Below are 143,425 nucleotides of genomic sequence, written 5' to 3'. Positions count from 1 at the left end.
ACAGGCTCAACCAAGCAGAAGCCTCCATTGCAGCTGCTTTGCCATATGTGGCAGCTTTGCTAGAGCTGGTTAACATGTCCTTGGGTACCTGGTATGAAGATTTGGGGAGTACATTCTTTTTCATCTGTATCAGAAAGAGAATCAGAAAGAGTCTGCCTTCATTTGGGATGGACATCAGTATACATTTATGGTCTTGCCCCAGGCCTATACTACTTTTCCTACCTTCTGTCATAATACGACGTGAAGAGAGACTTCCTGGATATCTTGCACAAAATCACCTTCATTCACCATATTGTTGAAAGCGAAAGTGAAAAGTCTCTCAGTCAAGTCCTACCCTTTGTGACCCCATGACTGTACAGTTCATGGAATTCTCCAGGCCACAATACTGGGATGGGTAGCCTTTTCCTTCTCCAGGGAATCTTCCCAACCCAGGGATTGAACTCAGGTCTCCCATGTTGCAGGCAGATTCTTTACCAGCAGAGACACAAGGGAAGCCCAAGAATACTGGAGTGGGTAGCCTATCCCTCCTCCAGGGGATCTTCCTGACCCAGGAATTGAACCGGGGTCTCCTGCATTGCAGACAGATTCTTTACCAACTGAGCTATCAGGGAAGCCCCAAGGTTGGAGATAAATGCTATGGAGATTCAGGGGCCGGCTACTTCATGAAAATGTGTAGGTGTTTTGTAGTCTAGGGAATGCCACAACACCTCTTTCAAGTTTAGGTTAAGTTATTTCATCTCACAATAATTTGAAGCATCCTGCAATCATTTGAAGAAGGAAACCTAGCATGTAGTAGGTCCCTTTGGGCTCTAGAAGTGGCATATTTCATATCTGGTCTATATACCTGTTGACATCAAAGGCAGCTGTCTTTGAGTGGGGTCCAGAGCCAAAAAGGACTCTGAAGCAGTCCTAGGCTGTGATGGAAGCAGACTTCCCACCTGGGCCATATGATCCATCAGAGCCTGTTGTTAGAGGCATCGGTGGTGAGAAAAACAATGCCATGTAGCATCTGCACAAGCTCCAATGAGAGAATCACAATGCAAACCGTTAAGATTCTGTAGCAAGGCCATATCTCCTGTAGCTGAGGAAAAAATCACCTTTTGCAAGGAACTCTGGCTTGCTACTAGGCAAGGAGTACCAAGAGACCATACAATCCAACTTACTCAGTGAGAGTGAGATACTGTCAGACTCACATAGTCAAGAGATTAGGCAGGAATCAACTCATTATAAGATAGAAGAGGTATATTTAGGACCAAAGGGCATGTACAAACAGAGCAGACCGCCATGACATCTTCCTCTATTGTACCAGAGTCTATCCTTCAGCTTACACCTACAGCTGCATAAGGGAATCCCTTATGACCAGCTGATAAAGGTAGCCTTAGGTCGCCAAGCATGGGGGGACAACTCCCAGTGGGCAGCACCTGTACTACAGCCCCACTCAGACGTGGTTTTGAAAGGTCTAGTGCTGAAGAGGCAACCTCCCAATGGCCAGAGCTTTGTTGATGTGCCTACTTAACCACTTGGTATGGAAAGAGAAGTTACTGGACATTAGACTGAGGCAAAGAGCTTGGTCAGCTGATCAAGAGTCTAAAAGGAGAAAGAGTGGGAGGCTGAGGACAAGGAGCTCTCGGATGGAGTGACGTGAACAGACATATGGGAGTAGGTATAAAGTATGAAAATCTACCATATGTTAAAGCCCAGCAAAAAGCCTCTAGCACAGAAGAGGCACTGACTAACCAGGGAGACAAAACAGCTCAACCCGTGAGCAGCTGCCCCTGTGCTGATGTAACAGGCGTACACTAGAGTGGTCTTGGTGGCAGAAGGGAGGCCACGCGTGGGCTCAGCAGTAGCTGTTCCCACTACCCAAGGCTGATCCAGCTACTGCCAAATCCAACCTGTCAGGAACAGAGACTGGCCTAGCACTTGATGGCAACTAGATGCCACTGGACTCTTTCACCCTGAAAGGGGCAATGATTCATGTTGATAGGAAGAGTTAATCTGGGCATTGGTTTGCCTCTCCTACCCCAGGGCCTTAGCATCACTATCTAAATACTTACACAGTCTTTGATCTACCAGCTCAGGATTCTAAATAAGATCTAATCAGACCAAAAAACTGAGTTTCTAGCAAAGGAGATGTAGGAGCAGGCAGGGGATTTACTAGTCGGACCACACACTTCGCTCTCCTAAAGCTGCCAGTCTCACAGAAGGATGAATGAGCTTGTTGAAAACACCCTGAAGCACTAACTCAGTGGCAATACTTGTGAGGAGGGGGCAACATCCTCCCAGATGCAGTGCAGACTCTGAATCATCGACCTTTGTGTCATCCTGTGTCATGCAAGAGTATTCTGGGGTCTGGAAGCCAAGGGGTGTAGAAGAAAAACTGGAAGCTAACAGAGGTTGATTCATGAAGTTAAGGAAAGAAACTGTCTCCATAACATAAAAGTGCATGGTGAAGCTGTAGATGCTGCTTGAAAGCTGAAGCAAGTTATCCAGATCTAGCTAAAGGTAACTCACAAAGGTGGCCTCACTAAACAACAGATTTTCAGTGTAGAATAAACAGCCTTTTAATGGAAGATACCATCTAGGACTTTCATAGTTTAGAGAGGAGAAGTCAATGTTTGGCTTCAAAGCTTCAAAGAGCAGGATGACTGGGGGGATGTATGCGAGCATATCTGCTCAGGCTCCTCTGTCCGTGGAATTTTCTAGGCAAGAATACAGGGGTGGGTTCCCATTTTCTACACCCCATGGATCAAACCTGACTCTCCTGCATCTCCTGCACTGGCAGGGAGATTCTTTACCACTGATGGCACCTGCTGCTGCCGCTGCTGCTAAGTTGCTTCAGTCGTGTCTGACTCTGTGCGACCCCATAGGCCGCAGCCCACCAGGCTCCCCCGTCCCTGGGATTCTCCAGGCAAGAACACTGGAGTGGGTTGCCATTTCCTTCTCCAATGCATGAAAGTGAAAAGTGAAAGTGAAGTCGCTCAGTCGTGTCCGACTCTTCGCGATCCCATGGACTGCAGCCCACCAGGCTCCTCGGTCCATAGGATTTTCCAGGCAAGAGTACTGGAGTGGGGTGCCATCGCCTTCTCCGACTCATGGTGCCTAGGAAGCCCGATATATGTACACTTAACAGCTGATTCACTTTGTTGTATAGTAGAAACTAACACAACACTGTAAAGCAATTTTAGTCCAATAAAAAAGATTTTTAAAAAAAGTTGACACAGGGAATTTGCTGTATGGCTCAGCAAACTCAAACAGGGACTCTGTATCAACCTAGAGTGATGGGATGGGAAGAGAGATGGGAGGGAGCTTAAAAAGGGAGGGGATATATGTACACCTATGGCTGATTCACATTGAAGTTTGACAGAAAACAGCAAAATTCTGTAAAGCAATTATCCTTCAATAAAAAATAAATAAATAGTAATTTTAAAAAAGCTGACACAGCTGATGACCTTAAGTTGAAGCTAGTTTTCACCAAACATTTTGAAAATTCTAGGACCCTTAAGAAGTACGCTAAACCTACTTGGCCTTTGCTGTATAAGTGGGACAACAAAGCCTGGATGACAGCGCAACTGTTCACAGCATGATTTATTGAATATTTTAAGCCCCCTGTTGAGACCTACGATCAGAAAAATGATTCCTTTCCAAGTATTACTGCTCCTTGACGATGCACCTAGTCACCCAAGTGCTCTGATGGAGATGTACAATGAGATGATTATCATTTTCCTGCCTGGTAACACAACATCCATTCTGCAGTCCATGGATAAAGAAGTAATTTTGATGTTCAGGCTTTATTCTTTAAGAAATACATTTCTCAAGGCTATAGCTTGCAAAAGGAGGAGAACCCTTGCTTACCATCCCTGGCAGTACCCACTTGGGGAATTTGTGCTTCTTGTCTCTGCAATGTTGAGGCCTGTGGGTTTATTTATTTATTTTTTTTAAAATTATTTATTTATTTATTTTTTTTTTAAATTTTAAAATCTTTAATTCTTACATGCATTCCCAAACATGAACCCCCCTCCCACCTCCCTCCCCATAACATCTTTCTGGGTCATCCCCATGCACCAGCCCCAAGCATGCTGCATCCTGCGTCAGACATAGACTGGCGATTCAATTCACATGATAGTATACATGTTAGAATGTCATTCTCCCAAATCATCCCACCCTCTCCCTCTCCCTCTGAGTCCAAAAGTCCGTTATACACATCTGTGTCTCTTTCCCTGTCTTGCATACAGGGTCATCATTGCCATCTTCCTAAATTCCATATATATGTGTTAGTATACTGTATTGGTGTTTTTCTTTCTGGCTTACTTCACTCTGTATAATCGACTCCAGTTTCATCCATCTCATCAGAACTGATTCAAATGAATTCTTTTTAACGGCTGAGTAATACTCCATTGTGTATATGTACCACAGCTTTCTTATCCATTCATCTGCTGATGGACATCTAGGTTGTTTCCATGTCCTGGCTATTATAAACAGTGCTGCGATGAACATTGGGGTACATGTGTCTCTTTCAATTCTGGTTTCCTCGGTGTGTATGCCCAGCAGTGGGATTGCTGGGTCATAAGGTAGTTCTATTTGCAATTTTTTAAGGAATCTCCACACTGTTCTCCACAGTGGCTGTACTAGTTTGCATTCCCACCAACAGTGTAGGAGGGTTCCCTTTTCTCCACACCCTCTCCAGCATTTATTGCTTGCAGATTTTTGGATCGCAGCCATTCTGACTGGTGTGAAGTGGTACCTCATTGTGGTTTTGATTTGCATTTCTCTAATAATGAGTGATGTTGAGCATCTTTTCATGTGTTTGTTAGCCATCCGTATGTCTTCTTTGGAGAAATGTCTATTTAGTTCTTTGGCCCATTTTTTGATTGGGTCGTTTATTTTTCTGGAGTTGAGCTGCATAAGTTGCTTGTATATTTTTGAGATTAGTTGTTTGTCAGTTGCTTCATTTGCTATTATTTTCTCCCATTCAGAAGGCTGTCTTTTCACCTTGCTTATATTTTCCTTTGTTGTGCAGAAGCTTTTAATTTTAATTAGATCCCATTTGTTTATTTTTGCTTTTATTTCCAGAATTCTGGGAGGTGGATCATAGAGGATCCTGCTGTGATTTATGTCTGAGAGTGTTTTGCCTATGTTCTCCTCTAGGAGTTTTATAGTTTCTGATCTTACATTTAGATCTTTAATCCATTTTGAGTTTATTTTTGTGTGCGGTGTTAGAAAGAGGCCTGTGGGTTTAGAGGGCCTGGTACCCAGAGGAGGAATCCTTCCACCAGAAGATACACCACGAATGTTGTTGAACCAATGGCTGCCACTTAGACACCAAGGGATCCTTGTGTTCAGGAGGCAGCAGGCAAGAGGAGGAGTCCTTGTCGTTGCAGGAAGTACTCACCCGAATCATAAGGTGAGGGTATCCCTGCTGTTATAGGCAGGGGGATATGTTTGGCACTCAGGGGTCTACTTGGGTACCTGTTGGTACTCATGCGCTCCATTTTGATGGTAAATTGAAAAGTGAAATCACCCCAGACTCAGAAATTCAAGTTGACTAGGACTTCACATTCCTCAGGGATAAGGGTCTGGGTCTTGCCACAAGGTAAGCAAGCCACTGAGGCTCCCTGAGAAGAGGGGAGTGGAACCTCGACAGGATGGAGGAGGTGAGAGGGGCTCAGTACGTATAAGTCATGGCTCTGGGGACCAGCTGCACTGGTGGAGAGGGTAATCCTGCTAATCTTCTGTTTTAAAATTTCTTCCAGGAGTACTTCCCTGGCAGCCCAGTGGTGAAGAATCATGCCTTCCAATGCAGGGGACACAGGTTCGATCCCTGTGGGGGGACTAAGATCCCACATGCCACAGGCAGCTAAGCTTGCCCCTGGCAACTAGAGAGCCTGTGTGCCACGACTAGAGAAGCCTGAGCACCGCAGTGAAGACCCAGAGCAGACAAAAAAGTTTCTTCTGGGAAGAGAGGCCCATGAGAATCTCGGAGGAGACACTCCTGGAACTTAGATGAAGGTGTGGATCAGAATAGCCAAGTGGGTGGGCTTCGATAAATCCGACACGCTGTCTTAAATGGAGTAGGTAAAAAGAGATATATTCTTATCTTCATTCTTTTGATTGAAACTGAGTTTAAACTTTTTCCCCATATGATTGTTTACCAGTTAGAGTGTCTATTTTGTGAACTGTTTGCTCAGGTCTTTTGCTTATGGGTTTTATTGACATTAATCTGTATGCAGGCCAGGAAGCAACAGTTAGAACTGGACATGGAACAACAGACTGGTTCCAAATAGGAAAAGGAGGACGTCAAGGCGGTATATTGTTACCCTGCTTATTTAACTTATATGCAGAGTACATCATGAGAAACGCTGGACTGGAAGAAACACAAGCTGGAATCAAGATTGCTGGGAGAGAGATCAATAACCTCAGATATGCAGATGACACCACCCTTATGGCAGAAAGTGAAGAGGAACTAAAAAGCCTCTTGATGAAAGTGAAAGAGGAGAGTGAAAAAGTTGGCTTAAAGCTCAACATTCAGAAAACAAAGATCATGGCATCTGGTCCCATCACTTCATGGGAAATAGATGAGAAAACAGTGGAAACAGTGTCAGACTTTATTTTTTGGGGCTCCAAAATCACTGCAGATGGTGACTGCAGCCATGAAATTAAAAGACGCTTACTCCTTGGAAGAAAAGTTATGACCAACCTAGACAGCATATTGAAAAGCAGAGACATTACTTTGCCAACAAAAGTCTGTCTAGTCAAGGCTATGGTTTTTCCAGTGGTCATGTATGGATGTGAGAGTTAGACTGTGAAGAAGGCTGAGCGCCGAAGAATTGATGCTTTTGAAGTGTGGTGTTGGAGAAGACTCTTGAGAGTCCCTTGGACTGCAAGGAGATCCAACCAGTCCATTCTGAAGGAGATCAGCCCTGGGATTTCTTTGGAAGGAATGATGCTAAAGCTGAAACTCCAGTACTTTGGCTACCTCATGTGAAGAGCTGACTCATTGGAGAAGACTTTGATGCTGGGATGGATTGGGGGCAGGAGAAGAAGGGGACGACCAAGGATGAGATGGCTGGATGGCATCACTGACTCGATGGACGTGAGTCTGAGTGAACTCCGGGAGTTGGTGATGGACAGGGAGGCCTGGCGTGCTGTGATTCATGGGGTCGCAAAGAGTCAGACACGACTGAGCGACTGAACTGAACTGAACTGAAACATTTAGTGTTTTACTGATTTATACATACTATTTATTATAAAAAGATAGAAACTGTTAAATTTGTTAAAGCACGTTTCCCGTCTTAAGTCTGCCTTTCAATTTTGATATTTGTTGACATTCTTCCATGTCACCACTTTTCTCAGGGAGGGATTATGGCAGTGCCATGGTGCCAGGGCAAGTATGTGAAGTGAGTCCAGTCCTGGAGGTTTAGAAGGGTTCTGCAAACCACAGGCTTCTTTGTGTCCCCTCTTGGCCAATCCAGAGAACTAGATCTGGCCCTAATTTCTTGCCTGTCATCGTAATTCCAGAGAAGGCAATGGCAACCCACTCTAATACTCTTGCCTGGAAAGTCCCATGGACGGAGGAGCCTGGTAGGCTGCAGTCCATGGGGTTGCGAAGAGTCGGACATGACTGAGCAACTTCACTTTCACTTTTCACTTTCATGTGTTGGAGAAGGAGATGGCAACCCACTCCAGTTCTTGCCTGGAGAATCCCAGGGACAGGGGAGCCTGGTGGGCTGCCATCCATGGGGTTGCACAGAGTCGGACATGACTGAAGTGACTTAGCAGCAGCAGCAGCAGCAGCATAATTGCTTGTTGTCTAAAGCCCCCTAGGCCTTTAGTCTTCACTGGGCCTGCAATCACACTCCTGGGCATATATTCAGAGAAAACCATAATTCAAAAGTATACATGCACCCCAGTGTTCACCACAGCAGTGTTTACAGTAGCCAAGACGTGGAAGCAGCCTAAATGTCCATCAACAGAGGAATGGATAAAAGATATGGTACATATATGCAATGGAATATTACTCAGCCACAAAAAGAACAATTGCAGCAACATGGATGAACGTAGAGATTGTCACACTGAGTGAACTCAGTTAGACAGGGAAAAACAAATATCATATGACATCATTTATATGTGGAATATAAAAAAAATGGTACAAATGGACTCATTTACACAATATAGAGTCACAGATGTAGAAAACAAACTCATGGTTACCAAGGTGTAAGAGGGTGGAGGGAGGGATAAACTGGGAGATTGGGATTGACATATACACACTACTATCTATGAAATAGATAGCTAACAAGGACCTACTGTGTAGCACAGGGAATCTACTCGGTACTCTGTAATGGCTTGTAAGGGAAAGGTCTTAAAAAAGGGTGGATATATGTATATGTATACATTCACTTTGCTGTACTAACACAGTGGAAATCAACTATAATAAAAATGAAAAAATCTCTCATTAGGGATCTAGTCCAAAAGGCCAGGTAGCCAGAACCGCTGACATCATGCATTGTGTGCTACTGAAGCAATGCTTCTGGGCCACCCTCTTGGGCAGAGCTCTCTGGAGTTGAGCTGGGCCCAAGTTAAGGCTGATTTATCACCCTTGCCACACTGCGTCGGTCCCTGGCTGTTCCAATGCCGCTGTCCCCTTGGGGCTCTGCCCAGCTGGGCTTCTCTTCCTCCCTGACTGGCACTGGGGATCTAGCCGGCCTCTTTCTTGAGCTATGTCAAGTGAGATAGCCGCTGTGAGTTCCGCTCACTTACCTAAATGCTGCTGTGCTTCCATCGATCCAGGCATAAAGGTCCTGGCAGGCTGTGCCATTGCTTTGTTGGTCCTCACGCCTCCTGAGCCCAATCCAGAAATCGCCATCAGAAGCCAGGAGGTTTTCAATGAACTTTACTATCAGTCTCTGTTCATCTTCAGACTCAATGCTGACTAGCTGGCTTCCATTCCTCCTGCAGGCTGCTCTGGCTTCCTCAAAGTTCAGTCTTTGAGAAGCATCACGGAAGTAAATGACTTCATAACAAGGCTTCTGGGTTCCTAACCGGCAGACTGGCTGGCCTGGAGAAGAAAAGAAGCCTACCTATTTTAGTGCCCCCCCAACACACGCTCAGATGGTACAGAATCTGCCTGCAATGCAGGAGACCTGGGTTTGATTCCTGGACAGGGAAGATGACCTAGAGCAGGAAATGGCTACCCACTCCAGTATTTTTGCTGGGAGAATTCCATGGACAGAGGAGGCTGGTGCGCTCCAGTTCATGGGGTCGCAAAGAGTCGGACCTGACTGAGCAACTAACACTTAAGATATACCAGAGCAGAGACGCTTGGAGACCTCTGAATGGAGCTGGGCAGGAATTCTGATTACTCATCAGTGGACTGTTTTAGTGTCATTTAGGCTCTCAGAGCAAATTAATACCCCTTCCAGGGTGGAGATGCAGTGATTTAGACTCTGATGGCTAAATTGTGTAGGACCTCCATGTGTTGTTTATTCCATTACAGATGATTGAAAAGCAGACATTTAGAATTAATCTTTAAAAGAGCAGTGGATGAAGATTTATTGTTTCACTTAAAGGCACGCAAACAACACTTTCATGCCATTTGGGAGTCTCAGGAGATAGTGTGGCTTAAAGTGAGTTACTTCTGTCTGGGGTTTCCTTCAGGTAAAAGAGGCATTCTGAAGTCAGGTGTGGGCTGCTCAACCCTGGAACCCTCTGCCTAGGTAGCAGGACTGAGAATTTACCCAGTCTATAGTATAAGCAGAAGCTATGAGCATCAGATCCAAGGGGATTTCTGCTACTGGTCTTGCTTAAAGACAACAGCTAAGGTTTAGTGAACTTTTACTATGTGTCATGCATTACGCTAAGGGCTTTTACATTTACATACATACCTTATCTCACTGAACACTCGTAGTAATCCTCTGCTGTAGGCGTTGTTTATGCCTCATTTTACAGATGAGAAAATTGAGGCTCAGAGAAAGGTCATTGCTTGGCTAAGGTCACATATGGCTCCCCAGGTGGTGCTAGTCATAAAGAACCCGCCTGCCAATGCAGGAGACACAAGAGACATGTGTTCGATCCCCCATGCCAGAGAAAGCTCAGGTTGCACCAGGGGCCTATGTAATGTGTCTCATCTGACTGACACCTGAAAGGCTGAAGACAAAGACAAATGGGTGGGACTCTACTGAGGACAGATTACAAATCCTTCACCAGTACATACCACCCTAGCTTGTGTCTGGGCTCCTGAAGCCATTTCTGATCTGTTCTGTTCAGTCACTAACTCAGGTTCGACTCTTTGCAACCCCACGGACTGCAGCACGCTAGGCTTCCCTGTTCATCACCATCTCCTGAAGCATGAGTTGCTCAAACTCATGTCCATCGAGTTGATGATGCCATCCAACCATCTCATCCTCTGTCATCTCCTTCTCCTGCCTTCAATCTTTCCCAGCATCAGAGTCTTTTCCAATGAGTCAGCTCGTCGCATCAGTACTGGAGATTCAGCTTCAGCATCAGTCGTTCCAATGAATATTCAGGGTTGATTTCCTTTAGGATGGACTGGTTTGATCTCCTTGCAGTTTAAGGGACTCTCTAGAGTCTTCTCCAACACCACAATTCAAAAGCATCAGTCCTTCAGTGGTCAGCCTTCCTTATGGTCCAACTCTCACACCTGTACATGACTACTGGAAAAACCATAGCTTTGACTATATGGACCTTTGTCAGCAAAGTAATGTCTGCTTTTTAATACACTGTCTAAGTTTGTCATAACTTTTCCAAGGAGCAAGAGTCTTTTAATTTCACGATAGCAATTCTGCACCCAAAACAGTAGCCTCATCGCTCCTTTGTCCAGTCAGTATGTACTGAGTGTACACTTGGTGCCTGGTGCTGTGCTAGGTGCTGGGAATACAGAAACATATATGCTTCTGAGCCCACAGGAAGACACAGCATATGTTTCTGGATCCAGCTGTACAGTGAAAACCAGACTTCAACAAGGAGAATCCCTTGCAATGGAGAGCCAGTTGTTGGGCTCTAGATGTCAGTTGCTGCCAGAGTGAGGAATTGAGGATTTGCATTTGGAAAACTCTTTCCAGCTCTCATAGAATGTTCTCATTTTCCTAACTTGTTTTGCAACTGTGCAGGGGGCCAGACAGCATTTGTTATTCGCCAAACTGCCCAGAGTACAGGGCAAAAGGCCGCAGACAGTGAACTGAATTTTCAGTGCTTAAATGGGAACAGAGCCCATACAGATAATCCAGGGAGCTCTTGTGAATTCTTATTTTCAATTTTTTCTTTCATTGCTTTTGTAACTAAATTCTTAAATAAAAAACGTTGGTTTTTCATTTTCCATCTTCTCCCTTTCTCTGCCATTTTTCTCCTGTTGCTGAATAGAGAGACTCTAGCAGGACTGCTCCATCAGAAAATTAGGTGGCCTCCTAAGAGGAACATTCTCACTGAGGAGGTATTCTGGAGACCTGAGAGAAGGCTGGGCCAGCTCAGCTTTTATGGGTCCTTAAAGATGGCTCCAGATGAGGAAGCAGAGGAAAAACAAATGAGTCCCAAGAACCCCAAATCTGGAGGTGAATTTACTGGCAGCCTCCATTTTTTCCATCGTTGGATCATCAAGGTGATCATCCTAACACCCTAACGAGTTAGTTTCCTGTATGGCCCAGCCTGGCCCCACATCCCCAGTCAGCCAGTGAGTGCCAGAGTGACCCAGAGCTGGAAGAAGGCCCAGGGCTCATCTGGTCCCCTTGCCTTCAGGAAATGTCTCTCGTCTCTCACTTGCAGGAAAGGGAAGGGCGGGAGGGACTTCTGTTCCTCTCCATGGAGGACAGAGCCCGGGGATGCAGTCACCCGAACAGCTGAATTCGGTTACCCTCCCATTTTGTCGCTCGGCACCCCACCCCATCCTGAAACCAACTTTAGAGTCTCTCAATCAACTTCCGAAGCATAGATAACTGAGCGGAGGTTTTCTTTCTTCTCCATCCCCGTGGCCCATCTGTTGCCTGCAAAGGTCACGAAGGAAACCCGAGAAGGGACACGGACATCTCCCTCCCGCCGGCCCCTGCCACGACATGGGGAACAAATGCAAGAGGCAAGAAGCCAGAGCACTGTACCTCCTCTGAAGTCCAAGTCCGCGGCTGCAGTCACGCGACAGGAGGAAAGAAGCCGAGAGTCATCCCCCGCCAGGAAGGCGGGGCTTGTCCCGCGCTAACTAGGCTGCTTTCTCTAAGCGCTCTTATTCCAGGCGCGGGATCCTGCCGCCCTTCCTGCTGCTGCTGCTGCTGCTGCTAAGTCGCGTCAGTCGTGTCCGACTCTGTGCGACCCCATGGACTGTAGCCTACCAGGCTCCTCCATCCATGGGAGTCTCCAGGCAAGAATACTGGAGTGGGTTGCCATTTCCTTCTCCAATGCATAAGAATGAAAAGTGAAAGTGAAGTCCCTCAGTCGGGTCCGAGTCTTAGCGACCCCATGGACTGTAGCCTACCAGGCCCCTCCATCCATGGGATTCTCCAGGCAAGAGTACTGGAGTGGGGTGCCATTGCCTTCTCCGCCGCCCTCCCTACCCCCCATCAGAAGAGACCAGGAGTAACAGGCTGGGTTCCCACGGCACAGCTGAGCTAGAATCCCTACTGTACGCCCCCCCGCCCCCGCTCCCAGAGCCCCACCCCGTGCCCGGGGACAGGAGACCTCCTCCGTGGGCAGGACAAGCCCTGTGTGGGGGTCCTGGGGACTACTGAGACTCGCTCAATGGAGCGGACCGAGGGGCTCCTTTTGCTCACTGTCCCATCTAGCCTCGGTCTCCCGGTATCCCTGGGCGGGGAGTGGACGTCGAGCTGTCCAGGACACGCAGGGAACCGGCGCTGGGCTCAGCCGCCCGGCGATTGCTCCTCTAGAAGCATAGGTAGCCGCTGGGGCTGAAGACGGGAAGCCACCGGGGAAGCCACTGGTGGGGCGGGGGCGCCACCCCTCCGCCCTCTCCTCGGAGGGCCAGAGAAGAGGCGCCGAGGCCCTGAAGACGGTCAGCCGCAGCCGGGGTGCCGTGGGTGCCGCAGCCGAGCGCGCCTGGGAACCGGCCCCCGCCCCAGCGCCCGCACTCACCGCTCAGCAGGCGACCCGTCGCGCCTCGGAGCCCCGCCAGCAGCGCGGCCAGCAGCACGGCCCGCGGCGCCGCTCCCCGCGGCATGGCCCGGCTCGGGTGCGCCTTCGGACCCCGGGGCGCTACGGCGGCGGTGGAGCGGGCGGACCGGCAGCGGCGCGCTCCGCAACGCCAACGGCGGGCGGCTGCAGCATCTCCCCAACACCGACGGACCCGGCACCCGGAGGAGGCGGGGAGGGCGAGGAGCCAGCCTGTCGCCCCTCCGCCCCCGGGGACGTCACTGCGGGGAGGGCAGCCCCGCCGGCGGGCCCGCCCCCCGGAGCCTCCTCCAGCGCGCTCGGCGCCAGACACCCGGCCCGCCCCACTCGGAGCTTCCCAGGGACATCCTGCGTTTGCCCGGGGCGCAGAGCCGAGGAAAATCCCGGTCTGGCTTCTCCGAAATTCAATGAAGAAGGCACTGGCTAAAAACCTACCGTGTCTCTCCCCAACTCCTCCTCCCAGCGTCCTAGGCTCCGCCTTTGGGCCAGCGGGAGAAGCAAACTCCGAGACCTGCCGGGGCTCAGGAGGCTGCTGTCCAGGCCTTCGGGGCTACGTCTAAGGACCGGTGGACGCAGAGAACAGACGCCCACCTAGGCGCGGTGCCCACTGGCCAGGCAAGTTATGCTGCAGCGTGGATACCGTCCAGCGGAGGCTAAGTTGGAGTTCTGGCTGAGGAGAAGAGTGGCGCTCCCAGAGCGTCCTTGAGACCAGCGAGGAAATAATACCGCTTTCTGCAGAGCACATGGGTGTGGGTGATGGTTCGGTCTTGTGGTAGAAAGGAGGCGACTCTCTCCCCGTCCCCCCAGGAAAGAGGGACCCTCGTTTCCTGTGGCAAAGCTTTCCTCAGGAACCCAGCCTCAACGTGTGCTCCTTCTTCCAAACTCTCACAATAGTCCTGTTTTAATTTGCACCTTGTTGTAAACAAAATGTCTTCAAATATATTCAAATAATAAAAGCAAGACTCCTGTCCAAAAGCTAAAGTTTTTGGCTGAGTGCTGGAAGGTGGGTCTGATTTGCATACTCCCCCCAACCCCCCTCCCTAGCCCTATCTGGTCCACTGACTTCTGAGTTTGGGTTTCAGATGGAGCCTTTGCAGTTTGAGACAAACAGGCCAGACTGATCACAGGGTGGGGCATCTGTTTTCAGTATCAGCTGACCTTTTGGGAAGCTCTGCTACTGCAGAAAGGACAGCATTGGCAGGAGGAGGGCTGACCTTAAGGCAAGTTCATTTACAGCCTGTCCTTATGCCTGAATTAGAATATTTCATGTCCAGCACGCATTCTTTCTAGAAATTCCTGATTATCAAAACATCCAAAGAGTGGGCTGATATGGTGAGTAGAAGCAGTTGATTCGGCAAGTCAACAAGTCAATTTCAAACATTTGAAATTGTTTCTGGTTCTGCTTTTTTTCACTTAATATCTCTGTGGACTCCAGCAAGTTTTTTTTGCCTACATTTAAGTTAACTCTTGGTAACAATAAAAATCACTTTAACTTGTGAAGTTTTGATAAGGCATGTGGGTATGTAAGTGTGCAGATAGCTGGACACTTAATGGCAATTACAAAGGATTTATTTCCAATCTTACAGCATGTATTACAGCTTAGAGAAGCTGTTTAACCTTGGCCCAAATAACTGAATTGTGTTCTGAGTTCTCCCTTGGGTACCCTGGCCCTTGGTCCAGATGGACATTGTTGAGGTATGCAGTCAATCTAATGTAGATTACAATAGTGACCCCAATTCTTCACCCTGCCCTATATCCACACCCTTTAACTAGGTGAATTTGCAGTTCTTCTTACTAAAGGAGCAGAGTACATTGCCCCCTCCCTTGTCCTTGTGTTCGACCAACAGAATGAGCTTAGACTGGAAAAGGCCTCACATGGTTTTGTTTGTTCTCTTGCTTCTCTGCCACCCTCTGAGAGCTCAGATATCCCACTTGTCCAGGTAGATCCCAAAGAAGACACCTAGGGCGGAGCGGCTTCTGTCAATCAGCAGACTATAGTGAGAAACAGAGCTGCCCTGCAGCCAGAAGCTGAGCTATCTGGCCAGACTTAGACAGTCAAATCCTCAGCTGACCTCCAGATATATAAGCAATAATAAATGTTTTAGATCACTTTGTTATGCAATGCTGTTGCAGCAATACCTGACCATTACACCTGATAATACAGAGCGATGCTGCTGGTTGCTGAAAAAGCTCATAAAATGGAATTTTTCTTGGTAAAATTGTCTTGGTCCAGGCTCCAATCCTTAGTTTGACAAGCTCAAGCCCAATCTAAGAGGCTGATATATTCATCCATTGAGAAACATAGTCATCAGGTAAATCAAAGTTTGCCTTGGTCTTTTGAGTACATACTCGCCCTCTGGAGGGAAAAAGATTTCTCAGTGAGCATGGCATCAGGACAAAGGAAATCAGTTATACAATTTGAAATTTAGGCTTTGATAACCAGCTATGTCCATCTTCGCAATAAGAGAGCTGTCCGGCAGACAAACACATCATCCTGACAGGGTAATTTTTAATCTTGATAATGCTGAGATGAGATTGCCAACTTGTAACTTTCTAAATTTCCCTTCTCTAGGTCTGATTACCTTTCTTTTGTTCAAAATGTTTTTCTCCAAATAGTGTCACAGCAGAAATGCTAATATCCATTCTCCGCCTCTTTTAGTGATAGAGTCCTTGAATTCCATCTAGGCGGATATCCCCTCATCCATCCCCATTAAAGACTGTTTCCTAGCCTCCCTTGCAGTTTGGTGTGCCCTTAATGATTAAGTTCTGACCAGTGGGTCACCCACTTTGCTGCTGGCACTGTGGATGGAAGCCGCACTGTGCGAAGTTTATGTTCAGGAGTTGCAGGTGGAGGCTTAGGAGCAAAGTGCATGGTGCTTCTAAATAGAGCTGCAAGCTCTGGAATCTCATGTACAGTCCTGAGTAGACCTGCCAGTTGGGCAATACACAAGGGACAAAGTCTTAACCTTCTCTTTTCCAGTGTATCCCACCTTTGTAAGTGAGGTAGGTTAGCAGTGGGATTACGGACATGTGTATAAGACATGGGGATGTTGAGCCAGCTATTCACAAAACTGGAAGCAATTCACTGCTGACTTCAGACATGTCCCAGAAGCTGAATAAACCAAATTTTGGATAATGGATTTTTTAAAAATATATATAGCAAGAAGACTTTAACGTTTTCAGGACTGATCTCTCATCTCTATTTCCTTATTGTTTTTACTTTTGTTGAATATGTAGTGCTTTTGTGCTGTCGCTCAGTCGTGTCTGACTCTGTGCAACCTCATGGACTGTAGCCTGCCAGCCCATGGGATTTTCCAGGCAAGAATACTGGAGCAGGTTGCCATTTCCCTCCAGGAGATTGTCCTGACCCAGAGATAGAACCCATGTCTGCTGCATTGGCGGGTGGATTCTTTACCACTAGCACCAGCTGGGAAGCCCTTGTTTATATGGAGGTCTACAAGTTGAGGCACATAAAGTCCCTGTTTTTGGTTTATCTGATATTCATAATATAGATCAAATATAGCAGTTCTGGAAATACCCTTCAAATGAAAGCAAGGTAAGTTGGAGCCTGAGAATATATAAAATGAGAGAGATGATAACTGTGTGGCATCAAATGCAGTGGTTTTCAATCAGTAGAACAGACACAAGCACTCAATAGCTGGCACTCCTAGAAGCGCTGCGTAGTTAACTTTTATTTCTTGGTCTAATTTAATTGATTCCAGTGATCCTGATGTAAGAGCCAGTTGTTTCAAAAGTGAAGATCTAAGTGAGCCATCCTCTCCCAGGTGTCAATCAGATTAGTCCAAGGCTTTGACTTCTTCCTGGTCTTCTTTATCCGACTTTGAAGTCACTTTCCTGTTGGCAGTAACATGGATCAGTTCAGAACTCTGTACAGAACTCTGTAGTTGTGAACACAATGTGGCATGAAAACAACTTTTGAAAGTTTCTCCAATACAAATTTACTATGTTGGATTCTAACTATGGGTTAGATTTTGCAACCAAGTATAAATTTCTGTGTGGGAGGAACAGTCATTCCACTGTGAAGTGACTTGGAAGGTTTGGGAGTGGACCTCCTAAAGGTAAATATAATGTGTTCACCTAAGAGTCAAACTTCTGAGATTTCATCACTGGTGACTGATTTCTTTGGGTTACCCAGGATTCCTTCTAGTCAGCCCTCTTTTAAAATGCAAATATTCCTGGGTGGATAAAAAACATAATGCCACTAAAACCTTACTGTGGTCACACTTTTTTAGTTCTTTCTTTCTGACAAAATGGGACCTGGAGTATTCTAAGATCTGGTGAAGGAGTGATGGTAAAATCAGACCTGTTTATGTAGGGAAGTTTTGGGTAGACAAGAAAGGATGGAGGGAGAGGAAAGGGGGTAAAATTAAAATAAAATTAAACTTTAAAATAAATTACAATAAAATCTTAAGATATTTCACAATTTAAAATTGTTCACAAACTAATGTACAGTATAGAAATACTACTTTCTAAATTAGCTAATGCTGGACACCAGGACATTTTTTTAGTTAAAACTTTTTGTTATATGGAATTCCCTGGTGGTCCAGTGGTTAGGACTTGGCATTTTTCACTGCCTGGGTCCAGGTTCAATCCCTGGTTGGGGAATTAAGATCCCAAAAGCCACATGGTGTGGCCCCAAATTTTTTTTTTTTTAGTTTTTTACAAATATTTTCTGAATTCCTACAGGGAGGCAGTGTGTTAGGCATTTTGTGCTAGACCCAGTTTCTTTTGGAGCATACAATACAGTCACAGACAAGTAAAAATAGGTGAAAAGTTAAATAACAACATAGCAGAGAAGAGTTGAATAATTATAAAATATGGGCACAAAGTAGTGCATGACTAATTGCCAAGAGAACAGTGCAGACACAGATTCTTCTGTGTAAGAAGCTTAGAGGAAGATGTCGCAGTGAAACAGAATGAAACTCAAGGCTTTAAGACAGAGGAGAAAGGCCAAGCAGGTATACAGAAGGAATTAGGTTAGCACTTATATCATTGAGGGAATTATCTGTCCAAGTTGTGGAATAATGTTTTACTCTTAAGTGAATCCACATGTGTAGTAACAGGACTGTTCTGCTCATCCCAATAAAAATGTGCACAGAAATCTAAGGTACCCAGGGCTTGCCTGGTGGCTCAGACGGTAAAGAATCTGCCTGCAACGCAGGAGACCTGAGTTCCATCCCTGGGTTGGAAAGGTCCCCTGGAGAAGGGAATGGTTACCTACTCCAGTATTCTTGCCTGGAGAATCCCATGGACAGAGGAGCCTGGCGGGCTATAGTCCACAGGGTGGCAAAGAGTCAGACACAACTGAGCAACTAACTCTTTTACTTCCTCTGGAGTACCCAGCCAGATCTGCGGATACAATTCAAGTAGCAATCTTTATTTTTTGAATCAAGTAAATGAAATTTTCACTGAACTAATTTTGCTCTACCCTTATAAATTAAATCAAATCGTCTGAAAAACAAGAAATTAAGTTGCTAAACATTGTATAGAAAATATTAGGTCATTAAGTGACTTTTCCAATTTTTTTTCCAGAACTTAAAAAAAAATCAGGGTAGACATATTCATGTTTCCATTAATAACATCTGATAACATTAATGGAAGTTGGCCTCAGTACCAATAAGAATAAAAATTCTATTACTTCTTGTTAATCCATGAATGTAGTATGCAAATAAATATCTGTCAAGCTAATGCTGAGTTAGACACATTGGGTTTCAGTCATAATACAAAGATGGGGACATTTTTAATTAGGGATTCTTTAGTCATTAACAGGTGATAGCCAGTTTCCTTTAAACTCTTCTGGACCCTGTGCCTGGTGCTGCTGTAGCAGTATTCTGGGAATAAGGCGATTAACCCTGAACTGTGAGGCTAGCCCTTGCTACATGGATTAAGATTTAGCAATTTTAGGTATGCCTTTGGTTGTATCAGAGTTGAAAATCTAGAGGACATGCTGTTTTGCCAAAAATGAGAGGGCTCAGTGTTGGTGGGAGAGAGGGGAGCTAAGAGGGTGTGAGGGCAGGTGGATACAATTCCCTGGGGTGAGAAGGGAGGGGAATGGAGTGTGTACAGAGGCTCAGGTTGGTCTATTCCCTGTTTGCATCAACTGGTGTTTTATATTGCACAGACAGATAAGCGGACACACACTTCTATGTAGATGAGAAGAAAGTTTTCTCAAAGCAAGAAATCCCTAAAGCAGTGGGTGGGTTTTTAAAAAGAATATTTGAAGTTAGGAAGAAAATTGAGTAAGGAAAAAAGAAGCACTTCTTCACAGGGAAACCAGAAAGGTGATGGAATTTCAGTTGAGCTGTTTCAAATCTTAAAAGATGATGCTGTTAAAATGCTGCTCTCGTTATGCCAGCAAATTTGGAAAACTCAGCAGTGGCCACAGGACTGGAAAAGGTCAGTTTTCATTCCAATCCCAAGGAAGAGCAATGCCAAAGAATGTTCAAATTACTATTCAATTGCACTCATTTCACATGCCAGGAAGATTTTGCTCAAAGTCCTTCAAGCTAGGCTTTAGCAGTTTGTGAACCAGGAACTTCCAGACGTACAAGCTGGATTTAGAAAAGGCAGAGGAACCAGAGATCAAATTACTAACAAATGCTGGATCATAGAAAAAGCAAGGGAATTAAAAAAAATTCTACTTCTGCTTCATTGACAATGCTAAAGCCTTTGACTGTGAGGATGACAACAAACTGGAATATTCTTAAAGAGATGGGAATACCAGACCACCTTACCTGCCTCCCAAGAAACCTGTATGCAGGACAAGAAGCAACAGTTAGAACCAGACATGGAACAATGGACTGGTGCAAGACTGGGACAGGAGTACATCAAGGCTGTATACTGTAACCCTGCTTATTTAATTTCTAAGCAGAGTACACCATGCAAAATGCCGGATTAGATGAATTACAAGCTGAAATCAATATTGTTGGGAGAAATATCAACAACCTCAGATATGCAGATGATACCACTTCATGGCAGAAAATGAAGAGGAACTAAAGAGCCTTTTGACAAAGGTGAAAGAGGAGAGTGAAAAAGCTGGCTTAAAACTCAACATTCAAAAAACTAAGGTCATGGTATCCAGTCCTATTACTTCATGGCAAATAGATGGGGAAAATGTGGAAACAGTGTCAGATTTCATTTTCTTGGGCTCCAAAATCAATGTGGACAGTGACTGCAGCCACAAAATTAAAAGACGCTTGCTCCTTGGAAGAAAAGCTATGTCAAAGCTAGACAGTGTTTAAAAGAGCAGAGACAATACTTTGCCAACAAAGATCCGTATAGTAAAATCTATGGTTATCCAGCAGTCACGTATGGATGTGAGAATTGGACCATAAAGAAGACTGAGTGCTGAAGAACTGATGCTTTCCAGCTGTGGTGTTGGAGAAGGCTCTTGACAGTCCCTTGAACAGCAAGGAGATCAAACCAGTCAATACTAAAAGAAACCAACCCTGAATATTTATTAGAAAGACTGATGCTGAAACTGAAGCTCCAATAGTTTGGCTACCTGATGCAAAGAACTGACTTATTGGAAAAGACCCTGATGGTGGGAAAAATTGAGGGAGAGGGGAGAAGGGGGCGACAGAGGATGTGATGGTTGGATGGTATCACTGACTCAATGGACATAACTTTGAGCAAACTCAGGGAAGCAAACTCGGAGAAGCCTGGTGTGCTGCAATTCATAGGATCACAAAGAGTCGGACACAACTTAGCAACTGAACAACAGCAACAGAAGGGTCAGACTATTTTTGACAGAGGTAAACTTACTTTGCTTTGTGTACTTTGCCTTTTGGTTTATGCGGAAGGGAAATCAGTTCTTTCTAAAACAAAACAAATATCAAAAAGGAAAATTTTTACTTCTTGCAATGACTGAAATTTACTTAGGAAAAATCTGAAGTAAAATTATCACAGAGTTTATAATCACTATCTTCTTAAACCTGGAGACTATGGTGTTAGAAATGGTCCAGATTAAGGCATTTGGGGTTCATTCAGGACAGTGTGTTTGTACATCCATAAGACTATGGGATGCTATTGCTTTTATTGTTTGTTTATATTGTTTATTTAGCATTTTCTTTTGTATGATCTAAGCAAGATCAATCATTATAAAACAAATACAGTAAATCCCCTACATGTGAACCTTCAAGTTTCAAACTTTCAAAGATACAAATGTATGTTTGCATGTTCAATCAAAAGGTGTGAATGAAACTGCAGCTCGCCCTCCATCTCCCGTTGCTGACGATCCTTCAGCTCTACCATCTCCCACCTCCTCTGCCTCCTCCAGTCAGTAACTCCAGCCCCTGTAGGCCAGCTGTTGTACGATACTACTGTGTTTTTCAAGGTAACTGTACTGTAAGATTAAAAATGCTTAATTTTTGTTTTTTTTTTTAATGTATTATTTGTGTGAAAAGTCTTATAAACCCATTACAGTACTGTACTATATAGCTGATTGTGTTAATTGGGTACCTAGGCTAACTTTGTTGGACTTACAAACGTGCTCTCAGAATGGAACTTGTTTGTACATACTAGCAATGAAGTAGCCCATGTTAATATCTGACAGCTTTATAACAGGTGACAATAAACCCGGTGACAATAAGCCCAGTGACAATAGCACCATTTCTGTGCCAGCAGAGTTGCACACTCTGGAGATATCTTTGGTTTATCAAGGATTCTCAAATTATCTGATATCTATGCCCTGCCCCACCTCCAGCATATAGAAGGCTCTGGACCATGGGCATCAAGATTTAAAGGATAAAGCTTTAAAACCTCTCAGAATTTGCCACCCACCAAAGATTTATCTAAATGCCTCACTATCAGTCTCACCAAGATCCTTTCTTCTCTTTGTTTTCTTAAGAGTTGGATAATTTCATCTCTCTTTTTAGCCTGTTTAAAGAGAGAAAAAGAAGTGGGTGAGTCTTTTGACTTAATAATAAAGCTTTGTGTCCATGGGGGGAGGGATGGATTTTTTTCCATTTTCCTTCTTGTATTTTGGGGCAGAAATAAACAGTTGTTTTCCATGATAGATTTATACTTTTCATTAATACAATTCAGTTTTATTCCAGAGGTGCTGCTTCACAAAATAAATTTGATTTTGATCGTAAACGGAGGGAATTTTTCTTGCCCATACAACAATAGCTTTCACTGATTTTATTACATGAACCATGCTAAAAGCTTGATATGTGTATTATATCATTATTTTCTTATAATAAGTCAGAAGTTTGACACCGCTGTCATCCATTTTACATATGAGGAATGTGAAGAGTACTGAGGTTAAATAATTTACCTAAGCTTTAAAGCGGAGAAGGCAATGGCACCCCACTCCAGTGTTCTTGCCTGGAGAATCCCAGGGACGTGGGAGCCTGGTGGGCTACCGTCTATGGGGTTGCACAGAGTCGGACACGACTGAAGCGACTGAGCAGCAGTAGCAGCAGCAAGCTTTAAAGTGGCAGGATTGGATTTGATACCCACTCTACTTGACAACAAAACCCAAGGTATCGGTCGTTCCACTAAATTGCCGTTAAAAGGTAGCAAGACACATCAGCCAGCTCAAACAGCATGCCAGCTCGTGTTGCGATGGCATGAAGGCTTTCTTGAGTAGCTTGTATACAGAACAGAGCCTCACACCGCATCATTCCTCTGTCTTAGATACTGAGACGTGCATATGCTCAGGTAAGTTTTCTTAAAAGTAAAAAAAAAAAAAAAAAATAGTGCAGGCACAGAGATTTACCAAGATATAGGATGTATACAGTGCTTCCCTGGTGGCTCAGGTGGTAAAGAATCCACCTGCCATGCAGGAGACCCAGGTTTGATCCCTGGGTTCAGAAGATGCCCTGGAGAAGGAAATGGCAACCCATTCTAGTATTCTTGCCTAGGAAATCCCATGGACAGAAGAGTCTGATGGGCTATAGTCCCTAGGGTCACAAAGACACTACTGAACAACAAGCACTTTCACTTCACTTTTTTCAGACTGTATTCAAAGAGGCAAATATAGTTACACATTTTTTCCCCCATAGTATCCACATCTGTTCAGTGTTGGAGATGGCCAGACAGAAAATCGCATCTGGAATACTTGAGAACAAGAGAAGAGAACTGAGAATCTGACAAATGAAACTCATAGCTTCAAATGGCCAAGTACAGTGAGAGAAGTTTAGATCAAAGCTAGAAGGAAAATAAAACTGAGAATGGACAGACTCGTCACAGCCAGGTAAAAGTTCTAGGTCATCCATTCAAAGGTGTTGCACTACTTTCTTAGGACTCAATAACAAAGTATCAAAAATCAGGTGGCTTAAAACAACAGATAGTTATTGTCACACAGTTCTGAAGGTTAGAAGTCCAAAATAAAACTGTAGCAGGGCCATGCTCCCTCTGAAACCTGTAGGGGAATCCTTCTTTGCCTCTTCCTAGCTTCTGATCATTTGCTAGAAATCTGTAGCATTCCTTGGCTTGCAGCTGTGTAACTCCAATCTCTGCTTACATTGTTACATTGCTTTTTCTTCTTGATTCTACTTCCAAATAAGGTCACATTTCGATGGTACTGGGGATTAGGACTTCCACACATCTCTTGTTTCAGTGGGTCACACTTCAATCCGTTGTTAACAATTGGTCACAAAGAATTGGACACATTTAGCAACTGAACAACACTTCAGTCTATAATAAGTACCTATGATATAATATTACTGTGCTAGCCATCTATGGGATTGCACAGAGTCGGACACGACTGAAGCGATTTAGGAGTAGTAGTAGGGGCTGGGCAAAATAAAATACCGTTCCTGCCTGCCAGGTGGTGGCAGACTTGTAGAGAAAAGGACTACAATGAGGTTAGAACAGGATGCAAATAGAGAAGAGGGATTCTTAATTCAGACAAGGGTGTGTATCTATGGCTGAGACTCAGAGGAGGTGATGTCCAAGATTAGACATGAAAGCATAGTCAACAGATAATATCACAGACAGGATGGGGAAGAAAGCTTCTAGGCAGAGGAGACAGGTGTGCAAAGCCCTAGAAGCTGTGTATTGCTAAGTAATTCCTCAAGATGCTTCTTCAGTCCAGATGCAAGAGAAGCTGCAAAGTTTAGGCACACCCCACCCAGACATGGGAGGGAGGAGGGGTGCTGGGCCTGAGTAATCAGTGGGGCACACTGCTATTTTGGCTCTGCTTCATTCCATTCAAGTCGTATTAATCTTGCTTTCCAAGAACCTACAAAATTTTAGTTTTATTTATTTTGGGACAAGATTTCTATTTTTCACTTGAATTTAAGGCATCATACATCACAGATATTGAAAGAAGAAAAGGCATCATATATGACAGATAATAAAAGAAATAAATTCAGAGTCCTTCAAAAACTAAGCTAATTTTTTCAGCTATACATATACATGTATCTATTCTTTTTCATAATCTTTTCCCATTTAGGTTACTACAGAATATTGAGCACTGTGCTAGTATGTATTATCCTTGTGTTATTATCTATTCCCTTGCTCGCATGCTTAGCATGCTTAGTCGCTCAGTTGTGTCCCACTCTTTGCAACCCTATGGACTGCAGCCCACCAGGCTCCTCTGTCCATGGGATTTCCCAGGCAAGAATACTGGAGTGGGTTGCCATTTCCTCCGGGGGGTCATCCCTATTCAAGGATTGAACCCGCATCTCCTGTGTTCTTTACCACTGCGCCACCTGGGAAGCCCTTGCTAGTTAACTATTTTAAGTGTGCATGTCATTCCCAAACTCCCAACTTATCCCCCTCTACCTTTCCCCTTTGGTAGCCATAAGTTTTATTTTCTAAGTCTGTGAGTCTGTTTCTGACAAACTAAGATAATTTAAAAGTATCTGTCAATTTGCTAAGGATTGAATAAAATAGCATTTATAGAAAAAGACCTGGGATACTTTAATGTAGGTATTAGGTGGCACTAGTCTATGAGGTCGCACAGAGTCGGACACGACTGAAGCGACTTAGCAGCAGCAGCAGCAGTGATAAAGAATCCACTGGCCAGTGCAGGGAAAGTGAGAGATGTGGGTTCTATCCCTGGGTCAGGAAGATCCCCTGGAGTAGGAAATGACACCCCACTCCAATATTCTTGCCTGAAAAATTCCATGGACAGAGGAGCCTGGCAGGCTACATTCCAGGGGGCCGAAAAGAGTTGGACATGACTGAATGACTGAGCACATTCAATATTAACTTTCTTTTCTAACTTTCCCATTACACATGTAATCAGTGGGAATTAAATGCTCCCATACTGTGATTACATAGCACTTTATACTTTTATTACAGTATTGATCTTACTTTGCTTGCTTTATCTCATAGCTGCTGCCATGTCTCTTTCAAAGTCTTATTCATCCTTTTATCCTTCCTTCAAGCTTAGCAGTGCCTTGTCAATGATACTCAATGAATTTCTGCTGAATTGATTGAGTCATGAAATATGAATGAATGAAACCATTACATTGTCTAATACACAATTACTAGTCTAAGCAAAAAAAAACTTAGAGATTGAAATTAAACAGTAAGAAGTTTAGTTCTTAAAATCCCCTATAAATAAAACTAATATGATTATTTTCTGTGTAATAGAAAATATTGGTTAGTCACAGATGAGATATTAATATATTGTCATAATGCTTCTAAATGGTCAAATATTTAGTTATAAGATTCTAAATAATAGGTAAAATTCATTCATTTAAATTTTGATTTCATGTCCTTTTTTATTATAATAGATTTTACTATCTAATCAGTTTTATAATATAATATGCGCCAGAAACAAAGTTTTCAAATATGATTTGATTTTTGCTTCCTGGATATGTTTCCTGGGAATAAATAACAAAACTATTGTAGGCAACTGTGTCATCAGAACAGAAACATTTCCAACTACTCTAAGAACTCTCAGCCAGGATAACAAAATAAATTCAGTGGTAAGAGAAAATTCTTACAGTTTACCTTATTAGTTGGAATAAAGAATTTACTTGTTAATTTCATAACAAAAGAATTTTCATTTCTAACCATAGTGCTTTTGTTGTGTTTATAAATGGAATTTTATAAGGCATTTAAATCATTTAATTTATTAATTCTTAAAATGATAGCATAAGGGGGTCAGAATTTATATTTGCAATATTTTTTCTTTTTTTCAGGTTTGTTGCAATATAACTGACATACAACTCTGTATAAGTTCAAGGTGAAAAGCAGAATTACTTGACATATATATTGTGATATGATTACCACATGAGTTTAGTTACTATCCATCACCTTATATAATTACAAATTTTTTTTCTTTTGATGAAAACTTTTAGATTGACTCACTTAGCAACTTTCAAATGTATCAATACAGTATTTTTTTTAACTACAGCCATAATGTTGTATATTACATCCCCAGGACTTTATATCTTATATTCATAATGTTTTCTTATAATCTAAAGTTTAGTTACATTACTTATATTTATATACTACTCCTGAGAAAATAAATTACAGAATAAAAAGTAAATTTTAGGAAATTAGGATTTGACAATATATAAATTTAATATCTCATAGAAGGTTAATGAATTTTAGTGTCACTTTAAGAATTAAGTTGCTGAGTTCCTATTTTTGGCTTTTCACAGCCAAATAGTTTGGGTGGCAACATATATTAGTAGCCAAACATATTTGGGTGTGAATCCCGATTCTGTGTGATTAATGGCAAATAATATCTTAACTAATCATCCTTCTAACTATAATCACTATCCCATTTGGTTAGATGTTTGTGACCTTGGGTAAATCAAAGAACCATTTCTCTGGGTATTGATTTCCTATCTGTAAGGAAAGGTGTGAAAATGGAGATAATACAAACATTGTTTAACAATGCATGGCATATAGTGGATATTTATTAATGGCAGCTATTATTAGTATAGAAAACCATTTTTCAATGCTTTTAAAATGTGAAAAGTGGGAAAAAGAGGGGAAGGGGTGTACCGCCTTCTGTGTACAGGCATGAAAGATTCCTGATGATTCAACCTCAGGTGAGTTAGTGAACAGTGTTGGAAGGAAGAAGGGAGAAACAAAAAGGGACAGCTAAAGCATTATTTGTCTTTTATGCAGTAGAAATCCTTCTGTTACAAAGTCTCCAGTATATTATAAACTTTCTTCTTAGTTAGATTTCAGTTATAAAGATCTTAATAAGCACTAAACTCTAAAAGAAAAATCTTTTCTTCTCAAGAACTTGTTCTCATATGAAGAATGCATTTCTTCCTTGTACTATGCTTAAACATTTTGACTGAAACATTCATCAAAGATAGCATATGGTAGTGCTTAGTTCACTGATTACCTATCTACATTACCAAAAGAAATTTTCTCTTGGTATTGTATAAGAGCCTAATTACTGAATTTAATCTTAAGAATATCTTAGAAGAGTACTGAACTGGTTCCAATTCAATATGCTCTTTGCTTAGTTACCTGGCAACCATCCCAATGCTTAGAGAATCCAGAAACTCTTGAAATCAGTGTGGGGTAGTACTTAAGCACTTTGGCTACATCGTCAGATGGGTCCAGGTTCAAACTGTCTTTACTATATTTTAACTGTGTGACCTTGAAAAAGTCACTTACAGGTTGCTGCTTAAGCTTCCTCATCTGCAATAGGGGTAATTATAATGCTTCTCAGACAGAGCTTTTCTGATGATTAAATAAGAATGTGAGTAAAGAACGTAGAGTGTATGCGCTATGTAGTTAGTTCTCAAAAATATTATTATTCTCTGGTGAAAGGAGCAGATAATTGGAAAAGGAAAAAACATGAAGAAAATAGGCTTAGGAAGCAGTGGGGGAAATATAGTCACTCAAATACAGATTAAAAAAAACACTTATTCTTTCCATTGGCTATCAAAGCAATATGACACAAACATCAAAGTATGTGAAAAAAAGCACATAGAGGAAAATTATATTTACATAAATCCATTGCTGAATCTAAAATCTTAACATAACTTTAAAAATTTAAAACATGTAAAAATTTTAGAAGAACCCTAAGGGAGCATCTGCCTGCAATGCGGGAGACCTGGGTTCGATCCCTGGGTGGGGAAGATCCCCTGGAGAAGGAAATGGCAACCCACTCCAGTATTCTTGCCTGGAGAATCCCATGGATGGAGGAGCCTGGTGGGCTACAGTCCACAGGGTGGCAAAGAGTCGGACACGACTGAGCGACTTCACTTTCACTTTCACTTTCAAGGAAGTTCCAAAATAAACAATCTAAGGATTTAAAAATAATACATCAAAGGGAGAAAGGCAACTAAGGAAGCAGCTTAATGATCATGATTCTCACTGATGAAAAGAGGATATCAGTTCACCCAATTAAAAATAAATGAAGACATGGAGGCTGTAATGAGCATAAAGTTGCTTAGTAACCCTGGCCTGACAGGGTCAAGATGTGTGTTTTGGGGAATAGAGGTACATAGGGTAGGATAGTTGAATGGCGTCATGCTGAGGACCTTGACATAAAGATAGCTCTGTTTAAATTTACTTAGCAGAAGACAGGAACTATGTTTCAGACCTCAAAATTACTAAGTTAGAAATAAAAATCAGATAAGACTTCATAGATTTGGAAATTAAAAGGCATACTTCTAAATAATTCATGAGACAAATTATAAATCAAAATAAAAATTTAAAAATACTCAGAATGGAGTAATAATGAAAACCCTATATAGCTGGTGGCTTGCAGCTAAAATAGTACTTTGAGGAATATTTACAACTGTAAATACTTGTATTAGAAAAGAGATAAGGTGGAAAATTAAGAAACAAAGTGAGAAGGGAAGGAAGTTAGAATGAAAATAAGAACTAACTCAAAACTGAAGGGAGAAATAATGAAAATCAAGAACTGATAACATAGGAAACAAAAATACTTTACAGAGGAGAATAAAACCAAATGTTATTTTTAGAAAAGACTATTAAAACAGATAATCCTTTGATATAATTACTAACAAAAAAGGATGTGAATGATTAGAAATGAAAGGGAGTAATAACTAGAGCTACAGTAGAGATTACAAAGATGATTAAACCCACTGTGAATCCTTATATCAATAAATTTGAAAATGTAGATGAAATGCATGCTTTCCAAAAAAAATAAAAATTACCAAATTATTTCAAGGGAAAAAAACCTTATTTACTCAAAAACAAAACAAAACAACCCAATTAAACCTATAGTGCTGCTGCTGCTACTAAGTCGCGTCAGTCGTGTCCGACTCTGTGCGACCCCATAGAAGGCAGCCCACCAGGCTCCTTTGTCCCTGGGATTCTCCAGGCAAGAGCACTGGAGTGGGTTGCCATTTCCTTCTCCAGTGCATGAAAGTGAAAAGTGAAAGTGAAGTCGTTCAGTCGTGTCCGACTCTTAGCGACCCCCATGGACTGCAGCCTATCAGGCTCTTCCGTCCATGGGATTTCCCAGGCAAGAGTACTGTAGTGGGGTCCCATTGCCTTCTCCGAAACCTATAGTACATATGCATATTAAGGTCATATTTATCATTTCCAGTAATTATTTTGTTTAATATTTAGCTGATAGTTTGGGTTTGCCTCGGATTGAGTTGGGTCTGCTTGCTGTACTGCCCACCATTTCTAATAGCCTTGGCTTTTTCTTCTACATTAGAGTCTCTTTCTAGGTTTCTAAGAACTGTTGAAAATGGTGTATATAGTTGGAATATAGTAATATTCTTTTCTTACTTGACTTTTGGCAGGGTTCTAATTGAGAACCACTGATCCAGACCTTCAGAATTATCATGACATTTACCTCTTAATCTGTATTTGTAGAGAGGGGCATTAAGATAAATTTAATTATATTTTATTTATCTGTGATGTTTAACTTTGCCCACACAGTTTGCTCCATAGTTGAAATTTCAAAATATATCTTTGGTGGTAATTTGCACTTTTGCAGATTATAAATAAAGACAGGATAAAGAGAAATACATAAGGCTCTCTTGAACAGTATGAGCAAGTCAATCTTGACTGTGTCTTTTAATTAGGACATGGATACCTGGGTGACCATGCCTTTCATAATCTACTCATCATCTTCTGAGATTTACCACTTTGGTGAAATCATTTTACTTAATACTAAAACTTATTTTATACCTCCTAAAATTTTATCTTTCAATTATGGGTTTAACAAAGAGGGGAAGCAGAAAAGATAAAAACAAACTTTCATTGGGCACCTACTGGATGTCAGGCTTTACGTAATTCATCTAAAATCCTGAAGTAGATGGTATTACTATCTTTTAACAGATAGAAGGAACTCAATCAACATAAAAATTAACAACTTTTCTCAGGGTCACTTAACTAATTAATTAGGTAATTAATTAATTAGGTAACTAGTAACTGTCAGAGCAAAGGATTCAAACTCATTCTCAGTTGTTTGCCTCCAGGCTTCTTTTGCTGAACTATTAATACTTAAACACACACTAGAGACTGTGGTACATTTAAACACACACACACACATGCAGTAACAGAAGGGTTTCTTTAATCAATCTTGATTATGAAAATGAAGAATTGATTAGGATTAACCATGGTGAAGGAGACAGATACAGTCTGCTCTCACAGAACAATTTACATTCCAGTGGAAAGTGTGTGCTATGAGAATACACAGCAGGGGAGCTAATCCAGAGTGAGGTCTGCTTGATCAAAGTGTCTTACTCCATACCGTTTGCTACATACAATCCCAACAATGGTGGGATTTTTCAAAAAACTAAACACTGAACTACCATATGACCCAGCAATCCCACTACTGGGCATATACTCTGAGAAAACCATAACTCAAAAGGACACATGTACCCCAATGTTCATTGCAGCACTGTTTACAATAACCAGGACATAGAAACAATCTAAATGTCCAATGACAGGTGAATGAATAAAGAAGATGTGGTCCAAATATACAATGGAATGTTACTCAGCCGCTAAAAGGAGTGAAATAGGATCATTTGGAGAGATGTGGATGGATCTAGAGTCTGTCATACAGAGTGAAGTAAGTCAGAAAGAGAAAAATATTGTATATTAATGCATATATGTGGAGTTTAGAAAAATGGTACCGATGAACCTACTTTCGAGGCAGAAATAGAGATGCAGATACAGAGAATGGACACGTCGACACGGGGGGGGGAAGGAGGGAGTGACTCTAATTGGGAGATTGGCATTGACATCTACACACTGTCATGCGGAAAACAGGTAGCTAGTGGGAAGCTAGCACGGGGAGCTCAGCTCAGCGCTCTCTGATGACCTCGAGAGGTGGGATGGGAGGGGCGGAAGGGAGGCTCAAGAGGAGGGGATTTATGTATGAATATGGCTGGTTCACTTCATTATACAGCAGAAGTTAACACAACATTGTAAAACAATTATATTCCAATAAAAAGCTAATCTACTTATTTTATGGAGAAGGCAATGGCACCCCGCTCCAGTACTCTTGCCTGGAAAATCCCATGGACGGAGGAGCCTGGTGGGCTGCAGTCCATGGGGTCGCTAAGAGTCGGCCACGACTGAGCGACTTCACTTTCACTTTTCACTTTCATGCATTGGAGAAGGAAATGGCAACCCGCTCCAGTGTTCTTGCCTGGAGAATCCCAGGGACAAAGGAGCCTGGTGGGCTGCCGTCTATGGGGTCGCACAGAGTTGGACACGGCTTAGCATCAGCAGCAGCAGCATAGGATCATGTAGCACTTTGCAAAAAGTGGTCCAAGGGAAAGAATAGTTCAACTGTATGGGTACTTATAAACTGATGAATTTTCTAACATTTTATTTAATGTACATTAAATAGTTATGATAGGGCTTGCCAGCTGGCTCAGTGGTAAAGAATCCACCTGTCAAGCAGGAGACTCAGGTTTGATCCCAGGATCAGTAAGATCCCCTGGAGGAGAAAATGGCAACCCACTCCTGTATTCTTGCTAGGATAATCCCATGGACATGAGCCTGGTGGGCTATATCCATGGGGTCACAAAGAGTGAGACCTGACTAAGTGGCTGTGCACACATGCAAAAATTTACGATAGGACTTTTGATATAAGTTAAGTATACAATGAGAATTACCTTCCAATTTTAGGATACTATCTAAGCAGAACCAAGGTTCTGTGGCTTTACAGAGATTAGAGAACATTATCAAATTTTTTTCTTGCAGCTCTAGAATTTAATTTTTTTTTCTATGCCAAGAATTTCAAGTTAAATGTCCAAAGGGATCACTAGGGAATCTTAGTTCTTAGTCTGAAAGTGAAATTGAAGTCGCTTAGTCGTGTCCGACTCTTTGCTACCTCATGGACTGTAGCCTACCAGGCTCCTCCGTCCATGGGATTCTCCAGGCAAGAATACTGGAATGGGTTGCCATTTCCTTCTCCAGGGGATCTTCCTGACCCAGGGATTGAACCTGGGTTTCCCACATTGCGGGCAGACGCTTTAACCTCTGAGCCACCAGGGAAGCCCCCAGTTCTTGGTCTACATAGTCTTAACCTTGAGTAGGTTCCATTTCTATTCTGTTACAAAATGCAATTAAGGAAGGTTAAAATTACTATTGGTTTAAGGTAAAACTATGTGTCACACTTGGGCTTGATTCCAAAAGGCAGTATGTGCCTCTTGGCCTGTTGATTTTGATAACAAAATGCTTCAGCTATTAATTTACTACCACCCCTTGTGTCTATTAAGTGAAATCTGCTATGCAGATTCCACAAATTTCATACAGCAAATTTACATCTACTATAATAAGATACAGAAATGTTGGACCTCAAATGGCTTACCATGCACTTTAAAAGATAGCCTGAATAATCAGTGAAAAGGCTTTCTCCAGCTTTAATCTGATATTTAGAAAGTAGACCTAAAGGCAGTCATCTATGGGAGTGGATGGAAGGTGCTAGACCATTATTAATTGGAGGGAGGAAGAATGCTGACTTGTAGAAAAAAAATGCATATCTAAGCACTTTTTCATACCTCCTGGAAATTGCCTGATCCTGGCTCAATTCCCGGCTCTGGCATATATAATTTTCATTTGAAAAATAATGGCTTACTAAAATGAGAAAAACATATCAGTCATTACATAAAAGGAAGTCAATACAATTTTTCTTAAATGTAGATTTTGGTAAAATATGAATTTATCTGTTTTAAAGAAGGAAAATGTGTATTTTCTTGGTTCTGTTACATATTTTTTCTTAATTTTGTTATACATTTTAGTGGAAAACCACTAGTAATTTTCTGATGAGCATAGCTCTTGTTTTAGGTGTCACATGAAACAAATGCAGGAAAAAATAAGCATAAATGATTTTAAAAACTGCTTTATTTATTTAAAAAATTTTACCGAGTTTGTTTTATTTTTTATTTCTATTTTAAAAGATTTTTATTGGAGTATAGTTGATTTACAATGTTGTTAGTTTCATGTGTACAGCAAAGTGAAAAACTGCTTTAATATTGCTTTATAAGGCACTTATTTTTCTAAAGCAATAAGTGAGACTTGAATCTTAATGTTGAGGAAAATATGATCGTAAAATGAATATTACACTTTTAAATTCAATAAGTGAAAGTGGGTCAGTCGTGTCTGACTCCTTGTGATCCCATGGACTGTATAGTCCATGGAATTCTCTAGGCCAGAATACTGGAATGGGTAGGCTTTCCCTTCTCCAGGCAATCTTCCCAACCTAGGGATTGAACTTCACATTGCAGGAGGATTCTTCACCAGCTGAGCCACAAGGGAAGCCCAAGAATACTGGAGTGGGTAGCCTATCCCTCCTCCAGCAAATCCCTGACCCAGGAATTGAACGGGGGTCTCCTGCATTGCAGGCAGATTCTTTACCAATTGAGCTATCAGGGAAGCCCTTAAAATTCAATAAAGTATAGATATATGAAAGACAACCTGACATTCCTTGATGGTCTAGTGGTAGGACTCAGTGCTCTCACCACTGCAGCCCAGGTTGGATTCCTGGTCAGGGAAACCTCTCTTCTATGGGCTTCCCTGGTTGCTCATCAGTAAAGAATCCGCCTGCCAATGCAGGAGGCTCTGGTTCTATCCCTGGGTTGGGAGGATCCCCTAGAGGAGGAAATGGCAACCCATTCCAATACTCTTGTCTGGGAAATCCCATGAACAGAGGAACCTGATGGGCTACAGTCACTGGGGTTGCAAAGAGTAGAGCACGAATTAACAACTAAACAACAACAATTTTAAAGATATTTCTATATGTAATTGAATTATATATTATTGCTGACTTGGTCCACAATAATCACCAAGACTTGTCCTTAGCAAACAAATAACTACTGAGTCTTCAAGGTTTTTTATCATGTTGCTGGTTATACAGATGTGATGAATGGATGAATGGGATTGACCTCATCATTCAGGTATGACTGTCCTGTCCACTATGTTGTAACAAGGAGCAGGTGGGGGATTCCCCATCTAGATGACTCTATCTCATCTCTGGCCCATACTTCTGTAGCTCACATATTTACAGGCCTATTTGACACTCAAATAGACTTATCACTGCTTATCTCAAAGGGACCTCAAACTCCATGAGTCTAAACTGAATGGACTTTCGTAACTCAGTGAAGCTATGAGCCATGCTGTGAAGGGCCACCCAAGACTGGCAGGTCATGGTGGTGAGTTCTGACAAAATGTGGTCCACTGGAAGGGGGAATGGCAAACTACTCCAGTACTTTTGCCTCCAGAACCCCATGAACTGTATGAAAAGGCAAAAAGATATGACACCAGAAGATGAGCCCCCAGGTCAGAAGGTGTCCCACGTGCTACTAGAGAAGAACAGAGGGCAATTAGTAACAGCTCCAGAAAGAATGAAGAGAGTAGTCCAAACAGGAAATGACACTCAGTTGTGGATGTGTCTGGTGGTGAAAGTAAAGCCCAATGCTGTAAAGAACAATATTGCATAGGAACCTGGAATGTTAGGTCTGTGAAGCAAGGTAAACTGGATGTGGTCAAGGAGGAGATGGCAAGTGTGAACATCAACATTTTAGGAACCAGTGAACTAAAATGCAAATGAGAATGGGTGAATTTAATTCAGATGACCATTATATCTACTACTGTGGGTAAGAATCCCTTAAAAGAAATAGAGCAGCTCTCATAGTCAACAGAAGAGTCTGAAATGCAGTACTTCGATGTAATCTCAAAAATGACAAAATGATTTTAGTTCTTTTCCAAGGCAAACCATTCAACATCACTGCAATCCAAGTCTATACCCCAATCACTGATGCTGAATGATTTTATGAAGACCTATAAGACCTTCTAGAACTAACACCAAAAAGAGACGTCCTTTTCATCATTGGGGATTAGAATGCAAAAGTAGGAAGTTAAGAGATACCTGGAGGAACAGGCAAGTTTGTCTTCGGAGTGCAAAATAAAGCAGAGCTAAGGCTACTAGAATTTTGACAAGAAAACACACTTATAACAAATACCCTCTTCCAACAACACAAAAGACAACTTACACACGGACATCACCAGATGGTCAATACTGAATCAGATTGATTATATTCTTTGCAGCTGAAGATGGAGAAGCTCTGTACAGTCAGCAAAAACAAGACCAGGAGCTGTCTGTGGCTCAGATCATGAGCTCCTTCTTGCAAAATTCAGACTTAAATAGAAGAAAACAGGGAAAACCACTAGGCCACTCAGGTATGACCTAAATAAAATCCCTTTTGATTATACAGTGGAGGTGATGAATAGATTCAAGGGATTATTAGATCTGGTAGACAGAGTGTCTGAAGAACTATGGGCAGAAGTTCATAACACTGTACATAACGTGGTGACCAAACCCATCCCAAAGAAAGAGAAATGCAGGAAGGCAAAGTAGTTTCCTGAGGAGGCTTTACAATAGCTGAGAAAAAAAGAGAAGTGAAAGGCAAAGGAGAAAAGGAAAGATATACCCAACTGAATACAGGGTTCCAGAGAATGGCAAGGAGAGATAAGAAGGCCTTCTAAAATAAACAGTGCAAAGAGATAGAAGAAAACAATGGAGTGGGAAAGACTAACGATGTCTTCAAGAAAACTGGAGATATCAAGGGAATATTTCATGTAAGGATGGGCACGATAAGGGACAGAAATGGTAATAACCTAACAGAAACAGAAGAGATACGAAGAGGGGGCAAGGACACAGAGGAGAACTATACAAAAATGGCCTTAATGACCTGGATAATGATGATGGTATGGTCATGGACCTAGAGCCAGATGTTCTGGAGTATGAGGTCAAATGGGCCTTAGGAAGCATTACTACAAACAAACCTAGTGGAAGCAACAAAATTCCAGCTGAACTGTTTCAAATCCTAAAAGATGATGCTGTTAGAGAGCTGCACTCAATATGCCAGCAAATTTGGAAAACTCAGCAGTGGCCACAGGACTGGAAAAGGTAAGTTTTCATTCCAATCCCAAAGAAAGGCAATGCCAAAGAATGTTCCAACTACTATACAATTGCTCTCATTTCACATGCTAGCAAGGTTATGCTCAAGATCCTTCAAACTAAGTTTCAGTAGTAAGTGAACCAAGAACTTTCAGATGTATAAGCTAGTTTAGAAATGGCAGAGTAACTAGAGATCAAATCGCCAACATTAGTTGATGCATAGAAAAAGCAAGAGAATTCCAGAAAAACATCTATTTCTGCTTCATTGTCTATGCTAAAGTCTTCGAGTGTGTGGATCACAAGCTGTGGAAAATTCTTAAAGTGATGGGAATACCAAGCCACCTTATCTGTCTCTTGAGAAATGTGTATGCAGGTCAAGAAGCAACAGTCAGAACCAGGCATGGAACAATGGACTGGTTAAAAATTAGGAGAGGAGTACATCAAGGCTGCATTTTGTCACCCTGCTTATTTAACTTCTATGCAGAGTACATCATGAGAAATGCTGGGCTGGATGAATCACAAGCTGGAATCAAGATTGCCAGGGGAAATATTAACAACCTCAGATATGCAGATGATACCACTCTAACGGCAGAAAGTGAAGAGGAACTAAAGAACCTCTTAATGAGAGTGAAAGAGAAAAGTGAAAACACTGGCTTAAAACTCAACATTTGAAAACTAAGATCATGGCATCTGGTCCTATCACTTCATGGTAAATAGAAGAGGGAAAAGTGGAAACAGTGATAGAATTTATTATCTTGGGCTCCAAAATCACTGTGGACAGTGACTACAGACATGAAATTAAAAGTCATTTTCTCCCTGGAAGGAAAGCTATGACAAATATAGACAACATATTAAAAGGCAGAGATATCACTTTGCCAACTAAGGTCTGTATAGTCAAAGATATGGTTTCTCCAGTAGTCATGTATAGATGAGTGATTTGGACCATAAAGAAGCTGAGTGCCAAAGAAGTAATGATTTCAAACTGTGGTGCTGGAGAAGACTCTTGAGAGTACCTTGGTCTGCAAGGAGATCAAACAAGTCAATCCTACAGGAAATCAATCCTGTATATTCATTGGAAGGATTGATGCTAAAGCTGAAGCTCCAATACTTTGGCTACCTGATGCAAACTGCCAACTCATTGGAAAAGACCCTGTTGCTGAGAAAGATTGAAAGCAAAAGAAGAGGGTGGCAGAGGATGAGATGGTTACATAGCATCACTGACTCAATGAACAAGAATTTGAGCAAACTCCTGGAGATAGTGAAGGACAGGGAAGCCTGGTGTGCTGCAGTCCATGGGCTCGCAGAGAGTCAGACATGACTTAACAACTAAACCACAACCCTTTCCCCCTCCTTGCAAAACCCCAACAACTTGATCTTATTTAATGTTCTTTGTTTCATTGAATGGTACCATCTATCATGTTCTGCAAGCCAGGATACCATGATATTATCTTTTATACCTTGCTATGCCTCACTGTCCATATTCAATACACAATTCAAGTCCTAATTATTTTTCTTCCTAAGTATATCTACTTTTTCCTAATCCAAACTATCATCAGCTCGCAACTGAATGATTGCACTGGCCTTCACTCTGGTTTCCTTACTTCTGGCCACTTTCAACCTGTTCTCCTAAATTTTTTAAAATAAATCTATTATCCTCCCCCAAATTAAAACCCTACAATGGCTTCTTATTGTTTAAATACTGTGGCCTAAGTTTTCCATCACCACACTGGCCATTCAGCTTCAGACAGGCACTAAGTTGTTTCTGCTGTCCAGAATGTTCTCTTAATGTTCCTTCCACCATCTCTGGCCTAATTAAAGCCTTCCTTTAAATCTCAGCTGAATCTTTGCAGAAATTCTCCCTGACTCCATTGATTGGATCAATACTGCCTGATTAGATGTTCTCCTAACATCACATGTAATTCTTTCATAAGTATTTCTCTCGTTGATTAGATTATAAGTTTCGGATGAGGGTAGAGTTTGTAACTTTAATGCTTGTTTTTTTGTTGTTGTTCATCATTGTACTCCTGTATCTAGCACAATGCCAGACTAACAGAGATTCTCAACAAATATTTATCAAGTGAATCTTGCACAGTTTTTTTCCAAATTGGATTCTCCTACCTTTTGACTCTGGAACTCATCCTCTTGTTGATGGGTTTGTCTGACCTTTCATGCCTGAGCTGTACACTGCCTCTTAAGTTTTCACCCTTACCTTGCCTACATCTTTTTATAAGGGTACAAAGTTTTCAGCTGCTTTTGGCAAACATTCTGTAACTTTCAGCTTGGCCCCATGACCCCACATTTCACTGTATGGCCCTCATCTGTATTAATGTATGAATCGAGATGCATATAATGTCCAATTCAACTTCACACATAAAGACTAATGTCTATAGCTACACCAACAACTACATCATATCTGTTTGGAACATTTATAGCCAACAGTGTTTTTTCTTTTTTTTTCTTTTGGCCGTACCATGTGGCTTGCAGCATCTCAGTTCTTCACCTGGGCCACAGCAATGACAATGTAAAGTCCTAACTACCAGGACTGCCAGGGAATTCCCTACTGTTTCCTATTACCTTTTAAATGTATTTTATATGTTATCTTTTTTCTTTCTGTTTTTACTTATTCATTGTTATAAAAATTTATCCTTTATAATAAAAGTTTCCAAGCTTAGATAAATTGTAAGTTTTTTCAAATAAATTACTGAATTAGTGCTACGATGAAAAGATGCCATTTTCTTTCTTAAAAAGGTATTTAACAGATTTTTATCTCAATAATAAAATCAATTGTTGGTAAACTGACTTTTGAACAATATTTTTTGGTTTTGTAAGAAAGAGTTACTATAGTTAGGTGAATTTGTTTGTCTCATACAGTGAAGCCTCTAAAGTAGCTATCTGGGTATGGCAGAAGGGAATGACACAAACGTTTAGGAATGTGATTGGAGTTTGGGTGAAAAATACATGCTTCTAGGAATGTGCTTTCTTTTTTTTATAGCCAAGTCTATCTCTGTATCAAAGTTCTAGTATATATTGTCATGTCCCATGTGTTCAAGTTTTTGTCTTGTGTCTTTGCCCAGTGTCTGAGACAGTTGGGGACAGTGGCCTTGATTTATTTTCTAGTCTTGATGCTGCATTCTAATTCCCATATCAAGGTTTCTCTTACATCTTGTTGGCACCATGACCTTAAATTTTTATCTACTGCCTTTTCCTGGTGCCAGTTCCTTCAGAGAACAGATAATGCTCATTGACTGTGACTTTATTCTGCAGCTTACAGACTGTATTTCCACTCTTGTCTGTTGCTTGGACATCCCTTTTTGCAACTGCTTACATGTTTATTCAGTATTTCTGAGCCTGTGAGGCTCGGAGTCTTGGTCAATTCTATTTTGGGCCATCCTCTGATGAAATGAATACCTCATAAGCTATCTAGCTCAAGGAACTAGGCCATCATGCGGGTGTCTGGTTCAGACAAGTTAAATAATCTATTTGTTCACTCATAAGCATTTATTTGGTAGGTTGGGAGATGATCTGATATTTGTCAGTTCCTGTGATTATAAAGTCAAGGAAGTCATGACTTTTTCCTTAAGGAATTTAGAGCCTGGAGGAGAAACAGCTCAACTATACCATACTACTATGTGTCAGGAGCTATGACCAGGGAATGTACAGGGTATGAGGGAAGCACAAAGGAAAGGGCATTTGTATCAACCTGGGGAATAGTGAGTGTAAGGAAAGACTTGCATGTGATTATTTTTGAAGTGTTTTTAAATACAAGTAGGCATTGGCTAACGGAGAAGGCAATGGCACCCCACTCTAGTACTCTCTCCTGGAAAATCCCATGGACGGAGGAGCCTGGTGGGCTGCAGTCCTTGGGGTCGCTAAGAGTCGGCCACGACTGAGCGACTTCACTTTCACTTTTCACTTTCATGCATTGGAGAAGGAAATGGCAACCCACTCCAGTGTTCTTAAAGCCTGGAGAATCCCAGGGATGGGGGAGCCTGGTGGGCTGCCGTCTATGAGGTCGCATGGAGTTGGACACAACTGAGGCAACTTAGCGGCAGCAGCAGGCATTGGCTAAAGGGAGAAATCGGAGGAAGGAATTTCCAAGCAGAAGAAACTGTCAACTCAGCACAGAGGTGACCATGTCTCCTAGGTTCCTGTCTGCCTTTGATCTCAACATTTCACCGATGTGAAATGTTTCACCACATTTCATCAATATACAACTTTGTTTTATGTGTTTCTCTTTACAGACACCTTATTTAAAATAGCTTGTTGATTCACCAACATTGAACTCATAGCCAATAGCACTTGTAACTCATATCTGAGTCAAGCTTATCTAAAGCATGTATTTTTTCCGTAAGGCACGTCACAACCTTCTTGCACTTAGGAACACTACACAGTCCTTCAGCATTTGGAGGCTATTTAAATCAGTGAAATCATTTAAAAAAGCGAAAAACATGGCACTTAATAAACTGCAAAAAGGACACCTGTTTACAGTATGAGTTGAAACAAGAAGGCATAATATTGTCTTGTTTAGCCTCAGCTAGGAACATGTGTGTTGCTGCTGCTGCTGCTGCTAAGTCGCTTCAGTCGTGTCCGACTCTGTGCGACCCCATAGACGGCAGCCCACCAGGTTCCCCCATCCCTGGGATTCTCCAGGCAAGAACACTGGAGTGGGTTGCCATTTCCTGCTCCAATGCATGAAAGTGAAAAGTGAAAGTGAAGTCACTCAGTTGTGTGTTGGGCAACTCAAAATTTTCACTGGTCTGTGAATTACCTCCAATGACCACAAAGATGCCAGTATTGATTTTGGGGTTACAAGTAAAATGTTGCATAGTAAGTGAATTTGCAGCTATGGAATTGTGAATAAGAAGGATTGACTGTATCACCAACACAGTGGCTTGGAGAACTGCAAAATCTCAGACGCCAAATAGACAAATGGCTGTATCAGGCTCTGAGAGTATGCGTGACCACCGGACTAAAACACCTTAGCACAGAAAATGATAAAATGAGGAAGTAAATATAGATACAGAAAATTTTAAACTTTCTTATCTGGCTCCAACATATTTTACTGACAGCTCTTTTTATCTTACCTTTGGCAGAGGCACAGGGAAAAGGTAGGCTATGGTTTTGATTTCAGGTATGTTGTGATTATTTTCTGAGTGACCTGATCCACAGAATTACCCAGTTCTTAAAAAAATTCTATTTGATTAACCCTACTGGTGGTTCGTGACATTGTACAGGAGACAGGGATCAAGATCATCCCCATGGAAAAGAAATGCAAAAAAGCAAAATGGCTGTCTGGGGAGGCCTTACACATAGCTGTGAAAAGAAGAGAAGCGAAAAGCAAAGGAGAAAAGGAAAGATATAAGCATCTGAATGCAGAGTTCCAAAGAATAGCAAGAAGAGATAAGAAAGCCTTCTTCAGCGATCAATGCAAAAAAATAGAGGAAAAGAACAGAATGGGAGATCTCTTCAAGAAAATTAGAGATACCAAGGGAATATTTCATGCAAAGATGGGCTCGGTAAAGAACAGAAATGGTATGGACCTAACAGAAGCAGAAGATATTAAGAAGAGGTAGCAAGAATACACAGAAGAACTGTACAAAAAAGATCTTCATGACCCGGATAATCACAATGGTGTGATCACTCATCTAGAGCCAGACATCCTGGAATGTGAAGTCAAGTGGGCCTTAGAAAGCATCACTACGAACAAAGCTAGTGGAGGTGATGGAATTCCAGTTGAGCTATTTCAAATCCTGAAAGATGATGCTGTGAAAGGGCTGCACTCATTATGCCAGCAAATTTGGAAAACTCAGCAGTGGCCACAGGGCTGGAAAAGGTCAGTTTTCATTCCAATCCCAAAGAAAGGCAATGCCAAAGAATGCTCAAACTATTGCACAATTGCACTCATCTCACACGCTAGTAAAGTAGTGCTCAAAATTCTCCAAGCCAGGCTTCAACAATATGTGAACTGTGAACTTCCAGATGTTCAAGCTGGTTTTAGAAAAGGCAGAGGAACCAGAGATCAAATTGCCAACATCCGCTGGATCATGGAAAAAGCAAGAGAGTTCCAGAAAAACTTCTATTTCTGCTTTACTGACTATGCCAAAGCCTTTGACTGTGTGGATCACAATAAAGTGTGGAAAATTCTGAAAGAGATGGGAATACCAGACCACCTGACCTGCCTCTTGAGAAATCCGTATGCAGGTCAGGACGCAACAGTTCGAACTGGACATGGAACAACAGACTGGTTCCAGATAGGAAAAGGAGTACATCAAGGCTGTATATTGTCACCCTGCTTATTTAACTTCTCTGCAGAGTGCATCATGAGAAACGCTGGACTGGAAGAAACACAAGCTGGAATCAAGATTGCTGGGAGAAATATCAATAACCTCAGATATGCAGATAACACCACCCTTAAGGCAGAAAGTGAAGAGGAGCTAAAAAGCCTCTTGATGAAAGTGAAAGTGGAGAGTGAAAAAGTTGGCTTAAAGCTCAACATTCAGAAAATGAAGATCATGGCACCCGGTCCCATCACTTCATGGGAAATAGATGGGGAAACAGTGGAAACAGTGTCAGACTTTATTTTGGGGGGCTCCAAAATCACTGCAGATGGTGACTGCAGCCATGAAATTAAAAGACGTTTACTTCTTGGAAGAAAAGTTATGACCAACCTAGATACCATATTCAAAAGCAAAGACATTACTTTGCCAACAAAAGTCTGTCTAGTCAAGGCTATGGTTTTTCCAGTGGTCATGTATGGATGTGAGAGTTGGACTGTGAAGAAGGCTGAGTGCCGAAGAATTGATGCTTTTGAAGTGTGGTGTTGGAGAAGACTCTTGAGAGTCCCTTGGACTGCAAGGAGATCCAACCAGTCCATTCTAAAGGAGATCAGCCCTGGGATTTCTTTGGAAGGAATGATGCTAAAGCTGAAACTCCAGTACTTGGGCCACCTCATGCGAAGAGTTGATTCATTGGAAGAGACTTTGATGCTGGGAGGGATTAGGGACAGGAGGAGAAGGGGACGACAGAGGATGAAATGGCTGGATGGCATCACTGACTTGATGGATGTGAGTCTGCGTGAACTCCGGGAGATGGCGATGAACAGGAAGGCCTGGCGTGCTGCGATTCATGGGGTCGCAAAGAGTCGAACATGACTGAGCGACTGAACTGAACTGAACTGGTGGCTCAGATGATAAGGCGTCTGCCTACAATGTGGGAGACCTGGGTTCATTCCCTGGGTCGCGAAGAGCCTCTGGAGAAGGAAATGGCAACCCACTCCAGCACTCTTGCCTGGAGAATGCAATAGACAGAGGAGCATGGTAGGCTACAGTCCACAGGGTTGCAAAGAGTCGGACCTGACTGAGCGACTTCACTTTCACTTTCACTGCTTATAAGGTGTTTACTAATTTGAACAATAGGGCTTCATGTAGCTGGAATCAAATAGTTCTGACTTTATTAAAAAAAAATACACGATCTTCTTTGCTTTGTTCTGTGTTCATTAGTTTCATTTAGTCATGTTTTACCAGGCAATAGTATGGGTCCTTGCCTAATTGTACTATAGGGCTTAAAATGCTTTTATTTTGTTCTTAAAGTGAATGCATACAGAAGAGAAGATAAAGAGATCTTTGGAAAAAAAGATGAGATGCATTTGGGGCATGACCCTATCTAACTCTGGGGATGGGTCTGTCTGGGGCAATGAATTCAACTATTTGATCTCAAATATCATTTCTCACCCCAGGTATCTTTTGGTGGACTCTGTGTGTGTGTGAGTGTGTGTGTGTGTGTGTGTGTGTGTGTGTGTGTTAAGTCCCTTTAGTTGTGTCTGACTCTTTGTGACCCTGTGGACTGTAGCACACCAGGCTCCTCTGTCCATGGGATTCTCCAGGCAAGAATACTGGAGTGGACTGCTATGCCCTCCTCCAGGGGATCTTCTCAACCCAGGGATCAAACTCATGTCTGTCTCCTGCACTGGCAGGCAGGAAGGTTCTTTACCACTAGCACCGCCTGGGAAGCCTTTGGTGGACTATAGATGTTACTAAAGAAGATTAAGAGGGAAACCTTATCTGTCAACCTTAAATGTTTCCCAAGATTGAATAATGTTTGAAGACAAAGCAGTACAACAGAGGATATAAAAGAGTAATTCATATTTATGCAATCTTTTAATTATCATTTGCTACCAAAATATTTGCTTGATGTGGTGAATACAGTCTGTTTTTATTATTCTTCCACTTGAATTCTTTGACAAATTTGCAACAAGAATTTAAATAAGTATCTTGTTGGTGAAGGAGAAACCCACCAATTCCTAATGGTATTCATTTTATGGAGGAAAAGGATTTTATTACTACATAAGGGCACAAAGGATTGTCTAGTCAAGACTATGGTTTTTCCAGTGGTCATGTATGGATGTGAGAGTTGGATTGTGAAGAAAGCTGAGTGCTGAAGAATTGATGCTTTTGAACTGTGATGTTGGAGAAGACTCTTACGAGTCCTTTCGACTGCAAGGAGATCCAACCAGTCCATCCTAAGGGTGACCAGTCTTGGGTGTTCATTGGAAGGACTGATGCTGAGGCTGAAACTCTAATACTTTGGCCACCTCATGTGAAGAGTTGACTCATTGGAAAAGACCCTGATGCTGGGAGGGATTAGGGGCAGGAGGAGAAGGAGACAACAGAGGATGAGATGGCTGGATGGCATCACCAACTCAATGCATATAAGTTTGTGTGAACTCCAGGAGTTGGTGATGGACAGGGAGGCCTGGTGTGCTGCGATTCATGGGGTCGCAGAGTTGGACACGACTGAGTGACTGAACTGAACTGAACTGAAGGGCAGGAAAGCAAAATTAAAACAAAGCCAGGTAACACTGAGACTGAGAAAATTTTGATTTGTCTGGGTAGCCATTCCTGGGCAATTTGATACCAAAAAGGATTTTCTTTTAACTGAACATCCTGGACAATGATACTGAGGAAATTCCTTACATCTTTGGTTTGGCTCTACAAAACTGATTAACATGATTCTGAGTGTCCCTTCAAAGTATAAGATAATGGAGGATAATGTTAAAGGTTTCCACTTTTGTGATTTGGTATCTAAAAATGCATCTTTGTGAAATTTCTTAGATTCTTCTTCTAAGCATGATCTCAGCATAGAATGATTTGCTTCTGGTTCACTGAAGTGTCAGTCATATAGCAAACTGACTTTTTTTGTTTAAGAAATAGGAATTTCTTTTTTCTTAAAAAAAATTAAAATGTATTTATTTAGTTTTGGCTGTGCTGGGCCTTTGTTGCTGTGCGGGCTTTCCATTGCAGTGGCTTTTCTTGTGGCTGTACACGCTCTGGGGTATGCAGGCTTCAGTAGTTGTGGCCCCCAGGCTCTAGCGCACAGACTCAATAGTTGTGGTGCAGAGGCTTCGTTGCTCCATGACGTGTGGGATTTTCCTGGATCAGGGATTGAATCTGTGTCTCCTGCCTTGGCAGGCAGATTCTTTGCCACTGAGCCACCAGAGAAGCCTGCAAATTGACTTTTGAGGAAGACTTACCCCATAGTTAGCATTGGTTGTACAGGTTGTGAGACTGAACAGATTTAAATCCCACTCCTGATAAAATGTTAATTGCTCAGTCATGTCCGACTCTGTGATGCTATGGACTGTAGCCCACCAGGCTCCTTTGTCCATGGAATTCTCCAGGTGAGAATGCTGGAGTGGGTTGCCATTTCTTTCTTCAGGGGATCTTCCTGACCCAGGGATTGAACCCAGGTCTCCTGCACTGGAGGCAGACTCTTTACTGTCTGAGCCACCAGGGAAGCCTGATAAAGAGTATATCTTTATTGCTGATTCACAGAAGAGATCTTTTCCTTCTAAAAACCTTTAGTTTATATTCACTCACATTAAACTCTGATTCCAGATGGATGTTTATGAATATGTTGTCTATATACATGCCTTAAAGTACTGCTCTGATCTTTTCTTCCCCTCCCAGAAAAGGAATAATTTATAATCATTTTCATAAAGAGATAATCAGGTAAAGAGCTTTCTTAAAGGTGGCAAAACTAAAAAGCAAATTAGTTTTATGATTTCAAAGAATTAGCTGACTATTCATTTATGATAATGTTTTCAGACTACTTTAGAACTCTCAAAGGAAGAATAATGGGCCAGTACAGAGCTATAAGGTTTCCTTTATGGACAGAGTAAGTCATTTAATCTTGATGGACTCAAATTGTTCTTGATTTTCTGCCATGGCTATCCATCACAGAAATAGTACTTGTGATTAATAGCATTTTTTCTACTAACCAAAGTATTTATAATGTATACCTGGAAGATATTCCAAGATGGAGGATAACATTAAAATTTTAAAAAGTTCAACAACTGAAAAAATCAATCAATATCAATTGGGGAGAAAAGCTACAAAGGTATTTTTAGGAGAGAGAGAGATAAATTTTCAGATTTTCATTAATTTTAAGGAGACTGTGAAAAGAAAAAAAAACTTTAAGTGACTTGATGGGGAATATTTTTTACCATTTTAGAATGAAAATCATACCAGGAATTTACTTACAAATGTATGTGTTCAAAATATGTAGAAGATCTGCAAATTAATAGAACCTCCCACCGCATTTATTTTCTTCCATCAAGCTGAAAATTCTAGAATGGTGGTGGCAGCAATGTAGAGAGAGTACTACAATCTTAAAAAAACAGTGTCATCCAAAAATAGAGTCCAAGTTTTAGTAATTACAAGGAGTCACATTTCCGCCTATCATATATAGACCCATGAGGTAGAAGGCAGTGGCACCCCACTCCAGTATTCTTGCCTGGAAAATCCCACGGACGGAGGAGCCTGTAGGCTGCGGTCCATGGGGTTGCTAAGAGTCGGATACGACTGAGTGACTTCACTTTCCCTTTTCACTTTCCTGCATTGGAAAAGGCAATGGCAACCCACTCCAGTGTTCTTGCCTGGAGAATCCCAGGGAGGGGGCAGCCTGGTGGGCTGCCGTCTATGGGGTCGCATGGAGTTGGACACGACTGAAGCGACTCAGCAGCAGCAGCAGCAGAGGTAAAAGCAAAACTGAGAGGCGGGGGCAGGTGCTAAATTGATCCTAAAGTAGACTGGCAAATAGGCTAGCTTTGGAGAGTATTCTTACAAAAACTGTCAGCCTGGAAAAATTTGTCAGGTGTATACACATGCAAAAGGCTAACCAAAATGACATTATCACTGTATAGAGCATATGTTCATTCCTTCATTAACTCAGTTATGCAATTTTTTTTCTATCAACAAATATCTATTGAGTTTCAATAGGTAGACGAGCATCTGCTACTGCTGCTGCTAAGTTGCTTCAGTCGTGTCCAACTCTGTGTGACCCCAGAGACGGCAGCCCACCAGGCTCCCCCGTCCCTGGGATTCTCCAGGCAAGAACACTGGAGTGGTTTGCCATTGCCTTCTCCAATGCATGAAAGTGAAAAGTGAAAGTGAAGTCGCTCAGTCGTGTCTGACTCCTAGCGACCCCATGGACTGCAGCCTACCAGGCTCCTGCGTCCATGGGATTTTCTAGGCAAGAGTACTGGAGTGGGGTGCCATTGCCTTCTCCGAGATGAGCATCAGGGTTAAGCAAATAGGAAATGACCTCTGCCCTCATGGAGGAAAAGAGAACTGGAATTTGTCGAGAGCAAATGATGGCCAAGTGTTTTACATATCTTATACCAGCTGGATGAGGGGGATATTTTTATCACTGCTGCTTCTCTGTCTGAGAGAGCTGAGCCTTACAGGGGTTAAGTAGGCTTCTCAAGGTCATTGAGAGTAAGTGGCAGAGTCAGACTTCCAAACCCAGCTTGTCTCCGAAGTCCTCTACAGTATGGTGCCTGGAATCTAGCAGGAGAGACAGAAACATCCACATGCAGCTGTAACACAGATCATGACTTGCTCTGGGAGCACAGAGAAGGGACCTATTCATTCTGTAGTGTCCAAGTCACCTCTGGGAAGGCTTCAGAGAGAAGCTGTATTTGAGGTTGTATTTGAGTTGAAACTTGAAGGTAAATGCGGGACAGCATTTTAGGAAGACACACAAAAGTGCACCGCAGGTTGAAGAAACAGTGTACAGTTCCAGAGGGCTGGAAACACTGTTTCTCGTACTTGTATTCATACCACAGTTTTGAATTTTAGAGTCTTCAGCAGCACACTTGAACAATACCTTGGCCATCAATGAGTACAATAAAATGAGACTCACAGGCTTTGGAATTAGGATACAGGCTTTGAATTTAGACTCAGCCACTTTTCAGTTGTGGGAACTTTGGAAGATCATTTAAGCCTCGTTTGATTAAATGGGAACAATCATGAGGTTATTTTAAGGAGAGTATGCGTTGATGCATATACAGTGCTTAGCTTAGTATACATACCACATGGTATGCACTCACTAAATTGGGTGTTATGAGTACTAGATCACAATGGTATCTGAGGACATCTATTGTTGTTGTTCAGTTGCCAAGTCGTGTCCAGCTCCTCACGACCCCGTGGACTGCAGCATGCCAGGCCTCCCTGTCCCTCATCATCTCCTGCAGTTTGTCCAAGTTCCCATCCATTGGCCTCCCCAGTGGCTCAGATGGTAAAGAGGATATCTATAAGAGCATTCAATTATTACATGATTCTCTTAATTGTATCACACCATGCTGACTCAGATCTCCTATATCCTCACAGGGCAGTTTCAGTAATATTCTCTTTCTGTCCTGCTGGTTTGCTGCTTGGTTAGGGCTCTTTTATTCTCAAAAGATAGAGTCTTGTTTATACTGCCTTGCAGAACCTATTTGACTTAATGTACAATTTGGCAGATATCACAGGATAATGTGTGTGTTTAGGTTTAGCAAAAATATATTAATATTTACCCATTTACCATCAGAGCACATATGGCAAAGGGTACACAGTGTGCCCTAGCCTAGTGGCTGAGCACCAGCTGGACAGAGGACGCTGCTTTTGGGGTAGAGGGTGGTGAATAGGGGAAGGAAGGAGAGTGGTAGAAGACAGTTAGGTCATGGTCAGACTGTGAAAGAACTTGAATACCACGCTGGAGAGTTTGGTCTCCATCCCGCAGAAAAGCTAGGGAGAAAAATGAAACCAGATATATAGATTGAAATATATCATTCCCATCCCCACTCCTGCAATTTCCATGTTGAAACCCTAACCCTCAGTGTAACTCTATTTGGAAACAGAGCTTTTAGAAAGGTGGTTCAAGTTAAATGAGGTCATAACGGTGGGGTCCTAATATAATAGCACTGATGTCCTTATAAGATGATGAAGAGACACCAGAGCTCCTGCTACCATTTGAGGATGCACCGAGAAAGTGACCATCTATTGCAGAAGCCTGGGAATGAGGCCTCATCAGAAACCAACTCTGGAGGCACCCTGATCTCAGGCTTCCAGCCTCCACAACTGCGAGAAAATAAAATTCTGTTATTTAAGCCACCTGTTCTGTGGTATTTTGTTATGGCAACCCTAGCAGACGAATACAGTAAGAAAGCAGCATAACAGGACTTGGGTTTTAGGAAGATAACTAGTTTAGCATGGAGGATATTACTTGATTGGTCAAGTCTATACATTCTTTGAAACGCAGTTCTTTTGAGAAGAGTTCTTGAATCCTTAAGCTTGACTTTGATGTCCTTCAATGTGTTCCCATAGTTCTATGTGTGTATCTCTACCATAATAATGTATTATGTGCATATATCTATCATAATAATGCATTATTTAATTGGCATTCTCCCCCACCAGATTATAAACTCCTCGAAGTCAGGGAATACATCTTTATATTCCCGGCATCTATGATAGTACTTGGCATGTGACAGGTTCTCAGTAGATATCTGGGTATTAATTAATTAATAATAGAAGAAACTGAGGCAAGGAAATCAGTTCTAAGACTACTAATATAATAGTCCATTAGCATGAAATTCACTTGTAACTCCTCAAATTGTCTTAAATTGTTTGACAAAAAATGATAAAAATTGGAAATAGTTTGTCTTTAATCTTTTATTTCTAATCTCTTCCAAAAATGAAATTAAAATGTGCTGAAGAAGTAGAATTTTAATGATTTTTGCCTCACTGAAAATTAAGTTCTCTTCCCCCTCATTAAGTCCTGGTATAAATATACAGTATATAGTATCCCCAGGAGAGAAGAAAATGCTGACTATTTCTAATCACTTAATTTGTTTGGAGGAATCACCAAGAGTCCACAAAGGGAACTAATGTGATCAGCAAACTCAAATGATTGTTCTGTAATTTATGTAGAATTCCCAATAAGTCTTTTGGAGTTTGCCAATAGATCCGGTGATTAAAGACATTAGGTCAGACAAATCCTCTATCTTTGCTTTTATAGTACAGGAACACTTACAGGAATGGAATCTCCCCATTAACCAAACAAAATGTTTCTATAAATCACTGTACTAATTATTGAGTTAAAGTCTGCGCCTGCAACAAGAAAAGCAGACAAGGGAGGTTGCCAAGAAGAGACATGTTCAGTTGATTTGACACCACCAACGTGTTGAATTGTGGCCTTTAATCAAAATGGTTCTAGACGACAGACTCATTCCTCTGATCATTTAATTTTGACCTATTAAGACAGTCGGTTCATCAAAGAGTCAGACACGACTGAGCGACACAGCACAGCACAGCAAGACAGTCAATTCTCTTCACTTTTTCCTGTTCTTACACTATTTCTCTTCTTACAACTTTGTATATGATTTAGGGCCTTATTGGATGGAAAGTGTGTGAATCCATTTTCCCCCACTTCCCTCTGTTTTCATTGTTCTTATACATCCTTGGGCTTTTGCAGAGACTGAGAACTGCCAAAGTTTAATAGAATTTCTTAATCTTCAATTAAAGTTCTAATAAAGGTTCTTCAACACCCACACCGATATACCAGAAGCAGGAAATTTCTATATATGCACATTAAAAAAAAGAATATTGGGATGACTTGGAAAATAATGGAGAAGGGCATGGCAACACACTCCAGTATTCTTGCCTGGAGAACTCCATGAACAGAGGAGCCTGGCGGGCTATAGTCCATGGGGTTGAAAAGAGTCAGATAGGACTGAGCGACTAAAACACACACAGAAAATGATAATGAAATTTTAATGAAAATCAAATAACTTTCTGAAATATTGGCCTACCTTTTGGAGATACTTTTTTTTCTCCTCGGATTCCTGAATCTTTAGGGTTTCAGCAGTGACATCTCTACTCTCTAAAGAAAACAGTCAAATTCAATCTGAAATAATTTTATCATGATTTTATAATAACGATAAAAATTAAAGGTTAAAAGGTAATACATAGAGTAGGAAGGTAACATAAATATGTACTGTCTTGCAACTTTATGAACCAAATTCATAAATAACTGGAGACTGAATTAATTAGCTCTGACTGCAAGGAACCTTTAATCTCTTTAGAAGAGGAGTAGCCTGAATCTGCTGCTGCTGCTGCTGCTGCTCCTGCTGCTGCTGCTGCTAAGTTGCTTCAGTTGTGTCCGACTCTGTGTGACCCCATAGATGGCAGCCCACTAGGCTCCCCATCCCTGGGATTCTCCAGGCAAGAATACTGGAGTGGGTTGCCATTTCCTTCTCCAATGCATAAAAGTGAAAAGTCAAAGTGAAGTTGCTCAGTCGTGTCCGACTCTTAGCGACCCCATGGACTGCAGCCTATCAGGCTCCTCTGTCCATGGGATTTTCCAGGCAAGAGTACTGGAGTGGGGTGCCATTGCCTCCTCCAAGCCTGAGTCTAGAGATAAGAAAAGGTCTCTAAACAGAACAAACTTGTAGTATCAGATATTACAATTCCTATTCAAAGGGTTACAGGAATTTAGGCATTTTCCTCTGGATAAACGAATTGGTCCCTGAGGCAGGGTCCTGGTATGCTTTCAGAAAGTTATGCCAAAGTATGAAGTTGTATCCTTATACTTATTATCTATATATTTTTTAATTTTTAAAAAAATTCTTAGATTTGTTTTTAAAGAATCTAGAAATCAGGATTTTGAAAGGCATAAAACTTTGTACTTACTGCTTTCCTCAAGGGAAAAAGGCTGGAAATAAGTTTTCTCTAAAAAATACAAAAGGGAGGTAAAGAGATAACTGGAAAAACCATAGCATTAAAGGTATTTAAGTTTTCTATACCTATAAAAATTGCAGTTTCCCCATTTTAGGCCTTACAGGTCAGGGAACTTGTTTCCTAATATTGACTCTGCCTTCAAACTTCTCTAGGGTTTTCATGTTTGAACTCAATTATGTAAACGACTGTCTTTCATTTCACCCAACATTTGCCCAGACTATTCTACACTGTTTAGACAAATAGATGTCATAACCCAGGGGATATTTTCAGATGTGCTTTTTAAATATAACAAAGACACCACTGATCATTTTGGGGTGGAAAAATTGCAGAGATGATTTTAAAATTGTTTGTATAGAGGTTTAGATATTTGAATGAAAGACTCTTTAGAACTAGGTTCTGCAGTTTCTCCTGGGCGGGGCTCTAGTATCTTCCCCGTGGGTTACTCACCCTGTGCACTGCTCTTGGAAGGCCTCGCCACCGGCAGACGCTGGCTGCTACCTCTGGAGAGCACCAGCTGAGATTCGTTGTGGGGGTACATTGACGCCCCGATCCAGAACTGCTTGGCCAAGTTGGCATCGCGATCCGAAGAGCCGGTGAACACTAGCAATCCTTGGGGAAAAGCTTCACAGGACTCCTCTGGGCTGCTAAGACTGCTGCTGGGCCTCGTTTCCATGGCAACTGAGGACGCTTCTCCAAGCTCCTTTGCCGGTCTCTCAGCCCCGCCCCGCCCTCACCCCGGAAACCCGCCAAGTTGGCAACCGCCACGGCCGGAAGCCCTTGGTTTGCTCGGTAGATGTTGGGGTCTGGCGCGTGCTTGTAGGTCACCTGAATCCCATTTCTGCAGTGATCACAGGCTTCGGGACCTGTCCAAGCCTTGGGGTCCGAATAGGAGAGTCAAAGCATCCACTTTGGGGCGTCTTGTCCTGTTGGAGTCAGTGGGGGAGCACTTCAGCTTTTTCATCCTCAGCCTCCTTCCCCCACCCTCCTTCCTCGTATCCCCGCCAGACCAGCTTCCTTTCCCCGAAACTATCTAAATAAAGCTTTCAGTTCCTCAGTTCCACCGCCCCAAACCCTTTTCCACACCAGATTGCTGTAGCGCAGCACCCTCTATGGGGAGGTTCTGGGCCTGTATTGATGAATTCAACAGGGCAGCTAACATCATAGCCTATGGTAGCTAGAGGTCGAAACTGGGCTGATAGGTACCCATGTGTATAGTTTTTTACACATTTCCCCCCTGAATCTGAGCTTCCCTGGTGGCTCAGAGGTTAAAGCGTCTGCCGCCAATGTGGGAGAACCGGGTTCGATCCCTGGGTCTGGAAGATCTCCTGGAGAAGGAAATGGTAACCCACTCCAGTATTCTTGCCTGGAGAATCCCATGGATGGAGAAGCCTGGTAGGCTACAGTCCACGGGGTCACAAGAGTCGGACACGACTGAGCGATTTCACCTTCACCCCTGAATCTGTAAGGCCAATCTTACGGAAAGAAGCTTGATTTAGATCGTCAGTCCCACTAAAAGCTGCTTTTACGGCAAGAGCTGTAAATGATTACTTAAATATATCGGATAAGTGGGATGAAAAATACACTATAAACATTTTTGTTAATATGTTTCTACAAAAATGTTAACAAATGTTATATGTGTAGCTTTCCCCGGAGATCTGGTTAATCTAGGAACAATTTAACTCTTTCAGCGATAGGAAAGTTGTAATTACTGTGGGAGGAATTGAGATGGAAATCATAAAACCAATTTAGGAAAGGACATGAACATATTGGTAATAACCACAATTTTGTTTCCTTTTGACACTTTATTCTTTCAAGATATTAATACAGTCACAAAAATATAGTTCAAAAGCTGATAATTACAAATCTATACAATGACAGCTAAGGAAAAAAATTCTATTCTCCAATATATCTGAACATTTTTTGGTTCAGAGACTGAAGGGATATTGAAAAATCATATATGTATCTATGTATCTATCTATATAAAACATACATTGTATATTTAGCACCTAAAATGTTGACTTCTCTCTTGGTTAAGCTATTGATAAATAAGCAATGGGCAATAGCAGCAAATTCCAATCCCCCTCGCCAAGCCCCCCACATTGATATATATATGCAGCTCATTTGGATGAATTCCCAAATCTTTTTACCTGGCCGTGTGGTTAGTGATTGGTATTATTAGCAATCAGCTAACTACACTGCCTAGTAACTAGACTCACAGGAAAAATGTTTACGTTTATCACAAACTGCGTCTGAGGTTGGTGCTCCATAGACGTTGTAATAGGCAAGGTTCAGCAATAGCTCACTTGGTGTCTTGGTGAATACCCTACTAAATAATGAGAGGATGAGCTGGTTGGATGGCATCACCGACTCGATGGACATGAGTTTGAGAAAGCTCCCGGAGTTGGTGATGGACAGGGAAGCCTGGAGTGCAGCAGTCCATGGGGTCACAAAGAGTCCGACACGACTGAGCAACTGAACTGAACTACTAAATAATGAAAAACAGGGGCAACGAATCACAGCAAGCAGCATTAAACGCTACGTGGGGGCTCCACCCAGCAGTTAAAAAGTCTTAAGGCCGTTCAACACCACGGATTTCGCTTTGTTTACATGGGATTGCACCGTTTTGCTTTTACTCTTAGAGATGGCTAACAGTTTAACAGTATCTAGAAGCAGCAGCTTGCAGGAGTTTGCAAGGGGGTTACTAGCAAGCTGACAACGTGCTCCGCCAGCAGAGCTAAACGCTGACGCATCGGATCGCGAAGCCCTGAGCACTCTTCGCGAACGCTTGAGGTCGGCGGTTAGCCGCCGAGGGTGGCGTCCTCCTCCCCGCAGGGCGGCGGGTGATGCTGTGCCTTGTTTTGATGGCAGTGGAACTAGTGATTGTAAGCATGAGAGTACAATCAGCTAATTACACTGCCTACAAACCGAGCACCGGGCGCCCGCGGGCTCGAAGCTCTCAGACGGTTCGCAGCGCCGACGCGGTGTCCCTGACCAGGCGAGCGGGAGAGATCAGGCCCGCCGCGACCCCACATTTCCCCGGGGGCGACACCCGACAGGGCCGGGGCACGAGGCCCAGGACGCGGGGCCCCAGAGGACGCCTCCGAGCCGCCCCCCAGCGACTCTCGCTCGGCCCGTGGGGCTGCGCTGGGCCCCTGCCGGACGTGCCGCGCACGCTTGGCGAGGCCGGCGGGCGGCGCTCCAGCGGCAACCTGCCGCCTGCTGGTTCGGCCCCCACCCCAGGCCCGGGTGACTCCCGGGGGAGCCCGGCCGGCTGGCCCCACCTGGGCCACCGAGCCCCCGACCCCGCGTCCCCGGCCAGCGGTCTCCCCGCCTCCCGGGGCTCTGCCTCTCAGGTCCCCTTCCTTCCCTTCCCTTTCCCCTCCGCTCTCCTCGGGCCGGCTCCCACCTCCCTCAGCCGGGCCGGCCAGCCCCAGGAAACTTCTCTTCAGTTCTGGGCCCCAACCCTTCGAGCCGGCTCTTTCGACCCGGTGCGCCCCGCCGCTCCCAGTGGCCAAGTGACCGTGGCCGTGGCCGACCAACCGCCCTCAGAACCCCGCGGCTGGAGGGGGCGGGGCGGGCGCGAGGGGCCGGGTGGGGGAGGGGCGGTGGGGGAGGGGCCGGGTGGGGGCGGGGAGGACGCCGCCTGCAGGGGCGGCGGGGAGCCTGTCTAGACCAGGCCCCGGACGAGGAGGCAAGGATCTTGGGAAGTTGATTTTCTTCATCTATCCGGAGGGAGGAAGAGCTCCTTCTCTCCGACGCCCCCCTCCAATAAACCCCAGGCCCTCCCCCTAGTTTTCAAAACCCATCCTCTTTAGGGAAAACAGCTTGCTGGAGTATCAGCTGGTTGGCTCCAGTTTTCCGAAGAGCGGTTGGCCTGGGTGGCCTGTAACATGCCGGAGGAGTGCCCAGGAGGTCCCGCCTGCCCTCTTGTGTTCCCGTTGGGTGCTCTCACATTGTCGGAGGGCCATTCAGTGGGGGTGGGAGCCAGATCTTCTTTTAGTCAAGAGAGGGAGCCGGCCAACTCGTTAGTTAGATGGGAGTCTGGGCCGCTTAAGGTCGGAGGCCGGTTTCATACCCTCTAGGTCAGCTTTGGTGGTTTAGTTGCTAAATCGCGTCCAGCTCTTGCGACCTCATGGACAGAGGAGCCTGACAGGCTACAGTCCGTGCGATTCTCCAGGCAAGAATTGCTGGAGTGGGTTGCCGTTTCCTTCTCCAGGGGATCTTGCCAACCCAGGAATCGAGCCCAGGTCAACTTCAGGCAAAACTATTCCTACTTCTGGTACATTGTTTATTTCAATCCCTGCTATATGTTTCGAAGAAGGTAATGGCACCCCACTCCAATACTCTTGCCTGGAAAATCCCATGGATGGAGGAGCCTGGTAGGCTGTAGTCCATGGGGTCGCTAAGAGTCGGACATGACTGAGCGACTTCCCTTTCACTTTTCACTTTCATGCATTGGAGAAGGAAATGGCAACCCACTCCAGTGTTCTTGCCTGGAGAATCCCAGGGACGGGGGAGCCTGGTGGGTGGCTGCCATCTATGGGGTCACACAGAGTCGGACACAACTGAAGCGACTTAGCAGCAGCAGCAGCAGCAACTATATGTTTAGCCCCTAGGGTCGTTCCACCATCCTATGTACAACCTAGATGGTAACACAAAATGAACACGCATAATTTACTATACAAGACAGTGCCTAGTAAATGTCCAAGGCGGGGTAGAAATAGAAGTGAGAGGGGTGGGGCATGAAGGACAATTATCATCATCGGTTAGGGGAAGTGTCATGGAGGAGGTAGTACTAGAGTAGGTCCTTGAAGCAAGCGTCCTTTTGGACATTCAGGGTGAGGGCTGTGGAAGAAAGACTGTTTTGTGACCGGTTGTATTTTCTTATTCTCTCAGTTCCACATTTGAGGATGTAGACGTGTTTATGTGTGCATTTGGAGTACATTGAGCAAAGAGGAGAGTGAGGATTTCTGGGAGACCTCTACTAATAATTCTTTCCCTTAGTTACTCCTTCCCTTTGTTTTCTTCAGTGCATGAATCAGGAGAGAATAAAGAATATTGCTTGATTACACACTTTCTGGGGCTCAACTGGAAGCAGCCCTCCCTTTGATCTTTATTGACCCAAATAGCTTAATTCTAAATGATTGTCCACAGAGGAAAACTCCCCAGCTATAGGCTGATTCCCTAAACCCAGCAAGTGGTCTCACAGATGCCACTCAACATGGATAGGCCCAGATGATCTAGACCATTCAACACACATTCCAAACTCACATATTCTTAAAACACCAGAAGAATCTTCTCAAGGATGAATTTGGTAAGTTATAGCATTATCTTTGAATATGAAAAACAGTACTTTTTTTTGTTAAATGCGTCATTTGCTCTGTGTACACCAAAGTGAAGAGTAAGAGACCAAGGTATAAAATGTACAATACAGAACATGTTAATTGTAAAAATTAACTTGTTAAATTGCAAAAAGGCAGGTTATTTACAATGAACAATGATTTGTATTCATAGTATCTTTGGGAGAGCATGACGTTGTTGACTACATTACATAAATCCTTCGTAAACCTTTAACATGTACAGTATACCAAGCCATTATCAGGCAACATGCTGTAATCAGAGTTAGCTAACCTCTAAACTCTCTAGAGATAACTGTAGAGTTCAATTTGTACTTTCTAGTTAAATATACATATATAAATAAAATAGCTTCCATTCCATTAACCATATGCAATCTTGTAAGTCTTGGTTAGGATGTGGTTACAAAGGCAATTCTTTCAAATTGTTTCAAATTGTTAGTCATTTTTACCCAATACAGTATTTAATACCTCCTCCTGATATTTTATGATTATTAGCTGCATCTTGCATGTCTTACCTGAGCTGAATTGCTGTCATCCAAGGCAGTGGTTGCAGGTAGATGCCTTGAAATTTAGATTTAAAAAACTTTTCTTCAAAGATGATTAAAAAAAATAAAATTCATATATAAAAGTCATCAATATGCATTGCCTACTGAAATCAAACATTTAAAATGTAGTTTATTTTGTAGGTAGTGCAACTAAAAAATTAAAATAATGAGACGAAATGTGTGTGGGATAGTTTTGCTTAAAAAAATAAAGAATGCTTGTTCTTAGGGTTGCTGTTGGTTTGGTCTGCAGTTACTAGAGAAACTCCAAGGATCTCATTCCCTTTATGGTTCATGTCTAGACATGCCTGGAGACCAGGGAGATCCATGATTTAATCTAAGTAAGAATGCTTGTGGTGTTTTTAAATGCCCAAACAGAAGATTGCATTTGTTTTATACAGCACCAGGAAGGTACCATTCAGTGGCTTGTTTACCGTTGTATTTGATTTCTGGGCGTTTGGTGATTAGGGAGATGGGGATGTTGTACTAAGGAAAGGAAGTGAGATTAGTTGTTAGGAGGAAAGCAAGAAGAGTGTAGAAAACAAATACGCCCTGCTTTAGCAAATTTATTATATTGGCTAAACTTACGACTCCTAAATAAAAACTAGAGTGATGAGAGTTGGGAATTACAAAAGATGGTGAAAGCTTATTCACTGCTTTCAACATACCCAAATTGCTGTCTGGACATTTTCTAACTTCCATAGCCTTATTTTTTTCCATTTAATTTTTAAAAAATGTTTGGCTGCGCTGGGTTGTCATTGCGGCACTCAGGTTTCCTCTAGCTGTGGTGAGCAGGGGGCTGCTTTCAGGTTGCAGTGCAGCGGCTCCTCCTGTTGCAGAGCACGGGCTTTACGGCCTGTGGGCTTCAGTATCTGTGGCTCGGCGGCCAGTAGCCCCGTGGTATGTGGGATCTCCCTGGACCAGGGATTGAACCAGGGTCCCCTGCATTGGCAGGTGGATTCTTAACTGCTGGACCACCAAGGAAGTCCTCCATGGGTTTTGTCAGGGAGGAAGACGTGAACAGTCAGGCTGAGGAGAAATGATTGGAGTTTCAGTTCAGTTCAGTTGCTCAGTCGTGTCCGGCTCTTTGCGACCCCATGAATCGCAGCACTCCAGGCCTCCCTGTCCATCACCAACTCCCGGAGTTCACTCAGACTCACGTCCATCGAGTCGGTGACACCATCCAGCCATCTCATCCCCTTTTCTTCCTGCCCCCAATCCCTCCCAGCATGAGAATCTTTTCCAATGAGCCAACTCTTCGAATGAGGTGGCCAAAGTACTGGAGTTTCAGCTTTAGCATCATTCCTTCCAAAGAACACCCTGGGGAGTTTAACAGTTTCTTTTTAAACCTGTTTTTTTAAAGGGTACTTTTTCTTTTAAGAAATATAAAGCCATGTTTTGATTTTTATATAGATCAATAACTATTAGAATATTTTATTAATATTCATGATACTGTAAATAACTAGTTTATTTGTTGAAGCAAGACTAGATTGAGTCAGCGTGGTGCCTTTGAAGAACTAAAAATCAATGAATCTGTTTAATTATGAGAGGAGATTTTCTTTCGAGCTAAAATGAACTGCCAGCAACTTTTCTAATTTTATACTTCTGATTCCATTTCATTGTACTCTCATTAGTAAGAGTGCACCAGATTCTTGATTATCTTCAGTTTCTATTTATTTATTAATCAATACTGTTGCCTTCTATATGAAAATGTTAAATTGATTTATCTTTTAGTAAATCAGAGACAATCTAAAATATAACCTTTATAATTAGAGTTGCTTGGACTCTTGGTTATGACTTAGCAGCAGGAGCAAGCTTGTTGCATATTTATCATCTTTAGAGAACACAATCTAGGGATCTATGGTCTATTAATAGAAAGATAGACAATTTCTATAATATGTAATTAAGGTAGAGATAGTATATCAATTTTATTAATATATACAATATAATAAGTTGTGCATTATTTATATACTTATATAATATATAATTATCTTAAGTACTAAGATAGTTAGATTAATAAGTGTTTCAAGACTCCTGAATACTAATGTGAGCTTTGTTGTCAAGCATTTAGGAAAAAGGAAAGAAGAAAAACACCAATGATTGGCACACAGAGAAGGCTATGTGGAAAATATGGGTCTGAGAAGGAAAAGTAGGATATAGATAAAGGGAGAAGATGGATAGGATGCTCTTGGTAGTAGGAGCAACTTATGAAGAAAAAAACACAAGCAAATTCATGGAGACCGTAATACACCTGGTAGATGGGAGAGCAGTGAATGTATCCCCATTGGGGAAATAGTAATAAGATCAGAGAGGCAGTGAAGAAGGAGATAGATCTTGGAGGACTCTAGGTATCAGGCCAGGGGATTTTAATCTTATTCTTCTGAGGGACCCATGACTTACATGAAATGTTTTATGGAGATTAATAAAGTGGCATAGATTAGAAGAGGGAGAGACAGAGGAGACTGAAGGTCCATTTCGGAGATTATTTTAATAGCCCAGGCATAGAGTCACATAGAATATACGGTCTGAATGAGAGAGGCTTTGTGAAGGGAGCTTCACAGGGCTTTGGTAACTAGTTAGAGCGAAGAAGGAGAGGACAGAATTAACCTCCAGGTTTCAATGACAAGTAGAGATGTTGGCAGGCAGATCTACTTAGAAGAGAATTATAAGGTATTTTAGGTTTAGGTGTGTGTAGTTGTAAGTAATGGAAGGACATTGTGATGGAGTTGGGTATTTGGAGGTGGAACTCTGGAAAAAGACCAGAACTGAAAGGAGAAATTTAGTAGTTTTACTGAAGCTGTAGTAGTTGAAGTCATGAGGATAAATTAGATTGCCAAGAGAGGTATGTTGTCTTATTTTTCACTGAACCTCCAGCACATGCTGTGGTTCACTCAGGAGTAGGTGACTTCAACAATGTGCTTTTTTTTTTTTCTTTTAATTTGCTAAAATTATTTTCTTCTTTTTTTAACTTGGCTGTGCCGGGTATTGGGAGTGCAGAGTCTTAGCCACTGGACCCCTGGGAAGTTCCAGTAATGTGTTTTTCTTGAATAGAGAATAGAATGAGAAAAGTGAAAGGCTCAGGACCAACTTTGAGAGCATCCATTTCGTATTAAGGGGTTGGCAGGTGGAAATAAACCTTGAGGAGGGTTGGTCCATAAGAGAAGCAGAAGAGCGGACTCTCACAAAAGTCAAACTGTTTCAAACAGGGTCATAGATACAAACGAATTCAAAGGAAACTGCTGCCTTGACACCACCACATCATAAAGTTTGTCAGTGGAATTAGCCAGAGGGCAGAGGGTGACCGCACTGGCTCCACCAGAAGGTTGCTTCAGGGCTTGATTCAGTGGGACTTTCAAGGGGCATGAACTTCTCTAGGCTATTACTAAACAGATTAACTTTCCTTGGAAGGAATGATGCTAAAGCTGAAGCTCCAGTACTTTGGCCACCTCATGCGAAGAGTTGACTCATTGGAAAAGACTCTGATGCTGAGAGAGATTGGGGGCAGGAGGAAAAGGGGACGACTGAGGATGAGATGGTTGGATGACATCACCGACTCAATGGACGTGAGTCTGAGTGAACTCCGGGAGATGGTGATGGACAGGGAGGCCTGGCGTGCTGCGAGTCATGGGGTTGCAGAGTCGGACACGACTGAGAGACTGAACTGAACTGAACCCTTATGGCAGAAAGTGAAGAGGAACTAAAAAGCCTCTTGATGAAAGTGAAAGTGGAGAGTGAAAAAGTTGGCTTAAAGCTCACCATTCAGAAAATGAAGATCATGGCATCCAGTCCCATCACTTCATGGCGAATAGATGGGGAAACAGTGGAAACAGTGTCAGACTTTATTTTTGGGGGGCTCCAAAACCACTGCAGATGGTGATTGCAGCCATGAAATTAAAAGACGCTTACTCCTTGGAAGAAAAGTTATGACCAACCTAGATAGCATATTCAAAAGCAGAGACATTACTTTGCCATTAGTTGGTCCACCTAGTCAAGGCTATGGTTTTTCCAGTGGTCATGTATGGATGTGAGAGTTGGACTGTGCAGGCTGAGCGCCGAAGAATTGATGCTTTTGAACCGTGGTGTTGGAGAAGACTCTTGAGAGTCCCTTGGACTGCAAGGAGACCCAACCAGTCCATTCTGAAGGAGATCAGCCCTGGGATTTCTTTGGAAGGAATGATGCTAAAGCTGAAACTCTGGTACTTTGGCCACCTCATGCAAAGAGTTGACTCACTGGAAAAGACTTTGATGCTGGGAGGGATTTGGGGCAGGAGGAGAAGGGGACGACAGAGGATGAGATGGCTGGATGGCATCACCGACTCAATGGACGTGAGTCTGAGTGAACTCTGGGAGTTGGTGATGGACAGGGAGGCCTGGCGTGCTGCGAGTCATGGGGTCGCAGAGTCGGACACGACTGAGCGACTGAACTGACTGAACTGACTGACTGCTTTTCACCACTGATTGATCTCTGTCCCCTCTCGAAAAGCCAAACAAACAAACAAAAAACCTCAGGTAGATTTTCAGGATTTTTAGAAATAACTTGACAATTCTAGGGATTCAGTATAGCCAACAAGTAAACAGACTGCGCAGCTGAAGAAAGTCAATTCTCTTTAAGAGCTCTATGAAACCAAAAGGAGGAAATTGGCTTTCTTGTTAATTGGTTCACAAGAAGGAAAATGCTTTAAAGTGTGGTTCTCTTAAGCATCACTCTGTGTCTACTTAGTCTTGTTTTTGTTTCCACTCCCCACATTTGGTACTTAAGTCTTGTTTCTAGGCAGAATTTATATCCTTTAGTTTTTAAGAATTACATAACACTTATTATCTTTATTTCCTCTGCAGACATGGAATATATCGTAAGGATTTCATCTTGCTTACATTTAGTAAAGTTCATATTGTCCTTCTCTTAGCTCACCTACTGCTGGTTTAAATCTCAAGCTCAGCTTGTACTTCCTGGGCAAAGTCTTTCCTGGTGCTTTTAGCTAATTTTCGTATTTCTCTTTTCTATCCCTTTGCACTGAATGTATTCACGCTATGATTTATATCTTCCATTAGTAAGATAGTATTATTATTCAGCACTCAAATTCAGTTTTGAAATCAGTCTGTAATTATAATGTTGCAATTAATATTGCAATGAAATGCAGCAGTTTATTGTAATATCTTATGGAAAAACCCAAATGAACCTTTTGGCTGATGTGATATTAGAGAATGTTGTTCTGTATAACACACATTTATTATATTAGCACAGAATCTTGTCTATACAATTTTTTACACCCTGAATTATTTTTAGTGGGCTGACTTGGTTTCCACCTTGATGCATGATACAGAGACTCCCATGGACAGAGAAGCCTGGTGGGCTACAGATATTTTTGTGCCCTCCAGGACAATGCCACTCAAGCATTATGTGTGCTTGATCACGCACATGGAAAATACAAATAAAGTAGGAAAAAGGCTTGTGGTAAATAAAACACTTGTAGGTAACTTTATCAAAAAGAAGCATCATATAGTTTAAGATTCATTTAGTTGATCAGTAAGTGAATTTCACTTATTAGTGGATTAGGCAGCTCTAAACTTAATTTCTTTTTGGTTCAAATGAACATTACATGACTGCAGATTTTATTAGATAACTTTTTAGCATATGCAATTTCATTTCCACAATTAATGTGAATTCCCTTGTTTGTAACTCAAATATAACAGGAGTGACTTGCTGTGTGGGTTGTAGGATAGTTCACTGCTTTAAAAAATGGTGTTATTTAGTTGCCTTTATCAAAAATATACTTTCTGCTTGAGTGGGAGTTTTGGTAAAGCATCTGTATTTTTTCCCTTATTAGCAATGATGTGCCTTTGGAAACAGCTGGATAAGTCTATGGATGTAATTTTCAATTTAAGGAAGGGAAGCTAATGAAATCAGAGGTCTAATTAAAAAAGGCTACTATCTATGACATCAAAAGTCCAATCAATTTTATGTCCAATTTAGATGATATTTTAAAATTATTTTGCCTATTTGAAAACTTATATGCACAAATAGTTTTATTTTATAGCTGAAGTTCAGCTAAAATTAGGAAGACAGATTTCAAGATAAATCTTTGTTGGTGAACCTTCGGGCTTGAAGATACTGTAGCAAGCGAGTTGAATTCCCTCATGTTAAAATGAAGAAATGTGATCCTGTGAACTGTTATTCTAGAAGATCTTTTGGGTTATTTTCATGTTTTAAACTCTTTGAATCTGTGTTTCAGATTTAATAAGGTAAAATCTGTCTCTGATGCTCTCTTTTCTTCTGTTCTTCCTCCTTATCCTGCACGACCAGAAACCTCATGTAGCTGCCATTTCCTCCAGGCTTTCTCTGCTCTCCCAAACTTCGCCAGGTGGAACACAATTCTTCTGTTCTGCTATGAATGTGTGTATGTTTGTAGCTCAGTTGTGTCCGACTCTTTGTGAACCCATGGACTAGTCCGCCAGGCTCCTCTGTCCATGGGATTCTCCAGGCAAGAATACTGGAGTGGGTTGCCATGCCCTTTTCCAGGGGATCTTCCTGACCCAGGGATCGAACCCAGGTCTCTGGCATTGCAGGCAAATTCTTTACCATTTCAGCTTCCTGGGAAGCCCCCTCTACTATGGGTAACCCATCTGGAAATCCTGGAAAGACAGTATCTAAATCAAAGGAATGAATGTCTGATAGTGGAAATTTTATACAGTACACAAAAATAATGAGAGAGCTGAGTTTTTTTGTCTTCAAAACTCAATAGCTATTTTCTATTCCACTTAAATATGAAGTTGACTTAGGCTTGCCCAGGCTGAACCTACTGCTAAATTATAGTACCCTTTCAAAGGACATTACTATTTGTGTATTTAATTGCTGTAAAGAAACTCAGGAGACCTCATTCTGAACCAACCATTGTTCTTTTTCCCTGGGCTATTCTGCTTAACTCAGTTATTCCAATGATAGCATTATTGTCTTGGTCACTAATGCTTGAAACTTGAAGTAATTTTTGAGTATTCTATTTCTCAAGCTCTGTATCCAAATGGTCTTGGGTGATTTCTTTCTCTAGAAAACAAACCTGTTGAGAGTTGAAATTTTTTAAGCCCACAGCAGTGTAGCAGTGCTAATATGTAGTGGATGGTCAGGAGACAGTCACTGAAAACACAGAGTAAATGTTAGTTATAACAGAAAGTATAATTGTCATTAATGTGTAGGAGGTGATTTAAATACGGTGTTTAAGATCGTGATAAATAAGTAACTGAAGGAAGTCTTGCACGATGTTTGGTTTCTATTTGATTGTTCTTTCCTGAAATCTAAGTACATTGTTGTTCTACTGTTCTATTCATAACTTCCAAGGCCTGCCTGGACCTGTTGCAGAAAATAATGCAAGGAAAGGGTTCAAAACTTCATCAGCTGATGTGTTTCACCAACTCAGTGTGCACTAGAATGGCATGTCATCCAGGAAGGTGAAATAGTGGAAGAATTATTCAATATCATTTTAATATTGTAAATGCAAACCAAACCATTTGAAAAGGAAAAATTTGAGTATGTGCTAATACATAGGTTACCTTTGGTTCTGAAGCAAATTTTATTTCAGCAATAAATGTATGAGTAACCATCCTGATAGTCAATTCTGTCATCTCAGTAAAGGCTAGAAAAGATGAAAAAAAAAAGATGCAAATTTGGCATAATAATCTTTGTTAAACTTAAGGCATTACTAAGCATTCAAAAGTGTAAAATAAAGCTAAAATCTCCTTGATAGCTAGGAGAGATCTATCTTAATGACATTCCAACTTGGCTGCCCATTAGAATCACTTGGAGATTTTTAATGAATCCGGATGCCCCAGGCTGCACTCCATATCAATTAAATCAGAATATCTAGGGGTAGGAGCTAGGCATCTGTATTTTTAAAAAGATATTCAGGTGATTCCAAGTATAGCAGGTTGAGAACCCCTGCCACTGAGTAAGGGGAATGAGTAACACATCATGGCAGCTGAAATAAGTAATATACTGTAGAAATGGAAGGACTAGTCTCACCTTTATATGTTTTGAGTTTATAGTGAAATGAAGTGTTAGTCACTTAGTTGTGTTCGACGCTTTGCGTCCCCATAGACTGTAGCCCACCAGGCTCCTCTATCCATGGGGTTCTCCAGGTAAGAATACTGGAGTGGGTTGCCATTCTCTTCTCCAGGGGAACTTCCCTACCCAGGGATCGAACCCACGTCTCTTATGTCTCCTGCATTGGCAGGTGGGTTCTTTACCACTAGCACCACTTAAATACTCACTGAATTGAACTGAACTAATCTTATTAAATCATGTTGTTACTAGACATCAAGGTGTTTAACCATCTATTTCCATAGTCCTTGTATTATCATTTCTTATACCTCATTAGCATCAAAGATACTACAATAGCCAACGCACCTCCTATTATCTGTATTCCATCTCAGTTCATCACTGGCGAGGTTTGTAACAATCATAACACTCCAGCATGCCTGGAGCCAAATATATCCATATTCTGCTACCACTAAGGATAAGGTTTTTATTCCAGCCAGAAGGTTTGTAACCTACTCCCCAGATCCCATTTTAGAGTCTGCTTCCTTAAACATTCCTGATACAAACTGTCTTAGACTGAGCTTCTTAGAAATAGAGTCTGCGATAGGGAGTTTCATGCAGAAGGTTTATTGCGGAGTTTTGTTGAGAGATACACCCATAAGGGAGTGAGTAAGAGAATTGGGCAGAGGGAGAGGAGGGCCAGTGATCTGGTTGTTGCTGAGGCCTCTGCCTATCTTACGGGAGCTCTGGAAATGAGATGGCTCTTCAGAGTTGTTGCTCACTGAGGCAGGAGGGCCAGGTTTTTTTCGCCTCACACCAGCCAGTCAATGATTGCAGGCCACCCTTTGGGCAAGGAATAATTTTTGAAAAATAAAGTTGATTAACATGATTTAATAAATAAATCAACATATTTAATGATAAGAAAGGCACTTTGAGCATTTACTATATCCAGTAAATTCAGCTAAGATTCACATCTGGCAGTCTGATTCCAAAGCCTTAGGTACATGTCTTACCCACCTTTTAATAGATAAAGATTTTTTTTTAATTAGAGAAGTTGAGAAGCCGCTCCAGGTTTCTAGTCAGCTAGAGGGCTGGGAGTCAATCTCATGATGCTTAATTTCATAACTTATTTCTTAACTACTCTGCTGCGCTGCCTTCCTCTAACAACTGCTATGTAGGCCCTAGACAAGATGCTTTAATACAAAAGATTATTAATTGTAATCTCACTAACAACCCTATGAGGTCGCTATTGTTCCTTTCAGGAAACTGAAAGTTTGATAAGTTACATGCATAGTGAGTTGTAAAGTTGCAATTTATATGCAGGTCTGCTTGACTCCAAAGCCCATTATTCTTTTTTTCTTAATTTATTTTTAAAAAATTAAAAAAATATTTTAATACATTTTAAAAAGATTACTTTCCATTTACAGTTCTTACAAAATATTGGCTAGATTGCCTGTGTTGTACAATACATCCTTGAGCCTGTCTTACACCCAATGGTTTGTGCCCCCCAACTCCCCACCCTTATATTGCCTCTTTCCCCACCTCACTAGTCTGCTGCTTACTAGTTTGTTGTATTTTTTAGGTTCCACATATAAGTTACATCATACAGTGCTTGTCTTTATCTGCCCTCCAAGTCTACCCATGTTGCTGCGAGTAGCAAAGTTCTGCTTCTTTTTTTAAATAACTGAGTAATATTCCAGTGTGTGTGTGTGTGTGTGTGTGTGTGTGTGTGTGTAACATCTTCTTTATCCATTCGTCAGTTGATGGACACTTAATTGGCTTCCATATCTTGGCAATTGTAAATAATGCCGCTTTGAACATTGGAGTGTATGTTATCTCTTCAAATTAATGTTTTTGATTTTTTTTGAATATAGCCAGGAGCAGAATTTCTGGGTCATATGATAGTTGTCGGAGAAGGCAATGACACCCCACTCCAGTACTCTTGCCTGGAAAATCCCATGGTTGGAGGAGCCTGGTGGGCTGCAGTCCATGGGGCTGCTAAGAGTCGAACACGACTGAGCGACTTCACTTTCACTTTTCACTTTCATGCATTGGAGAAGGAAATGGCAACCCACTCCAGGGTTCTTGCCTGGAGAATCCCAGGGACGGGGGAGCCTGGTGGGCTGCCGTCTCTGGGGTCGCACAGAGTTGGACACGACTGAAGCGACTTAGTAGTAGTAGTAGTAGTAGTAGTAGTAGTAGTAGTAGTAGTAGTAGTAGTATGGTAGTTGTATTTTTAGTTTTTTGAGAAACTTCCAGGTTTTCCACAGTGGCTGTATCAATTTACATTCCCATCAACAGTGTACAAGTGTTCCCTTTTTCCCACATCCTCATCAACATTTATTTGTGTTCTTCTTGATGATAGCCGTTCTGATAGATATGAAATGATAACTCACTGTAGTTTTGATTTGCATTTCCCTGATGATTAGCTATGTTGAACATCTTTTCGTATACCTGTTGGCCATCTGTATTCTCTCTCTGAAAAAATTTCTACTCAAAGAAATTTCTACTCAGTTCTTCTCAAAGCTCATATTCTTGAACATTATGTTGCATAGGAGGGAAAAATGTGACAAAACAATAGCATTAGTGAAAAAAACTGCTTAGCTGTTAATAGTTCAGCGTGAAGCGGAGACGTGATGGCGCTACCACTAAGGCAAATGCCGCCTGAGGCTGTGTTCTAGATACACAGTTTTCAGAGCCAAGTAACAGTCCATTCTATTCCATCATGGCAGAGCGCACTTGGAGCTTTGTTTGAAATGCTCAATAGAAATTCTTGGCTCCAGCCTTTAAAAGAGGATTACTGACACACCTGAAACTCATCCAGATGTGAGTGATGAAATGTCTGAGTAACATGTCTGTGGGAAGAACTACTGAAAAGCTAAGAATGGTTAGCTCTCTTCCTAAAGAGGAGGCTCAGGGGAGGCTCAATAGCTAGTATTTGAAGTGTCTTCCTGTGGTGGAGAATTAGATAAAATCTGTACAGTTCCAAAGGGAAAAACTAGGCTTTTCAGATAGAGAATAAAGAGTTGGCTGTAGCTTCTCAAGGAGAGGGACTGCCTGGCATTTGGGGCTTTTTAGAAAAGAAATGGGCTTCCTTATAAGAGAAAACTTCTTTTTCACTGACAAAGAACCTGAATGACCACTTACCATGGGTGTTAAAGACATATTCTGGGTATAATGGTTCTTAAATTTAGTGGGTATAAGAATCACCAGGGGGAACTTTTTAAATATTGATTCCCAGACATGCCTTTAGAGGTATTGATTCAGTGAATCTGGGATAAAGTCCTGGAATCTGCATTTTTAACAAGCAGCTCGGTGGGTCCAAATCAGGTGATCAGTAACCTACCCTTTGAGAACTAGTAAGACTAGATATACTTTGAGGTCTTTTCCATTTATTTTACAGTGAAAAATGTGTGGAGTCAATACAATGACTGTTCAAAGAAAGTTGTGCTTAATTTTAGAAAAGATCCAGGACAAAATACTTTAATATGTCGACAGTTTTGCAAGAGAAAATGAGAGACAAAAATACTGGAATGTAGGCTCTTAGGATTTGGAAGGAGAAGGATCGATTCTCATTTATGTCATAAAAGATAGGACTTAAATAGCAAAACAGAAGATAGAAATCCAGTTTGAAAATCTTTAAACAAACACTTTGCGTAACAAATATCCTCTACATATGCCAAGGAGCAATTTGATGGGGACCTGGAAGGAGCTGTCAATTATCCAAAAGGGCAGCACCTGTGTAAGGCGGAAAACCTATCCGGCCTTGGGACCCAGGTTTATATAAACTGCAGCCTGGAACTGACAAGCCAGGTGTGGTGAGAGTGGCTTCCGACTCTGGCCCCCTTTCTGTTGGGCTAAAGATCTTTTGCTGGCAAGTATAATATATATTTGATTAATCTTAACTTTTGAATGTGCCACCTGAGAGCCACAATTTTAGGAATGACTATATCCTGAAATGTTTTTGCTCTTTGTAAATATGTTTTTAAACAGTAATGCTTGGTGTAACTTACTCTCCTGGATCTGGACTTTAAAAGTATTTAATTTGCATAATCATTTGTTTAAGTATATTACAGTATTAAAAATTTTTTTTTCTTTGAGAATCATTAAAGGTTAGTTGAGGAACTGGTTTGCTTGGCTGTTTTGTTGATAGTATTGATGTGCTTTTTTTAAGTTCATTAAGGACTAGCAAGTGACTTCTGTTTTAAATTTAAGGTATGTATATAAAATTTCCAAATGGTAATTACATGTTGATAATAAGTTAGACCCTTGTTTCTGTTTAATTTCTTCTTGCTTCCTTTCAATGGTTTCAGACCTCCTCGTAGGCTCTTCTTGAATCATGAGAGATGAAATAGCAACAACGGTCTTCTTTGTGACAAGATTAGTGAAAAAACATGATAAACTGAATAAAGAGCAGATAGAAGACTTTGCAGAAAAGCTGATGACAATCTTGTTTGAAACGTACAGGAGTCACTGGCACTCTGATCACCCTTCTAAAGGGCAAGCCTTCAGGTGAGAGCTAGGATGTGGTAGGCATAGCAAAGGGCAGTAACAAGCCAGCAGCTACCGCCTGCCTTATTTGTTTGAACTTGGGCTTGAAAAAAGGAGAGTAGTAGATGATAGCACAATGTGAAAACTATAGAGCAAACCTCCTGTGTGAAGTGGATTAAGGAATTTCTAGCTTGTGTTTACTGTGAAGGATATACAGAGAACCTTTAGTCTTCCCAGGTTGCTCTAGTGGTAAAGAATCCACCTGCCAGTGCAGGAGACAACAAGAGACGAGGGTTTGATCCCTGGGTCAGGAAGATCCCCTGGAGTAGGAAATGTCAGCCCACTCCAGTATTCTTGCCTGGGAAATCCCACAGACAGAGGAGCACGGTGGCTGCAATCCATGGAGCTGCGAAGAGCTGAACATGACTGAGCACATTTGGTGAACTGATTGTGTGATTTAGTAATGGAATCCATATTGTGTAAAAGTTTGACATTTCACTCGTACTATAAAACCTCTGAGGGGTGGTGAAGGAGCTGAGGGGAGACGGGAGTGAGGTGGCAGCTGTGTGTATTGGAGACCCTTGGCAGCAGCATGATTCTCCAACTGTCACCACGCCATTTCCCTTTTCTTGTTTTTAAAGGTGTATCAGGATAAACAATCATCAGAATAAAGATCCTATTCTAGAAAGGGCTTGTGCTGAAAGTAACGTGGATTTTTCTCACCTGGGACTTCCAAAGGAGATGACCATATGGGTAGATCCCTTTGAAGTGTGCTGCCGGTGAGTAATCTTATTGGAGCCAGTTTGTGTGGTCTGTGACCCTTGGGAACCTTAGGTTATTTAGTCTATGCATCTTTGTGAAAGGTGATGCTGCAAATCCCTGGATTACCAGTGAGGGCACAAGCCCATTAAGACTAGATGCAAGCTATATCAGACAACACAGACTTCATTTTAGGGTGGATGGAGTGGGAAGCACAAAGATTTTTCCATAGTATTTGAAATTTGACTTTAAACATGGCATCCTATTGCCAATTGCATAAAGTCCAAGCATTTTAGGCTGTATCAAGGGGAAAGAGGAATTATCATCAGCAAGTCAGTCCATTAGTTGAATCAAAAAAAGTTAGTCTGTCTTTACCTTAGCTAATTCTTAGAAAGCTTTTACAGAATCCTTGACCTCCACCAATTATGACAGTATAGTAGCAGAAGGTCATAATATCTCTCAATTTGCTTTGCTGACAAGCCATTTCAATTTTCTTTCTTAAACTATAGTTGATTTACAAAATTATATTAGTTTCAGGTATACATCCTAATAATTCAAAAGTTTTTTTTTTACAAATTATACCCCCATTTAAAGTTATTATAAAACATTGGCTATATTCCCTGTGTTGTACAGTATATTCTTATATTTTATACATAGCAGTCTGTACCTACCCCTACCTTGCCCTTTCTCACTTCCCTCTTTTCTGCTGGTAACCAATAGTTTTCTGTATCCGTTTAGTCAGTTTTTTTTGCTATATACATATATTTTATTTTTTTTAGATTCTACCTATAAATAATAGCATGCAGTATTTGAATTTCTCTGATTTATTTCACTAACCACAATATTCTCTGGGTCTATCCATGTTGCTGCAGATGGCAGAATTTCATTCTTTATGGCTGAGTAGTACTCGAGTGTGAACATACTCATACCACATCTTCTTTATCCATTCATCTATTGACGGGCACTTGTGTTACTTCCATGTCTTGGCTATTGTAAATAGTGCTGCTCAGAATACTGGGGTACATGTATCTTTTCAAATTAATGATTTTATTTTTTCTGGATATATACCCAGGAGTTGAATTGCTGGATCATATGGTAATCCTACTTTTAGTGTGAGGAATCTCCATATTCCATAGTGGCTGCACCAATTTATATTCCCACCAATAGTGTACAAGGGGTCCTTTTTCTCCATGTTCTCACCAACATTTGATATTTGTAGACGTCTTAATGATAGCCATTCTGACAAGTGTGAGGTAATGTCTCATTGTTTTGATTTGCATTTCTTTAAATAATACAAAATATCGAGCATCTCTTTATGTGCCTGTTAGCTATTTGTATGTCTTGTTTGGAAAAATGTCTATTCAGGTCCATTTTTAGGTTGGAAATTAATTTTTTTTGATATTAAATTTTGAATTAAAATTTGAAATGAAAATTTTTTGATATTAAGTTGTATGAGCTGTCTATATATTGTGGATAGTTATACCTGGAAATATTTTCTTCCATTCAGTAGGTAATCTTTTTGTTGACGGTTTCCATTGCTGTGCAAAAGCTTGTAAGTTTAATTTGTTTTTGTTTTCTTTGCCTTAGGAGACATCCAGAAAATATTGCTACAATTTATATCAGAGTTCTGGCTATGTTACCTTCTAAGAGTTTTTATGGTTTACAATCTTACATACAGGTTTATGATCCATTTTGAGTTTATTTTTGTAATGGCATGAGAAACTCCTAAGTTCATTCTTTACAAGTAGCTGCTGTATTTTCCCAGCACCACTTATTGAAGAGACTGTCTTTTCCCTGTTGGATATTCATGCCTCCTTGTCATAGATTAATTAACCATAGATGCATGGGTTTATTTCTGGGCTCTCTATTCTCTTCCACTGATTTGCATCTCTGTTCATCAATGATCAGTTCATTTCAGTTCAGTAACTCAGTCGTGTCTGACTCTTTGTGACCCCATGAATTGCAGCACGCCAGGCCTCCCTGTCCATCACCAACTCCTGGAGTTCACTCAAACCTCACGTCCATCGAGTCGGTGATGCCATCCAACCATCTTATCCTCTGTCGTTCCCTTCTCCTCCTGCCCCAATCCCTCCCAGCATCAGGGTCTTTTCCAATGAGTCGACTCTTCGCTTGAGGTGGCTAAAGTACTGGAGTTTCAGCCTTAGCATCATTCCTTCCAATGAACACCCAGGACTGGTCTCCTTTAGGATGGACTGGTTGGATTTCCTTGCAGTCCAAGGGACTCTCAAGAGTCTTCTCCAACACCACGGTTCAAAAGCATCAATTCTTCAGCACTCAGCTTTCCTCACAGTCCAACTCTCACATCCATACATGACCACTGGAAAAACCACAGCCTTGACTAGATGGATCTTTGTTGGCAAAGTAATAACTCTGCTTTTGAATATGCTATCTAGTTTGGTCATAACTTTCCTTCAATGATACTGACCCTGTAATTTTTTCCTGTGATATCTTTGCCTGGTTTTGGTATCAGGGTGATATGGCCTCGTAAAATGAGTTTGGAAGTGTTCCTTCCTCTGAAAATTTTTGGAAATAATTTGAGAAGAATAGATGTTCACTCTTCTGTAAATGTTTGTTAGAACTCACTTGTGAAGCTCTCTGGTTCTGGAGTTTTGTTTCTTGGGAGTATTTTTTCCATTACTGATTCAATTTCATTACTTGTAATTGATCTGTTCATATTTTCTATTTCCTTCTGGTTCAATATTGGGAGACTGTACATTTCTATGAATTTGTTTCTTCTAGGTTGTCCATTTTATTTGCATACAGATTACTACAGTCATGGCAATCTCTCTTTACAATCTTTGTAATTTGGTATTGTTTTTTAACTAACTTTTTATTATTTTATAGATTTGGGCTGTCTCCTTTTCTCTTGATGAATTTGGCTAAAGGTTTATCAATTTTGTTTATCTTTTCAAGGAGCCAGCTCTTAGTTTCCTTTTTTTTTAAAAAAAACTGTTTTTGTCTGTGTTTCATTTCTGCTCTGATATTTATAATTTCTTTCCTTCTGCTAACTTTGGGCTTTGTTTTTCTTAAAGTCCCTTTGGGTGGAAGGTTATGTTGCTTGAGATTTTTCTTATTTCCTGAGGTAGACTTGCATCACTATAAATTTCTTGCTTAGGACTACTTTTGGTGCATCACATAGATTTTGGGATCATTGTGTTTTTGTTTTCATTTGTCTAGAGGTATTTTTTAAATTTTCTCTTTGATTTCTTCAGTGATCCATTGGTTGTTTTAGAAGTATATTGTTTAGCCTTCGCCTTATTTGTGTTTTTTTGCAGTTTTCTTATAGCAATTTCTAGTTTCATAGCATTGTGATCAGAAAAGATGCTCAATAGGATTTCAGTCTTCTTAAATGTACTGAGAACTGATTTGCGGCCTAGCATGTGGTCTGTCCCAGAGAATGTTCCACATGCACTTGAACATGTATTCTGTGGCTTTTGGATGGAAGGCCTGTAGATATCTGTTCAGTCCATTTGGTCTATTATGTCAATTAAGGCTAGTGTTTCTTTCTTGATTTTTCTGTCTGTATGATCTGTTCATTGATATAAGTGGGGTGTTAAAGTCTCCTACTATTATTGTGTTACTGTCAATTTCTCCCTTTATCTCTGTTAATATTAGCTTACATATTTAGATGCTCCTATGTTGGGTGCATATATATTTATAATTGTTATAGTTTCTTGGATCGATCCTTGATCATTACATAATGTCCTCCTTTGTCTGTTGTTATAGTCTTTGTTTTAAAGTCTACTTTGTCTTAGAGGCTACTTTTTCTGGTGTAAATATTGCCGCCGTGACTTTCTTTTCATTTCTGTTTACGTGGTATACTTCTTTAAGTATACCGCCATCTCCTCTCACTTTCAGTCTGTATGTCTTTGTATCTAAAGTGAGTTTCTTATAGATAGCATGCTGCTGCTGCTGCTGCTAAGTCACTTCAGTCTTGTCTGACTCTGTGCGACCCCATAAATGGCAGCCCAACAGGCTCCCCCGTCCCTGGGATTCTCCAGGCAGGAACACTGGAGTGGGTTGCCATTTCCTTCTCCAGTGCATGAAAGTGAAAAGTGAAAGTGAAGTCACTCAGTCGTGTCCGACTCTTAGCGACCCCATGGACTGCAGCCCACCAGGCTCCTCTGTCCATGAGATTTTCCAGGCAAGAGTACTGGAGTGGGGTGCCATTGCCTTCTCCATAGATAGCATATATATATAGCATATATATGGGTATTATTTTTGTATCTTCACTCTGTCTTTAGAACACTTATTCCTGTTACATTCAAAGTAATTATTGATTGGTATGTACTTACAGTCATTTTATCAATTGTTTTGGTGTTTTTGTAATTCATTTTGTTCTTTTGCTCTCTTCCCTTGTTATTTAACTATCTTCAAATTATGTTTGGATGATGTTTAGCTTTCTTTCTCTTTTTTTGTGTGTATCGATGATAGATTTTGATTTCTGGTTACCATGAGGTTTATATATAGCAATATGTATTTTATGTGTATTTTTGTTGTTTAGTCTCTAAGTCATGTCTGTTTCTTTGTGGCCCTATGGACTGCTGCATACTAGGCCTCCTTGTTTCCCTCACCATCTCCTGGAATTTGCCCAAGTTCATGTCCAAGTTCAAGTTTGTGAATTGGTGCTGCTATCCAACCATCTCATCCTCTGCCACCCTCTTCTCCTTTTGTTTTCAATTTTTTCCCAGCATCAGAGTCTTTTCCAATGAGTCAACTGTTTGCATCAGGTAGCCAAAGTATTGGAGCTTCAGCTTCATCATCAGTCCTTCCAACGAACAGTCAGGATTGATTTCCTTTAGAATTGACTGGTTTGATCTCCTTGGTGTCCAAGGGATTCTCAAGAGTCTTCTCCAGTACCACAATTCCAAAGCATCAATTCTTTGGTGCTCAGCCTTCCTGTGGTCCAACTCTCACATCCTTACATGACTACTGGAAAAACCATAGATTTGATTATACAGAACTTTGTTGGCAAAGTGATGTCTTTGCTTTTTAATATGCTGTTTAGATTTGTCTTAGCCTTCCTTCCAAGAAGCAAGCGTCTTCTGTTTTCATGGCTACAGTCACCATCTGCAGTGATTTTGGAACCCAAGAAGAGAAAATCCCTCACTGCTCCCACTTTGTCCCCTTCTGTATGCCATGAAGTGATGGGACCAGATGCCATAATCTTTGTTTTTTAATGTTGAGTTTTAAGCCAGCTTTTTCACTCTCCTCTTCACCCTCATCAAGAGCCTCTCTAGATCCTCTTCACTTTCTGCTATTAGGGTGGTATCATCTGCATATCTGAGGTTGTTTGTTTCTCCCAGCAATCTTAAGTCCAGCTTGTAGCTCATCCAGCCCAGCATTTCGCATGATGTACCCTGCATATAATTTAAATAAACAGGGTGACAATATACAGCCTTGTCGTACTCCTTTCCCAATTTTGAACCAGTCAGTTGTTCCGTGTAAGGTTCTAACTGTTGCTTCTTGACCTACAACAGGTTTCTCAGGATACAAGTAAGTTGATCTGGTATTCCCATCTCTTTAAGAATATTCCACAGTTTGTTGTGATCCACGCAAAGACTTTAGCATAGTCAATGAAACAGAAGTAGATGTTTTTCTGGAATTCCATTGCTTTAAAAAAAAAGTGCGTGTGTGTATAAGTGTGATTATTTGAGTTGCTGATCTCTTTAATTTTAAATGCATTTTAGCAGTCCTTCACTTTTACCCCTCCTCTCTCATGCGTACTGTTTTTGACATCATATTTTGCATCTAATTGTTTCATGTGTCCTTTACTTACTTACTGCAGGTCTAGGCAATTTTACTACTTCTGTCTTTTAGCCTTCCTATTAGGTTTGCATGTGGTTCATCTTGCTGCTTTTAGTGTATATTTTCCTTTAACCAATAAGCTTTTTCCTTTTGTAATTTTCATGTTTCTAGTTGTGGTTTTCCTTTTTCACTTAGAGAAGTCCCTTTTAACATTTCTTGCAAAACTGGTTTGGTGGTGCTGAACCCTTTCAGCTTTTGCTTGTCTGTAAAACTTTTGATCTCTTTTTCAAATCTGAGAGTAAACTTTGCCATGTGGTGTATTCTTGGCCATAATGTCTCCATTTCATCACTTTAAATATATTACATGATACTCTTCTGGCCTGCAGTTTCTGCTGAAAAGTCTGCTGATAGCCTTATGGGGATTCCCTTATATGCAACTTATTGCGTTTCCCTTGCTTTTAATATTTTCTGTCTTTTCCATTTTAATAACAATGTATCTTGGTGTTGTCCTCCTTGGGTTGATTCTATTTGAGACTCTCTATGCTTCCTGGACCTGGATGTCTGTTTCATCTCCCAGGTAGGGAAGTTTTCAGCTATTTTGTCTTCAAATATGTTCTCTGACCCTTTTCTTTTCTTCTCTAATGCAAATGTTAGTGTGCTTGGTATTCCAGAGATCTCTAAGTATCCTAATTTCTTTTTCTTTCTTTTTTTCTGTTCAGGTTCAGTGATTTATATTAATCTGTCTTTCAGCTTACTGATCTGTTCCTCTGTATCACCCAACCTACTGTTGAGTCCCTCTAGTGTATTTTCATTTCATTGACTGTATTCTCCTGCTCTGTTTGATTCTTCTGTATATCTTCTAACTCTTAACTTTTCACTGTTTTCCTCTATTCTTCTCCCAAGTTCTTTGTTTATCTTTATGATCTTTACCTTAAACTTTTTATTGGGTAGATTGCCTTCTTCCACTTACCTTCTGGGGTTTTATCCTGTTCTTTCATTTGGAACATGTTCCTTTGTTCCCTCATTTGTGGCCTGTTTTTATTTCTATGTACCTGGTTGGTTGGGAGTATTTCCTGACTTTGGAGCAGTAGCCTTTTGTAGGAGACATCCAGGGCATTCCAGCGGTGTTCTCCCCTCTGGTCACCAGTGCTGTATGCTCTAGGGGTCCCCCTATGTGGGCCCTTATGCTGTGGTGGGGTGACTACTGTGGGTGGTCTGGTAGGTGTGGCTGGCCCCTGGTCTGGTTGATTGCCAGGCCCTGCCTTGTATGGAGGCTGCCAGCTGGTGGTTTGCAGGGTTGGGTCGAGGCAGTTGTCTGTGGAACCCTGAGGAAGGGGCTCCCGGGACTAGTGCTGGCTCACTGATGGGCAGAGCAGGGTTCTGGGGCTGAGGGGTGGAGGGGGCGGAGGTGCAGGGCTGAGGTTTCTAATTTTAATGTCAGCCTGCTGGTGGGTGGGTTGCTTTCTGATACAACTGGCTGTGGGTTCTGGAGTGTCCCGCAGCTGGTGCTGGCTCATTGGTGAGTAAGGCTGGATCCCGCAGTGGCTGGCTGAGGGGGTTCAAGATGTTCTAGAGCTGGTATTGGCCTGCTGGTGGGTGGGGGATGGTCGAGAGGGTGCTGGGGCTTAGTGTTGGCTCACTGGTGGGCAGAGCTGTGTCTTGGGGTCTCTGGCTGCAGGGCCTGGGGGTCACAAAGCTAGTGTTAGCCCACTGCGGGTGGGATTGTGTCTTGGGGCTGCTGCATGAGGGTCCCAAGGTATGCCAGAAGTGGTGTCCACCTGCTGGTGGGCAGGATTAAGGCCCAACGGATCCTGGGGCTGGTGTCCACCTGCTGAAGAGTGTAGCCAGATCCTAGGGCTGGTGCTGACCTACTGTCGGGCAGAACCAGGTCCTGAGTTCTCTTGCTACAAGGGACTCAGAACTGGTGGCAGGAAGTTGATGGGGGTTTAGGAGGTGGGGACGGGATCCCAGGGTGGCCTGGGGCTAGTGCTAGCTCATTTGGTGGGTGGAGCTATGTCTTGAGATTTCTGGGTGCAGGACCCTGGGGGTCCTGGATTTAGCTGCTGTAGGTCTGCTGGTGGATGGGGCAGCACCCTGAGATAGCCAGCTACAGGGTCCAGGGTGTTCCAAAGCTTTCTTTGGTCCATTGGTGGGTTGGGTAGGTATCTGATTGGCTGGCTGACTGAGAGATCCAAGGTGTCTCAGAGCCAGGGTTGACCTGCTGGTAGGTGGGGCCTGGGCCCAGGAGATCCTGGAGCTGGTGTTAGCCTGATGGTGGGTGCTCTGGGTCCTGTCATGGTAGGCTGTGGGCCTGTGGTGGTCCTAGGGCTGGCGTCTGCCCGTTGCTGGGTGAGGCCAGGGCCCAGAGGTCTTGATGTCCACTGGTGTGTGAAGTTGGCCCCCAGATTAGTGCTGGTTCATTGTCAGGTGGGCCCAGGGGTCAGGAGGTCTTGAGGTTGGTTCCAGAACGCTGGTAGGCAGAGCTGGATCCTAGGTCTCTGCAGGGGCCTGGGGGTCCTGGGGCTAGTGCTGGTGCCCTGGCGTGTGGGGGCCAGGTTCTGCACCCTCTGGTGGACAGTGTAGTATTCTGGGGCCGCTGTGGGCTCAGGGGGTCTTAGGGCAATGTGCCTGACAGTAGATGGGACAGGTGTTTGGCCCAAGGCAACTCAGCACTGGTGCTCATGGGCTAGTGGCAGGTCTGGGTCCTAGTTCTAGTCAGCTAGAGGGAGGATTTCAAAGCGGCCCTCGCCAGCACCAGTGTTCGCATGGTGGAACGAGCTCCTCAGAATGGCTGCTGCCAGTTTCTGTGGCCCCAGGGTGAGCTCCACGGCCTCCTGCCTCTGCAGGAGGCTCTCCAAGATCAGCAGGTGGGTCTGACGCAGGTTCCTTTCAAACTGCTGTCTCTGCTCTGGGTCCCAGAGCATGTGAAATTTTGTGTGGGCCTTTGGAGAGTGGTGTCTCTATTTCCGACAGCCATCTGACTCTCCAGAAAGTAAGCCCCCTGGCTTTCAAAGCCAAACATCCTGGGGGCTCGTCTTCCTGGGGTCGGCTCTCTGGTCTGGGGAGCGTGATGTGGGGCTCACCCACTGATTGCTCCTTGGGAGAACCTCTGTCATTATCCCCCTGTGTGTGTGTTGCCCACCTGCAGGTAGGTGTCTGGACTACATTCCACCCCTCTTACCTGTCTCATTGTGGTTCCTTCTTTATCACTTTAATTGTAGAAGATCTTTTCTGCCTGATTTCAGCCTCTCATCAATAACTGCTAAGTTGTAATCTTGGTGTGCTCATGAGAGAAGGTAAGCTCAAGGTCTTGCTACCCTACCATCTTGGCCTAATTCTCACAATTTGTTGTTGTTGTTGTTGTTTTCAAGTAACTCTTCTTGTAAGTTACTGAGCTGTTTCCAGAAAAGATGGGAAATAAAAACCTGTGCGAATTTGAGTCCCTAATGAATGCTTTATTTTCCTTTCTTTCTTAGGTATGGTGAGAAAAATCATCCATTTACAATTGCTTCTTTCAAAGGCAGATGGGAGGAATGGGAATTATCCCAACAAATCAGTGATGCTGTTAATAGAGCCACGTTAGACTACTCCTCTGGCACTTCCTCTGATGAAGAAAGTTGTAAGAAAGAACCTCAGATAATTCCTAAAGTCAGTAATCCAAAGAGTATTTATCAGGTAAAGTGTTTCCACTTCTCCTCTGTAGTTTTTCCTTTTTAAAATATAATTTTATTTATTTGTGCCGGGTCTTTGTTGCCGTGCAGGTTTTCCTCTAGTGCTGGGAGTGGTGCGCGGGCTTCTCGTTGCGGTGACTCCTCTTGTTCTGGAGCACAGTCTCGAGTGCTCCGGCTTCAGCAGTTGCAGTACATGGGCTAGTAGTTGCGGCTCCCAGGCTCTACAGCACAGGCTCAGCAGTTGTGGTGCAGGGGCTTAGCTGCCCCCAGGCACATGGGATCTTCTCAGACCAGGAATTAAACGGGTGTCTCCTGCACTGCAGGCAGATTCTTCACCCCTGAGCCACCAGGGAAGCCCACTTTTTTCTATTTTAATTCTAAAAAGAATAGGCTCACTGTAAAAGCAAAGAAACAAATAATTGGGAAACATGGAAAAACAATTCATGAAGATTTAAATCACAATAATGATATTCTGGCAAAACTTTTCTATTTTTTTCTTCCTTCTCTCTTTTTATTCCCTCAACTTGGCTGAGTGCTCAGGATATACACCATTTTTTCTAGCTGAATTTCTCCATATAGTATTTGAACATATGTAAATTTTCTTTCGGGCTTCACTCGTGGCTCAGACGGTAAAGGATCTGCCTGCAATGAAGGAGACCTGGCTTCAGTCTCTGGGTTGGGAGGATCCCCTGGAGGAGGGCATGGCAACCCACTCCAGTATTCTTGCCTGGAGAATCCCCATGGACAAAGGAGCCTGGCAGGTTAGTCACAGGTTGCAAAGTGTCAGACATGACTGAGTGACTGAGCACAACACAAATTTCCTTTCACCTAAATTCTTTCAGAATTAGATATTAAAATTAGTAGTTTTTGACATGGAAAATAACATACCACCTGTACAACATTTGGAATATTAAGTGATGATCAAAGATCTGTGACTCTACCACCAGAGCAGTTTTCAAAAAAAAAAAAAAAGAAAAATCAACAAAAATTATTTATTTTTTAAGTCACAACCATGATCATAGGAAGATATGCATACCTATATATTGGAAATAGGTTTCATGACGAACTTATCCTTACTAGGCACAATGCCTCAGGTCTTTGATAAATTATATTAATATCAACCACTTAAATTGATGTTACGACCCCCTAATGGTGACAACTTACAGTTGAAAAAACACTGATTTAGGGAGAATCTCTGACACTTTGTAGGTAATTTGTTTTCTTAACCACTTATGTATGGACATGTTAGAGCAATTTAACTATTTAACACTTTAAACCACTTGCTTCCTTTATAGTTTATTTAGCTAACAAATTATTGGCAGACATCTAGGTTGCTTTCACATTGTTGTGGTATTAAAAAAGCTAATTTTTACAGAGATGTCTGAATCTTAAGTTGTTTCTTGATTGGTTCTCAGACATGGAATTATTAGGTCATTGAGCATAGGCATTTTACAAGTTAACACATGGCAAAGTACTTTCTAAAAAGATGTCTTTATTTGTAGTCTCACCAGCTCTATGTGAAAGTGTTTGTTTTATCATTTTCCCTAAGATTGGATATTCTCCTTGAAAAATAGCATTTTATTAATTATGTTGTTCTGTCGCTCAGTCGTGTCTGAGTCTTTGCAACCCCATGGACTGCAGCATGCCAAGCTTCCCTGTCCTTCACTATCTCCCTGAGTTTGGTCTAACTCATGTCTATTGAGTCGGTGATGCCATCCAACCATTTCATCTTCTGTCGTCCCCTTCTCCTGTCTTCAGTCTTTCCTAGCATCAGGGTCTTTTCCAGTGAGCCAGTTCTTTGCATCAGGCAGCCAAAGTATTAGAGCTTTAGCTTCAGCTTCTGTCCTTCCAGTGAATATTCAAGGTTGATTTCCTTTCGGATGGTTGGATCTCCCTGCAGTCCAAGGGACTCTCAAGAGTCTTTTCCAGCACCACCGTTTGAAGGCATCAATTCTTTGGCACTCAGTTGTTTTTATTGTCCAGCTCTCACATTCATACATGACTACGTGAAAAAACATAGCTTTGACTGTTATAATATTGATTATATTACTAATTAAACATTAAAACAAAAACCCCATGTACCTAAATGTTGTAGGTACTATCTATCTAATGAATTTTTTCTTCACCCATTTATTTTGAGGTCCTAATGTGTTGTTATAGGCTTTTCAAGGGTTAGGAATATTTTTGGTGCTTCCTAGGTGGCGCTAGTGGTAAAGAACCCAACTGCTAATTAAGGAGACATAAGAAGTTGCTAATGAAGGGGACGTAAGAGACACAGGTTCAATCCCTCTAACCCCTTGTCATATTATTGGCAAATTCCCCCCAGCACTCCCCCCCCAGCTTGTTTAGTTTTCTAAACTATATATACTGTTTGTATTTAGTTCTATATGTGAAAGTGAAAGTCTTTCAGTAGTGTCTGACTCTTTGCAACTCCATAGTCCATGGAATTCTCCAGGCCAGAATACTGGAGTGGGTAGCCTTTCCCTTCTCTACGGGAATCTTCCCAACCCAGGGATCGAACCCTGGTTTCCCACATTGCCGGCGGATTCTTTACCAGCTAAGCTACAAGGAAGTCCAGGAATACTGGAGTGGGTAGCCTATCCCTTCTCTAGGTGATCTTCCTAAGCCAGGAATTGAACCAGGGTCTCCTGCATTTCAGGCGGATTCTTTACCAATTGAAAGAGGAGGGAAGCCTCTATATGTGTAAAAGCTTTAAATTATGTAGTGAAATATTCGTGCTTAATTCTATTCTGATCCTTAGAAAGGTCATCTTCGTCTAAGGATCAGATCTGCAGTCAGCTATGTTATCTCAGAGCAATGTCCTTCCAAAGTGTGGTCTGCAAAACATCTGTATTGGCCATCTGGGATGTTTAAGATGGGTGTTTCTACACCTCAGCCCCAGAGATTGTAATTAAACGGTTTTGGGTTGAGTGAGGTGGGGGTTGGATAGGGAAGAATACAGAATATATACTAATTTGAGTAAATGTGTTTTTTATTTCATAACCTCCATCAAGTCAATTTTCCAAAGATAATTATCTTGATTTCTGTTCGTTTGTATTTGCTATGCTTTTAAAAGTTTTAATACCTGTGAGTTATGTGTTTATAGTTAATCCTTAAAGCTGACTTATTAGATGATTAGAAAATCCTCATGTTCCTTTTTATTTTTTCCCCAGGTTGAAAACTTGAAACAGCCCTTTCAATCTTGGTTCCAAATTCCCCGAAAAAAGAATATGAGGGATGGCCGGATGGGCCTCCTAGGAAATGCTTATCATGCGTTGCATAAGACCCCTAAAGGTCACAGGGCTGCTGCTGGGCACCGGGTGGACAGGTACCACTGGGTCAACACACACTGATAGTGCAGCAGCTGGGCCCTCATGGGCAAGAGCTCAGTGGAGCCACTTTTATATTCTCTGAAATGAAAATAAGTCTAAGCTGGAGAGGCCCAGGAAACAGAAAAAATTGCATTAGGGACTAGGGTACATGATGGTGAATCCTCTCATGCAGATCGACTATGTTCTTAACTGTACTTTTAATTGTTTAATTTTACATGAAGTTTTATGTAACACTAATGAATGTACCCAATAAGGTAACAGAATGAAGATATTGACCTGTCATAAGTCAATGAATTATCAAAAGTAACAGTTTAAATAAATGTGCTATGTTTTTAATACCTTCCTAGTTGAGTCTGTTGCAAGAAAGTTTTAAAAGTTCTTGTTTTTCATTAGCCATTAAAAAAAAAGTAGACCTTCATTTAGAGAAGAGTGATCCTCACAATATATGAATAGTATTCTGGTTTACTCTTTATCTGCCATAACTCTTCTGTTTCATAAGGTCAGCAAGAGCGTCTTTGAAAATTACATTTTAAAATACAAAAATTCCCTTTAAAATATTTGGTTTATTACTAAGCCTCTTAGTAGCCTTAGTTATGACATTTCATGAGTGCTCTCATTATGAAGAATTCAAGTGAAGCAGGAAATACAAATACCAAGGAAATAAAAATCCCTCCCACCATCCAGAAATTACCATTGTTAACATTAAATGATGCCCATCTTTCCAGTCATTCTTAATATACATATAAATGTAAGAATTGATATACAGACGATTTAACAAGAAAACTATATTACATGAACTATTTGTTAGATATTTGGATTTAATTTTAGTTGATCTTAGAAAAACGAAGAAACCTAAAGTGAAACTGAAGCTGTTGAAATATTCGTATGATTGTCTACCACAAAGTATTTTATTTTTTGAAAGATTTCTATTATGGTTTTTAAAGAAAGAAACACCAGAAGGCCAGAAGAGTCTTAAAAACTTTGAAAAAAAAAATACTGTATTGCTTATTTGTTGCTATGAAAGCGGCAGAAATTAGCCATTAAATTAGCCATTGCCCCTTATTTTCCATGTCACTTTAAAAATTGAGGTGTAATTGACATATAATATTATTAGTTTCAGTTGTACAACATGATTTCCTACTTATATACATTGTGAAATGACTACCACAATACCATTGTGACTACCACAACTGTCAGCCTAAGTATTTTTTTTTTTTTCTTCTGATGGGAACTTTTTTTACTCTCGGCAACTTTCATATATGAAACTTTTTAATGTCAAAGTTTAACATTTATGTTCTCTCCTGGAATACTTATTCTCCACAGGTGTTTTTGCTTAGTTGTACATTTCAACTGATTCAATAAATGCTCATCAGTCTTTTCTATATGTGAAATCTCTTTTGATTCGTCTTTGATTAGCTGCATTTTATTCTTAAGCAACTTTTTCACAGATGACTCATAGGTGTTCTGTTTGGGGGGTTATTTATGCCTGAGGTTCTTTATTCTTTTATACTTGAAGGACAACTTGTCTGAGTATTAAAATCTTGGGTCATGGACGTCCTTGATGGTACAATGTTTAGGAGTCTGCCTGCCGATGCATGGGGCATGGGATTTGATCCCTGGTCCAGGAAGACCCTACATGTTGCAGACCGACTAATCTGTGCGCCGCCATCACTGAGCCTGCGCTCTGGAGCCCGTGTGCTAAGCTACTGAAGCCTGTGTGTCTAGAGCCTGTGCTCTGCAGCAAAAGCCACCACAATGAGAGGCCCATGAAGTGCAAGGAGGAATAGCTCCCCCTTGCCACAGGTAAAGAAAGCCCACATGCAGCAATGAAGGCCCAGTGCAACCAAAATATAAATACATAATTAAAAAAAAAAATCTTAGGTTATGTTTTCGTTCCCTTGTAGCTTCATAGCCATCACTCTAATCTAACGATTGTGGCATTATACACTGCCATGGAGAAACCTGAGAGCTGCCTGATTTCTGCAACTCCCCACCACTCACGGAAACATGTGCATTTATTTCTGTAGGTGACTCCCTTTGCCTGAAAGTCTGAAAAATTCTTTCTCTGTTCTGGGAGTCTATGTCTCAGTCATTCATTCTCTATGATTCTTTTCCTGAAGCGTTGTGCCTCTTTCTGATCTGTAGATTTTAATTTTTCTAAAGCAATCTTTTGCAATACTATATTTGAAAGCTTTCTCTGTCCATTTCGGGGATACCAACTCTTAATGCTGGATCACTTACTTTGTCATAACTATTATTTGATTTCATATCTTTCTTTTTTAAACCATGATTTTTTAAGCTTTCTTACTACTAATCTGATTCTCGTCCTATCTAGACTTTTTTGTTTCTACCTTATATATCTCATAATGATGTTATTTTGGATTTCACATAATGATTTTTTCTGTAGGTTTTATTCACATGTAAAATTTGTTGGACTGATAAGTGAAAGAAAACGGTGTAAAAGTTACTCTATCTAAAACATAATATAATACGTGGCTGTGACAGAGAATGGGTTTCTAAGAAACTTTACACAAAGAATTTTACTAGCAAAGTGTCTCTTGAAATTTGTGAGGTTGTTTTGAAAGAACTTCTTGTCAACAGAGATGGTAAATCTCTGATTTACCATCACATGTATTGCTGCTCCTGTACCTCTTGCCCATGATAGATGTGCTAATCAACCACAGTGTTCTAGTTTGGTTGCAGAGATTGTCTCACAGTTCTGTGTAACACAGTACCAGAGACAGCCACTGAATGCATTGTTTCAAGTCAGTTTTCAAGAAGAAATCAATCCCATCACTACTTTAGGACTTGACCCACAATGAGCCATCTGTGAGCTTTCCAGCCCTATAAAATTCTCTAGAGTTTCTCATATGGCCCTGAAGCAAATGTATAGGGGAAAATAAAAGGAACATATATTTTTCTGTGATTAAAAGTAGTCAGTATAGTTCAAGTCCCCTAATAAGTGAATATACCTATTGGTATATCAGTATATAATAACCAGATTGGGTCTTTCTAATCTGCATTTTGAATTTCTCTGAATATGTACCTGAACAGCATATTAAAAAGCAGAGACATTACTTTGCCAAAAAAGGTCCATCTAGTTAAGGCTATGGTTTTTCCAGTAGTCATGTATGGATGTGAGAGTTGGACTATAAAGAAAGCTGAGCGCTGAAGAATTGATGCTTTTGAACTGTGGTGTTGGAGAAGACTCTTCAGAGTCCCTTGGACTGCAAGGAGATCCAACCAGTTCATCCTAAAGGAAATCAGTCCTGAATATTCATTGGAAGGACTCATGTTGAAGCTGAAACTCCAATACTTTGGCTACCTGATGTGAAGAACTGACTCATTGGAAAAGACCCTGATGCTGGGAAAGATTGAAGGTGGGAGAAGGGGACGACAGAGACGGTTGGATGGCATCATCGACTCAGTAGACATGAGTTTGAGTAAACTCCAGGAGTTGGTGACGGACAGGGAGGCCTGGTGTGGTGCAGTCCATGGGGTCACAAAGAGTAGGACATGACTGAGCAACTGAACCGAACTGAGTATGTACTATATTTTTCTCTTAAAAAATTAAAATTCTTGAGAACTGTAGATTCACTTGCTGTTAAGAAATAGAGCCTGTGTGTCCTTTACCCATTTCCATCAATGATACCATTTTGTGAAACTGTACTATAACATCACAAGCAGGTATTGACATTGATGTGGTCAAGATGCAGAACATTCCCATCACCACAACCATCACACCCACCTTCCTCCCACATTCATCCCTTCCTTATCCCCTGGCCGTCACTAGTTTTTTCTTCCTTTCTATAATTTTGTCATCTTAAATATTATAAATGGAATCATGCTGTAACATTTTGGAACTGGCTTTTTTTTCCACTATGCCTAGTTCTCTGGAAATTCATCCAGGTTGTTGTGTGTAGCAGTACTTCATTCCTCATTATTGCTGAGTCATCTCCATGGTATGGATGTACTATAATTTGTATAACCATTTACCTCTGAAGGATGACAACTGGGTTGTTTCTAGTTTTGAGGATTATGAATAAAGTTGCTATTAACATTTGTGTACATAATGTGTAACATTAGTTTTTTTCTCTTTTATAAGTGTGTCAGAGTGTAATTATCATTTATAGCATGGCTGTACCACTTTATATTCATGCCAGCAATGCATGAGTGACCAGTTTTTCCATACATCTGTGCTGGTCTGTGCTACTGTCACTATACATATGGCTTTGAAAATGTATCTTGTTGTAATTTTAAGGTCCGTCTAGTCAAGGCTATGGTTTTTCCAGTGGTCATGCATGGATATGAGAGTTGGACTGCGAAGAAAGCTGAGCGCCAAAGAATTGATGCTTTTGAACTGTGGTGTTGGAGAAGACTCTTGAGAGTCCCTTGGACTGCAAGGAGATCCAATCAGTCCATTCTAAAGGAGATCAGTCCTGGGTGTTCTTTGGAAGGACTGATGCTAAAGCTGAAACTCCAGTACTTTGGCCACCTCATGCGAAGAGTTGACTCATTGGAAAAGACTCTGATGCTGGGAGGGATTGGGGGCAGGAGGAGAAGGGGACAACAGAGGATGAGATGGCTGGATGGCATCACCGACTCAATGGACGTGAGTCTGAGTGAACTCCCGGAGTTGGTGATAGACAGGGAGGCCTGGCATTCTGCAATTCATGGGGTTGCAAAGAGTCGGATACGACTTAGCGACTGAACTGAACTGAGCTGATGGCTAGCAATGTTGAATAATTTTTTTCATGTGTTTATTTGCATCTGCATCTTCTCTTTGGTGAAATGTCTGTGCATATTTCCTATTTTTAATTGTATTGTTGCTTTTCTATTTTTAATTATTGAGTTTGAGTGTTATTTGTATTTCCTAGATGCTGTGTATTCTAGATATTAACAGTATCTTTAGAATTTTTACATCTATACTATAAAGGATATTGCAGTTTTTCTTTTTTGTGCTGTCTTTGGTTTTGGTATCAGGGTAATATATATATATGTATATATAAATGTAACAGAAATATATAATTACATGTATAGACACTATGTTGTTCAGTTGCTAAGTCATGTTCAACTCTTGTAACCCCATGAACTTCAGCACACTAGGCTTCTCTGTCCTTCCTATTTCCTGGAGTTGGCTCAAATTTATGTCCATCAGGTAGGTGATGACATCCAACCATCTCCTCCTCTCCTGCCCTCTTCTCCTTTTGCCTTCAATCTTTCCCAGCATCAGGATCTTTTCCAATGAGCTGTTTGCATCAGGTGGCCAAAGTATTGGAGCTTCAGCTTCATCATCAGTGCTTCCAATGAATATTCAGGATTGATTTCCTTTAGGATTAACTGGTTTGATCTCCTTGCAGTCCAAGGGACTCTCAAGAGTCTTCTCCAACACCACAGTTCAAAAGCATCAATTCTTTGGCATTCAGCCTTCTTTATGGTCCAACTCTCACATCCATATATGACTACTAGAAATACCATGGCTTTGACTGTATGGACCTTTGATGGCAAAGTGATGTCTTGGCCTTTTAATATGTTGTCTAGGTTTTTCAGAATGATTTCTATTTGTTTAGAAGGCAAACCATTCAATATCACAGTAATCCAAGTCTATGCCCCAACCACTAATGCAGAAGAAACTGAAGTTGAATGGTGCTATGAAGATCTACAAGACCTAGAACTAACACCAAAAAAAGATTTCCTTTTCATCATAGGGCACTGGAATGCAAAAGTAGGAAGTCAAGAGATAATTGGAGTAACAGACAAGTTTGGCCTTGGAGTACAAAATGAAGCAGGGCAAAGGCTAACAGAGTTTTGCCAAGAGAATGTACTGGTCACAGCAAACACCCTCTTCCAAGAACACAAGAGAAGACTCTACACAAGGACATCACCAGATGGTCAATACCAAAATCAAATTGATTATATTCTTTGCAGCCAAAGATGGAGAAGCTCTATACAGTCAGCAAAAACAAGACCGGGAGCTGACTGTGGCTCAGATCATGAACTCCTTATTGCAAAATTTAGACTTAAATTGAAGAAAGTAGGGGAAACCACTAGACTATTCAGATATGACCTAAATCAAATCCCTTATGATTATATAGTGGAGGTGACAAATAGATTCAAGGGATTAGATCTGACAGATTGCCTGAAAAACTATGGATGGAGGTTCATAACACTGTACAGGAGGGGCGTGAACAAAACTACCCTCAAGAAGAAGACATGCAAAAAGGCAAAATGGGCGTCTGAAGAGGCCTTACAAATAGTGAGAAAAGAGAAGTGAAAGGCAAAAGAGAAAAGGAAAGCTATATCCATCTGAATGCAGAGTTCCAGAGAAAAGGAAGGAGAGATAAGAAAGCCTTTCTAAGAGATCAAAGAAAGAGGAAAACAATAGAATGGGCAGGACTAGAGATCTCTTCAAGAAAATTAGAGATACCAAGGGAACATTTCATGGGCACAATAAAGGACAGAAATGGTATGGACCTAACAGAAGCAGACGATATTAAGAAGAGGGGGCAAAAATGCACAGAAGAACTATACAAAAAAGATCTTAATGACCCAGATAACCACAATGGAGTGATCACTTACCTAGAGCCAGATACTCTGAAGTGCGAAGTCAAGCAGGCCTTAGCAAGCATCACTATGAACAAAGCTAGTGGAGGTGATGGAACTCCAGCTGAGCTATTTCAAATCCTAAAAGATGATGCTGTGAAAGTGCTGCACTCAATATGCCAGCAAATTTGGAAAACTCAGCAGTGGCCACAGGACTGGAAAAGGTCTGTTTTCATTCCAATTCTAAAGAAGGGCAATGACAAAGAATGTTCGAACTATCATACAACTGCACTCATCTCACACACTAGCAAAGTAATGCTCAAAATTCTCCCAGCTAGGCTTCAAGAGAACGCGCACCGAGAACTCCCGGATGTTCAAGCTGGATTTAGAAAAGGCAGAGGAACCACAGATTAAATTGCCAACATCTGTTGGATCATAGAAAAAGCAAGAAAATTCTAGAAAAATATGTACTTCAGCTTCATTGACTACAATAAAGCCTTTGACTGTGTGGATCACAACAAACTGTGGAAAATTCTTAAATGGGAATACCAGACCACTATACCTGCCTTCTGAGAAATCTGCATGCAGGTCAAGAAGCAACAGTTAGAACAGGACATGGAACAAAGGATTGGTTTCTAAATTGGGGAAGGAGTAGGTAAAGGCTGTTTATTGTCACCTTGCTTATATAACTTATATGCAGAGTACATCATGTGAAATGCCAGACTGGATGAAGCACAAGCTGGAATCAAGATTGCTGGGAGGCATATCAACAACCTCAGATATGCAGATGACACCACCCTTATGGCAGAAAGTGAAGAGGAAGTAAGAGCCTCTTGATGAAAGTTAAAGAGGAGAGTAAAAATGTTGGCTTAAAACTCAATATTCAAAAAATGAAGATTCATGGCATCCAGTCCCATCACTTCAGGGCAAATAGATGGGGAAACAGTGGAAACAGTGACAGACTTTATTTTCTTGGGCTTCAAAGTCACTGCAGATGGTGAATGCAGTCATGAAATTAAAAGATGCTTGCTCCTTGGGAGAAAAGCTATGACCAACCTAGACAGCATATTAAAAAGCAGAGACTTTACTTTAGTGACAAAGGTCCATCTAGTCAAAGCTCTGGTTTTTCCAGTAGTCACATATGGGTGTGAGAGTTGGACCATAAAGAAAGCTGAGTGCTAAAGAATTGATGCTTTTGAACTGTGGTGCTGGAGAAGACTCTTGAGAGTCTCATGGACAGCAAGGAGATCAAACCAGTCAATCCTAAAGGAAAACAGCCCTGAATATTCATTGGAAGGACTGATGATGAAGCTGAAGCTTCAAAATTTTGGTCAACTAATGCGAAGAACTGACTCACTGGAAAAGACCCTGATGCTGGGAAAGATTGAAGGCAGGAGGAAAAGGGGATGACAGAGGTTAAGATGATTGAAAGGCACCACTGACTCGATGGATGTGAGTTTGAGCAAGTCTTGGGAGTTGGTGATGGATAGGGAAGCCTGGTGTGGTTCAGTCCATGGGGTCACAAAGAGTCGGACATGACTGAGTGACTGAACTGAACTGAACTGACTCTGCATATAAGTTAAATAAGCAGGGTGATGATATACAGCCTTGATCTACTCCTTTCCCAGTTTGGAACTAGTCCAACAGGACATTTTTCCATGTCTTGTTCTAACTGTTCCTTCTTGACCTGCATATATGTTTCACAGGAGGTAGGTAAGCTGGTCTGGTATTCCCATCTCTTTAAGAATTTTTCAGTTTGTTGTGATCCACACATTCAAAGGCTTTAGCGTAGTTAATGAAGCAGATGTGTTTCTGGAATGCTCTTGCTTTTTCTACGATCTAGCAGATGTCAGCAATTGATCTGTGGTTCCTCTGCCTTTTCTAAATCCAGCTTGAACATCTGGGAGGTCTCAGTTCATGTACTCTTGAAGCCTAGCTGGGAGAATTTTGAGCATTACTTTGCTCATGTGTGAGATGAGTGCAGTTGTGTGATAGTTTGAACATTCTTTGTCATTGCCCTTCTTTGGGATTGGAATGAAAACAGACCTTTTCCAGTCCTGTGGCCACTGCTGAGTTTTCCAAATTTGCTGGCATATAGAGTGCACCACTTTAATAGTATCATTTTTTAGGATTTGAAATAGCTCAGCTGGAATTCCATCACCTCTGCTAGCTTTGTTCATATTAATGTTTCCTAAGTCTCACTTGACTTCATACTCCAAGATGTCTGGCTCTAGGAAGTGATCACTCCATTGTGGTTATCTGGGTCATTAAGATCTTTTTTGTATGGTTCTTCCATGTATTCTTGCCATGTCTTAATATCTTGGGCTTCCTTGGTAGTTCAGCTAGTAAAGAATCCTCCTGCAATGCATGAGACCCTGGTTTGATTCCTGGGTGGGGAGGATCCCCTGGAGAAGGGATAGGCTACCCACTGCAATATTCTGGGGCATCCCTGGTGACTCAGGCAGCAAAGAATCTGCCTGCAGTGTGGGTTGATTTCCTTTATGATTGACTGGTTGGATCTTGCTGTTTAAGGGACTCTCAAGAGTCTTCTCCAACTCCACAGTTTGAAAAACATAAATTCTTTGGCGCTCAAGCCTTCTTTATGGTCCAACTCTCACATTGTAAAAGTGTTAGCGTTAGTCGCTCAGTCATGTCCAACTCTTTGCTATCCCATGGACTGTAACCCACCAGGCTCCTTTGTCCATGGAATTGTCCAGGTAAGAATACTGGAGTGGGTTGCCATTTCCTTCTCCAGGGGATCTTCCCAACCCAGGGATTAATCCCAGGTTTCCTGTATTGCAAGCAGATTCTTTACCTTCTAACTACTGGAAACACCATAGCTTTGACTATATGGACCTTTGTTATTATTATTATTAAGTAGGAGGTAGAGCAAAGTTCGGAGAAGGCAATGGCACCCCACTCCAGTGCTCTTGCCTGGAAAATCCCATGGATGGAGGAGCCTGGAAGGCTGCAGTCCATGGGATCGCTGAGGGTTGGCACTTTTCACTTTCATGCATTGGAGAAGGAAATGGCAACCCACTCCAGTGTTCTTGCCTGGAGAATCCCAGGGACGGCGGAGTGTGGTGGGCTGCCGTCTATGGGATCACACAGAATCAGACACGACTGAAGTGACTTAGCAGCAGCAGCAGCAATGTGGGAAACCTAGGTTCAATCCCTGGTTTGGGAATATCCCCTGGAGGAGGGCATGGCAACACACTCCAGTAGTATGGGGCTTTTCTGGTAGCTCAGAAGGTAGAGAATCCACCTGCAGTGCTGGAGACCTGGGTTTGATCCCTCCTGGGAAGATCCCATGGAGGAGGACACGGCAATCCACTCTAGTATTCTTGTCTGGAGAATCCCCATGGACAGAGGAGCCTGGAGGGCTAGAGTCCATGGGGTCACAGAGAGTCAGACATGACTGAGTGACTGTTTAAATTATTGTAATTATAAATAGTTCTTAAGTCTGCTGTTTAATTTTTGTTTTCTGTTTTTTTCTGTTTTCATTTGTCTTCTTGCTTTCTTTTTTCATTTGTTGCTTTAGGTATTGCATTTATAAGTATACAACTTGTCATAATCTATCATTGTTATTTTATCAACTTAAATGAAGCATAGAAATCTGAACCTCCTTCATTTCTCATTATGCTGTTGTCAAATATAATTTTAGAAAACTCAAAGGAGAAGGAAAGAAAGATTGCTTTTATCCTTATTTTTGCTTACTGTGTTCTTTCTTCCTGCTGTTCCAAGGTCCTTTCGTTTCTTTTATTTTTAGAGAATTTCCCTTAGCTTTTCTTTTAAGGTGGTTTGGGTTAGTTTTTCTTTATCTGTGAATGTATTGATTTTTTTCTTTTCTTTCCTAAAGAATATGTTCACCAAGGATAGAACACCGGGTTAATAGTTCTTTTATTTCAGTGCTAGAAAAATGTGCCACTTCTTCCTGGCTTTTATGGTTTTAATGAGAAGTCTAATGTCATATAAATTTTTTTTCCCTCTATAGGTAAGGTATTATTTTTCTCTGGCTGCTTTCAAAAGTCTTTCTCTGCTTTTCATTTTCAGAAGTCTAATTATGGTGCATCTTGGTATGGATGTCTTTGGTTTTACCTTGTTTGGAATTCACTCAGCTGTTTGCATCTGTAGATTTCTATCTCTTTCCAGATTTGAGGAGTTTTAGCCATTATTTCTTTGAATGCTTTTATAGTCTGTCTTCTTTCTCTTCTCCTTGTGAGACTTTGATGACTTGAATGCTAGATTATTTGTTATGGTAACATAGATCCCTGAGGCACTGACAAATTCATTTGTTCAGTTTTTTTCTCTCTGTTGTTCACATTTGGTCATTTCTATTATTCTGTCTAAAAATTCACATCTTTTTCCTCTATCCCATTCATTTTACTGTTGAGCCTATCCACTGAGGTTTTCTTGGCTTTTATTTTTCAGTTCTAAAATTTTCATTTGATTCCTCTCCATCTTCTAGTTCTTTTGCTAACTTTATAGTTCCTTGCTGAGACTTCCATTTTTTTTTTTCATTTGTTTCAAGAATGTTCATAATTGCTTGTTGAAGAATTTTTAAGATGGCTCCTTTAAACTCTTTGAAATATAATTCTAATATTTTGCCCTTTTGGTCTTGGCATCTGTTGTGTTTTTTTTTCACTCAGTTTTATATCTTTCTGGTTCTCTGACTGAAATCTGTATGTTTTTGATATTATAAGGTTTGAGAGCTTATTTAAACTTGGTTTTACCTATTTCCTTTGACACCATTCCACCCACTGTGGGGGATGGGTAGAGGATGATGCCTTGTACCTGCCTGATTAGAGACAGAGGTTCTTGGTGGGAGGAGCAGGGAAAAGATTATCTGTTTCATCCTTCTGGAAACAGAAGTCTGTGTACTACTTTTGAAATAAAAATAGTTTAAAAAATTATTTTAAGCATTGTATTTTTTGGGAAACTATTCTGTTTGTTGGTAGTTGGTAAAATATGGCTTCTATATCTACTGAGGTTTTCTTATTCTCTTTCTGATCGGTGGGCTGTGCGCATGTGTGTATGCACATAAACTAATTCCTTAAAGATAATTAGAGTCTCAAAACTTCCAAAATGTACTATTGATTTGATTCAGCAATAAACACGCATAATGCAGCAGGAAGGAGAACATGTTCCCTGCCTTATAATCTGTGGCATTTCCCTTAAAAAGCATGTGCTTAGTAAAAGCCCACAGCTGTTAGTATACTAATAGAATCAAATGGAGGACCCAAGATGTCAGCCAGGAACCTAATAGAATCATGTTTTAGTAGGTGCTTTGTTCAGCAAAGAATGAGGAATATAGAGAAAAGATCTTTAATTTCTTTATGACTTTTTCTTTGCCACCTCTCTGAAGACTTGGACTTTTAGTCTAACTATTCTAAATAATCTTATATGTCTGACTTACTTAATGTTTACTATGTTTTCTGGGAAATACACTTCATGATTTATGTGAGTACATGAAGTTCTTGACACATACTGAATATTTATCATACCAAAATAAGATTTACCTTCTCAAAGTATTGGGGAAGTCTTTAATCTTATAAAGTTACTATGCAATAATTTGGGGAGTATGCTTTACATAAGAATTCCCAGTTCATGAAAGAGACAGGTAAGTTGCCACATAGTCCATTATTAAGGGTGACTATCACTTTATCGGTATCTGATCTATGAAGGCAGCATGGAATTTTAACTGAGATCGTAACTAATGAAACAGTTTTAAAGGCTGACAGATTTTGTACTTACTTTGCCTGATGGTTAATCTAATGATTTAATCATTTAGGAAGACTAAGTGACCAGTCTCTAGCAACAAATAATGAGAACTTAATGATAGTGTAAGGTGGAAGAAATGGAGAAGCTACATACAGTGAGCTGATTCTGAGCATGTGAGAAACAGCTTGAATTGCAGACATTGGATTTGTAATCTGAGGTTTGGAGACTGTATTAAAATTTTTTGGCTTCCACTGAATTCATGTCATGGTTGTATATCTTCTAATTAGTATTCAAATCTACCCTGAAGCTTCAGTTTTAGATAACTGCTTGTCTCTTTGAAATTTTCCAGTCAGGGCCTCCAAAGTGAATTTTGCACATGCCACAAAGGCTATATTTTATGTATTCTCATTACATATCACCAAATGTTTTACAAATACATCCATCTCCTTTTGTGTGACTTGGTAACAAGCAATTTTAAGTAAGTTAGCCTGAAAATTGATGATATATACAAATTTTACATTTTTTAAAGAGGTTTAGCCTATACCTTTAAATGAATATAATAATAATATACACGATCTAATCTTTTAGTCACAGTGAAAATATCAGCATGTTTTTCTTCTGTGTCAAGAACTAGCCCATTATGTTATATATCTACCCCAAATTATAATATATATTTATGTGATTTTTACATTCATGTTCTCTTATCAGCTTCATTGGATGGCATACTGACATATTTAACAACTTTTCAAAATGCAGGCTTTTATTTTTTATTTTTCTAGATATAAAAATAAAACAGTAAAAGAAACATGTAGTTATTTCCATAAAAAGGCATTCTACAGAATGAGGAAAAATAGTTGCAGAATAAAAAATTCCTGCAAATCAATTAAAAAGAGGGGATCCAATGACAAATCAGCAAAAGACTTGAACAAGTATCTCTAGAGAGAGGACTTTCACATGCTGCATAAATATATGAAAGATGCTCAATTCCACTGGCCATTGCTGCTGCTGCTGCTGCTGCTAAGTCGCTTCAGTCGTGTCTAACTCTGTGCGACCCCATAGATGGCAGCCCACCAGGCTCCTCTATCCCTGGGTTTCTCCAGGCAAGAACACTGGAGTAGGTTGCCATTTCCTTCTGCCCACTGGCCATTAGGGAAATGCAAATTAAAAACTCACACCCAAGAGAATGGATAAAGTAAAAAAGATGGGAAATGCTAGTTCTGATAAGGATGGAGAGCAGTTAGAACTTTGATCCATGGCTGGTGGCCACGTGTGATCACTTAGGAACGCTGGTTGATAGTATGTACTAACGTTGAGCATATCCATATCCTCAGACCCAGCACTTGTTCTAAGTTAATACCTGACTAGGTATAGTCATCAAAAGGTGCACAGAACTATTTATATAACCCCAAGCTGGAAAACACTCACCTGTAGATCAGTATATGGTGAATAAATTAAGATATGTCTGCACCACAGAATACTTTACAACAAAGAGAATCAACAAAATACAACTACCTGCAACAATATGGATAAATCTCACAAACTTGAAGAAGAAAGAATTCATATTTTATGATTCTATTGGTGTGAAATTCATGAATAAGCAAAAACAATTTACGACGTTTGGAGTCAGGATGGTGGCCTGCCAGTCACCCTTCCTGGCAGGGGAGACGTGGGTGCTGCTGGAAGCTGGTAATGTTCTATTTCTTGGTCTGGATGCTTACATGGAAATGCTCATTTGGATGGTTTCATGAGGTGTCCATTAATGATATGTGTACTTGTAAAGTTGTGTGATCTTGAAACAATGCAATAAAATAATGTAATAAAAATGTAGTTTTCACCCCAGATACTGGTGATAACTTTGAAACAGACTGGAGCCCAGGATTAGAGTTGGTGCTCAGCTACATACATCTCTAGGTTGTTGCTGATCTTGATCTCAACATGTTTAGGTCACTATTCTGCTTAGAATAATGAGCATAATAATGCTTGGGGTTTTCTCTGCTAATTATCTGTGACAAAATATTAATGTTTGTCCTTTGGGACCAAAGTATTTGGTGGTTTTTAAAGATATAACAATGTTTTAAATGCTCCAGATTTAAAACAAAACAGTAGTAGGTATCACTATGGAACACTGGGAGAAATCCCAAATGAGAAGGCAGTAGATCTGGTGACTGTTTATTCTCTTCCAGCTGGGTGAACTGGGGCAAGTCCAAGTCTCAGCTCCAGTTCTTTAAGATTAATACCTGACCTGCCTGAAAGCAGAGGGATTAACTCTGGAATCTAAGATCCACCATCTGTAGATAAAGTTTTAAAATAAGTGACTGATGATATTACCTGTTCAGACCACCATTGATTCCCAATCTTGTGTTCTGCTGACATGTTCAATGATAAACATGGTCCCAAACACACACAAAAATGTTGCAAAGTATATAGCAAAGTATGGTCTCAGTGCTGTAGGTCATCTGAACATCTCACCTTATCTTCATCTCCAAGCTGATCTCTTGTTTCTTTTGGGAGTTTTTGCTCTGCAGCAAGGATGCTTTTTAGGAAGTGTTCCATGTTGATAAAAAGGAGAAGATCTTTGTTTTTCTTAATATACTGTAGAGAGTATGAAAGATAAATTATAATAAACTTAAGATCTTTGCTCTCATTTATTCTAAGTACTCTTGAATCTTTGCCAGTACCTCAGAGTACTATATACAGTTCTGCTTTCTTAAAATAAAATGAGATCTCTTCATAAATGGTGGTTGGCAGAGTACTAATTAATACAAGCTCCACAACTTTCTCTGTCTTGGAAAAGAGGCTTTTAATACTTCTAAGCCTCAGATTTCTCATCTGTAAGTTAAGAATAAAAGTAACATCTACCGTACAAGAGCATGGGGAAGGTTAAATGAGATAATGCATGTAAAACTCTCAACAGAATGCCTGACACATGGCAAATGTGTAATGTTTGCTAGTATCTGCCTCCTAGATTGAGAAGTTTGGTGACATAGCATCAGTGTCCACATAAATCTATTCACTAGCACAGTAAACATATGAAAAGCCTGCTCTGAGGCTGGACTGTGGGTTATATCAGAAAAAACAAAGCAAACAACTCTGCCCTCATGGAGCTTATATTCTAGCAGGGGAAAAATGGAATAAGCAAATGTAAGTAAATCCTGAGGGGCTTGCCAGGTGGTGCAGTGGTAAAGAATATGTCTGCCAGTGTAGGAGACAAAGGAGATGCAGGTTCAATCCCTGGGTCGGGAAGATCCCCTGGAGGAGGAAGTGGCAACCTACTCTAGTATTCCTGCCTGGAGAATCCCACGGACAGAGGAGCCTGGCGGACTGCAGTTCATGGGGTTGCAAAAAGTTGGACATGACTGAGCGACTGAGCACACACCAGGCAAAAGTAAATTCTGTACTATGTTAGGACATGATGTAGGATAAGGAAAAGCAGAGCAAAGAGAAGCTGATGAACAAGGCAAAGAGGGCGGCAGAGTAAGACAGGCTTGTCAGGATAGTCGCTGAGGCGACACTTGAACAAAGACGTGAAGAAGACAAGGGAGGCAGGCATAGCCCAGGGTTTCTTAAACTCAGTGCTACTGACATTTGGGGATGGATGATTTTTTGCTGTGGGGCTGTCCTATCCACTGTAGGCTGTTTAGGGGCATCCGTGGTCTCTGCTACTGCTGCTGTGAAGTCGATTCAGTCGTGTCCGACTCTGTGCGACCCCATAGACAGCAGCCCACCAAGCTCCCCCGTCCCTGGGATTCTCCAGGCAAGAATACTGGAGTGGGTTGCCATTTCCTTCTCCAGTGCATGAAAGTGAAAAGTGAAAGTGAAGTAGCTCAGTCGTGTGGACTGCAGCCCACCAGGCTCCTCCATCCATGGAATTTTCCAGGCAAGAGTACCGGAGTGGGGTGCCATTGCCTTCTCCGTCTGTGGCCTCTATCCAGTAGTTAACAGTAGCACCACCTCCTCTGAGTCAGACCATTGAAAGTGTCTTCAGAGGTTGCCAAATATCCTGCCAGGAATAAAATTGCTTCTGTTGGGAGCTACTGCCTTAGAGGAATGAGCATTGCAGGTAGGACCCTTAAGATCACTGTCCCTGGAGAGTCTGAAGACCAGTAGGGAGGAAAATGTGGTTGGAGGTGAGCTAATGAGGGGAAGAGAAGAAGGTGACAGAGTGAGACATGAAGGGGACTTGACTTCTTAGATTTTTACCCAAGTGAACTGAGGAACACAGCAGGACTTTGAGCAATCTCAACTTTCATTTTCAGAGGGTGACTATGACTACTGTGCTGAGAATACACTGCAGAGAGATGAGCATGGGCTTGGAGATGGGTTAGTAGGTCTGATGGTAGTCCAAGCAAGAGCTGCCTTGCATCAGGTTGGTAGCAGCGCAAGTGATGAGAAGTGATCAATTATAGACATACTTGAAGGTACAGTTTGTGAAGGATGAGTTTCTGAAGAATTTCCTGATGGATTGGTTTTGGGGTATATGTAACAGGTTTGGCCTGAAGAGAAGACTTTGGCTTGAAAAATCAGAACACAGTTGCCATCAGTGGAGATGGGGAACGTTTTAAGTGGAGCAGGTTTGAAAAGAAGATTGGCTTTGGGCCTGTTGAGTCTGAGCTACTTATAAGACATTCCCCTGGAGATGGTTAGTGTGTGTGTTAGTCACTCAGTTGTGTCCGACCTTTTGTAACCCTATGGACTGTAGCCAGCCAGGCTTCTCTCTCCAGGGAATTCTCCAGGCAAGACTACTGGAGTGAATTACCATTTCCTTCTTTGGGAGATCTTTCTGACCCAGGGATTGAACCTGGGTCTCCTGCATTGCAGGCAGATTCTTTACTGATTGAGCCACCAGGTAAGCCCAGATGGCAAGTAAGCAGTTGGATATATGAGCTGAGATAGAGTTGGGTTGAGGGTGAAGAAAAAATTTGAGAGTTGTTGACATATAGATGAGATTTAGATGACATATAGATCTCATTTAGATGAGATTTAAAGCTAGAACACTGGGCGAGATCCCCAAGGGGAGTGAATATAGAAGAGGACAGGACCGAATCCTGTCCTTCGAACATTAAGAGGCCAGGGAGAGGAGGAAGGATCAGCAAAGGAGATTGAGAAGGAACAGTCAGGGAGGGAGGAGGAAAACCAGAGGCGGCCAGTGTCCTGGGACTCCAGTAAAGAAGGTGGATCGAACTGGAGAAAGTGATCAGATGGGTCAAATGCTGCTATGAGGTGAGGACAGCGCGTTGACTGTTTTCTGAGATTTGTGCTAGACTATAATAATTTTGTAATCTGGATGACCAACATCACTATCACCATCAACAGCCACAAGATGAATCAGTAACTAATGGAGAGTTAATTACAGGGAGATGTATATGGACTATTTCCTTAGCAGTCAGGTGATCAAGAATCTAGTCTCAATTCTACCACTACAAACAGCTGTATGGTTTGGAGCAAACTGCTAAATCTACCTTTAAATACAAATGTGACTAAAAATATGTCTGCTACCAAGATTGCTGGGTGGCTTGAATGAGACTATGTATATGTGTGTGTGTGTGTGTGTGTGTGTGTGTGTGTACACACATATATAGGCCTTGAAAATGTATGGAGTTTTATCTACATAATGAAAAAAAAAGATATCCTCTTATTTCTGACTCAACAATGAATTGACCTTTAATGGAAGAACAGAAGATAGTCTTTTTAAGATCATAGATTTAAATTTTATATTTTCATAGTTAAAAAGCTGAGATAATATTGATATAAAAGTACTTATTAAGTATTAAGGATGCCACTGTCAAACTTGCACAGAAAAGAGCATACAGTAAGTTTGGGTAAACAAGCTACCCCTTGGGCATCTAAATGTAGTCTCTAAGTCACAGTAAGTTTTATAGATGGAATTCTGCTTATTTATTGATAATATGTTAATGGAATATTAATGAACTGTGGAGCCATATTTGCAATCCCCATGAGCCAGGTCCCCCCCGTTTGCCCTGTAGAACATAGGGTTTAAAAAATACTGTCATATGTGGTTTGAGAAGCAGCCTGGATGTCAAGGCAATGTGCCATCTTGGGAGGCAAGAAACACATGCATAGGTCATTCACGGAGGCATTTAATCTGTGAAGAAGTCAATTTTAAAACCATGTGCTACCCAGGGAACTTCGCTCAGTGTTACTTGGCAGCCTGGATGGGCAGGAAGCTTGGGGGAGAATGGATTCATGTATATATAAATATGGCTAAGTCGCTCTGTGTGCACTCAAAACTACCATAACATTGTTAATCAGCTATGCTCCAACATAAAATAGAAAGTGTAAACAAAAAACACAAACACAAACAAAACCACGGGCTACACAAGTTAAAGTCAGTCACCTCCTCCGACGACTCTGGCTCCAAGTGGGACTCATGCTTTCTTACAATGAGTTTAGAGAGAAGGTCTCTTCCTCTTTCAGAGATGGGCTGCTCTCCCAGCAGAAGAGCACTTATGCTTTGGCCAAGTTTACTGTCCTGGGAAACTGTTGACATTCGCAGAGTGATAGAGAATGCTTCCCTGAAGTAGGCCTTCAGCCCCTGGTCAGGAAAAGTGAGCGCGGCAGATCAGTCTGGCCTCTAGGAAATGGCTAGTGTAGCTTTAAAATTACAGTTGAAAGAGAAATGGGACTTGAGATGGACCATCTTTACTCGCCTGCTTGTAATTCTGGTGAGGTTCAAATACTGACAATGCAATATCCACAGAAAAGGGTGATGCTGTTCTCAGAGGAAGGCTGCTTCTCTCCAGAATTCTTAGAGAGCTGTATGCATTTTTCATATGCTGCCATGGGAAATTTGTTTGGGAAAATCTTAGCCAGGCAGTAGGAACCAAGGGCCATCGGTGGGACTTAAGTAGATCCGAAATATTTCAAAGCTTATAGCATTTACTATCTTGGGGAATGGGCATGAGTCATAAAGTAAGAGAAGCAAAAAGCCCTCTGCATGTTATAAATACCTTGTAAAATGACCTCAGAAAGGCGGGGTTGGAGTCCTGGTGGAGGTCATCGGCAGCGATGTGGGCCAGGCAGTGGATCAACAGCAGAACAAAGCTTCCCACCGACGCCAAACACTCTCTCCCAACAAACAGTGTGTTTTCAGCTCTCTGAGTGGAGAAAATACCCAAACTTGGGTATGTCACCCTCAGGAAATATTTCCCCTGCCTCTCTCTTTTTCTAGTTTTATCTGATCTAAAACAACTTGGGGAATCATAAAGTTAGAGACTCCCTGGGTTAAATGGAAATTTATTGAAGGGAAGATTCAGAGCGCAAGGGAAAACTGTTTTAGCTCAACTGTCTGAATAAATCATTTTCTCCATCATCTCCCATCTTTTTTTTTGCTACCCCTGGCTTACAGAAATACAGAAAACAAACTTGCAAATTCAGAGAAAACTTATTCATGTATCTGTTTATTTATTTATTTTTAATCCTTGAACGCCAATTACTGTTTCTTTACTCAGTGGTTCTCAGACTTAGTGTGAATGAGGATCATTTGGGTGTGATTCTATTTTGGGGACCCATCCCAGGATTTCTGGTTCTGTGGGCTTTAGATGGACTCGCCATTTCCATCTTACCAAACTCCCCAGGTGGTTGATAGACGAGGGTCCGAGGACCACAGTTTGAGAAGCATCGTCTTATGGGGCTATCAGGTTTTCTTTGTCTTTCATGCCTTTTTTGTAATCAAGTTCTCAAATCTCTTGTCTTGCCTAACTGATCTGAAATAACTCCTTGCTAATTCTCTTAAGAGGTGATAGGTTAGCATGGAAAAACCTTAGATGATTTGGAATCAGACAGTCTGAGATCAGTTTCTGGAATTAGCTGCAGGTGTCAGCACAGACGCATGGTTACAAAATGAGTTTGGTGTAAAATTCATCTGGACTTGAGTTTTGACTCTTGCCACGTTGTGATCTTGGGCAAATAACTTGGCCTCTCTGGGACTCAGTTTCCTAATGCATAAAATGGAAAGTACCCTTCCCCAACCCCTGGGGTTAGGTGGCTATAAATTATAAGTGAGAGGATGCATGTGAGACATATGGCCTAGTGCCTGGCACATAACACTCCATGACTCCTGAGTTTGCCTCCCCATTAGTAAGATGGGAGTCAAGATTGCTTACTTCATAGATGCTTTGAGGATCAAGTGAAATAATACCTGGAGAATATCATACAGGGGTAATTTTTGGTCTTATTAAATCCCCTAACAACTTGCTAGCCAAGTATAAGCCACTTGCTTGTCCTCTAACCTTGGTTAGCAGTCCCCTCTCACAATCACTGTTTTCTGTCATAGTATTTAAGGTCCATAAACACCAGCTGAGAGGACCGCCATGGCACTGCCAGTCTACATGTTTGAGGAACTACCAGGACAGGAACAATTTAGATCCTTCCCCATAGAAAGATGCTGACTGTGCAGGATTTCCTGAGCTTGGAACCATGCCTCTTACGGGAAACACCAGTCTGGAACCACTGGCTTCGATATGGACAGATTCATTAACGGGCACAAAGCCATTGTGATTCTCTGGGCACAAGCCAGGACACAGTCATTTCACTAATTAGACAAAGCTCTTACATGGGGACATTTATTATGCCTTAGCCAGATGACTTATTACCTAGAGGGAGCAAAACATCTGAGGACTTAGAAAAATACTCTACAACATTTGCTCTTTTTTGCTTCTGTCTTTACTAGACCTAGAATTTGACAAACCTCACATGTGGGATTGGGAATTTGAAATACCTGATAGAAGAAGGAACCTTGGAAGGCATTGTCTGAGGCTTCCATGGCAGGAAGACGAGAAGCAATCTGCAGGGTGATTTTTGGAGCCTGAAAAGAAAAAAAAAAAAAAAAAGAAACCTATCTCTCTGTTAAAAAATTCTCCTGCAGCTCAATTACATAGCACCAACCAATAATGGGAAGTAAATGAACTGGGGTATCAATTTAAATTATAACAGGATAAGTGGATTCAGGGACACCACCCTTATGGCAGAAAGTGAAGAGGAACTAAAAAGCCTCTTGATGAAAGTGAAAGTGGAGAGTGAAAAAGTTGGCTTAAAGCTCAACATTCAGAAAACGAAGATCATGGCATCTGGTCCCATCACTTCATGGGAAATAGATGGGGAAACAGTGGAAACAGTGTCAGACTTTATTTTTTGGGGCTCCAAAATCACTGCAGATGGTGACTGCAGCCATGAAATTAAAAGACGCTTACTCCTTGGAAGAAAAGTTATGACCAACCTAGATAGCATATTCAAAAGCAGAGACATTACTTTGCTGACTAAGGTCCGTCTAGTCAAGGCTATGGTTTTTCCAGTAGTCATGTATGGATGTGAGAGTTGGACTGTGAAGAAAGCTGAGCACCGAAGAATTGATGCTTTTGAACTGTGGTGTTGGAGAAGACTCTTGAGAGTCCCTTGGTCTGCAAGGAGATCCAACCAGTCCATTCTGAAGGAGATCAGCCCTGGGATTTCTTTGGAAGGAATGATGCTAAAGCTGAAACTCCAGTACTTTGGCCACCTCATGTGAAGAGTTGACTCATTGGAAAAGACTCTGACACTGGGAGGGATTAGGGGCAGGAGCAGAAGGGGACGACAGAGGATGAGATGGCTGGATGGCATCACTGACTTGGTGGATGTAAGTCTGAGTGAACTCCAGGAGTTGGTGATGGACAGGGAGGCCTGGCGTTCTGCGATTCACGGGGTCGCAAAGAGTCGGACACGACTGAGTGACTGAACTGACCTAAACTGAAGTGGATTCAGTATAGACTATAGAAAAGTGGAAGGAGTATTTATTAACTTGGTGCTGGAAATTTATGCTAACTACTAGGTTTGATTTGCCACTTTTCTAAACAGAGGTTCAGTAGCAATCAGGCATGAAGGCTCTCGGGCCAAGATGCCTGCTTTCTAACCCTTTTGGTTGTGTGTTCTTGGAAAAGTTTCCTTACCCATTCTGTATCTTCTTCCCTCCACCTTAAATGAGAAAAAAAAAAAAAGTATCTATGCCACTTGGATTTTGTGAAGATTAAATGAGTTAATTCAGACAGACTAATATAACAGTGAAATGGCAACCAACTCCAGTACTTTTGCCTGGGAAATCCCATGGACAGAGGAGTCTGGTGGGCTATAGTCCGTGGAGTCTCAGAAGAGTTGGACATGACTGAGCATGTGTGTGCATGTGCACTAGAACATTCTGTGTCATGTAAGTCATTCACTTTGAGTATCAGTTATTTCACCTACAAAAAAATTCCATTGTCAAAAAAATATTCCACTGTCTCATAGAATCAGAATTCAGGTTACTCGGTGTAAACAAAACAAAGTATGCAAAATTGCTTTCTACATTATAAAGTCAAAACAGACTTCATTTTAAAGACAATGAATGCTGAAGCAGCGGTGGGATCTCTCAGATCAGAGGAGAGCCTGCTCTCTGCCTGTATTCTTCCCATTATCCTATCATTTGAGAGATTAGGCTTTCAACTGGTAAAATGATTCACTTAGAAGCGAGACTTAGAAAGTTCTCTGTTCCCGGTGCTTCAGCCTAAGGAATATCCACTATCTCAAAGCCTCCTTCCTGGTGACCCTGCCCTTCTGAACTCCACGGATGACTGCTCCACAGAGACCAGAACAAGACTTACCTGAAGCTGGGGGATGAGGAGGTGTAGGATGGAGAGGCCATGCTCGTAAACCACGAACTCCCTGGCAGAGAGGTCTGTGGACGGCACAGTTATCAGCTCTTCCTTCTGCGTTATCTGAGGTTTGGGGAGATCTTGCAAAGAGCTTTTGAGGGCTGCAGAGAAAAACAGTAAGACTTCACTGACTATTCTGTGCGGTAACAATACATTAACTAAACAACAACGACACAATTCAACTTAGGAAAAGGTGTATTTGGATCCATCCATCCATCCATCCGTCCATCCATCCTCCGGTGCTAAAGCCTCCTATATATACATTGTGGCTCAGGCCTTCTGCCCGTCTTCATGGAAAAGAAACTGAGTCCCAGTCATTAGGAACAAAGGCACCAGCACAACAGAATGAGGGTCCAGAAAAGATGGCAACACATTTTCTTCTATTTCATAGGGTTGTTTGGAGCATTAAAATGTAATGTACTCAGAACAGTGTCTGGTACTCAGTAAGCACTCAGTAAATGTTAGTTGTATTAACAGTCTTACTTCCCCACAAAACTGTCTCTATTGTGCCTTGGGTCTTTAAACATTTTCTATTTTCTTTTTATTCTTGAGAGGACAATTAAAAAAATAAAAGACGAGCAACATGGTATAGGAAAGAATGCTGAACGAGCGGTCAGAGGACCTGATTTCTGGTGCAGGTTTGGTAAGACTCTGGGAAAGTCACTTAACCACTTTGAGCATCAGTTATCTCATCTATAAAAAAAATTCCACTGTCAAAAAAATAGTCTACTGTCTCACAGAATCAGAATTTGGGTTATTATGTATAAACAAGACAATGTGTATAAATTGCTTTCTACATTATAAAATCAATATAGACTTCCTTATAAAGACAATGAATGTTGAAGCAGTGGTGGGACTTCTCAAAGGAAGGCCCATTCTCTGCCTGTATTCTTCTTAGCTTACCGCAAGGGGAGGCAGAATTAATATTGAGAATGGTCAAGTTCTGGGGACAGCAAATTTTTTCTTTAAAGGGTCAAAAAGTAAAACTTTTAGGCTTTTACAACCAAGAGACAAGATCGGGGTTCACACTGAGTGTTCCCGCTCATCACGGTAGAAGTGTGGCTTTATTCCCTTACAAAACCTTCCCTTGCTTCTCTGATGTGAAGACCTGCCCTCCTGAGAACTCACTGAAATTTCTGCCTTCATCTCCCTTGCAGCACTGCCTTTAGGATGTTGGATAATTTTTCATTTGGGGAAGAGGTTAAGAACACAGACTCGGGGGTGAGACTCTCTGGGCTTGAATTCCAGCTGAACTCCTCATTAGCAATATGATTTTTGACTGTTTACTTGACCTATTCAGAAGCTTCAGTTTCCTTATCTATGAAATGGCTAACACCACATACTTGGCTGGGTTGTTGTAAAGATTTAATGAGCTAACAGAACCAAAGATTTAGAATACCACAGGGTATATTATAAAGCAGTCAGTAGAAATGTTATTCTTTTGACATTTCCCCTAATCCCTGGAGTAGGGATAAGCTACCCACTCCAGTATTCTTGGGCTCGTCTTGTGGCTCAGCTGGTAAAGAATCCGCCTGCAATGCAGGAGACCTGGGTTCGGTCCCTGGGTTGGGAAGATCCCCTGGAGAAGGGAAAGGCTACTCACTCCAGTGTTCTGGCCTGGAGAATTCCATGGACTGTATAGTCCATGGGGTCGCAAAGAGTCGGACACGACTGAGTGACTTTGACTTTCACTTTCTAATCATTTAAAAATAGAAAAACCATTCTAAGCTTAAACAGAGAGCAAGCTGGAGTTGGCCTATGGGCAATGGTTTGCTGACGTGAAGTCAGATTGGAAGATGTTTTTGGAGCTGTGCATACTAGTGGCCTGCATCACGGTCAGCTGAAAGACATGCACTCATTTCCTGTTAATCGTCTCCCACCTGGGATGTAGGTGAGTTGAAACAGACTCGCGCCTTCAGTTCAGGCAGGCCAGCCGTGTTCCCTTTCCAATTTCAAGGGGGTGGTTTTGGTAAAGTAATCTGGAGTTCCTTTTGAGGGCAAGGTCTTCTTTCTCTCTGTCTCCCCCATCTCCCTGTATCTCACACTCTTCCATTAACTGCTGGTAACACATGACTGGGACAGAATCTCAAGAGTTAGATTCAGTGTTTTGTGGGTAGATAGAGGGCCTTTAGGAATTCCCTTTGGGGAAATGGCCAAGTTTTTAATTACAGTGGGACTTTTGATTTCTATTTATTATTCCTCATATGGAAAATCCCTTGGATTTTAGGATAGGGGTAGGGAGAAAGGGATGATTGGTAAGTTGGGATTCTGATACTTCTGGTCCTGTGGGTTATACCACTGAACACCTTCCGTGTGTCATAGTAATTCTAAACCAGGGCTCCCAGGGGAAGGAGGTCACCTGGTTTGTGATGCACCTGTCCTTGCAGTTCAGCTTCATCCTTGTGAGCTTGGGACCTGATGTCTACCTTCCTCAGGGCAGAGAAGAGTGGTGAGGCCCATATGAAGTCAACTTTATCTGCATCTGAACAGAGGAGAAGAAAGTAGTAGTAGCAGTAGTTGTTAGGGCAGAGGACTGTGGCCAAAGTCAAAAAGAGCATCGGGTGTGACAGGTGGCTCTACAGTGGCCGCCATGCACCCCATGGGTTATCTCTACAGTGGCCGCCTTGCACTCCATGTGTGCCCATGCCCTTGCGTTATCTCCTCCCCTTGAGTGTGGGTTGGATATACTGATTTACTCCTAATGAATAGAATATGGCAAAAGTGATGAGATCTGGATGCAAAAAGGCTGTTGTTTCAATTTTTGGGGGCCTCTCTCACTTGCTCCAGAGGAAACCAGTCGCCATGTTGTGAACGCCTTATGAAGCCCATGTGGCAAGGAGCTGATGTCTCTGGACACAAGTCAGAGAGGACTTGAGTTCTGCCAACAGCAATGAGACTGAACTCGGACTGTGCAGTCACACCTGGAGATGACAGCAGCCGGGCCTGATCCCTCGATGGAGCTGGTATGAGACCCTGAACCAGAGGCCACTAGCTAAGCTTCTTGATCCACAGAAAAACTGAGATAATAATGTTCGTTGTTTCAAGCCACACAACTTTGGGGCAGTTTGTTTCACAGCAATGTATAAGTAACACATTGAGTTTCTTTAAGGTCTTAAAGAACCCACCACGGCCACACTCTTATGGAGCTCGAAGCTCTAACTGTAGTGCTAGCACTTTATCACGCATGATCAGGACTGGCGGCAGAAGGAAATGCTGGCCCCAGGATCCACCTCACCTGTTCCTGGTCCCCCATCCTCCAGTCCTAGGCCGTGGCCTTGATCGCCCACTAGCGCTGCAGTGAGGCTCTTCAGGAAGGGAATCAGCAGGGGGCAGGCAGCAGCCTGGTCCCTGGGAGAAGTGGTGACGGTTCCGTAAAACCTGTCTCCAGGGTAATTCTCCAAACATACAGGGGTCCCCGAGGCAACAATCTAGGATGAAACAGTCAGAAGCTAGTCCTGTGCTTGGTTCCATGTGGTTTCTCTGGAGCTTCTCTCTGTTGGGGAGCCTCCAACAAAAGTTGGACACACACATCTTGGCCAAGGCCAGAGGTCAGTACCTGGATGTGCAAGAGCTGGAGGCGGCTCAGCTCCCGCTGGTACTGCAGCTGACCAAGGGCCTTTTCCAGGGCACTCTGCCTCTCCCTCACCACCTCCTGCAGCTCATCAGAGAGATGCTGGACCACCTAGGACACAGGAAGTGAAGTGCCCTGAGTAGAAGGGAGAGTCTTTCTCTTTCTCCCCGCTTCCCTCCCAGCCCACCCGTTCAAGAGCCACGTCTGATGTCAGGGGTGAACGTGCTGTCTCACGTGATCCCCTGGGCAGCCTCCGAGTCTCACCTTCCTGGAGCGGCTCCAGACCTGTGGGCGTTGATCCCTGCTGCCCTGTAGCCGCATCTCCTCCTCCTGGCCCCGCAGCCGGCCTACCGCTTGCCTGAGCTTTTCTGCCGCCTGCCCTAAACTCTGCAGGACTTGCTGCAGGCCCAGCATCACCTTCGCCTCCTGCTCCCACTCCTCTCTGTCTGCTGCAAGGGGCAGAGAGAAGAGCCATGTGGCAGTGCCTACCTCTGGAGGGAGGGAGGAGACGGAAAGACACGGTGGTTTATTGGAGCCCAGAGAAGGAACCTGCCAGGTCAGAGCCAGGGACTGGCTGGATACCTAGGAGGCCCAGAAGCACGTGAGAGGGCAGGAGAGACCCCGGCTGGGGACCTGGGGTTGGCGGCACCCCTCCCGGGAGGCTTTGCTCCGAGGATCCAGGATCGGCGCCCCACCTTGAGCGAGCAGGTCCCGCTCTCTCTGGCCGCTCAGGCCGCTCAGTTCTCCCGCTCTCCTCTGGGTCTCCCGCAGGCAGCGGGCCTCCAGGGCTGCGCAGCCCTCCTCAGCGGCCCTCAGCTGAGAGAGGGGGAGATGAGGGGCACAGAGCGATGGGTCCAGGAGGGGAAGGCAGGAGTTGGGGGCTGGGCCAGCTCCTCCCGCCCCACCCCTCATCCTGCTGAGACACTTAGGAAAGAAAAGTGAAAGTGAAGTCGCTCAGTCTGTCTCTTTGCAACCCCAGGGACTGGGGCCCGCCAGGCTTCTCTATCCATGGGATTCTCCAGGCAAGGATACTGGAGTGGGTTGCCACTCCCTTCTCCTGGGGATCTTCCCGACCCAGGGATCGAACCCAGGTCTCCCGCACTGAGGGTAGCCGCTTTACCGTCTGAGCCACCAAAAGCCCAAAAGTTTGGGCTTGGAGCTGGGGAATGAATCCTGGGACATTTTCTGCCCTGAGATGGATTCCATTTCTGCGGTTGGCTGGAGAAAAGGGCTCCCCGCTTCTAGGAGAAACCCGTAGGTCTGGGGCCTAGAGGAGGGGCCTCTGGGCTCACCCGCAGCCCAGGGTCTTCGCGGGGCGTGGAGAGCAGCCCCCGGCTCGCGGCGCCCAGCTGTTCCGCCAGCCGAACCTCTTCCTGCTCCTGGCAGCGCCAGTACTGCTCCCGCGCTCTCAGCTCCTTCTCCAGGGTGTCCAGCTACAACGTTCAGCTTGTTTAGGGTCCAGACACTTTCTCTCCTCCCAGCCTGGGGTCTGGCTTCAGACCCCTCAAAGCCTCTTAAGCCTTGGCCTTCCCCCCTCCTCTGGGCATCCATGACTAAGCTTGGTGAGGCAGTTGCCTTGGTGGGAGATGGAAAAATAATCACCACTCACCGTCTGCAAGCTCCCAGGCCTTCCCTCCCTATTTCTAACACCTAGACTCTCCCGGGCCACTGTCCCCTGCCCACCTGTCTCCAGCGATGGGCAGGAGGCAGCGGGAAACTGCTCTCAGATGCTTGTATTGCCCCTTCATGCTCCTGTGACCCTGGGAGTCGGGGCTAGTATTAAATTTCTTGGCTTCTAACCAGAATCTTTTATGACTTGTCCATCTTTGTTTCTGAAAGTGTAACTAGGCTGAGAATGCATGGGAGGACCCTAAATCATTTTCATTGCAGTGGAGAACCTGCCAAAGGCTGAATTACTGCAGGGACCTCCTGCTCTAGTCTGGCCCTGCTCCCATCTGTTCTCTGCACTGCTGGCAGAAGGAACTTTCTAGAATGCAGACTATACGTACACATGTGCAAGCGTGCTAAGTCACCTCAGTCGTGTCTGACTCTTTGTGACTGTATGGACTATAGCCCGCCAGGCTCCTCTGTCCGTGGGAGTCTCCAGGCAAGAATACTGGAGTGGGTTGTCATGCCCTCTTCCAGGGGATCTTCCCAACCCAGGGACTGAACCCATATCTCTTATGTCTCCTGCATTGGCAGGCGGGTTCTTTACTACTAGTGCCACCTGGGAAGCCCCATATAGAAACATATCAAGCATACAAAGGTCTGGAAGGAGGTGTGCCAACCTGTTAACAGTGGCCTGCATTTGGAGGGAGAGACCGGAGGAGAAGCGTGTCGTGTCTGATAGAGGAGCAAACTGGGGGGAGGGAGTTGCTGATGGCAGATGGAGTGAGAGGAACTGGGAGCAGGATGCTCTTTCATCTTTATTTGGATACTTTAAAAAATGTATTAATAATAGGATTCTGAGTAATTTGTTTTCTTTTTGTATTGTCCCCAAATTTCCAAATTTAACGGCCTTGAAAACATGCATGTCTGATCATTACACTTGGATTCTGATCATATCAGCTTCAAATCTTTCAATGGCTTTCATGATAAATCACATTTCTTGGCTTCAGCCACACACCCAAGGCTGCTTATGCCTCATTTCCTGCCTTCCCCATTGGCCTCACCTGCTGCCTTTGCCCCTCTGCCTTCCTCATTCTCCTGGAACACTCATGGCCTCACGCCTGCCACCTTTGCCCTTGCTGGTCCCTGGGCCTTTCTCTGAGTCCTTCTTCAGGTTTCAGCAGGGCTGCCCCTTTGGGGGGCCTTCCTAGAACTCTCACCCTGTGATTTAGATGTCCCTCCTCTGTGCTCCCTTCACACCCTGTAAACCTTGAGCATGGCTGGCACCGACGGCTGCCCAGTGCCCCATCTAGCTGTCTGCTTCTCAGCACCTAACACAGTGCCTGGGACACAGGAGGTTCTTGATGTGTATTTGCTGAGTGAACGAAGAAATAGGGTAAATGCCTCCTACATACCAGACCAGGGTCTCTCACTCCTCGGGGTAAGGCCTCCAGCACCTGGATGACGGGCACCACAACCCCGGTGGAAGGGTCCGTTTGAGCGCCAATGACGGGACCGGGTTCCCCAGTCAAGGGGTCTATGGCTTGGGCCCCAACTGCAATTGGGACCAGACCTGTGGGATGCCAAGCCCACCCCTGATTTCTGGAACCAGAGATGGGGAAAGAAGGCAGGGGTAGTCTTGGGAAGAAGGAAATATGGCTGTGAGAGAGCTAAAGGAGCCCCAAGAAACATGCTGATCCTTCAAGGCGCTCCGAGCTGGATTAGAGGGTTTCCTGGAAGCCACGGGACCCTGAGGGTGAGGGGGGCGTGGGGTTTCTGAAGTGCTCATCTTTGAATTTTCTCAGTGGGGGGTAAGTGATCTGTGCTACCAGGGTTCTAGAATCTCTGAGCTCCTCTACTCTGGGTCTCAGCAGCCCTGGTGGAAGCATCAGAATGACCCCATTCCTTGGCTCATGAGTGAGTGGGCTGCAGGCACCCCTCCCAAGATTTACAGGGTCTTCAGGCAGGGCTTTCAGAGACCCCCAGGTTCCCTCCTACCTTTGCCGCCTGCATCTTCCATCGAACCTGCCACGGGTGTGGCATGGCCAGCATCTCCGTCACTCTCCATGCCCAGGATGGGCACCATGAGCCCTGAGCCCTCAGGGTCTGGGATCTCCATCCCATACAGGGCCGGGACCCACAGCACTGTCCCCGGATAGCGCATCACCCCTAACACAAGGTGGGGGACACAGGGGCAGAAGGTGAGGGCGGAGGGCCACACCGAGGTTCGAGGGGCTGTGTCTGTCCATCCCTGCTAAGACTGCATCTGTTTGCCCACCTTAACATTTTGAATTCATCAAGGAAGGACTGAATACTTAAAGCAGCAGGTCTTTGGGGGGAGCTGAGAGCAATTTCTAGGCTAGGCTGAAAAGGTGGAAGACAGGGGACAGACTTTCTTGAAACACCTCCATGTGCCAGAATCTAAGCTCAGAACTCCATATAAAATCTATTTCATTTGGTCCTACAACTAAATCTCTAAAGGATGTACAATTTTAATCCTCATTTTAAAGATGCTGTAAACAGAGGCAGAGGGAGGTTTAATAACTTGCCCAAGGTAAAAGAGGTTATAAATGGTGGGGCAGGTCTTCAAACTCAAGTCAGTTCTGATCCCAAGGCCTGGTTCTTTTCTGACACATCCTGGGCAGAAGTTTCTAGAAGTGTGTGAGATAAGCTCCAGCAAGATGCCGCTGCTACTTCCTTTCCCTGCCTTTCCTTGTGCTGGTGCTGTAGGGGAGGTAGAGGAGTTGGGTGGGCTTCTTTCCTGAGTTTATTCATGGGAAGTTGAAGGCTGTTGACAAGGAGACTGGGGACTCCGGAGACTCAGGCTTTAGGCCCCGCTGTGCAGTTAAGTAGCTATGGGACCCTGTGGGTGAGTCTCTTAGCTCCCTCAGCTTCAGATTCTGCAATGTAAAGTGGGCGTCATCACATGTTATGGTGCTTGGGGGTCCCATGAAATTACCAGAGAATATCCACTTTACTAACATCAAGTGTAAGACCCAGTGGAATTGGCCAGAGGTTAAAACACTGAGATTGAAAGCCAAGCATTCATGAGCTCACGGCATGAAGTCACCGAATTCTTTCTCTTCCCTTGATCCCATGTGTGACTGGCCGGTGAGGCTGCAGGCCTGTCCCTGAGCTTAAGGGCTGAGGGGCAGTAAAGCTCCAGGTTATTCTGGTTCTGGGCTTTCGGGGCCGGGGAGCCGTACCTATCCTGCCACCGCTGGCCTCCAGGCTCTCCGCTGCCTTCTGCTGTCTCTGCAGCTGCCAGGCCTGCTGCAGGAGGTGGTGCAGGCTCAGGGCCAGTGCCTGTCTCATGTCCTTGACGGCAGCCTCCAGGAGCCCCTGTCCCCTCCGCCCTGGCCTCTCCTGGGAGCTCCGGAGCACTGCAATCACTCGCCTCTGGGCTGCCAGCACATTGGCATCCAGTAGGCCCTGGGGCCCTCCTGTATGGGGCACAGTACGGCCCTCCAGTCGGGAAGCCCCCTGGAGCCGGACTGGCTTCCTGCTCAGTGGCTCCACAAAGCTGTCACCAGGCAGCAGGAGGTTCCCCGAGGCATCTCGAAGTCCTCCCAGTGCAAGCACCTGGCCTGGAGGCAAGAACCAGAGAGAGGGGGATGCAGGAAGGGATGGAGGTGGGTGAGGCAAGAGAGAACCGGTGGTGGGGGGGTGGCCAGGACAGAGTGAGTGACAGGCGGGGGGTGGCGGTCGGGGGGTGGGGCAGAGTCTGGGGTGAGGGAGGGCAGGGGGGAGAAGGAATGTCTTTCTTGATAGAAAAACATCCATATGCTTTTACTGCAGAAGCAGCTCAGTTCTCACCCCTGCCTCCCACCCTGGGCGGGGCGGGGGGCACTGTGCTGAAGATGAGGGTGAGGGAAACCGGGAAGGAGAGGAAAGGTAGCCAGAGCATGAAGGGTGGAAATATGGGCGGGCTTGGGGTGGAGGCTGCAGACTAGACCAGAATGTGGAGGGTCTGGGGTGCTGAGGGGAGGGGCTTGGGAAGCCAGACCAGAGAGAGGAAGGGCAGAAGGAAGGCACCCGGGCTACCAGCAGACCTGTGTTTTCATCCAACCCGACTCCCAGGATCGGTGAGATGCCTCCTGTGACCGGATCCTCCATGGGGCCCCCCAGCTCCAGAGGGGCCAGGGTCTGGGTGAGTGGATTGCGGTACGTCCCCCCAAGAGTGAGCCACTGCCTTGTTTGCGGGTGCAGAGTCACAGCCAGCACGGGCACCTCGATGCCCGTTATGGGGTCTGTCATGAGAGCCCCTGACTGTGTCGTCCTTCTCGGCTGCAGGACAGGCAGGTGGGTGGCTGGCAGGGAGCCTGTGGCAAGACAGGTCGGGTAGGGCACGAAGGGGAGGATGGCAGCTTCTGAGGTTCGGATGCCACCTGGACAGGGAGACAGGGAGGTGTTAACACATGCTGGCCTGTCTGCATCCCTCCGGAGCCCAGCAGGGCAGGGGCAGAGTTTCTTTCATCTGACTGCTCTCTTCAGCAGGGCACCTTTGTAGCAAGAATGTTAAGGGAGGGAGGGGGAGAAGGTGTTTACTGCTCTATGTCCCCAAGCCCCACTGCCCAAGGCCAGAGCCCTGCTTCCCATGCTGTGCCCCTGGGGGGTTCATTCCGGACAGCCCACACTCGGTGGAGTTACAGAGTGGTAGGAGTCTCACCAGAACTGCAGTCAGTGGTGGGCACCAGGGTTGCTTCCTGCACATCGTAACCCAGATTTCCAGCCTCAGGCAGCACCCGCCCTGTGTCAGGGTGGATGAAGTAGCCTGGGGGTATGGGCCCTGCCTGGCCACTGGCTGGGAGCATCACACAGTCTGGGCCAGGGACCATCAGCTTGGTGACAGGATGCACACCGATGTTTTTGGCGCCCCCTGGAGGGTTTGCTGAGGCTGCAGGAACGCAAACACCAGCTTAGCCCTGGGTCTGAGGCCACATCTGGCAGGTCAGGGGCTCCCTTGGCTGGGTAGAATAAAAGGAGCTGGAAGGAGACCCCCTAACCAAACTAACCCTGGTAGGAGGGTGTAGCAGGTGCTTGGGAAAGACTTTTTTTTTTTTTTTTTTTTTTGCTGAGTCCAGGTCAGGGCTCCACATTTGGGATGTGAGCCCGACATCATCAAATTGTAGGATCCTACCCCCTGCCTCTTTCTTTCCTGGCAAGTCCAGCATTTTCCAAACCTGACCTTTTGCATTCAGTAGTCAGGCTTTTGCTCTCAGGAAGTGCTACCTCATATGTTAAGCTATGCTGTGTCGGTTTTGTTTGTCTCCTCCTCTGCTGTCCCCCTCGTGGAGGTTCCCTCTTCTGTAACAGCCGTTTGCCCAGGACGCTGCACAGGAAGCCCCTCCCAACCTTGGGGATTTCCTCTTGGTTTAGCCTTCCTCCCACCTGATACAGGGCCAGGTTTCTTCGGGGAAGAGTGTGGTTCTGGCTGAGTCCGAGCAGGGCTCACCTGGCCGCAGCAGCTCCGCCCCAGTGCCTGCGCCAAGGACGCCCCAGGCTTTCAGGCGGTGGCCCTCCTGCAGCACGACCTGGGACAGGCTGCCCAGAAGAGCGTCCAGCTGGGGGACTTCCCTGCGGGGGTGGGGTGGGGGAGGACCAAATCAGAGGGAGGGACAACTAGGGATGGAAGAGGGACACTTTGGTGTGGCCAGCCCTGGGATCCCACGAAGCCACGCGGCCCCTCCCTAGCCCTGATCCCAGGCAGCCTGACTCAGAGTTACCAGGTACACACCCTTCTGGGTTCTGCCCAGCCTGGGAGGACTTTGCGGGCCTGGAGCCTGAATGTGCCTTCAGCAGCCTCCGAGCGGCCATCAGCGCCGAGCAGAAGGAGCCCCACTGTTCCTGCCTTGCACGGAGGTCTTGGCGAAGGAGCACCAGTTGGTGACCGAGGCATGCTGCGTACTCGCCTGCCAGGCGCCCCCTCCGCCTGGCCTCCTCCTCCGCGGCCCTGGCGGCTGCCTCTGCAGCCTGGGGTCAGAGACCACCCTGCCTGCTTAAGGCTGCAGGCACCGCAGCCTCTGGGGACCGCGGCTCAGGGGCTCCCCCTGAGCGCTGCAGAGCACTGTGAGTGGACGTGCAGCAGAGGCTCCGGGGGCGCAGCGGGAGGGGCTAAAACCCCGGGGGGCCCGGGAGATGGGAAACAGGTGCTGAGGGGCTTCTGGGCTCAGTGAGGAGGGGGAGTTGCATGTGGGCACAGGGACGAGGTGGGAAGCGTGAACACGGTCCGACCTGCTGTCGCTCTCTCTGGGGGCTCCCCAGAAGCTGGCCCGCGGAGGCTGCGATGCGACGCTCAGTTCCCCACAGCTGCTGGAGAGACCGCGCTTCGCTTCCCAGTTGGAGGCAGAGGCGTTTGAGCTGTGCGAGGGAGGGAGAGCAGAGTTCGTTCCGAGGCGCCAAGCCGCTTTCACGGCTGTGGGCGCAGTGCCCCCTGCTGGCAGGTTGTGGAGGGGCTGCAGGGGACAAAGTGCCCTTCCCCTGGGAGGATCTGGTAAAGACCCGCCCCGGGCAAGACACGGTTCGCACCTTCCCCCTAGGGAACCCCTGGTCCAGCTTAGGGGCTTGGACTCTAGTGTGCTCATTTTGCTCCCAATACCTGTCCCCTACTGATCTGCATTAGCTCACCCGGGTGGGCTACCTGGATCACCAGTGAGACTCTGAAGACGCTCCAGAAGTGGCCTGGTTAGATTCCTACCGGTGATGTGAGGGCCTAGGGCTCAGCCCTAAATTTAGTCTGAAATCTTCTGTTTCTCCTCCCTGAATAATTCTCGGCCCCCTGCTTCATTATGGATACACTAAAGATTTCTTTAGGCTCTCTACCCATCACCAACTCTCCCAGAGACAAATTCGCTGGCTTGCCCAGCTTCTCCACTCACCTCCTCCTTGGTCTGGCTGAGTTTGGTCGTCACTGACAGAGACTGCCTAAGCAGGATCCTGAAGAAGGTTTCTGTGTCAAACCCCTCCAGATCCACCTGGTCCTTGGCCTCCCAGCTCCCACCTGTGGGCAGGGGGTGGGAGGGGACAGGGAGCAGGATTATTCCCCCTGAAATGCAATTAGGACCTTCCCTACAGAGTCCCAGTGTAACTGCCTCCTCAGATCCTCACGGTCTTGACTGCGAAAAGTGTGGTATTTGGAGAGCGCTTTGCTAAAGAGCTTGCTAAAAATGTAGAATTACAGGCCCCCGTCCCAGACCTATCGGAGAAGGCAATGGCAACCCACTCCGGTATTCTTGCCTGGAGAATCCCAGGGACAGGGGAGCCTGGTGGGCTGCCTTCTACGGGGTCGCACAGAGTCGGGCACGACTGAAGCGACTTAGCAGCAGCGGCGGCAGCAGTCCCAGACCTATGGTAGCAGGAGTCCCCCACATAATTCATAATCACCCTGAAGTTGAGAAGGGCAAACTGCTTCTCTCTGAGGCCCATGCTTGGAGTAGCCAGAGTAGAAGGTGTAACACCTCCGCATGACTCATAATGCCATCTGTAGAGGGACTGGTCATTTTCTAGCAAGGTGCTATACGTGGTTACTGTACATTTCTTTTGGCAGGTTGTGCTTAGGTGTCTCTGTGCCCTGCTACACCGTGCACCCCTAGAACCTGGCAGTGTCTGGCATACACTGGCTGCCCAGTAAACCTTGACTTATTCATTGAATGAATGAATGAGTGGAGGGGAATGGAACCGTGAACAAAGGAAGCAGGAGCTGGCCAGCTGAATGTGGGGGCATCTCTGGGCTTCCAGCCCAAGCCTTTCACTCACCGTGACCTCCCTCAACCCCGGGGTCATCAGAGTCTTGGTGTGGTCGGCCTTGCCTCACTGATGTTATCTTGATTCTTGGGGAAGTGTAGGCATCCAGGTTGTAGCCCTGCTGATGCTTCCTGAAGATGGGCTGGGGAGCAGCCTTCCGGGCCCAGCTCAGGCTGTGACACTGAATCTACCGAGGGCATCACGGGTGATGTGAAGGGAAGGGAGAAGCGTCCTTTCCTCGGACTCTTAGGGGAGGAGGATCCTGCTCAGTGTGCTTAGGGAGCACCCCATTTTCTCTTGTTGGGCCATCCTAACATCCTCTCTCTCTAATCCACCTCTCTCCGTAATCCATCTCTGTCTTCCACCATATTGCTAGAGTAAGCGTGAAAGTCTTACCAGGTTTTCTCCCTTGCTCAAAATTCTTAATTGATCCCCACTGCCTAGAGGGTAAAGTGCATGAGATCATCCACAGTCTGGTCTCCCTCCCGGCTTCAGCCTTATCCCTGTCCTTGTGCCCGAAGCTGCAGGCCCAGGGACCAAGTGTGCTTCCCTGAGCAGGCGAACGTTGTTCATGCCACCTTGCCTGACTCATAACGCTGCCTTCCTCACCCCCACCTCGCCTCCCAAGCTCATTACTCTCCTACCCCCAACTCACCAACCCCTTTGTCCGTCTAGGATCCAAACATGTTTCAAGCCTCTTTCAGGGATCACCTCCTTAGGAAAGTCTGTCTTTACCACCCAGGGGGAACGGTCACGCCCCTCCTTTGTGCAGCCAGGGCCCCTTGGCACTCCCTCACCAGAGCTCTACAACACTCGCGGGCACTTATTTGTCTCCTTGTCTGTGTTCTCCTCTTTGAACTTTGAGGCTAGAGGCTGGACCTTTATCACTTTGGTATCTTAGCAACTAGGATAATGCCTACTGCAGATGGGAAGTGGAAGACCTATTTCCACAGCATTGGAAAGGGGTTCCCGCATAGCGGTTAAGAGCATCTGTCCAGCTTTACTCACCAACAGAAGCAGGCAGAGCCCCAGGAGCAGGACAATCTCCCCCAGGACTCCTGGCCAGTTGGACCTCTTCAGGGGCCTGGGGATCTTGGCGATACCGGTTTGGATGAGGTACCTGGGAGTTGTGGGGACAAAGGGCCCTTCCCCAAAGCACTGGCCACCTGGTGGGAGGGTGCGGACGTACTGGGTGGAAAGAAATCTGTTTAGTTCCTGTCCCACTGTCTGCCGGAGCCTGGCCGGGGGACAGAGTGGGAACCCAAGCCTGTCGACATTCACCAAATAGCCCAGATCTTTGTGCATGCTTGCATTTTCCCTGGGAAATGAATTCATATCAGATAACTGTCCTGGGAAGCAGTCTGCATGTTCTGGGGCTACATCAGCACAACCTCTTGGAAGCTGAACTGACAGATCGAGATACTAAATCCTGTGTGTAACCAGTTCTGGCTCAGTGGCGGCATCTTGCAGAGGTCATGTAGATACAACCCTGCATAGACTGGCCTGGGATATGAAGTAGATGGCTGTGAGAGATGGCTAGACATTCTGATGTCCTTTGAGACACACTGTATTTTCAGCATCCTCGCAATCGTCCCCTCCTTACACACACAGGTTGGGTTGCCATGGGATGAATCTTGGCATCCCCAGAATGATCAGTTAGGGCCGTGAGGCCATGAGACATTGTACGGGCATTGGGGGCACCTCCTTCCCTGGAGTGCTGTCTAGGGGTGGTTAGCACTAGCAGTTTAGTTGCTGAGTTGTGTCTGACTCTTGCAACCCCATGGACTTGAAGCCCACCAAGCTCCTCTGTCCATGGGCTTCTCCAGGCAAGAATACTGGAGTGGGTTGCCATTGGTTGTTATGAGGCAGTATTTTTGAAAGAGAGAGAGGGGGAAATGTCGGGATAATGTCTTAAACAAGGCAAACCATCACAGACAAACCATCTTCCGATGCCAGTTGCTGTTCAGACGAAAGACATAGACCCCAGGCTCCTGGAACTGCTGCAGAAAGAGGTGGGGGCTTTGATCTTGGAGCTGGGACTCCTCAGCCAGGGCCCGGAAGCGCCCCCAGTCAAACTGCCCTGGCGTGTTGTAGAAGTGGCTCCTGGGGTGGAGGAAGGAGGGGGCATGTTGTCTTCTGGCTGGAGGCACAAGGAGCATTTCTGGTGGGAGTGGAGCCGGGCCCTCTGACACTCACCGGTCGTACTCAGGGTAATGCTCACGGGTCACCAGGAAGGCCAGTGTATCCCTGGTTTGGAGGCAGACTGTGGGGTTTCGGATGCCCGCCTCTGGGGATGACAGATTCCCAGGGTGCGAGGAGTTGAGGCTTAGGGATGAAGGAGAGCTCAGGTGCGCATCCCCTGCCTTTCCTGGGCAAGATTCAGAAAGTGAGGAAGGGCAGTCATCGTTCAGGGGCCTGGAGGAGGGTGGAGGAGGGAGGGAGGAGGGGGAGGAGAGGCAACAGGCATCACTCTTGATGCTCACCTGCCTCCTGGCCCGGGAGCCCCAGGTCCCCAAGGGGCTGGCCGAGAGAGCGCAGTAGTTCCCTGCCAGGTCTGATCAGGCCTAGGAAGCCGATCCCTGGAACAAGACAGGCATCTTCCTGAACCTGCAGGGCTGGGGAGAGAGCTGGCCCTGGTGCATGGATACAGCAGAAGCTGTCCATCCTTGACTCGCACAAGGCAGGAGTCAACTTTCTATAAAACCAGGGGAGGCATGTCAGGATCCACACGCACTTCATGGGGAGCCCTCTTTGGGGTAGGAGTTGCCCACTGCTCCCCAGCTGCCGCATGCAAGGGCCATGCTCATGCCGTAGAAAGGGCGAGACTTGCCCACCTGGGCCTCCCTGGGGCCTCCCTCTATCTTGCTCTCTTACCGTCCACCCTGACCACATACAGAGGGACAGGATGCTGCCTTTGGTCCAAGTGGCAGGGGTGGCCCACAGCACGGGGTGAAGAAGGCCCATCTGGAAGGAAAAACCCCTGAGAAAAAGGAGGTGTGGTGTCAGCTCTTCCCTTAAGACCCGGCAATAACCCCCTCGCCTGGCAGGGAGGCAGGGAGGCAGGGAGGCAGGGAGAGCACAGGTCCTTCCTCAAGCCCTGTCTGAGTGTCCTGAGGGGGTTGGAGGAGAGGCTGCAGTGGAAATAAGTCTCCGAGCCCTCGGTGGCAGGGGTAACCTTGAGTCATGACTCTGAATACGGTCCCTTGCTTCCATGTGGGAAGATTTCCATAACACTTTCCCAATGACTTTTTCAAGCCGTCTTCTAGGATGAAATTAAATCAACAATTGGGACTTTTCTCTGGCACCAGAGGCTGGGTCAGGGATGTGGCTCAATGGGCAGGACCCCAGACCCAGTGCACGAGCATATCACCCACCCTTTCTTGGGAAAGAGGCAGGGCCTGGCGGGCTGGGTCTGCGGTCATCAGCCACGTGAGACCCAGGACGTTGTACCTGGCTTCCGGTGTTTTCAGTGATGGAAATCTGCAGGTTGCCCTCAGGGCAGCTGAGCTGCAGGACCTGTCCCTGTCTCTTGGGACACAGGGGACCGCACATTTCATTTGAGTGAGGTCCCCAGCACAGACAGAGCCCCAGGCCTGGGTCATAGCCACGTGCGTCCTCTGGAGCGGCACAAACCTGCAGGAAGGCTCAAGCTTCTTGGTGACATGTCCCTGGGGGAAGTTGCACCCAACTCTCTCCAGCTTCAGAGTGCAGAGCACAGGTCTCTGGCTTCCCAGAGGGGGGACTAGAGGAATAAGCCTCCAGTGGCTAGGAGCTTGGGCATGTGGACAGGTGGGCAGAGGTCCAGGAGTGGGGGAGCTGCCCTGTATGGATGCCTCCTACCTCATGGGCACAGTGCTCAGTCCACTGATCCTTAGTCAGACAGAGCCCCTCCTGGTTCCGGGCGGCCCCATGCTTGCAGGTCTTGTATTCCCGCTGGACACAGCCCTTTGGCTCTCCAACATCTTGGTAGCCCGGGAGGCAGGGGCACTGCCCGTCACTGGGCTAGGGGTTAGGTGGGAAGGGATGCAATCTCAGATTGGCTGGTGGTACTTGGTTGCTGTGAAACCAGGGGACCACACAGGACCCTTTGGCTGTGACCCTGCCCAAGATAGACCAGAGAAAAAGGGCAGGCGGAGGGGAAGTAAGGGATAACCAGGGCGGAGGGGGGTCGGATTAGAGGGGAGTTTACTGATACATGCTTCTTAGGGTCCAGGTGATACTATCATTTCAGTCAATAAGACATGGAAAGTTTAGGAAAGGAAGAATTCACACGCACATTTGTTGGCTTATAGGGCAAATCTGAGCAACAAAAAGTCTGCCCTTTTCTCCAAGCAGGGTTGTCAGATTTAGCAAATAAAACTATAGAACTTTCAAACTTGAATTTCACATAAGTGTGTGCCATTCAATGTTTGAGACACACTAAAAATGTATCCATCATTTATTTGAAATTCAAGTGTTGCTGAATATCTTCTATTTAACCTGGCAACCCTGTCACTTGGAAACCTGAACTAACAACCCTATCGGGTTACTCCTGAGCTGCACGTGACTCAAGAACAAAACAGTCATGACAATGCAGCCTGTTCCTGGGTTCCCTGCCAGAGGACATACCTGGAACACTCGGCCAGACCCTGGGCATACACACGTGTCCTTGCCCTCCTCCAGCTGTGTGGCCTCTGAGCCACAGGGGAAGCAGGCATCCTGGCCAGGCCAGGGGTTGAAGAATCCCCGAGGGCAGAGGTGGCAGAAGGAAGCATTGTGGGGACTCGCTCCAGAAAAGAACGTTCCGGGGGGGCAGGGAGCAGGTGGGGAATCAGGACAGAGTCCACCTGTGGAGTGATGGGCAAACAGGAGTCAGGGCTGAGACCAATCCTCTGGGGCGGAGGTCCCCTGCTGTTTCCTCCCAGGGGCTCTCTTCCCCCACTAAAGGGCTTCTGACCCCCACCCAGCCCAGGGGTCTCTTGAAGCCGTCATCTTCCCTCATCACCCTCCTCAGCTTTAGCCCCAGCTCCTTTGGTGCAGATGCAGCCCCAGCCCCTACCCTCTGGGCACCCTGGTGGGTCCGGCTCTTCTGCACAAGGCATCTGGTCCCCACAGTCCGGAGGATTCTCCCCGCTCAGGCACACGGAGTTCTGGAGGGCGGAGCCAAAGAGAAGCACGAAGGTCCATGTCCCTGGGATACTCCGCAAGGGGAGAATCTTCACCTTCTGGGCAAGGGCGATGGTGGTAGGGAGGGAGGCGGACATGGAGGTTGGGGAGGACAGACACCAAGGAAGACCCCTGGGGACACACACGGAGAGAGAGGGGAGCACAAGGCAAAGACCCAGTAACAGAGCCTCCCCAGGACAGGAGAGGTGTAGAGAGACCTGGGACTGGACCAGGGAGGCAGAGAGAAGTGCTTCGGAGGGCCAGCCTCTGCCACTCACAGAAGCTGTGGGAAGCGCTCACTGAATATTTCATGAAAGGAAATCTGAGATACTGGTCGTCTGGGAGGCTTTGGCCCAGACAACTGAAATATTTCCACTCTCTTTTTCTTCTCTCCATACAATTTTCCTTCCTAAAGCAGCCTCGTGTGTGTGTGTGTGTGTGTGTGTGTGTGTGTGTGTGTGTGTGTATTTAGAACTGGGCTCTATTCTGGGGAGGAACATTTCAGCTCCTTCCCTTTGTAAGGCAAAGCCAGTCAACCTCATTTAAGCACTCTCCATGTGCAAAATCCTGCAGGAGGACAAGGAAATGAAACGCAAGGCTTCTGCCCAGTTTCAGAGATACATACCATTTTAACATTACAGATCATTTCATTCTATCCTCCCAATTTACAGGTGAGAAGACTGCGGTCAGAAAGATGGAAAATTTGAACAAATTTACACAACCTGTCAAACCATGTGCTTAAGGAATATGCATCCATGAAGCACTTGAAATCTATAAAACAGCAGGTGAGCCCTTGGAATAACCAAGAGATGTGACGGATAAAGCACACAACATATGGTGGAGAGAAAGGGCCAGTCCTGGCCTTATAGTTAATTACCCTCAGAAATCAGATAATCAGTTGACTTAAGACTTGTAAAAAACGTGGAAATAAATAGTACTCTGTGGCTTTCTTCCTTACAGTTGTGAAAATCATCAAGCTAACAGGTGAGGAAGTGCTTAGAAAGCCATAAAGTGCTAATGAAAGCCAGTTGTAGGATGAGGTGTGGCTTCCAGGGAAAGGGAACTGAAGCTCCATGACTTCGAGGCCACCCGGCTTGTCCTCAGAACTTAAATTGTTAAATAAGATCCCTGATCTCAAGGTTGATTAGTGCTGCATTGGGAGAGCCTTCAGAGAACTTGTTGCATGGATTTGTAATCAGGACTTGGTTTTGAAAATAGTAAACTGTGTATCTGATATAATTCAGCAAATATTCCACTGAGTGACTTTTGGCTTGACTGCTTCTAAAAAGGGATCTGTTTTCTAGGACAAGGTGTCCCTGTGCGACGGAGTGCCTTCCTCACTCCCTTATTCATTATTCATTCCACAGATATTGTGTCTTAACTGTGTTCCATACTCTCTTCTAGGGCTCCTGGGCTCCTGGTATCTAACAGAAAGAGCTACAAACTCCAAAGGATTGTTGGATGCTGCTTGTGAAGCTGGGGCTGGAAGGAGAATTACTGGGGTGCAGAATCAAAGGCTCTTTTGCAGATATATTGAAGGTGGAAGAAATTAAGATTCTTAGGGACATGTATTCTGAAGCAACATAGCTTACATCAATGCTGTGCAATAGAAATGCAATGGGAATCAAGTACTCTACAGTTTTAAAGTAGCCATGTTATGAGTAAAAAGTAACAGATAAATTGAATCATAATATGTTTTACTTGATGTATCTAAACTGTTACTTCAGCATGTAATCAGTGTAAAAATGATATGTTCTTTCTTTCTTTCTTTTTTTTTTTTTCAGTATTAAGTCTTTGAAATCCATTTTGTATTTACCACAAACTCAATCTGGACAAGTTCAAGTGCTCAGTAGCTTCATGGGGCTAGTGTTTGCCAAAGTGAACAGAGCAGGATGACATCTTCCAAAGTCACTTCTCTCAGGGGTTCTGTAGGCCTGGGAGGGACCCCTGCCCAGTACATCCCTCTGTCATCTGCTTTGTTCTCTGCTGAATGGCACAATCCTCCTGACCTTTTCTTTCCAGAAGGTGGCACTATGAGCTCACCGGAAATTGTGTGTGCCTGTGTGATGGGGAGTGGGGAATGGTGAAAGTGGAAGAAATGCAGTCGCAAGGGAGAGTGTGTGTGCGTGTGTATGTGTAAACTGGCATCACTACTTTAATTATCTTGCTGGAAATTAAGATTAATGTCTGTACAGTGCTTTACAATTCTTCTTAAACTTGGCTATCCCTACCAATCATCTGGTGATCTTTATATTTACTTAGAATTTTAATTTTTATTTACTTACATATTTCTCTTATATATATATAATATATATAATATATATAATAAGATTGTATGTAATTAAGATGTACAAAATGATTTGATACACACATGTAGTGAAATGATTACTACAGTTAAGCTAATTAACCAAAAGAATCCGTCTGCAAGGCAGGGGACCTGGATTTGATCCCTGGGTTGGGAAGATCCCCTGGAGAAGGGAAAGGCTACCCACTCCAGTATTCTGGCCTGGAGAATTCCATGGAAAAGTCCATGGGGTCGCAGAGTTGGACACAACTGAGCGACTCTCACTTCACTTCACTTTTCCTGACTTAGTTACTTTTTTTTTTTTGGCTGTGTGATACTGGCTCTTAAAATCTACTCTCTCAACTTGTCTCCAGTATTCAACACAGTGTTGTTAACTATAGTCATCCTGTTGTGCATTAGTTAGACTCATTCATTCTATGTAACTGAAGCTTTTGTACACTTTGACCAACATTTCCCAGTTTCTCCCACCCCTTATAATCACCATATACTTTCCGCTTCTTTGAGTTTGACTTTGGTTAGACTCCACATGTAAGTGAGATCATGCAATATTCGTCTTTCTCCATCTTGCTTACTTCATTTAGCTTAGTGTCCTCCAGGTCACAAAAGGCAGGATTTCCTTTATTCTCTTGATTGAACAATATCCCATTATTATTTCAATCCTCTAATATACATATCACATCTTTTAAGATTGAAGTATAGTTGATTTACAATATTGTGTTAGTTTAAGGTAGATAGTAATGTGATCCAGTTCTATATTTTATCAGATTATTTTCCATCATAGTTTATTATAAAATATTGAATATAGTTCTCTGTGCTAGATAGTAAATCCTTTTTGCTTACCTATTTATGTATAGTAGTCTGTATCTCTTTATTCTACACTCCTAATCTTCCTCTTCCCTCTTGCCCTTTCGTAACCACAAGTTTGTTTTCTAAGTCTTTTTCTGTTTCGTATACAGATTCATTTGTATTAATTTTTAGATTCCACAAATAAGTAGTATCATATAATGTTTGTCTTTCTGTACCTGACTTGCTTTATCTCTGTTTCACGATGATATTATCTGGATCCATCCATGTTGCTGCAAATGGCAATATTTCATCCTTTTTATGGGTAATATTCTATTGTATATGGTATATATATATATGTGTGTGTGTGTGTGTGTATGCTGCTGTGCTGTGCTTAGTTGCTCATGTCTGACTTTTCAACCCTATTGGCTGTAGCCCACCAGACTCCTCTGTCCATGGGGATTTCCCAGGCAAGAACACTAGAGTGGGTTGTCATGCCCTCTTCCAGGGGATCTTCCCAACCTAGGGCCTGAACCCAGGTCTTGCCCATTGCAGGCAGATTCTTTACTGTCTGGGCCACCAGGGAAGCCCAAGAATACTGGAGTAGGTAGCTATCCCTTCTCCAGCAGATCTTTCCTACCCAGGAATTGAACCAGGGTCTCCTGCATTGCAGGTGAATTCTTTACCAGCTGAGCTAACAGTGAAGCCCACTGGATGGTATGGTAGCTCTATTTTTAGTTTTTAAAGGAACCTCCATATTGTTTTCCATAGTGGCTGCACCAATTTACACTCCTACCAACAGTGTACAAGGATTCCCTTTTCTCTACACCCTCTTCAGTATTTATTATTTGCAGATGTTTTTGGTGAGCGGCATTCTGACCAGTGTGAAGTGATGCCCCATTGTGGTTTTGATTTGTGTTTCTATAATAATTAGTGATGTTGAACATCTTCTCATATTTGCTGGCCACCTGTGTGTCTTCTTTGGAGAAATATCTGTTTAGGTCTTCTGCTCATTTCTGATTAGATTGCTTTTTTAACTAGTGAGCTGTATGATCTGTTTGTGTATTTTGGATATTAGGCCCTTGTCAGTCACATCATTTGTAAATATTTTCTCCAATTCTGTATACAGTCTTTTAATTTTGCTGATGATTGCTGTGCAAAAGTTTTTAAGTTTGGTTGAGTCCCAGGTTGGTAGGTGCCCAGTATGCTACAGAAGATCAGTGGAGAAGTAACTCCAGAAAGAATGAAGGGATGGAGCCAAAGCAAAAACAATACCCATCTGTGGATGTGACTGCTGATAGAAGCAAGGTCCGATGCTGTAAAGAGCAATATTGAGTAGGAACCTGGAATGTCAGGTCCATGAATCAAGGCAAACTGAAAGTGGTCAAACAGGAGATGACAAGAGTGAACAGTGACATTCTAGAAATCAGTGAACTAATATGGACTGGAATGGGTGAATTTAACTCAGATGACCATTATATCTACTACTGTGGGCAAGAATCCCTTAGAAGAAATGAAGTAGCCATCACAGTCAACAAAAGAGTCTGAAATGCACTACTTGAATGCAATCTCAAAAATGATAGAATGATCTCTGTTCATTTCCAAGGCAAACCATTCAATATCATGGTAATCCAAGTCTATGCCCCGACCAGTAACGCTAAAGAAGCTGAACAGTTCTATGAAGACCTACAAGATCTTCTAGAACTAACATCCAAAAAAGATGTCCTTTTCATTATAGAGGACTGGAATGCAAAAGTGGGAAGTCAAGAAACAGCTGGAGTAATAGGCAAATTTGGCCTTGGAGTACAGAATGAAGCAGGGCAAAGGCTAATAGAGTTCTGCCAAGAGAATGCACTGGTCATAGCAAACACCCTCTTCCAACAACACAAGAGAAGACTCTACACATGGACATCGCCAGATGGTCAACACTGAAATCAGATGGATTATATTCTTTGCAGCCAAAGATGGAGAAGCTCTATCCAGTCAGCAAAAACAAGACCGGGAGCTGACTGTGGCTCAGATTATGAACTCCTTATGCCAAATTCAGATTTAAATTGAAGAAAGTGGAGAAAACCATTAGACCATTCAGGTATGACCTAAATCAAATCCCTTATGACTCTACAGTGGAAGTGAGAAATAGATTTAACGGACTAGATCTGACAGACAGAGTGCCTGATGAACTATGAATGGAGGTTCGTGACATTGTACAGGAGACAGGAATCAAGACCATCCTCAAGCAAAAGAAATGCAAAAAAGCAAAAGAGCTGTCTGAGGAGGCCTTACAAATAGCTATGAAAAGAAAGGAAGCGAAAAGCAGAGGAGAAAAGAAGGAAAGATACACCCATTTGAATGCAGAGTTCCAAAGAATAGCAAGGAGAGATAAGAAAGCCTTCTTTGGTGATCAATGCAAAGAAATAGAGGAAAACGATAGAATGGGAATGTCTCTTCAAGAAAATGAGAGCCACCAAGGGAACATTTCATGCAAAGATGGGCTCAATGAAGGACAGAAATGGTAGGGACTTAACAGAAGTGGAAGATATTAAGAAGAGATGGCAAGAATACACAGAAGAACTGTACAAAAAAGATCTTCATGACCCAGATAATCACAATGGTGTGATCACTCACCTAGAGCCAGACATCCTGGAATGTGAAGTCAAGTGGGCCTTAGAAAGCATCACTATGAACAAAGCTCGTGGAGGTCATGGAATTCCAGTTGAGCTATTTCAAATCCTGAAAGATGATGCTGTGAAAGTACGCACTCAATATGCCAGCAAATTTGGAAAACTCAGCAGTGGCCACAGGGCTGGAAAAGGTCAGTTTTCATTCCAATCCCAAAGAAAGGCAATGCCAAAGAATGCTCAAACTACCGCACAATTGCACTCATCTCACAAGCTAGTAAAGTAATGCTCAAAATTCTCCAAGCCAGGCTTCAGCAATTCATGAACCGTGAACTTCCAGATGTTCAAGCTGGTTTTAGAAAAGGCAGAGGAACCAGAGATCAAATTGCTAACATCTGCTGGATCATGGAAAAAGCAAGAGAGTTCCAGAAAAACATCTATTTCTGCTTTACTGACTATGCCAAAGCCTTTGACTGTATGGATCACAATAAACTGTGGACAATTCTTAAAGAGATGGGAATACCAGACCACCTGACCTGCCTCTTGAGAAACCTGTATGCAGGTCAGGAAGCAACAGTTCGAACTGGGACATGGAACAACAGACTGGTTCCAAATAGGAAAAGGAGTATGCCAAGGCTGTATATTGTCACCCTGCTTATTTAACTTATATGCAGGGTACATCATGAGAAACGCTGGGCTGGAGGAAGTGCAAGCTGGAATCAAGATTGCTGGGAGAAATATCAATAACCTCAGACATGCAGATGACACCACCCTTATGGCAGAAAGTGAGGAGGAACTAAAAAGCCTCTTGATGAAAGTGAAAGAGGAGAGTGAAAAGGTTGGCTTAAAGCTCAACATTCAGAAAACGAAGATCATGGCATCTGATCCCATCACTTCAATACAAATAGATGGGGAAACAGTGGAAATAGTGGCTGATTTTATTTTTTTGGGCTCCAAAATCACTGCAGATGGTGATTGCAGCCGTGAAATTAAATGACGCTTACTCCTTGGAAGGAAAGTTATGACCAAACTAGACAGCATATTAAAAAGCAGAGACATTACTTTGTCAACAAATGTCTGTCTAGTCAAGTCTATGGTTTTTCCAGTGGTCATGTATGGATGTGAGAGTTGGACTACAAAGAAAGCTGAGCACTGAAGAGTTGATGCTTTTGAACTGTGGTGTTGGAGAAGATTCTTGAGAGTCCCTTGGACTGCAAGGAGATCCATCCAGTCCATCCTAAGGGAGATCAGTCCTGGGTGTTCATTTGTAGGACTGATTTTGAAGCTGAAACCCCAATGCTTTGGCCACCTGATGGGAAGAGCTAACTCATTTGAAAAGACCCTGATGCTGGGAAAGATTGAGGGCAGGAGGAGAAGGGGATGACAAAGGATGAGATGGTTGGATGGCATCTTTGACTCAATGGACATGGGCTTGGGTGGACTCCGGGAGTGATGGAAAGGGAGGCCTGGAGTGCTGCGGTTCATGGGATTGTGAAGAGTCGGACACAACTGAGTGACTGAACTGACTGACTGAGTCCCACTTGTTTAATTTTGCTTTTATTCCTTTTTCTTTGGGAGACTGATCTAAGAAAACATGATTTATGTCTGAGAATGTTCTGCCTTTGTCTTTTCTAGGAGTTTCATGATCTCACCACTTCTATTCATCATAGTATTGAAAGTCCTAGGGCCAGCAATCAGAGAAGACAAAGAAATAAACATTATCCACTTTGGAAAGAAAGAGGTAAAAATGTCACTACTTGCAGGTGACATGATGTTGTATGAAGAGAACCCCAAAACTAGCCAGCTAGCTAATTGTTCTTAGTTGTGTCCAACTCTTAGCAGCACCATGGTTTGTAGCCTCACAGGCTCCTCTGTCCATGGAATTATCCAGGCAAAAATACTGGAGGAGGTTGCCATTTCCTACTCCAGAGGATCTTCCCCACCCAGGGCTCAAACCTGAATCTCCTGTGTTTCCTGCATTGGAGACAGATTCTTTACCACTTAAGCTACCTGGGAAGCCCCAGAGAACCCCACACAAGAACTACTGAAACAAATAAAGGAATTCAACAAGGTAGCAGGATACAAGATTAACATATAGAAATCTGTTGCATTTCCTTACACTGACAATGAAATATCAGAAACAGAAAGTAAAAACATAACCCCATTTAAAATTATATTCCCTCCAAAAAACACCCTTAGGAATAATCTTAACTAAGTAAATAAAAGACTATATGCTGTGAACTATAGAACATTGATAAAGGAAAACTGAAGGTGATGCAAAGAAATAGAACATCTCAAGCTCTTGAATTGGAAGAATTAGTATTAATAAAATGGTCATACTACCCAAAGCAATCTACAGATTTAATGCAATCTATGTCAAAATACCCATGACATTTTTCATGGACTGTCCATGGAATTCTCCAGGCAAGAATACTGGAGTGGGTAGCCGCTTCCTTCTCCAGGGGATCTTCCCAACCTGGGGATCACACCCTGGTCTCCTGCATGGCAGACAGATTCTTTACTGTCCGAGCCATCAGGAAAGGCTCCAATCTAGAACAAATAATCCTAAAATTTATACGGAACCACACACCTAAGGAAAAAGAACAAGGCTGGAGGCAAAACCCTTACAGACTTCAGACAATACTACAAACCATTAGTACCAAAACAGCATGGTATTGGCGCAAAACAGAAGTGTAGATCAATGGAGCAGAATAGAGAGCTCAGAAATACCCACGTGCCTACGGTCAATTAATCTCCAACAAGGAATATACAGTGGAGAAATGACGGTCTCTTCAGCCGGTGGTGTTGGGAAAGCTGGACAGCTACATGTACGAACATTCCCTCATATCACATACAAAAATACACTCAAAATGATTTACAGACCTAAATATATCACATCTTCTTTATCCATTCGTATTGCTGAGGGACATTTGGGTTGTTTCCATACCTTGGTTATTGTGACTAATGTTGCAGCGAACTGGGAGTGTAGCTGTCTCTTCAACATACTGATCTCATTTCCTTTAGATATTCACCCAGAAACAAGATTGCTGGATCTTATGGTAGCTTTATTTTTAATTTCTTCGAGAAACCTTCATACTGTTTTCCATAATGTCTGTACCAATTTACATTCTACCAACAGTGCACAAGGACTCCCTTTTCTCCATGTCCTTGCCAACACTTGCCCAGACTTGTTATCTTTTGTCTTTTTGATAACAGTCATTCTGACAGGTGTGAGGTGATATCTCTTTGTGGTTTTGATTTGCATTTCCCTGATGATTAGTGATGTTGAGCATCTCTTCATGTGTCTGTTGGTCATTTGTATGTCTTCTTTGGGAAAATGTCTATTCAGGTCCTTTGCCCATTTTGTAAAATGGGCTTGTTTGTTTTCTTGCTACTGAGTGAGCTCCTTAAAGGGAGATTCTGAGTCCGTGCTGTAGGTGATGTGAGGTGGGGCCCAGGATTCTGCATTTCAAACAAGCTGTCAGATAAGGTGAGGTAAGTAGCAAAGTATTATAAGGAACTTTGACATGCAGCATCATTTCTGATATTCCAACCACCGTGTGACACAGACATTACAATTAACCCATCTTATCATGGAGGTTCGGAGAGATGGAGGCTCGGAGGCCATTTGCCTGAGATCATCCTGTTAATAGGAGAGGTGATCAGGGGTAGAATTCAGGTATTTGGGTTCTTGAGTATGCTTTTTTTATACACAGTTCCCAGGTGGCAGAACGTGGGCTCATTTTGTCAACCTTCCTTCCTCTGTGAGAAGATAGCTGAGCTTCTTCCTGTTCTGAGATCTTGTGGAAAATTCAGTCATCCTGTGAACGCTCTTCATCCCGTGTCTCTAACAGTCACAGCTAGTAGCCCTCATCATTCTACTTCCTGCTGTGAAATCAACCTTGACGACCTTTACTTTCTACCTGGTGAATGGGGCAGTAAGGTTGTATTTGCCTGGTGAGACAATCCTGGTGACCTAATTAGCATCGGATTACTCGGGTGGGTAAAGACTGTTAGAAGGCATTCTAGGAGTTTTGTACGTCATTTGTCTTATTTTGCAAATGATGAAACTGAGGCCCAGAGAAGGAAAGTGGCTTATCTTGGGACAAGACAAGGTGGAAAATTCCCGTGAGGCCAGGGTACTGGATTGGATTCTAGAAACAACTGGAAAAGGGGGAAAAAGTTCAGGTTGCTCCTCAGATAAAAGTTTGAATAAAAAAATCTGATCCTAATTGTAGAGAACTACTTTGCGAAGACTGGCCTTAGGAGCTTTAGCTACTGGGGATATTTGGGGCAAAACAGTGAACCTGTTTCTAAGTCCCAGTCCTGTGGGGCTACAAAAGGAACGCAAGACATGAAAGGATTCTGCCCTCACAGGCCTTGTGTATGACCAATGAAGGCACAAGAAAAGATGTACAGCTGAGTCGTGCGGGTGATTATAGCCGCTGCGAGGGCACAGAGAGAGGACATTCCCAGGACTTCACTGGTGTGTTAAGCAAAAAGAGCAAGAGAGAAATGACGAAGACCAGCGTAGGAAGCCAGCTGTGGTTGGCTAACGCACCTAATCTTCTTCCTGCCTTAAGTCACAGATGTCACTCACTGTGGAGTCAGAGAAGGGCGTTTAGACACTGCTTCCAAACCCCCATTTTAGAGATGAGGAACCTGAGGCTCAGAGAGGGTGAGATTTCCTCAAGGTCAAATAGCTGGTCACTGTCCAAACCCCTACCAGTGTTCTTTCACAAGACCATGATTGGATCCCTGGGTTTTCTTTTGAGCTCCCAGTCTATTTCCTTTTAGCTGCAACTTCTTCTAATATATATATATATATATATATATATATATATATATATATATTTTTTGTTGTTGTTGTTGTTCTTTAAAGCTTTCTGGGCTGACAGTTGACTTTGATATGCCCCCCTTCCACAGAGAAACCCCAGCTCGTGTTAGGCGCTGTGCCCGCCTGCCTTCCTTCCCAGCAGAACCATGCTCGCCTTTGCGTGATTTCTTTCTCTTCTGCCTTTCCTCCAGGTTGGAGGAAAACCTGATTCTTTTACCTGTTCTGTTTTCCCTTCCCTTTCTTCCCTTTCATCAGTCTTGCTCTTTCTCTCTCTTACACGCACATACATATACGTCCCTGAGGTTTAAAGATCTGATTTAATTATACTCACTTTATGGCATATTTTCATTGCTGGTTTGGGCAAGAACACTTTCCTGTTTTATTCATTAATTTTCCCCCCTTATTCTCATTTTCTTCTTCCCATAGACAACCATTCCAATAAATTTAACATGTATTTGTGAGTGTTTTTGCAACACAAGTAATGTTTATATGCATGTAGTTTATTTACTTGAAATGTTTTTAAAAAGATCTATTCATTTTATTGTTTTGGCTGTGGTGGGTCTTTGCTGCAGCATTCAGGCTTTCTCTAGTTGCAGTGAGTGGAGGCTCCTTTTTGTGGTGGTGTGCTGGCTTCTCCTGTTGTAGAGCTCGGGCTTTAGGCTCCTGGGCTCACTAGTTGGGCTTCATGGGCTCTATAGCAAAGGCTCAGTAGTTCTGGTGCGTGGGCTTAGCTGCTCCTTGGCGTGTGGGATCTTCCTAGACCAGGGATTGAACTGGTGTCCTCTGCATGGCAAGGTGGATTCCTAACCACTGGACCATCAGGGAAGCCCAGCGCATGCACTTTAAAAACACCTGTAAAATTGTTGGTGCCGTCTCATCCTGCTTTTCCCTTCTTCCCTTAGCACTGTTTTAAAGCCCGTGCTGTTCAGTGTGTATCTAGTTTGAGGCTTCTAATTGAGGAAGTGTGCTTCATCCCATCTTTGGTCTGTCCTCGGGGACACTCTCAGCCGGTGGGTAGCGGTTGTTGCCCCAGGGTCCTTGTACTGCCTCCCTCAGGTGTCTGATTTCCAGTCACCATCTCTCAGCACTGCCCTCTCCCAGGCCCCCAGAGTGCCCCTGGCTGGTCGACATCTTTCAGATTTGATTTTACCTGACTCTTCACTGGTTTTGACAGGTTGGGGACTTCTTAACTTCAGTGAGTCCAAAATCCCCTCAGGCTATTTTTTTCCTCTGTTTTTATAGTTTAATTTTTTTCTCTCCTGGAACATGCTGCTTTTAAAAAAAGAACAGTTCTAGATTCGTAGAAAAATTGCAAAGGTCGCATGGAGAGTTCCCAAACACCTCACACTCAATTTCCCTTATTATAAACATCTTAATTAATATAGTACATTTGTTATAATCAATGAATGAATATATTATTATTAGCTAACATCCACAATTTGTCTGCGTTTCCCCTAATGTCCTTTTCTGTTGCAGGATCCCATCTAGGACACCACACTCTGTTTAGTTGTCATGTCTCCTTAGGCTCCTCTTGGTTATGACACTGTCTCAGACTTCCTTTGTTCTTGAAGATCTGACAGTTTTGAGAACTCATCAGGTATATTGCAGGAAGTCCTTCCACTGGGATTTGTTTGACGTTTTTCTCATGATTGGTCAGGAGTTATGTTTTCTTGAGAGGAAGACCATGAAGTTCTATTTGTATCACTTTATATCAAGGATGCATATCATCACCGTGATGTGTGAGTCCCATTCATGTTGACCGTATGAGTCTCCATTCATGTTGACCTCGGTCACCTGGAAGAGGCCGCGTTTGTCAGATTTTCTCCATTGTAAAGTTACTCTCTTTCCTCCTTTCCATACTGTGTCCCTTGGAAGGAAGTCCCTATGTACAGCCCACACTTAGGAAAGGGAGAGCTATGCTTCCTTCTCGCTGAAGGTTGATCACCTACAGTAAGTTTGTGGAATTCTTCTGTGTGGGAAATTTGTCTTTTCTTTCCTAGTTATTCATTCATTCAATTGTTTATATCAGTATGGATGGACTCATGGATATTGACTTCTTACTTCGGGTTGAAAGTTTTGTTTTTCTCAAAATGATCCAGTGGTGAACAGTTGAAATCTTACTCAGTTGGCTCCTGATATAACCCATCCTTGTGGGTTTTAGGTGATTTTTAAATAATTTTTTTTGTGGCACTGTCAGATGCCTGAGGCTCATCTTCTCATCTTACGTATTTCTTTTCCTAGTCTTAGAAACAGTCATTTCTCCAAGGAGCTTTTGTTCCTTTTATGGGAGAATAGCCGTAGATACCAAGATCTGAGTGCTAAGTGTGCTCTGGGCTCTTAGTTTTCAACCTACTTTTTCTATCTTATTAAGTCTTCCCTGTCCTGTCCATTGACCATGAGGATCACCCAAGAGTTAATTACACATTCACATCAATAACAAGAGAAATTCTGACTCTGCACAAGAACTTTGAGAAAGATCAAAAATGAATAATGCACAGTCATGGAGTTTAGTCAAGGGTGAGATGTAGATGGACATAGAGATGTAAAAGTCAGTCTCTAAAGATTCCTTAAGGAGCTGGCGATTATTTCAGACTGTGGGATGTGGAAGTCTCTGAGCTGGGTGTTGGAAAGAATGTTCTAATTCTTTACAGTCTATTCCAAGATTCTTAAAAAATATCCCTTGATGCTATAATACCTTATTATAATTAGAAGCCCTTTCTAGTTGGAGCAGCGGTTGCTAATGCCAAGGTTAGCTTCCCTCTTCCCCACCAATGCTCCTTCCCTTCCTGTGTAGAAATTGAGTAGACCCCCTTCCCTCCCCAACTCTCCAGAGTCCTTAAAATACACGTGGGACAGGAAATTTCAATGCTATTGGTAACATTTTATTTCTTAAGTGAGGGGGTGGGCGAATGGGTGTTTGCATATTTGTTATTCCTTTTTGTATGGTGTGGATATTTCATAATAATATTTGAAACATATTAGTGAAGAAAATTGAAAAAAAGACCTGTGAGTGAAGCTGGCCTACATGACCTTGCACCCTTGCTCCTGGGGTGACGACTGCCCTGCCAGATGCCCACCACTCCCTGCCTGGAGCTGGGGAGAGTGCAGCTGGTTCAGGCCAGATAGGTCTGCTGAAGCCTGTCTGAGCAGGAGTTGCTTGAGGTTGATGTGACTCAGCACCTAAGTGGTGCGGAGATAGAACCCTATCCCAAGCCTCCATCCCCCATTCACCTTGCCCGCTCCATCTCAAGGCTCACATCTGACCCCCAGGGAGACTTAGAGCAGTGAGAGAGTGGCATCTCTTTCCCACCACAGGGACTTGCTGCTGGGGCTGTCCTGCAAGGGCCAGGATGGGACTTGAAGTCTGAATTAATCCCCCGCTCTTGTGGCAGCATCTTTGCCTCTATAAAAATGGAATCAAACTTCCTTATCTCCCATCCAAAGTCATCTGTGAACAAAAACCTGAAAAGGTCAGCTTCAGGTCTGGCAGCAGCCAAGAAAAACCAGAGGTCCTGCCAGTGGCCAGGGCAGCTGAGAGGCAGGCCAAGCAGGGGGTCAGCTGGGGCGGGGGTCAGCTGGGGACTCCGCACCTGGTCAGGGTTGGGATGCACGGTTGAGTCTTTGGGGGAAGTGGTACAGTACCTAGTGTGTGCAGGCTGGTAACTGGGATGTTTTATTTGCAAGGCTAGGCTATTCAGCCTTTAGGTCCAGGATGTTGGTCTCATACTGATTATTGGGTTGGTGGCTCTTGTGAAGACATTTTTAGCTGGTGTGATAAAGTGTTAGTCACTCAGTTGTGTCCAACTCTTTGTGACCCCATGGACTGTGGCCCATCAGGCTCTTCTGTTCATGGAATTCGCCAGGCAAGAATACGAGTGGGTTGCCATTCCTTTCTCCAGGAGATCTTCCTGACCCAGAGATCAAACCTGGTCTCCTGTGTTGCAGGCAGATTCTTTACCGTCTGAGCCACCAGGGGAGGCTAGTGTGATAGATTAAAGATGCCTGCGGATTCCCTTGTCTTGAACTTGCTTGACCAGTAGACTGTTGTAAAAGTGAGATTCTGGGAGTCCTGAGCCTAGGTCATGTGAAGACTTGAAGCTTCTGCCCAGTTCTTTTGGAACATTCTCTCTGGGAGCTTTGATCTGCTATGTAAGAAATACCATTATCCTGAGATTGCTGTGCTGCAGAGACTACATGGAGGCCCTTTGGTCAACAGTTTCAGCTGAGCCAAACCTTCCAGCTGCAGCTACCATGGCATAAGACCCTTAGATCAGCTCATTCGTCAGCCAAACACCACAGAGTAATCCCTGTTGATACCACAGAGAACAGAAGAATTGCCCTGCTGAGCCCTGAACAAATTTCTGAACTTCAACATTGTGAGACAGAATAAAATGGTTGTTGTGTTATGCTTCTAGGTTTTGGGGTTGTTTGTTACACAGAAGTAGATAACTGAGATAGCCAGGGCACCCCCATCTAGGCCACCTACCTGATTATTGATTTCTAAATCCTGCATCAATAAAACAGATGGGGGATCATGGCTCATTCTCAAAATGACCTGGCAAAGGATTGGAGCCAAGACTAAAGATAGTAAGCATCTCTCTGAAATAGTGTCTTAGACGGTCACGGCTGGGGCAAACTCTGAGTCCTAGGGGTGAAGTGCTGAAGTAAGTGAAGTGATGTTCAGAGTAACTCGTAGAAGGCTGGGCTAGGAGTGGGTAAGTGGAGGGGCTGGGTGAGCCTGGGAGGGGAAGTACGAGGGGGCTGAACCCTGGAAAAGGGAGAAGGTTAACTTGGGAAGCTAGTAAAGAAGAGGCTGGATTTTGAAGGGCGTGTTGGGGTGAGTGCTTCCTGAGGGGAAGAACAGGGTGCTCCGGGAGTCCGGGAAGCCTAGTACTGGTGTCTGACTGGCACCTCCCGAGCCCCACCCACCCCTGCCGCTGTGCTTGGCTCTCTTTAAAGAGTTTTTCTGGGCATCCGGTGATTTCACACAAACAGTGCAGGTGCAGGCCTGGCCCATAAACCACAACAACCGGGGCCTGGGCGGCCACAGTGCGTAGGGCAAAGACTCCAGAGAGGGAATAAAGGGCGATTATTTGTTTAGCATCATTAGCAAGAGTCCTCGAGCCCATCCAAAGCAAAGCAGAAACTTTTTGTATTAAGGAGATTAAACCTTAAACTCAGCTGAGAAGGCTCTGCTCTGTGGAGTGGCTTTGTTGGGCCTGGCATTGTGTGTGATTATATGCAAATCACCGGGAGGCCTCACTGGGGTCCAGACCGCAGAGGCTTAGCTGTCTGCCAGGATGGATGTGCGGGAGAGGGGGCCAACCCCACCGGCTGGCCAGGCAGCACCCAGCACCCCAGGCAGGGGAAGCCTGTTTTTCCTCGAGTTCAGGAAATTGGGGTTTTGAAAAAGTGTTTAACGTGTCAACCAAAGGTTTTTGCTGGATGGGTAGGAGTGAGAGAGAAGTGTCACCAAGAAAGTGTCAGAGGAACTTTAAGGTAATGTCTAGTGAGGATGGGGGAAGAGCTTATATTTGAGGACCCTCTGACTTCATTGCTGACGGCATTCTCTTTTGAAACTATACATGTGGTTGCCAAGGAGATGGAAATACGCCTTGTTTTCTTCTCCTTCAACCATTTGCCAGGACCCTTTAGTGGCCGATCAGAAGGACTAGGGAGGTAATTATCTTGGATTTTTGATTCAGAAAATGGTTAATGTCTGCTGTATGCAAGGTACAGGGCTAGGAGCTGGGGGCGGGGAGCAGTGGGTGGTCAGTGAGCACAGATGAACAAGATATCTCTGTTGTTCAGAAGTTTACAGATAAGATGTGTACCCAGATAGCTAAATACCTGGTGGAATTTGGGAAGGGCCAGAAGAAATTCCCCAAGAGAGTGCTTGGCTTCAGTTAAAAGAGGTCAGGGGCGGCTTTGTAGAGCCAGACCTTGAATGTCTGGAGGCCTGGATAGGCAAGGGGTGGGGCCTGTGTGAGTCCAGAGGTTCAGGCTGGAAAGCTCAGGCTGGCAACGTGCACCGGGTCACATTGTGTTTCTAGGGGACTGGGCAAAACACTTCTGCACACCAGGCCCAGGTTCTCTTTTTGTTCTGGAATTTGGTATGCACAAATTGGAGTTAGCCATCTAACCAATAAATGGAATGTGGGGGTCTGGGACCCGGTGTCAGCACCTGCAGAACTCCAGAACTGCCAGGCAGCAGCCACGATGAGACTTAGATGTCCCACCTGCTGATGCCTCTGTGGGTGCCCTGGCAGGCTCCTTTGCCTTTCTCCTTTGCAGCATCTTTGGCTGCTTCTAGGTCCTTGTGGGCAGAGTCAGCTTGGACGTCTCCAAGGACATACTTTCATGTGGACGTAATATGTTGTTCAGCAGGCTCAGGAGTGATAGCTATGTTTCCCTTCTGGGCCTGGCTTGGGTCCTGCAGGTCTGAGCATGAGGGTAGAGTGAGGTGGGCCTTGGCTAGTGATGGGGATCACTCAAGACATGTCTGGGGCTGAAAAGAAAACCCAGGAAGGCTGGGTAGCCGAGTCATCCATCTGAGAAGCTGGGCAGAGCGGTCGAAGCAGGGGAGAGACTGGGGTGAAAATGGGGGAGTCTAGCTGGAGTCACTGAACAGTGGTGAGGGTGTGGGGCGGGGGCAGGCGTGCCCCTGGAGTTCTAGCCTCAGGCATGGGTAACAAGGACTTCCAGGCCATTCCCAGCCCCTGTATTTCCAAAGGGAGAGGTGCTTGTCTGCAAGCTGAGCACAGCTCTTAGGGCCACATGAGAATACTGAGATTTGGGAATGAGAAACCTTTGCTTTAAAAACAGAGAAACCACATCCTTCTCCAGCACTCCTGCACCCCAGCCCCCACAGGAGCACCTGTCTGTCTCATCAAGGGGCCTCTCAGAGGCAGTGAAAGGCGAGACTTACTGCTGAGGGGAGTTCTGAGCATGAGCGTTATCTTCCACCTTCTCCAGAGCAGTACCCTCCTTGCCTTTTGTCAGAAGTTTCTGAGTGTTGGATCTCTGAGTTCCGAGGGGGCATAATGGATGGAAGCCAAGAGTCCAAATATTAATAACCTCCCGTCCCCACCCCCCACCCCAAACCAAAGTGCTTTTTGCAACAGTGTGTCCTGCTCCATCAGAGGAGCAGATGTTTTCTGTGAGGGTGGGGGAAGTGTTGGGGGGCTCCAGACCGATGGGAGCCAGGCTGGAAGAGTCCCAGATGCTGGAGGAGTTAAAAGGAATTTTGTCAAGATAATGTCTGGACTTGGATTGGATAAAAGATGTCGGCAGACGGGCTGTTCAGCTGCTAGGCTTTTGTTCTGCCTGTGGCGTCTGCTTCCACACAGCCCCTGGGGTGGGGTGATGGTGGGGAGGGCATGCTGTCTGCCATCTGCGGGAGTACAACAAACACCCACACTCGAGCCAACGGAAACCCTCAGCAAAACA

General features: G+C 43.5%; 4 protein-coding genes, 1 long non-coding RNA gene and 1 other non-coding gene across 14 annotated transcripts in view; 3 read left to right on the top strand and 3 right to left on the bottom strand.

The window, feature by feature from the left end:
- Nucleotides 1-14,094, bottom strand: part of LAYN (layilin) — a 26,153-nt gene extending 12,059 nt beyond the window's left edge. For 4 of the 8 annotated variants that reach the window (XM_069555219.1, XM_069555221.1, XM_069555223.1 and 1 more), the window contains exons 1-3: nucleotides 13,090-14,094; nucleotides 12,105-12,128; nucleotides 8,758-9,055 (exon numbers count right to left, since the gene is read on the bottom strand). In XM_069555219.1, the coding sequence (XP_069411320.1) occupies nucleotides 8,758-9,055; nucleotides 12,105-12,128; nucleotides 13,090-13,174 (407 nt within the window). In that variant the 5' untranslated portion in view covers nucleotides 13,175-14,094. The remainder of the gene's footprint in view (nucleotides 1-8,757; nucleotides 9,056-12,104; nucleotides 12,129-13,089) is intronic. The other 4 variants (XM_069555220.1, XM_069555222.1, XM_069555224.1 and 1 more) reach the window with 1 other exon arrangement.
- Nucleotides 5,239-7,283, top strand: LOC138421230 (uncharacterized). The gene is made up of 3 exons (XR_011249438.1): nucleotides 5,239-5,404; nucleotides 5,754-6,009; nucleotides 6,231-7,283. It is a non-coding gene; the product is annotated as an uncharacterized lncRNA (long non-coding RNA).
- A 2,690-nt stretch (nucleotides 14,095-16,784) lies between the features above and the next one.
- HOATZ (HOATZ cilia and flagella associated protein) lies at nucleotides 16,785-58,743 on the bottom strand. 2 transcript variants are annotated; one of them, XM_069555031.1, is made up of 7 exons: nucleotides 58,349-58,743; nucleotides 52,924-53,399; nucleotides 52,429-52,467; nucleotides 51,549-51,619; nucleotides 21,964-22,023; nucleotides 20,911-20,963; nucleotides 16,785-16,980 (listed from the first exon to the last, which is right to left on the bottom strand). In XM_069555031.1, the coding sequence occupies exons 2-7, from the start codon at nucleotides 53,147-53,149 to the stop codon at nucleotides 16,923-16,925; spliced, it is 507 nt and encodes a 168-aa protein (XP_069411132.1). In that variant the 5' UTR covers nucleotides 53,150-53,399; nucleotides 58,349-58,743; the 3' UTR covers nucleotides 16,785-16,922. The 2 variants fall into 2 exon arrangements, with proteins under 2 accessions (XP_069411132.1, XP_069411131.1); XM_069555030.1 differs by having other exon boundaries at nucleotides 21,952-22,023; nucleotides 58,349-58,626.
- Nucleotides 33,947-34,017, top strand: TRNAE-CUC (transfer RNA glutamic acid (anticodon CUC)). The gene has a single exon. It is a non-coding gene; the product is annotated as a tRNA-Glu (tRNA).
- Nucleotides 58,744-70,740: 11,997 nt separating the features above from the next.
- On the top strand, nucleotides 70,741-84,501 carry BTG4 (BTG anti-proliferation factor 4). Its single transcript, XM_069553752.1, has 4 exons — nucleotides 70,741-70,913; nucleotides 71,534-71,671; nucleotides 80,897-81,095; nucleotides 84,265-84,501. The coding sequence occupies exons 1-4, from the start codon at nucleotides 70,741-70,743 to the stop codon at nucleotides 84,442-84,444; spliced, it is 690 nt and encodes a 229-aa protein (XP_069409853.1). The 3' UTR covers nucleotides 84,445-84,501.
- On the bottom strand, nucleotides 80,855-115,251 carry LOC138420516 (uncharacterized). The gene is made up of 14 exons (XM_069553751.1): nucleotides 114,544-115,251; nucleotides 113,961-114,118; nucleotides 112,230-112,370; nucleotides 111,633-111,753; nucleotides 111,202-111,386; nucleotides 110,923-111,048; nucleotides 110,602-110,794; nucleotides 109,726-109,848; nucleotides 107,316-107,467; nucleotides 105,425-105,511; nucleotides 103,656-103,802; nucleotides 103,043-103,240; nucleotides 99,157-99,279; nucleotides 80,855-81,486 (listed from the first exon to the last, which is right to left on the bottom strand). Exons 1-14 carry the CDS (start codon nucleotides 114,707-114,709, stop codon nucleotides 81,484-81,486), a joined length of 1,923 nt encoding a protein of 640 aa, XP_069409852.1. The 5' UTR covers nucleotides 114,710-115,251; the 3' UTR covers nucleotides 80,855-81,483.
- Between the last annotated feature and the right edge of the window lie 28,174 nt (nucleotides 115,252-143,425).

The sequence above is a fragment of the Ovis canadensis genome, chromosome 15 (genome assembly GCF_042477335.2).
Source record: "Ovis canadensis isolate MfBH-ARS-UI-01 breed Bighorn chromosome 15, ARS-UI_OviCan_v2, whole genome shotgun sequence".
Taxonomy (NCBI): Eukaryota; Metazoa; Chordata; class Mammalia; order Artiodactyla; family Bovidae; genus Ovis; species Ovis canadensis.
Note: the sequence above shows the minus strand (reverse complement) of the source record. Positions and strands in the feature narration are given on the sequence as shown.

Coding starts and splice junctions, on each gene's coding strand:
- LOC138420516 (XM_069553751.1), bottom strand. CDS start 114,709: ATGCGCTATCCGGGGACAGTGCTGTGGGTCCCGGCCCTGTATGGGATG. Junction 110,795..110,922: donor TCCAGCTCTTGCACATCCAG/GTACTGACCTCT, acceptor GTTTCATCCTAG/ATTGTTGCCTCGGGGACCCC. Junction 109,849..110,601: donor GGATGGGGGACCAGGAACAG/GTGAGGTGGATC, acceptor TCCTCTGTTCAG/ATGCAGATAAAGTTGACTTC.
- BTG4 (XM_069553752.1), top strand. CDS start 70,741: ATGAGAGATGAAATAGCAACAACGGTCTTCTTTGTGACAAGATTAGTG. Junction 70,914..71,533: donor TCTAAAGGGCAAGCCTTCAG/GTGAGAGCTAGG, acceptor TTGTTTTTAAAG/GTGTATCAGGATAAACAATC. Junction 81,096..84,264: donor ATCCAAAGAGTATTTATCAG/GTAAAGTGTTTC, acceptor TTTTTTCCCCAG/GTTGAAAACTTGAAACAGCC.
- HOATZ (XM_069555030.1), bottom strand. CDS start 53,149: ATGGAAACGAGGCCCAGCAGCAGTCTTAGCAGCCCAGAGGAGTCCTGT. Junction 51,620..52,428: donor TTTTTCCCTTGAGGAAAGCA/GTAAGTACAAAG, acceptor TGTTTTCTTTAG/AGAGTAGAGATGTCACTGCT. Junction 16,981..20,910: donor GGCAAAGTACACAAAGCAAA/GTAAGTTTACCT, acceptor TACTGCCAACAG/GAAAGTGACTTCAAAGTCGG.